The sequence below is a fragment of the Patagioenas fasciata genome, chromosome 8 (assembly GCF_037038585.1).
Source record: "Patagioenas fasciata isolate bPatFas1 chromosome 8, bPatFas1.hap1, whole genome shotgun sequence".
NCBI lineage: Eukaryota > Metazoa > Chordata > Aves > Columbiformes > Columbidae > Patagioenas > Patagioenas fasciata.
In genome coordinates, this window is record NC_092527.1 from 14,449,419 (window position 1) to 14,571,314 (window position 121,896).

Consider the following 121,896-nt stretch of genomic DNA (forward strand, 5'->3'; position numbering starts at 1 on the left):
GTCACTACTTGAGCAGGAGGGGCTTAGTCCAATGCCTGGTGACGGAATCCCACTGATTCTGAAGAGCTTTAGATCAGTCCTTAGGTAAGCACAACCATGAGCTTTAATACTTTTAAGACGGTACCACCTCAGTTATGAAGAAAAGAAAGGCAGTATGTCTTGATACATAGAACGCTTTCCAAGTTGCTGAGTTACTGGCCAGTTTCTGAAATCTCTCACTCTTAATCTAGCAAAACGTGTGGCTGATCAAAGGAAACTGTAAGCACTGAGAAAGGAGTAAGGTCAAGACTTTAACACAGACAAGCTGCTTTGGAGTTACTAACGCATTTTCCCTATTAAAATTATGTAGCTGCCAGCATTGCATGTTTTTCTCGCATAAGCTCTAACGAATGGGGAGACGCCCCATGTACCTTCAGATAAACTGTGCGCATTTGGTAGTAATTGAAATGTAGAGAAGGCGGGGTTTCTATTGGCATTTACTGATATGGTCTGGTTTATATTAGGATGGAATTTCTGAGATTGGGAATGTATTACTCTAACAAACAGTGGTTGCTATAGGAAATATATGATCGTCTGTATTCTACATGTACAAAAAAGGCATGAATACTGACAATTTCCTGGGATTTGAGTGTGTTGGGGAAAGATAATGGATTCTAAGTGTGCTATACTTGTAATTTCATATCTTGGATTTGTCGCCTTTACTACTGTCGTTGTAACTATTATGCATAGTGATCGGGAATTTGTGTGGGCTGTGATCTGTCACCAGTATACCATTTTGTATTTTCCATCTTCAGTTTCATCTGGGACAAGATGATGATTGGGAACAGCCAGAATAGATTTACCAAGGGCGAACTGTGCCTGACCAGTCTGGTAGCCTACCTACTAGGATGAAATAACTGAGTCTGTAGACTAGGAGTGAAGTGGATGGCTCTTATCCTGACTCTAACAAGGATATAAGGGGGGAGGGGGGCGGGGAGAAATCTACAAAGAGGTCAAATTAGCTTTCCTGGATATTTGAAATCTACAGTTTGTTCTGAAAACAACGTTGAAAACCTCTGTAACGTAGATCTGTAGTCCCTATTAATGTCTGTAGTACCTATTAATATTTAAATATTCTCGTTTTTCTCAGCCTTTACCTGGATGTCAGGTGGCAGAAGAGGCTGACTGGGAAAAGGCAATACCATGCAGCTTCCAGTTCTGTCCATGCCATGGAGATTCCTCATAAGTGTATATATGTTAGTTGCAGCCTTCTGGCACATTAGGGGAACAGTTACCATCCTGTTTCCAAGAGACCAACCTGTTTGAGGGGTTTGGTTCTAGCATCAGGTACATTCAAGCCCTGCTTCAAGATGTCCAACTTGATAATATTGTTTCTTGATGGAACCTGTGTCACTGAGACAGCATATAGCGACAGCATACACTGTAATCCTCTGTATCCTCGGTGATACAGGTAACAGACAAAAAAAAGAAGAGGGGGCTGGGATAGAAGCCAAACATAGAAGAGTAAAGAAACAGGAAAGCCTAGACTTGGGACACTTGCTACTGATACTGTACTGAAAAACTGAAAATATATCAGTACAGATAGAGCATAGAAGCATGCAGCATTTGAATTTTGATCATCTTTTCAAAAATGCAAAGCAGCAAGCATATTGATGAGGTTCAGACTAGATTTACTGTCACAGACATTGTTTCATGGACACACTCCATCCCTTCCTTACCGCTGTGCAAAAGCACTTTATTCTAAGAGCTGAAATGGGGCTCAAAGAGTATCTGAGGCCAGTTTTTCCATGCTCTGTGCACCCAAAAGCTACTGAAACTGTGACAAAAAGGTGTAGGGTGTGTGGAGATGGTGATGCTAAGCTTCCACTAACATCTGGTCATTAATTTCAGCTTTGGGGACTTCCAGAATACTGGCAAACACAGCTCCAGCTGGCCTGGGGACTGTTGCTTCTCCACAAGCAGGTAAATAGGCCAGATGGTCTCTAATTTTACTACTGTTTCTAGTATGGATGATGAGACTTGGTCCCTACAGAGCAATATGCCTTCCAAATGCTGAACATTTTTATTCACCTTTTGACCACATAGAAACAATGTAATTATTAGAAAAGTAGTAAAATGATTAGAGTGGTGGCTAAAAGGAAAGTCTGAGAGTGAGAAGCAAAGACAGTAATGATCACATTGCTTTCCTTGTTCTATTAATATTTCAGAATGGTAAAGGCTGGAAATCCATTTTGAACAGCTGCACTTCCATTTGTGTTTGCTGTAAAACAAAACTGTTTCACTTGCATGAAGAGACTGGGGGAGACTGTTTTGTCTTTGTCATTTCTGTTCTTTTCAGCAAATAACAACAACAAAACACCAAACAAAATTAACCACACAACCAGATGAGAAAACCCCCAAAATCCCACCATGCACTCCCTAGAGCTCTAGTGCTAAGAAGTGCATTAGAAAGCTGGGGGAATCCAAGTTTAAATGCTTTATCTTCAGTAGTTATTGGATGGAATTTTTGCCGTGGCTGTATGCAGCATGAAAACTTCTAACAGGGTGTGAGGATGACATTTGGAGACTGGAGCTGGAACCTAAGGCAATATTCGGGCAGTGATTATGCAATTGTTGCATAATACAGGGAGTGCTTGCATGAATAATCCTATTAACATTGGAGTTTCACAATCAGGCAATTGAACACTACACTGTTAAAAATCATCTGCATTTATGGTGGAAAAATCAGCAAAATCACGACTGAAAAAAAAAAAAAAAGCCGTGTCATAAATTTGTTCTTTCTCTGCAGGGGATAAGAGTGTAAGAATGTCAGAGGAAAGAATAGAGGAAAACGTTTTCTCAGCTTAGATATAGTAGGAAGGTTTGGTTTTCATGGTTTATCTTGAGAAAGGGAAAAGTATATATGCTTATTCTGGGTTGTCACTGATTTCTTTGTTGTGCCTGAGAAGGGCTGGGAACACTTGGATAGACAAAATTGAAAGGAAAGGGAAGGGAAAAAAAATTATACTAGTGACCTGAATCAGATGCATTTTTGTATTGGTATCTAGAAAATGCCAGAGCCAGCACGAGCAGAAGGATTAATTCCCAAACAACTGACAATGCTTTGTGCTAATGAAGCAGTAAGGGGAGCAGCAGGTGCGGCCCCCGCTCCCTCCCAGTGACCAGGCCCGCGGCAGGGCAGGCCGCTGCTCCCCGGGCTGCACGTGGAAATGGCGGCGGCAGCGTGATGTCCGTGCCGGGGAAGCTGCAGCATCTCTCTGAGCTGATTCTGTGCTCTCACTGGGGAGAACACACACGCTGAGCCAATGTGTGTGGCAAGGGTGGCCCCGGGCCGGGCTTGGGGTACATGTGGGGTGGGAGCTGTGTTCCCTTGGCACAATTAATGTGCCATGTCCTGCGACTCTGCCAGCTACAAGGCAGCCATGCATTTCTAAGGAACGTCTGCACAAACACGGAGGCGGCAGCAGCAAGGCTGGTGCCAGCATTGCTGTGCAAAACAAGTCATTAAATATCTGATCTATGAAGTTTAAAGCTACATGCCAAAGCAGAAATAAACCTCTCTTAGGCTGCATTTTTTTCCCAGAAGCTTTAAGGCTGCGGAAAATGAGTGAGTCTATAAAGATGCATCTCTAGGCATCAGGGACAAAGCAGAGTGACAGCTGAAATTTAACCTGAGTTAATGTTGCCAGAAAGAATTTGAACATTTAGGTGCTGATAGCTAAAGAATTTGTACAGTCATCTGTGCAAAAAGATGGGAAAATCTATACCTGGTTGAGGAAAGTCATCTGCCTTTCTCATGCCACAGTGTTAGAAAAAGAAAATCCAATGCCCTAGACACCAATAGCTGCAGAACACTGGAGCCTTTCAAAGCTAGTTTGCCTCTAGCTGGATTTATTCATTAGCTTTGTAAACCTTTTGACATGCCAGAACTTGTGACCATTTCTAGACCAAATAGAACTGGCTTAAAACAAAGAAAAATAATATATTTACAGTTGTTCCTATATGACAATCCATGGTGACCTCTATTCTGGAGGATAACTGTGAGACGATCTTCCCTATTCCGGTTTCTCTTAAATCATTTAAATCAGTTGAGGATGTGATTCACTTTATGACAAAATGTCTCGACTAATATAATTAGTTAAAGCTGCAATCAAAGCCCAGCAGGGATGTGGGTTGTTGCAGCAACATAAAATAGGGGAAAAAAAAAAAAAAAGAAACCACTGAAAGTTTCCAGTATATGTGAATATGTTCAGCTACATCTACTGTTCCATTTTTTCTTATTTATTGATGTGATAAGTGGGGTACTGTGCCAGGAGGAGATGAAGCAGCTAGCTGAATGGGAGAGTTTGCCTCATAATTATGAAAATTACTTTTTCTTTTGCCTTCATTCAAGTAACAGACATATTAATGTAGACCTGTGGCTGCTGGATGAGCAGCAGAGAGAGCTGCTATCAGAGCTTACATTATCCATTTTCTTATTCGCTGTTTGCAAGGCTCTCTGTTTGCCTCACCTTAGGCTAATTGCTATCTTTCTCTGTGCTTCAGCGTTCCCATTGCCAGACCCGTCTGGCCAGATTTTCAAGGCAGAGCTTGCTCTTTCTCTGTGCCTGTCATCATGCCTCCTGCAATGAAACTCGCCCTCGTGTAGCTGCCGCTTTCTGTCCCTCTCCAGCAGCCTCATTTAGAATGAATGCAGTAAATGCCAGGAATAAATGTATCAGTATAGCCCAAATCCCCTAACTATTAAGAATTACTAGTTGACAAGAAAAAAATTTCCAACTTAGCCTTTGACTTAGTTTATTAGATTGGACCTCTGTCTCCTTTGTTTAATGTTTTCCGGACTATCACATTATCCAGGAGCCTCAGCTTTTCTCTTGGCTGTTGGTCTAAGTGGGAAGGCAGCAGACAAGAGCATGAAACACATTATCACTGACATTGTGAACAGTTTGTGTGTTTGCTGTGGACATGTATTTCCATGAGAAGTCAGACTGTAATAACTTGTACCTTGACAGCAGAAACAAGTTTCATTGCATCCTACTCCCATTAAGGGGGTTCTTTTTCAATATTCAGTTCTGGGTAAGTGAGAATGCGGTTCTTTTAATTCTCAGTAGTATAGTGGGTACAAAGAGAAACCTTCTTCTGGTGATACTTGTGCATAAAACACCAGCATTCAAAACAATGCATTGCATTTTGGTGTCAGCAAACCCTCACCAAAACCTTTCAAACAAAGACCATATTATGATGATGTCATAAGAGGCAGATGAATGGATGAATGGTGAGTGAACATTTACTATCAGTGTTACTCATTCCTGTTCTAGCAACAGAAAGAAACCATGCAATGAGAGACTGCAGAAAGGAGGAGCATGAAAGCAAAACCCCTGGTGCCGTGAGGCAGGACACAGCTCCTTCTGCTGGAGTGCACGTCCTCCTCTTCCTCCAGCATCCAGGTTTGGTTCTTCCACGGTCCAGATTTCCTGGTAATGGATAGAAATTCATGGCTAATGAAAATAACAGTACACAGGAAAGACTACCCGTCTTAATTGAACTTCAGTAATCAGGAGGCTGAAAATAAATATACTAAAGCTACAAATTTCAAGACCAAAAGAGTATACCTTGAAATATCATCATAAAAATGTCCTGTTTGGAGCAAATTTCTGTCCTAGGAATTCTGGTTGTGGTGACTGAGAGAAATGTGATAATTTCCCTGAAAGTCTATATGAAGACCAAAACATCAGTCTCAAATTTTCTCTTCCTAGCACTTCTCAGTTTGCTTACTCTCAGGTTCTCTTAGTTCCACATACTTTATTTCTTTAAGGCTTGGGCTTTTTATGAAGTACAGTTTGCTAATTTCATCTCAGTTTCACATATATTATTATTTTTGAGGACGGTTAATGATTTTTCAGATATCACATACTTCAGGTAAGAATATTAAAGGCTAATGGATCTACAAGATGAAAAAGATAGTCCAAAGGTAGTAAATGCTCAAAGATAATATGTTCAGCAGGCTATTAAGAAAAATACGGGAATCTGAGGCATTGTCCGGGAGTTACAGGATTACTGATAATGCAGTTTTCAAGCTATCAGGCTGGTTTCTGTCCATCACACACTTGCAAGCTGAGTAGAACTGGGCCTTCCACTTCTTGCTGGCTCAAAACAATGCGAGTTTGGTCAAGGATTTGATAGCCACCCACTCACCTGCTCTCCAAAGATGTGTAGCCAAAACCAGTACCTTAAAAAAATGTTAAATGAAACAAAATTGAAAATCAAAGACGACATTGCAGTAGAACGCACAGTCCCCTCCACAGTGGCAGCCAGCTCTGCTGCCAAAAATGTCAGAAACCCATTCACTGAAAAAACCTCCTCTGTCCTCTAAAGCAAGGCAACAAGCCAGACATTGAAGAGTGTGCCAATGAAGACACTGCATCCATATTTCAAGGGTTTTCATGACTGAAGCTGAAAGGTCCTTTCCTGGCTCTGAGCAGTATGTGGGTGGGCCCCAGAGTCTGAGTCCATTCCAGAGGATGGTTTGGGGGTTGGTTGTTTGCAGAGCTCAAGTGGTGTTGGTGCGGTCATTTGTAGAGCAGGTCTGAATTCTGGAGCTGTTTGGTTTGGTAGGACTGGACATGTGTCTAGATGGGGTGCTGGGTCACTTGGGGGCTCTAGATGGGGTTTTAGTTCACCTGAAGGTTCCAGATCTGGGTTCTATGTCATTTTAAAGTTCTAGGGCGTGTTCTGGGGTGCACGAAGATTCTGGAGTGGGTTCTAGGTCACTTGAGCATTCTAGATTGCGTGCTGGTTCTAGATGGGGTTCCAGAGTCAACATCTGGCTCTGGAGAGGGATTGTGTTCTGAATGACAGTGGTCCTGGAATCCAGGAATGGGCAAAATTCAAGCTCTGTTGATATCAATTGCCAAACATCCACTGCCTACTTAGTGGGGTTGATAAAAATCATTCAAAATATTAAATGAATCGACACCTTTTTCTGGAATGTACTGGCAAGGGAATGGAACTAACACTCAGTTCCCTGAGGTGACAGACCTGTGGCAGGCAGAAATTTCTAAATTTTGTCTTGTTTTTCTGATAGATCAAGGATGTTTTGAACTTTGTTTCATTGGAAATTATATGAAACAAATACATTGGTTGGATAACCTCCTAGACACTTCTTTCACTTCCCATTGGCTTCCTTTTAAAGGAGACATTCGAGAAAAATAATTCACCTCTGTGGTTTTGTGTCTTTCTGTTGTTCTTTCTGTCTCTCCTCCTTTCCATGCAAAATCAGCATTGAAATCTGCTAGTAGAGTCCACTCATTGCTTATCTCTGACATAGTTGTAGTGGTGATGGAAACAAAATGGATTTTGTGTCCTGCTAAAAATCCATTTTTCCCTAAACTCTTCCCACATTCATCACAGAGCTACGGTTGAGTACCACATCTTTTTTTGAGCTCAGATTTATATGAACATGAGAGTCACTTTCTATAGGTGCCTCCTGTCGTGGTTTAACCCGAGCTAGCAGTACAAGTATGATAGCCGCTTGCTCACGCTCTCCCTACTCCCCCCCGCCTCCCCAGCAGGGGAGAGAATCAAAAGGGAAGGGAAAAACTTATATTAAGATAAACACAGTTTAACAACATAACAAAATACTAATACACTACATGTAAGTATATATCTCTATATATTTATATAAATAGAAATAGAATATAAAATATACTTAATGCAATTCCTCATGAAATCCATCCACACCAAGCAGCCAATCCCAGAAAGCAGCACCTGGTTCCAAACAGGTGATCCCAGAGAGACAAAAAAAAAGCAAAAAGAGGCAGAAAGGCCCCGAGGCTTCTGCAAAATGGCAGGATAGCAAAGGCTGTTACAAATGTTCCAAACAGAACATCCCCAACTCCAACAAAAGAACAAGGAAAGCAAAGAGAAAATGAGAGACAGATGGGAAGATCCCAGCTCTCCTTAAATACAAAACATGACACTAATGGGATGGAATACTCTCATTGATCAGCCTGGATGTCAGTCAAGCTCTGCCTCATTCATGTCACCCTTCCTCGATGCCTCACACCTGTGGGCAGAGCACTCAGAATGTCCTTGGCTCTCAGACCAGAGCAATTAAAAACATTAATTCTGTCCTGGGGTGTTATCTGCTTGTTCTGAAACCAAGTCCAAACAATGAGCATGCTAAATATGAAAAAGAAATGTTTCTAACTGCATCAAGAAAATTAGCTAATTTTTAGTCAAAGCAGCACAAGTATATAAATTTAAAGCAGAAAATATGTCATTTCAAGACCGTTTTTGTCCAGAACTCAAAGTGTTTTCCAGTTGAAATGAGGTCATGTGAAGCTGTGGTCATGCCCAAAGCCAAGGAGCAGCTGGCCAGAGTTGAGAACATCTTCAGTGTTAGACCTCCAGCTCAAACCCAGGGTCAAGGACCAATGTGCTTGTGTAGTTCGGCAATCTGTTGGAAATGTTGCAGACGTGATCCTGCATTCATCCTCTGGCTCGCCTTTTCTGCCCTTTCCCTTTGCGCAGGTTACAAACTATTTTCCTCAGTGGGTGTAAACCTGAACCTATGAGGTCTCTGCGTGTGTTTTAATCAGATCCAACACTCAACTGTGAATATTCAGCTCTTTGTGCTCTGGTTTTATCTCTGTGGTGGAATATTGAAGGCCAGAGGCAGAAAACTCCTGGCTGTGGAGTTAATGGCTGCCACTGAAATCAAATCAAAGAATAGGCAAGCTCTTACTTTGGAAAATGGATTTGTGTATGGGAATGCATCACCTAGCAAGGTTGTGCAGTAAAGTCTGTGCTTGCTTTGCTGAGCAAGCCTGGGTGATGGAATATGACAAAAGGGCAAGAGCCTCCCAGTTATGGAGGCCGATTTTACTATTTTGTGGTGGAAATGTTCCAGGAGCGTCATAAAACAGGGTGTATCCCTTTCTTTTGAACACAGACTAACTGGATTTCTGACAGAACAGTAAGTGAGAGAGCAACTGTATTCAAACTGCTTTTCTAAAGAATCCCTATTTTTATTTAAAATAAAAAACAAGTTGTCTGGTCAGAATCCTGTGCAAAACATACAGGAGGTGAGCCTTGTCTATAATATGCTGACAGCTACCTAAAGTGGGTTGTGCTGATCCAAATCCTTTGAGAAGGGCAGTGCAGCACCCCCAGGTGAAGCACTGCTTGGGGCCAGTTTGGCTGCTGGGAGCAGCCCGAGGCTTGGTCACAGCAGGGTGACCGTCCTCAGTTGGTCACTGCATGGTGAAGGCAGGTGTCCCCAGGCAGGAGCTCTACCTGCTTGCAAAGCCTTTAGGATGTATGCCCTGGAAAGCTCAGTTGGCAGATTAAAGCAGGGTATATTTGTATTAGAAATTTAAGATTTCACATGATCAACTACCAAACAAAAATAGAACTGTGGGTAAATAATAAAGTAAATCACATTTTGAAACAGATCAAGAAAAAAAGAGCCAAGTGTCTACCTGAGCTCTGAGATGAATTTCCACTAGAACAGTAATTTTAAAGGCATCTATTTTCCTTACAATCATAAGTTAATCACATAATAAGCCTCCGACAGGTATTATGAATGTGGAAAATGCCTCTGTTTTTTCAGACTGTCAAACAAACTGATAAGCCTTGCCAGTAAGTTCACCAAACCTGTCTTGTTTAAAATACTGTTTCACTGACGTATGCTACTCACTCTTATATGTACCTATATTGCTAAATAATATCAATTATGTATGCAATCATATATTATTTATTAAGCACTACAACGGTTTGCATATTCTGGTGGGCACGCTGAGAGTCTATTTAGCGTAGCATGTCTTTGTAAACAATAGCTGGGGAACTGCTACTGTAGCTATTTATTAGGACAGCATTAAATGTGAAAATTTTGGGACCAGAAGGAAAGATAATATTTATGTTTGTTTAGGTTTGTTACCATGGTACTCAGAATAGTTACTATGGGAATGGAAACAAATTGGTAAGTTACCGTTACCCACTAGTATCAGTACTACAGGGCGGGGGGTGTTTTTAAAAGCCACTCACCTCAGCTTCATTGATTTGCCCAGAACCCTTTTTTCTTGTTTAACTTCTTCCTCTACATCGAAAAGGAGAAAGGAAAAAATCCCTAGTGGAAGCCATTATTTGAAGTTACGTTTGGATAAAAGCACAGAAGGTGACTATAAGATAAAAGGGGAAAATGCTCACAATGATTGATCCAGGTAAAATAAAATGTAAATTTAGACCATCAAGGTTATTCAGGGTGAGGGGCATGAGTGACACATTCCTTAAGGATGGGGTCTTTTCGCTGTTTCATTGCCTCGGAAGAGTGCACACATACATGCAAACATGTTCTATGGAGTATATTTCATATAAAACTAGGACTATTCTAAGTCAGTATTCCATATGCAGAACAGCTATCTTGCACATAATGCAGAATTTCAGTGTGACTACAACAATTTAGATTCCAGAGAAGGACGACTAGCAATACTACAGATGCAGTACAAAATGTGAACATGTCAAGCACAATGAAATGTAGGATCATATAAGAGTTAAAAATAAGAGGCCTGATAATGCGCAATGCACTGTCTTCATGTTTCTTGATTGTCCTGAGGTACAAAACGGAAATATTACTTTTCTTCTCTGTGGTTCAAAATAAACCTCTTGCTTGATGAATTTCCAACATATTTGGTAAGAGATACAAGGTAAGAGATACTATTTTAAATTTGAAACTCCTGAAAGTATATGACTAACTGAAAATCTCAACAATTTTTCTTTAATACCACTCACCCACTTCCCACAAGTAATTCTGGGAGTGAATGTCTTCTAACATGCTCAAAGGGGTTAAAAAAAAAGAAAGAGAATTTGCTATTTACATTATAGATTATTTTTAAAGCATTGTATAGGATTGTTCTTTCTAAATCTCAGATTAAGTGCCACTTATGAGGCACATTTTGCCCTTAAAACAAGCAAACAACTCACAGTCTTCTTCACAAGACTGAGCAAGTCTCAAAGAAAAACTCTATGGCTGTTCTCCCATAGCATCATCCTAACACCTCTCCTGGTCTGCATTAACTTGCTGTTTTTCTTCCTCAATCAATGATCTGAAACACCACAAGAAACACTCTGGAGAAAAAAGACATTGGGGAATCCCTGACAATTCAGTTCTTTTAACAACCCCACTTTAAAGACGTAAGATTCATCCCAGACAGCATGTAATTTAAATGTTACAGATACACCATGTGTGCTATAAGTACTCTGTGATGTTTATGTGCACCTCTAAGCAGTAATTTTTATGAATCAGCAGTGTGATGTGTTTGTATCCATTTGCATTATATATCCCTCTGTCTCCAAATACATGCATCTAGTTGGTCTCCCTCTTTTATTAGACCTTCTTTCATCTCAAATTTTCAGGAAGAGTTGCTAACATTGATTGACTTTTAGAGGTGGCCCCAGCTGATTTGCAGTGTTGCTTCTGAATTTACGTGTAAGGTACATTTGGCATATTTTGAAAGGAGGACTGGTGAAACTTGCCCTTTCCAAAAGAGCTTTTCTTTGAGCTTTTGAAGTAATTTAAATTCATACAGACTGGAATTAAAGCAAACATTCACATAAAGTGCATAATGAAGGTAGTAGGAAAGTGAGAGTCAAATTTTACACAACTAGGTTTCTCTTAGCAGTTTTACCGCAGCCCAGATCCTCAAATGCTCGGAGCTGTAAAGGGTCATAACCAGATTAAACTGTGCTCAACCTGTTCAGATGACTTCAGTAATTGGTATATTTTTTCCTGGGTATTTTGTAACACACTAGTAAAAACTTCAAATCTTTTGTTAGTAGTGTTCCATGTTGGTTTGGAGAATTGCCGACTTCAGAGATATTTATCAACAGCCAGTGCAGACTAGGGCTCCTCCAGCTCCAGCAGCACCAACAAACCTTGCTTTACAGTACGACCTCACTTTTCAGATGGAACTGCCTGCTAATTACACACATACTGGGTGTAATCTTGGCGACAGGAGAAAAATTTTATGCTGAGAATCAAGCTCATGTTCTTAGCTGCCTCAACCAGAGACAGAAAAACTCAAAACCATTAGGTAATTTAAGCCTAAAATCTTTAAAATCATAGCAAATAAAGGGTTTCAAATTCATTATTTGAGAATTAATATGATTTTTTTTTCTTTTTTAAGCTCCTTAATATTTGACATCTGACTTGGGATTTTGGCTGCATGCGATCAACCATATACTGAAATTTTATTGACAAACCATTGAGGTTTTCCCCAGCCACACTCAGCAATAAAACAGTTAATTTTATTCTGCTTAAAATGTGCTTATTGAAGAGAGTTAATTGCTGCTGTACAGTTTTTATCTTTCAAAGGAGAATTATGATTCTGCCTGACATTAAAAAAAATAAATAAATAAAAGAGCAAACATCTGAGCTTGTGCTGTGATACAAATGGTCCCAGAGAGAGCACCATTTCTCACACCCACACTTGGTTCTAGTGGTCTCCGGCAGTGTTTGGGAGGGTTACCTGGTGACCAGCTGCACAAACACTCTACCTGGCCCCTCCAACCAGTGAAACCCTGCCTTTGCAAACATAAAAGCCTTCTGTGCAAACAAACATCACAAATAAATACCAAAATGGAGACTGTCCCAATTAAACAGCTGTAAAAATAAAAATTAAAAAAGTTTGCCTTATGACCAAGCTGTGAAACCACAACGAAAGCATCTGCAAGCAGAGTTAGAACAAATAATACTTTCCATTCAGCTGTACAGGCAAAGTCACTCACAGGCAAGAGTCTAGGATGCTGGTTGTTACATTTAATAGTTACCTGCGAAAAGGTACTGTCAAGTTCTCTTCCATGCTCACTTTCAAACAACAGGTCACCTTATTCTGAAACATCACTGAAAATATGCTTTTTTTGGCTAATTAGCCTGATTAATTAATTTAGAACCATAACAAAGTGAAATGTTTCATATTTAAGCAAGGTCTGTTTACACGGAACATATAAAAGCAACATTAATACAGCATTCTTCATCCTGTAAAGAAAACTGCATTCAAAACTACTCAAAGTTATCTTGCTGCTGATAGCAGATACAGACTTTGGAAAAGAAACAGTACTTGCTATACAGGGTATGATGATATTAAGCAGGAAACGGTATAAATTTGCAGGATGTTGAGTGTATCTTCTAAGTATAATCCTAAGAATTATTGTGTTTGTTTTTCTTAAAAAAATGTTGATGTTCAGTTGATAGTTTGTATGTAAGAACATGAGAAGTTTAGGGTTGGTGTAAGGATGTCAGTTTGTTGTGAGAATGCTAGATGATATCAGGATGGAATTTTTCTGACAGCAAAACACAGTTTTTCTTTTTTAATGTTCCTTTCTTGAACTACTCCCGGTGATAGTTTTCCTCGTCGTAACTAGATACTATCAGAGACATTTCTGGTTTAATTCCAACTATTGTATCCTCTTAGTTAATGGAGTCATTGTATAAGTAACACACTAGCGGTGAGTTTTAGGTAGCTCTATGACTTGCTGCCATCTGGCTAGCTTTAGCTCTGGCACTGCACTTCCAGATCTCCCACCAATTAAGTTTAAGGCATATTAACCTCAGTTATATACTCTGTCTCTCTACCTGATACTTCCCTTAACCTTCACCAGAGTGAATTTAGTGCCTATATTTTAACTCTTCAGTAGGAAGCCCAGGAACTCAGCTGAAAATGCTTTCTGGGGGAGGTTGACCCCAAGCTGCTGGCCGGTGCGGCGGCACGTACACAGGCACATGTTCTGCTGCCTCTACTGCTGCTGCAGCCATACCCAGGCAGTGACACAAAAACGCACCGCACCGCTGCAGCAAGGCGTCCCTGCCGCCACTGGTGCCTGCAACCAGCCCAGCTGAGTGGTGTTTCCAGAGAAACTTCTGCATGGGGTGAAGCATCAACTATAACGTTAGACTACGCTACTTTGTGGTCCTTTGAGTTGTTTCAGAAGTGTAAAGCAGAAAAAAAGTGTGTGTCTGCTCAGTTAGCTGCTCTGTTGGAAGTGGGTGTAGACACCACCAAAATTGCCATATGCCAGGGCACTGATAAAAGTTTGATTCCTCTCTCACCTGTAAGCGCTTTAGTCTGCCTTTTTGCTACAGCAAAACACTTTCTGGTATGAAACTAAACTGTTGTCTACAGTTTTAAGTGATTTTATCCTAGTGTTTGCATGTCAAACGTGGTATAGTTCATCATTATTAGTTATCATTAGTTTCTCTGGGTTTATATGCCATTATCTTTTTTCTTTTTTCTTTTTTTTCCAGTGAATGCGCCCATTTTTAATTCTTCAGGGTGGAAAGTATCATCCACCCAAAAAAGGTTTGTTCCTAGTCTTCTGATTTCTTGAAATCTACAAGTGAAAGTCATTCTCCCTGGCATCTAACATCCTGGGGCCCTTCCTCGCTGCTTCCATGCTGCTTCAGTATTTGTCTGCCTAAGGCTTTGCGTGAGCTCTGTTGCTCATCTAGGAGGTGATCTGAGGATGGCGTTTTTTCCACTTACACTGCAAAAGTACAAATTGATTTCAACCTGCTGAATATTTCAACATACTTACTATTTTCTCATTTAGAAACCCAGAGACGCCTAGAGGTTTCCTTCACCAACTATCTGTACTTTAGCTGAGGCTGTGAGCTAATTGCTAAACTGCCATTGTCTCCAAGATTATTTGGGTCTTCTTACAGTAAAATGACTAAGAGATGAAGGATTTTGGAAGGGGTCAGCCACTGACTCTCTGCAGAGTCTGAGGTACTGACCTTCATGGAGGAGAGGTAAGGGCTTTGCCTGGAAGGATGCACATCTCTCCTTCCTTTTGCCTCTGGGTGTTGCATCCAAAGGTGGTCTGTCTGCCCAGACTAACCCTTAGTCAGTGATGGGTTTGAGGAACAGCCCAGGTTTCCAGAGCTGAAGTAAGAGCAAATGAAATGACCCAGAGAGACATGACTACTGGGCTGCTGCTGTCCTAGTGGGCCCCTAGTATGTGTGTGTGCACCTACACACATATGTCTGACACCTAGGAGATTTGAAAAAAATGTCATTTCTATAGTAAGGAATCTTTGGTAGTTCTTTTTGCATCATCTTGGGCCAGTTTGCCCTCACGCTGTCTGCACCAGCTTCTGCAGCCTGGCCAGGTGACAGGGCTCTGTGATCAGACTTAGACCCACCATTGCTTGCTCAGTTATAGACCAGGGCACTGCAGGGGAAAATGGTCCACGTAAATCTGTCCAAACCTCATAAAACTTTTTAAAGAGATCAGAATGGAAATGCAGGTGATATAAATAACTTATTAGGAAGATGGAGATGAATCTGAGAGCCTATTCAGGAGGTTTAAACTTGGATACATTAAAAACAACAAAAAATTCCATGACATTTTAGTAGATTAGGTAACAAACACACTTGGAAGTAATTTTCTCTGTCTAAGTTGCAGTCAGGAACATTCACTATAAAAGGAAACTACAGTTTGAGAAGGTGTGAGTAGAACAAAAGACTGGGAAATACCCATTAGGAAATCAACTTTTCTCCTCCCTTGCAGCCTCCATTTAAGACCTTCAATGCCCTTTTCAAACATGGACAAAATCATTTATATTAAATGAGGAAGCATTGTGACCAATGGAAGAACTTTAGACGCATAACCCATTTCTCCTCATGCTGCACAGCTTTGTGTTCTGACCATCTTACTTATTCTATGCCATAGAATGCAAAATCATCTGAAAAAATTACAGGGGCTCTTTGATTCTAGCTCTCATAAACAAAAAATTCATTCTTTGTTGAATTGCATTACTAGTATTTTAATTTTTTTTAATTTGAACATTAATGTTCACAGTTTGGATAGAGAATTTATGATGATACCAGTAATTCCAAATACATAATAACCACAAGGGGTGTGGTGATGCTGTCCATCTGCGTGCCTTGGTAAGATTTTTGTTTAAAACTTTGGAGACTTTTCTGAAAGATATGAAAAACCCAAACTATTTCCTACTGATATTAAAGGGAAGACAAATATTTTAGTTTATGTTAGATTTGGTTTTATTCATGTGTATGAAATAGTGGTCCATGAAAGTTAATTGTAGTTCTTTAAATTAGGCATTGTCCATTAAAAATATATTTATGTTCAAAACTGAATATGTTTGCTAAAAAGTATCCACAAAAAACAGTTTCTATAGGCATTCTTTTGCCATCTTAGTGGAAATCATATGCAAATGCTAGCAAAACGATAATGGAAGTCTTTATTTGACTGAAAACAGTTTTTTTTTGTACAGCCAAGTAACTTCATTTCCATAGTATCTTCAAAACACTAAAAACAGTTGCTGTAACTGAAATATGAGGATAGGCTACAAGATCATACCCAAGAAAACTGGAGCTTTGCTTATTCTAGCCTTGCCCACTTCCAGAAACAGCCCTCAAAGTCTTGAAACATATTCCATATTTTTTTCTGGAGAAATTCCTCTCGAATACATCTGGGAATAATGTTGGCTAACAGTTCATTAACAGCTGGTCATATCTGGCAAGTGAGGACGTGAGGACGTCCTTCTGTTAATGGCATGATCTACCGCTGTTCAGAAATTGGGAGAGGAGGATGTACAATGCTAAATGAAAGAAGTTTGGACAAAACTATTTATTTTCTTAAGAAAATGCCATTTTTCTAAAAGTTTTTCAACAAGCCCATGCTTTCTTTTGAAACTAATAAATAAGTAAATAGTGATTAGTCCAGCAAGGAGCAAATCTGCATGCTTCTGAAGGTTCACTCTTAGAAAGAAAGTTGGATATCTCCCCTGCCCAGATCTGGAACTAATGTAGAAGATATCAAAAAAGGGCCAGAAACTCCTTTTAATGAAGGGAAGAAAAGTCAGATTAATAACTGTAATACATTTGAGTAGCCATTTATTTGGGCAATCATCAAGATCACACAAGGCAAATGCTATTAGGAACTTTGCATAGCAATATAGACTGAAGCTTGCATGGCCAAATACTTAAATGGAACGGCCTCAAAACTGCTTTGGGAATCAGTTATCTGAGTGCTGATCTATGTAATTTTGTTTGACTATCACTATGTTCTACAGGAATATTCAGATTTTTTTTTGTTTTTTCTAAAGGCTAGCAACAGAAAATTGAAGATCCTCTTTGATTTAACTTCACTTTGTACAGTTATTAGATTTTTAACAGATTTTAAAATAAACTGCATTCTGTCATTTTTGCTATACACGTTTTATATCTATTCTAACTCCTGAAAATAATATAAAACATGTTCTTTAATAAGCAGTTGAGTTTACAATTTGAGTTCTATGAAGAGTCATGTGATAGTATTTTCACAGAAATTGTCTCATGTTATTTATAAAGTATTAAACAGGTAAAGTATAAAGAGCTATAAAAACAGTTCGAAGAGCAAAGTCAACTTACTCCTGATTTAGACTAGGATCATATAGGAAATTCTTGGACCTATTAGAAATAAATAGAGAAGAAACTTCATTTATCTAGTATGAAAGGCAGAAAACAAATATCAGACTTCATCTTAATACAGATAATGGTATGCCAAGATAGATGGTACTTACATACGAGAATGTGCTACAGAAGCTTTCGGTTTCCCTCAAGATCTATTTATTAGCAGGTATGCTGAAGTTGCATATATAGCAGAGTTATAAATATTATACACAACCTTGCTTAACCAAAAGAAGTTGTCTTATTTACTTGTGAAATTTGATGTGTTGTCTAATAAACAAGCTGTTGGTAGTAACTTGCTTTTTTTCCTCATATAATTATACCTAATGCCTGGTAGTGCAATGACACGTTTCGAGAAAATCAAGTTATGTTGATAGAGCAATAAAATAATAACAGTAAAAAATTATGACTACACTTGAAGTTTCACTTGTGACAACAGACAGTTCTATAAGAATAAACATTTCAGCTTCTGTTTGGTAATTAACTATGAACAGTGACAAACAATTTGCTGTGCTACTTAATCTGGACTGCTCATGAATTTGCATTATAAACTGATTGTATGGATTAGGCTCTGTAATTTCAACATATACATCAGTAAAGTATCATGAAAACTTGTTAGCATTTGGATACTTCGGTCTCCATCCATTATAAGACCGGCATCTGCCACTAGTCAGAAGCAAGAAGGCTTTTTTGTATGTCCTGAGTGTTGGCTGGGAGAATAACATAATTGGTTTATGCCCTTTGAACTGAAAGATATTGTGTTAGAATATAAACAGTTTGGGGAAAAGATTATTAGATATTGGCCTGACGTTAGCACCATGGGAATGTCAGGAAAACAATTTTAAGAAATCTGGGAAGGCAGCAGAAACCAAGACTGCCTCTAATCCAAGAAAAAAGTAATGGAAATCTGTCCCTTTTTTCTTATGGATTCCAGTCAGCCAGCTATTTCCTAAATAAATATTTCTTTACCCAGAACTTACTCTTAGACATCATTAGAAGAGCAGGGGGAAATCTCTCATTTCCTGTGCTCAGGCCCACTAAGACACATGGCATTCATTAAGCACTATCAGTAGTTGCTTGGCATGTGTGCCTCTGTCCTATCAGCTATTTTACATGTGAGTCATTTCATTGCATGAGTCTGATCCCAGCAATGGTGTTGTGGTAGTTTTACTCCTCAGAACAGGTCCATAGCATTCACTGGGATTGCTCTCCTGAGGTTGAGTCCTTTACCTGTTTTAGCCTACTAGACCTTAAACCCACAAGTCTCTACCTTTATCTCACAGCATCAGTAAGTAAATACCCAGGCAACAAGACCCATAGTTCCAAGTGCATGAAGCAGGGCAGAGAGCTTTGTTAATACCTGTCTGTGGCACGTATTTTTCCTTCTTTCCTCCTTTTCATACTAAGCACAATGTTCCTGCCTGTTCCCCAAAAGGCCATAAATATAGTAAGAAATAAAGACCTTTTCAGAGTTGGAAGTAGCTCTAGACTACAAATTCAATCCAAAACCTATGTCTTTGTTACATTCCTCAGTTCCTCAGTAAGAGGCTCCTATTTGGAGGAGTTACACACTGAAATAAAGAACAACTTTGGCTCAGACTCTAGGCACTAAAACTATTACTGATCCCTATGGACATGGACTACTTGCAACAACTATGGATAATTTCCCAACTCTTCCTCTTGCTACTGTTGTATGAAAACCATATATAAACATATGTTCTACCACGGAGCGTTTCAGGATATTTCCATGGCACATTTCAGCTTTTTTGTTGTTGTTGTTGAAAACTGATCAAGTTGTAAGGAATAGTCCCAATGTTTATGCACAGAACATCTTGATAAGAGCACAATGAAGAGATTTTTTTTTTCCTCTCTAATATTTTTCTGTCTTCTGTTTTCAGCTTGCTTAATTTAGTCAGAACCTTGGCCATTGTTCATATTTTAAGAGCTGTATAGCCAGACAAGAGATTCCATTTAAATTAGTTTGAACATGGAAACTCCTTGATGAAAATGAAAATATTACTTTTATCTCTACTCTAGCTATGACCTGAGAACAGTATTCTTGTGCTTTGCACCACAGCTAGTAAAAATGATAGTGCAGACAAATCATCACTGAAAGGTAGTGGGTGGTGAAATACAGAGTAAAAGCAGGGGAACCTTTCATCACTACTGTACTTCAGCTGCCAGAGCTTGGGAGCATTTTCCATTCCATTCCACTGACAAATCAATGGTAGCAGAGACTACCCAATATAAAATAAAAATCTTTGTGGTTTTTGAGATAAATTAAATACTGCTACTAAAAAAATAAGAATCACACAACCTCTGATTGACTTCAGTCAACTGTGCAGACAGCAGTGGTCTCAGGCTATGATCAGGAGGAGCCTTTATGCATGTTGTGGTATAGAGCAAGTTAAACCTGGGGTGAGGGAAAAAGGCTGGGGTTTAGAAATATGAAAAATTAATAATAAGTATAACAAAACCATAAATTATTGCAAAATTGTTGATGTTTTCTGAAATAAGACTTTTTCAAAAAGCAATATTTGTTCTTAGCTGTATTGTAAAGACAATTGGCTAGCAGAGGACAAGTTTTGTAGGCTCTGCAAGAACAATCTCCACTGAACTCAGCAGGAACCTCATTGGTTTTGCACTGAAAACTACAGAGCAGAGCCCACTGAGCTTTTCCTAATGCATCTGTTTTGAGAATTAACTTGTTTGAGAGCAGAAGAGGTTTTGAGGTATAAATATAAGAATATGATATAAAAATACAATTTACTTGGAATAACATAAGTAAATGTCTGAAAACCTATTTGAAAATTATGCTGAGTATAGATCACTGAAGATCCCTCTACATGAAGTATTTGGTGCTTCCACTCAAAATATTGAATCTGCTGATCACTAATTACTAAACAATGTCACAAATCTGCCAGAGAAGATCAGGCCAATGTTGGTACAATGAAAGGCACAGGTTCTGTAGTGGCCACATTAGGAGTACAAGGGAATGAGTAGGAAGCCAGGGGAGAGTCCTCACCCTGTGGGGAACTGGGGCCATAGGCTCACCAGGGCTGGGAAGATGCTGTGCCACCTCCTGCCTGCTCCCTGTGCAGCACGGAGACCTCCTGGTGCCCAGCCATGCTGTGAAAACCTTCCCTGGGGTAGGGAGCAGGCAGGAGGGTGCTGCTGCTGCACCAGGTGGCTCTGACAGCATCTCCAGTGTATGGCAAAGCTGTGCAGGTCTGACCAGCCTCTTGGGTGTAGCTCACGTCTGCCCAAGCCTGCAAGATCACATTGGGTCGCTGTTGGCTAATCAGGTTATTTTAAGATGTGTTGTAGTGGAACTTCAGTTTAAAAATAATAATAATAATAATTGGAGCAGCATTATGGTATGGGAACAGCTTAATGTTCTTTGTTGGAATTAAAGGCTACACTAATTGATTTGAGGTAACAGTACGTGGGCTGGAAATAGTAGAGTGTTTAGTAGCGTTTTTCTTGTTCTTTTAGAATAGCCTGTTGTTCTTTATAAAATATTCTAACTTCAAAATTGAATATTTATCTCAGTGGCTCTCATCAAAGTAAAATTGTATTTAACTTACATAATTTTAGATGCCTAATTGCTTTTGTTGCTCTGGCAATGCAGTGGCTACAGTGACTACCAATATGAAACCTATTCGCTTTTTACGTGCTTATTTAAATAATTGTTACCAGCTCACTCTCAGTTTATCTTAATGAATAAAATGTTTCTTGTTAGCATTTACATTTTGTTTGAAAGATTGCTTACAGATACATTATTATATTAAACCAGCTCTCTCCACTTTCAACAAGTATTTTAGGTTCTACATGTTTATTATTTATATTTATTAAGCAGGTCACAAAACTTATTTCCACCTCTGGGCTATTTATAAATTTATCTTTTTGATTTGTCTTGTAAGTTAAGCAGTTTTGTGTTTCTAGCTTCTGATTTGATCACTTAAACATTTTAAGGGCTATATTACTGATTAAGGAAAGATAAAATAGCTGTTATGCCATTTTTAAGATAAATTTTTGAATGATTACTTACTTAGCACAGAATAAACAAAATTATATTCTGTGGGTTTACCAAGATCATCTCAAATAGACCAGCAGTTAATTGTATGTCTCACAAATGACAAATAATGGGATATTTAGAAAAATAAAAAATTATCTGGTTTGATTTTTTGACTGGCTCAATTCAACATATAAAATCTGAAACAGTTCCTACAAAGGAGAATACTTGATACCCAAAAAAAGAGCTAGTTTATTTTGTTTCATTTTTTTTGGCACTACTGCGATAAGAAAGCAGCATTTCTCAGATGTTTCTCATTAGTCTCAGTGCGAGCTTCTTCCCAGATCAATGTGAACTCTCTCCTGAAAATGAGAAAAGCAGTATTATGACACTGAGGCTGAAGAAATAGATTTCCTATTGGAAAGAACAAATATCCAAAAAAGCAACATTCGTATTTCCCTAAAAATGCAAGGATTCAGCAAAATATTTCAGTATCTACTAAACTTTAAGTGTACTCCAAGGTGAAACATTGTCCTTACTCAAGGAATGGCAAAACTCACACTGGGTACAAGACAACAGAGACATTTCACCTAAATGTATACAGTTGTGCTTAATTGCTGTGTAGAACATAGGGTAGAGGTACCGGGGTTGGGGACAATCCTTCCTTTAAACTCTCTGTTGCACTGTAGGCTTTGTGATATCTGGACTCTGATGGCTCTGATCGGTTGTCCCCAGGCAGAACAGCACTTCGTGGAGCAAATATAATATCCTGTTGCATTTTGGAAGAAGCTGGCTCATTGCACTTTTTATTAGAGAGGTGCCGTTGTTTATTCAGTGGTCACTTGTTTGGGAGAGAGGCTCCTTGTCTGAGCAGTATGAGAAAGAAGTGACTGCATGTGAAGAAATAACTGTATTTCTAAATTACATCAACACCTTAGTAAAATGCTCATGTAGGAAGACTAACTACTCATAGTGCCTTATATGTAGGATAATTGTTCATGCCCTGTTTCAAGTCAATCAATGTGAAGAAAAAGTAATACATATCTAGAACGCATAAAGAAGCATCATTCCATTGACATTTTTTACTTTACATTTCTCCGCATGGCAATGTTTACAAAATTACTGGTAGTTAGATTGTGCAATCTTTTCTCCTTAAAACAGACATGGGCTAACGACCGTCTGTTGTATTAAATTTACTATTCACACAGGATGCTATAAAAACAACCACTAGAGATGACTGAAAAATAATTTTTTAAAAATAAGCCTCATTTACTATTTTACTTTAGGAGGAGGGGAGACCTTTTTAATGGCATATCTTTTCTAGTATTTTTGGAGGACATCAACTCTTTCAATAAGACAGGTTTGATTTTTATAGCATTAGACTGAATGTACAGGAAGGGAGTCAGCAGTAAAATAAATCTAACTAAATGACACCACAAAGTGGTTTCATATCTAAACTCAAAAGCATGATATGTGCTTTTTGCTCATCATGATATCTTCACTGCACATAAAATAGTTTTCTATCCATATCAAAGCACATCCAGAAACATCTGGGTTTCAGTACCATTCAGCCTGAGAATGCTGAGCATGGTTTGGTCTAGATCCTCATGTGGAGTAAATTAGTGTGGCTTTGTCAGCTTCAGTAAAGCAATAGGTATTTACACCGACTGAAGATTTGGTATGTATTCCTTTCCCTTCCCTTTTTTGGATAGTGTCTTGCATGAAATCGGTATGAACTACAACATGGGTAGGCAATACAGAAACACTTAAAAGGCAGTTGCATGTTTAAGAATGTGGATACTGGAAGTAAAGTTGAGTGAAACAATATGTACAAATCACTGAAGGGTTTCTACCCTCTTCCAAGTCTCTTTCAGTCTAAAAGCATTTCAGTATTAGCCACACATACTGCAGGGAATAAATATGTATCACAAACTAGGCTCAAGCTAAACATTGAAGTCTTGATGTTTGACCTCTAAGAGCCTGTGAAAAGGTACAACTAGCCATATGAAGACAGGAAAATAATTTTTTAAAAAGCATAAGAGTTTTTTACTTGTAGATTAGTTTTGAGTCAAAAGCACACGAAATTAGAAGATATTGGATATGCTGGGAAATGTGGGGTTAGGGATTTATGTGTTCCAAGTTACCTGTATGTTAAGATATTTTTGAAAATTAATAATGACATACCTTTCTACATTTTTCCTTTTTGTCTCTTCCTAGAAGATAGCATGAGAAGAGTCCACAAAGGTGTTCTTTACTGAAGAAACCAGATGCAACTATCTTTTTAACCCTTTGTGCATGTTCTTGGCAGGATGCGTTCCTCCTTCATATTCCACATAGGATATTACTACGTTTTGTCTGCTTTTTACCTTTTATCCCACCAACTTTGTAAGGGACAGCAATATCTTATTCCTTCACAGAATAAGTGAATGAATAAAATTGCTTCTGCAGAACTGAGTATGGCAGAGCTCAACTTTGCTCCAGCAGAGAAACATCTGAAATCCTTGAGCAAAGGACAAGCCCAGAAAACTAACTTTTCAAGAAGCAAAAAATGCAAGCAAGCAGAACTTTTGCAAGGTAGTTTTAGAAAGGGAAAAGGAAAGACAAATAGTGTAGTCATTGGTTGAAACAAATAGGAACATTGTACATGTGAACTAGCTCAGTGGTCTGGAGTAGGAAGGTGAGAAGGTGTTTTGCAGATAAGTGGAAAAAACAGGATGAGAGCAAGCAATAACTACTAACCACAGGAGTCTTATAAAGGCAAGGAAAGTACAAGTCAACATTAACATGTCTTGAAGTGATACAAAGCTGGAAAGGAGATGCAGAGGTAGTTCAAGATGAGTTTTGAAAACCAGACAGAATCGTAATGTGTTTTACGATAGAATCGAACTGTGGATAAACTGGCAATACCTTTAGCTATTCAAGAGTAAACATCCATGTGAATGTTCTCACAGGTATTTATTACCTATCCCCTTAGAGGGAGAGCTGGAAGCTCAGGCCAGTTCAATAAGCCTTTGGGTTAGAAGAGCAGGAGCAGCGCAGGTTTCCTACAGGGCTGGGTGTGGGGAATTTGCACATTCCCTCTCTACTCTGTGCCTTGCTCAACTCGTTGTTATTAGTCTATCTCTTTCAGAAGCAATGCCTTCATACAAAGTACAGGCCACATAAGAAAAAAAAAAGTCAGGCCTTATCTGGAATTGAAAGCACACCCATTTTGCTCTGTGTGCCCCTCCAATGCTACAACGATGTCAGCAGTTCATACCCATTGCAGATTGCAATTTAAATGAGTCGCAACAGTACCTGATGTTCCTTTCTTTTAAATTGTTTGTTCCCCTTCCCCCATCTGCAGGGATGCATTCAAACAAAGAAGGCACAAGAGCAAAGATTAAACTGAACTTAAACCAGACACCTTCTGCACTCAGATAGCTGTGTCCTTTGTTCACAATTCACTTACAGCCCTCCCCCTACACTAAGCTGTATTTTTCATTCTCAGCAAATCACAGGACCAGATGCTCCTTTTGACATGTGGAGACAAGTCACAGATTTGGAGGCTTTCTCAATTTGTGTTGGCTAATGTAACAGTTATTATAGCTACATTCTCAATATTGGAGAAACATGCTTCCCTGACTTGCTTTGATTTCTTGTCAAAGTAGCTTACAGAAAACACAAGTAGCTATTACTTGTTTTACTCTCTCTTCTGTTAAGTTTATTTTAAAAGTGGCATGAAATTAATTTTTCCACTTTGGGTTATTTCTTTTTTATTAGTTTTCAGTGTGAAATGGTTGATTCTGACTTCTTTCTCTAAAAATGAGAATTTGACAATAGTGAATGTACTGCTGAGATGGAAAGTTGATGCACTGACAGTTCCGGAGGCCAATGGTTATTATTAGTACTGTAATGCATGTACAGTTTCTGCAGTACCTTGTAGCCTCAGCCACAGAGAAGGACCCCATTGTACCTGTGTGCTGTACAGACACGAAAGAAGAACAGATGGTGGCAAGGTAACCTTTGGGAGCAAGAGACTTGTTTAGACTCCATGTTTGGCCAGGGTGCAGCTCACATCACACACAGAGTCAGTGCAGTGCTGATGAACAAACGCTGTTTGGTGTTTCCAGTCAAGGTATTCTCTCTCAACATGGCAGTTCATGAAAACCTAAATGTGTGGTTTTGGACGAACTTCAGATAAAACTACAAGTTGTCATATTGGCTTCAGCAAAATCTCTATGATGGCCATTGTGGCATAGATCTTGTTATAGGTTAATTTATTCTGATAGTTGACTTGAACATTATACTGTTACTCTGAGTACTAGTAAAGAAGTAAGAGAAGGAGAGAATCAGGGCAGGGGTGAATCGTCAGTGGTCTAAAAATCTATTCACACACAGTTTACAGAACTAATGTTTAGCACTGGTATTAACAGTGTCTGTCATTTTTCAGTGCAAGGTATGTGCTCATTCACATTGTAACATATATATTACAGATTTATCTGTAATGTGTATCTGTATATATTTTAGCTATCTGTAATGTATTTTGTCAGCTGGATGTAGTTAAATACACAAATCTGTGTTGTGCTGGTTGCTACATAACACTATAAAGTGTGAAAAGGTGAGTGGGTACCTCAGGTTCTTTCAAATCTATGTGGAACAAAAAGTCCTTCATTTTTAAAGGCCTCAGTCAAAGGACCAGATGTGGTAACTGCATGGCACTTAATTTTTCTTCCTTGGAACGATGAAGGACTGAGATGACCTTGTAGTTTCAAGGAGTCTACAGCAGTTATTTCAAACCTGACACTCAGATCAATCACTAAATCATTCCCCTTAGCTGAACTGACTCATTGCCTATTTGCCCACCATGAAAAAAAAGGAAAAGGCAAGGTCCTTCAGTGCCCCTCTTGTATTTCAAAACCACTTCTGTGTTAAGCCTGTCCTACACAATATGCTATCCAGGCATATACCGGCCAAACTTTCTAGTACAGAAGCTGCATGTAATTTAATAAATTATTCCAGAAGCAGCAGGATTAATTAACCTGTATCTCCTCCACTCAGTAAGCAGCCCATGACATCTCTAACTACAATATCTGCATCTCTCCCCCATAAACCCAATGCCCCATTTCCTCACCTTTCCCCAAGATGTTTATCATTTCCCCTCCATTTCCTGAATCCCTGTCCATACTCACCACCAACAGTCTGATGTTCTTAAAATCACCCCATACTGCAGTGGCACACGTTCTTCCTTCACTCCCTACAGTTTTGTGACCCCTGTCACCCTCTCCCTGTCCTCCCTCACTATATGTTTTGGATTTCTGCTGTGAGGAGTCCAGAGTACCCATATTTGCACTGGCTGGCAAGCTGTGCTGATCAGGCAGTCCACACACACAGGCGACTACCCATAGCTGCTGCCAATTGAATGAAGAAAGCCTCCTTTCTCCTTGCCTTTTCCTCAGAGAAAGGATTAATACGGTCATTTTCTCTCCTCTACCAACTCCAGATTTTCATTAAACTCCTAGGAGAGGAAGATTTTGGAGACCTCTATCCCAAAGGCATTGTCAGATGTGGTTGAAATTGGCTGGCAGGTTCACGATCGTTAGGGTCAGGACTGACAGACAGCCTGGGAGCACAATTGTGTTATTTTCTTCTTTAGAAACCAGGCTGAAAAAAATGGTTTGACAGTGTAATTGATACAGGGATTTGTGAGCAAAATAAGTAATACTGACAAAAGTACCTTGAATTTGATACTGGTTTGTCTGCAGTAAGACTTTTGCCAGTATTTCTTAAATCTCTTAAAAGATCATGTCCTCAGCACGGGCAAAAATGTACTTCTGGCCTAATTTTGATTAGCAGACAAAAATGGATTCCTGGTAGCAACAGACCACACTGTAGAGAACGAATGAGGGCAATGACTTAATTAGAAATTCTGCAACAGTAACCTCAGCTGCATCATTTCCAATCCGGTCCAGCACACAAAACACTGTGTTCCTTGAAATTTCCTGTTTCCATAACACTTGTCAGGAAGCACGGTATGTATGGTATATAGATAGACCCCCGTGCCGAGCGTGCTCGGTGACGTTCCTCTGCTCATCATGGATGGTGCACTTGGAGTTCACTCAGAGCTGGATGTGGACAGGCGAGAGGGGCAGAGGAAATAGTGAGGAACTTGGGATGGATCGCCACACAGGGAAAGAAGGAAAAGTTGACTGTGGTTAAACCCTTTAGCTGCAGAAATTCCGTGCTGTGTCAGAAGTTGCACAGACAGACTGAATGACTTCCTGAATAACTCTAATCCCGGGTCTGGCAACAATTTACAGTTTTCCCTTGGAGCAACTCTGTATACCTTGGTTATCCTTTCATGAAGATTTTGTAGCCTTTACCTACTCCATTCAGATGTTGTGAACTTTCGTTAATTAATACTTGAAGATTCTACAGTAAGAAAGTGTCGTGTAACTGCAATGTACTCCTTTCATTAATTCCACATAAGCTATTTTGATCGGTCTCTGGCTGCAGAGCCATCAGGAGATCTCACAGCAGGCAACTGTGGAGGTAATTTTTCCCTTACTGAACTGAGCCCCTAGGAATTAATGATTGACTGCTAATAGGTTTATTCCATTAAATAAGAGGAGAAGGGAGGTTTTGCCTGATGTGCAGCAGAAAAAGAAGGAAAATATCCAAAGCAAAGTGAGCTCCATTGAATCTAAGTAACCATCTTATGGCATGTGTTGGAACTAGATCCCAGGAATGGGAGAAGGTTTATAATATTTCATACACTCTAAAGGTTTACAGTGAATTTTGGGCTACACATTGCCTACTTTAAGTTCACTATTTAAGAAAGAAACCTCTTTAATAAAAAGCAATGAACTCTGTCCTATTGCTAGTAGAGAACTTTTGCAAAGTAAATGTTTATAAATCTTTCATGTGAAGTTAATGATGCTTATTAAAGTGTTAAAAGCAGTCATTCACAACAACTCACATTTTTAAGAGCAGTTTTATTATCACCCTCTGCTCTCCAAATTAATGGGCAGCTTAGTTACTTATTTGGTTTACAGTAAATGTTGGCCAGATTATACAATTTAGTTCTTGAAATATTTTGAGATTTTTGAAGTTGTAATCATTTATAAAGTCTGCAGTGTCTACAATATCTGTGATACTCTGACTTTAGCCATCAAAATAATTATTAATGTTGATATCCCTTTGTGAACTCCCAAGATCCCAAATTTCCTCACAGAATTGCATTCAAACTAATTTTTTTTTTTTTCCTCTAAAATATAGTCTGTTCTAGGTTTGTGAAACTTGCCATTTTATGGCAAATCACACAGAGGTTCAGGGCTGGAAGCAGGGACATGCCATTCATAACTTCAGGGAATATGTGGCCAGACACACTTTATGCTTACACAGACTTGATTTGGGTTAGGACAACAAGCTATTATACGAGTGGAATTACCATCTGAGTAGATGAGGAATTAGACCTTTAGACTCTGTGTATTTATGGCTGTGGAAAATGTTAACAGCTAATGTTAATGCCAAACGCTAGTAGTTTCTGGTTACTTTGAAAGAGCATCCCTAATTGAAAACCTCTAGAAAAAAAACCACTGTGTATGTAGTATGACTACAGTTTTGCAAAAAAGCATAAGCTCATTGATATCACTAGGCCTTACATATGGGCCTAAACCTAAACATATGTTGTTTACAGTATAAGAAGAGATTGTTGAATCAGATACGTAAAAAGTGAACAGTTAATTTTTTTGAAAAAGTACTAGAAAAACCTGCTTGTAAACACTTCTGGCAGTTTTTCTTTGTCTCTGATTTCTTCTTTCTGTTCCTTCTGCACAATGCAGAGACATCAGTCCATCCTCTCACACCTTTCCTCTTCCTTCCCCTCCACTGCCTAGAAATCTCTTTGTACAAAACAGTCCACTTGTTACTTATGCACACTTGTACTCAACTCATCAGGCAGATAAATTCTGGGACTTAGACTGTCTTTATATAAAAGGGCATTTTAACACTTAGAAATACTTTAACATTCTGACTAAACTTTCATTGTCAAGGATATATTTCCAGGAGAAAAAGTGTGAGGGATAAAAATAATTTTCCTTTAACTAAAAGCCCAGAAACTTCCATGGGAATTTTTGCAAGTGGGAATGGTACCCGAAATCCTGTTCTTCTAGTTTTTAATGAAGTTTTTAGTTTACTGTTAAAAAAAGATATTCCTTACAATGGCTGCATGACAAGTTTATCCCCTTCTTTCCCTCCAGGTTCAGTCAGTTAGTATACTCCCTCTGGTCCAAGGTGGGGAGAAGGAGCCATAGAGGACAAACTTCTTTTTTGAGTAGAGAACAAAAATACAGTTGCAGACCAAAAACATATCAAGGGATTCCAGGGAAGATGTGTGTTAAAACTGAAACCAAAGAGGCTCTCATATTCACTAGCTTGCAGAGTATATGGCTTCAAGACAAATGCTATGTATTACACAGTGTGTGTATAACCACCAGTGCTTATAGGATAGTACTGCAACCACATGGTGCAGAGCTAAGAGCGAGGAGCCATGAACCATGCAACGGTGTGAATACTAGCCAGCCTTCTTTGGTTTAGTCAGCTAAAGCACATCAACAGAAACTGAGATCTTATAAAATGTCTTGACATGGACTGTAGGAAGGAGGAATTGTTCAAAACCAGAAGAGGTGAAAGTAAGATTAGCTGTAAGAGAAGTTCTTCAGAAGAGAGCAAATGCTATTTATGAAGAACTGCCTTTGTTATTCATTGATTTCTTAGCATCAATGCAAACTTCAAAAAGATCTAAAGGGTAAAAAGAAAGTGTCCTAAAAACTATTAGGTGAAAAAGAGAACTGCAAGAGAAAGATACGTCTTTAACAGAACAGGAAAGCAAATAGCTAATGGTACAGGCAGATAAAAACCTTCAACGCCACTTTTTCCATCTTCTCTCAGGTGTATTCTGACCACATTTTTAACAAAATCATTTTAACATGAGAAGTAAAAGAGAGAGCAAGCTCTTTAAAGAATACTTAGGCAAGATTCAAGTTGACAGAGGATGTTCACTCTAGAGCATTTAGGAAACTAACCGAAATAATCTCTGAGTAATTCTGCAAACTTGTGGAAGACTGCTAAAGAATGAACGCAGAACCTCCCTTTCAAACACAACAACTTGAAAAATGAAGTTATGAGTAATTATAGAGCCTTCAATTTTCAGAAATATTCTAAAATGATTTATAAGTGTTTTTCTTCATGGAAGAAAATAATATGATTCAAATATAGATGGATATGTTCATGGGAAAGAAGTTGTATCAAACTAACCCAGTTCCTTTCTTTGTTAGACTGATGATTCAGGGGAAAGTGGTAGATGGGATATATCTTTATAAACAATTTGGTATTTTCTAGTGTTGCTTCCTCAAATGGTATTGGAAAAGTGTAGTCCTAATACGATGTCTATAATGGGAATGCACAGCTTGTTAAAAGATTGTCTTAAACACTAGGGAATTTCAAGTGGAGCTCTACAGGTACGTGTTCTATAGTCAGCTCTTTTCTTATTTTCACTAGTATCTTGTACAATGAAATATATGATATAGTTACATTACTTGTGGATGACACCAAAACACAAGGCTTTGGCTGCAAGCACTTTGAGAGACAGAATTGTAATTCAAACCCATCTTGGAGAAGTGGCTTGGGGTCAACAAGACTAAACTCAACAAGTGCAGCCAAAACCAGAGAGTTGCAAATTTCAGAATACACGGTAGGAGCTACAATGGATTACAGTCTAAGTTATAAGCAAGGAATGTGATGATGATGTTGTTGTTTTGGGGTATACTAGCAGAAGTGTTACATTAGAAATAAGAGGTATCTGTATTGCTGTGATAAGCATGGCTGAGGCTTTAGCGGGTATATAATTCTGCACACCGCACTCTGCAAAAGATGTATACATACAGAAAAATTTGTAAGGGAAGCAGCAACAATAATAAGAGGTTTAGAAAGCATTGCATATGAACAAAGTTTGAATAAAGACTGCTTAATTGTCACAGAAAGTAGAAGGTTTACAGGAAATACAGATCTTTCAAATATTACCCAGAGATTTTTAAGTTGAGAATAATCATGCTTTATGGCCTGGAATGCTGGCAAAATAAATTTGCTTAACTTCTCGATCCTGGCTGTTCAGAATTTGCAACGGTTTACATAGCAATATTCTGGTAAACTTCTTAACCAGCAATTTTAAGAACAGTTTAAATATATTAGGGATGATTTAAGTATTCTTGATTTCTCCTTCATGCAGGGAGTTTGACTAAGTGCTCTCTTGAGATCCCTTCTAGTCCTGTGTTCCTGTGATTTTAATTTACACGGAACTCAAAAAATCTGGGTCATTCTATTAATTTTTTTATACATCAAATGAAAATCTAAGTGACATTAATAACTCCATAAACTAGGATAAAAAAAACTTTTTAAGAAGTCTTGCTACAGTCTCTAAGTAAAAGAAACAGAGTTTCCAAGCTACACTATATACTTCAATTTAAATTAAAAAGAGAAAAGAAAGATAAAAATACTGATATTTCTTAAAGTCAGGAAGCTAAGGATTACATTTCACTTGGATGCTGGGAAATAAGAAGTTATTTCTTCCTCTTAATCAAAATTGCTGGCAATTGTCAGTTCTCTCTTTTTGCAAATAGTGTTTTGTCTAATAATGATATTTAAGTCTGAGTTGTTTGCTCTAGGTTCACTAGATGATATTTGCTCCAAATAAGAAGGTGAGACAATGGTGACTCCATCTTCACGTATATCAGGAAAAAAGAATTCTACTTTCTCATTGTAGTTTTTACACTTCAGAGTGAAAGTCTTTGGAGTCCTTGTAGGAGGCTGACTTGACCTGTTTTTTGAGGGTTTCCTGTAGTTGGAAACACTTTTCACAGTATCACAGTATGTTTGGGATTGGAAGGGACCTCAAAAGATCATCTAGTCCAATCCCCCTGCTGGAGCAGAAACACCTAGGTGAGGTCACACAGGAACATGTCCAGGTGGGTTTTGAATGTCTCCAGAGTAGGAGACTCCACAACCGCCCTGGGCAGCCTGTTCCAGTGCTCTGTCAGCCTCACTTCTTTTCATCCACATGAGCAGGATTCTCAGGCCTCCTGCCTCCTAGAGAAGTACTGACACTGGAGTTGTTTCTGTTCTTTGCACAGTACACCAGAACTGTAAAGACATTGAATTAGTCTTTAGGTTGCGGGCACAGATGAGAAATCACATGTGTAGGCTGCAGTTACCCAGTTTGGGAGGGCTCTCCTGGAAACTGCACATAAAAATAAACCTGCATATTGGCCCATTCACCTTTTTAGAATTATAGATAAGACTGTACTGTTTGATGCTTGCATCCAGACTTTCTGCTGGTAGAAATCAGCATGGATTTCACAAGAGGAAGAACAATTTATACTAATTAAGTCCAGGATCCTTAGGAAAATGTTTGCTTTTACAAGTGTATAAATCAGAGAAAGAAAATCTGAATTTGGATCTTTAAAACCATGCAGTGAAACAGTTAAATTTGTATTTAACCTTAGACTTCAGTTTAGAAATTACTGCTTGTGCTGGTTAAAACATGCTAAAAAGCAACAGCTATTAGGCTTTTTCAAGTCTGTATGCTTATTAAAACCAGAGAGCATGTGAAACGATATAGTCCCTTAACTAACAGTTTATCTTGCATGAAGGAAAATACAGTTAGATCAGTCCTGATGAAACCTAATTGCTATTTGACTGTGATCACATTAACTGCTTTTGCTCCTAGAGTTACACTTTAAAGGTGAATTCCTGGGTGCATTAATAAGCTTAGTTTATATCAGAGTCTTGTTGAGAAGAAATATTTTGTGAGCTGTGTTGATCAAACATCATTTTGATCACTTATACTTGGTATTAGACTTGATTAAATTCTACAGAAGTCATCTTCCTGACAGCAACCTTTTTTTCTGCTCACTTTCACAAGAAAAAAAAAAAAAAAAGAAATCTCTGGATCCCAACTGTGCCTGTAATGAAGGTGAATTGTGTTTAATGACTTAAAGAGTGCCATTTTGTGCTTAACCATTTACGTATTGCAAATTATCCTGTAAATACTCTGTTTCTAGATCAAATTAATTGTATAACAAGTTGTGCTGAGAGGCAGTGAATTTTCTTTGCTATTTTAGCTCCTAGAGTCTGGCAGCTTTAAATGGTTCTCTTAAAATCCTAGTCAGACGCTTTATCTTACTGCCATATGAGAACTTGAACACAGACATGGAATCTGTGATGGGTGCGGGTGTTACCACCTGATATTTAAAATAAGCTGTAATGACATTTAGTGGACTTTGACTTGCTTACCTTTGTTTATAAATCAGTGCACTGGAAATTGCACGACTTCACATTTTATGCCCATATCTCATTAAATTAAAGATAACTGGCCAAGTTAAGCCTACCTGTAATTACTGTGGGCTTACATGGAGTTATCCCTGATTATACCTTGCCTAAGTGCAGTTTATTCTTCAAGTCCTGAATCCAGAACATTTTCAACTGCATCAGAGTCCACCATCAGTCAACTTTGAAATGAACATTCATACTCGGGGACGAGGAGAAACAGAGATGTGAAAGGTAGTAGCAGAGAAGGGGAAGCGATATGCCTGTAGTTGGGGAGTGGCAAGAGAAACATTTTGCTTCCCAAGTCCTGTGCTTCATCTACCATTCCTTCTGCTTTAGTAATACGCTTGTGCATTATATTTCTTCTCGTGGCTCAGTTGCTTCATTTAAAAATAAATAAATAAAATGTATCATAATAAAGATGCTGCCTACATAAGCATGCAAGGTCAAAACACAAAACATCTCTTGGTTCCAAAGTATTGGATAAGCTACTTTTTTATCATTAACTTTGAAACAGTACCATCTCTAATAACATAGGCTATTTCTTCTATGTCCCTTTACCCAAAGGATGTTTTCCTGAAAGCTGTTACTGTCTGTCTGAGAAGAATCAAGGCTGAAGGCAGAGGTGAAAACATTGTTGTGGTACTTAAATGTTCTTTAACGAAAAGCTCCAGGCCACTGATTTTGGATCAATATAAGATCACATAACTCACTGATGACTAAAGCCAGTCTTCATGTTCAGTGAGAGGGAGGTTAGTCACATTCATAGAGGACATGAAAATATTTCATCTGGAAAATATCCCCAGAAACCTCTGCAATTTCCTACCTTACTAGCAATTTTAGTGTTCAGCCGGCGTTCTGATTTTCACTGTGCCATTTCTAGCAGCCACCCATTTATCAAGGGTTGTGTCAAATGCAAGTCTTAAACAGTTTGACTGAACTGAAGTGCATTGGTCTGCAGGTGTATAGTGCAATTCCAGCCTGAGCTTCTGATCTCATGAGACTGGAGCTCCCAATGACATCTACTCCAAAAGCACTTGGAGCAGGAATACTATGATTGATGTATTGGCAACAGTCTCATATCAGAAACTGGCTTTAAGAAGAGAATAAAGAAACTGCAGGCTCAGGTAGATTTGAGTTAAGGCAGTAATGATCAAAGCCAGAAGTAGAAGAGCTTGTTTTGAGTATTTTGTGGGAACCTAGTAAATGATCTAAGTGGAGACTTCTGAAAGTAAATGATCTTGCAGGGGATACAGAAAGTCACATTAATCTAACTCAAATATGCAATATTTTTAAAATGTATTTAAGTTATGGAAATCCTTACAGCAATTTGAACTTTCCTTAATGTGGTCTGAAATAAAAACTGAGGTGTGAATGCTGAAGAAAATTATATTGACTGTTGCAGAAGCAATAAAAATACTGAAGGCCATTTTACCACTTGTCATGATGTCCACATAGGAGTTTGTACTAGTTTATGTAAATCGGCGTTTAACCTTGATTTCTCTGATTGCAAAATAAAAGTCACACATTTGGCTCATTTAAAACTTCACTTTCAGATGGTTAAATGGACTTCTGTGCTTACCACCTTCTGCTTTAATCTTTGTAAACAGTGCTTGTGAACTGAGTCATCAAAAGAAGGGAATGAAAAAAATCAGAATGTACACATCTTGAACCAGACACTGAAAAGTATGGCATATTTTGTACTTAACTAGTTCTTGTCTCACTTTTGCATCTGCAGTCTGGCTCATTCATTTTCATATAAGGGCCACGTTGTAGAATTAAAATCCTCTTTGCCAGTGGGACAGCTGGATGCCAGTGTAATAAGCAAAATACAACAGCTCAGAATAAAATAAATAATTCTGCCTTTACAACAGGGATATACTATTATTCCGTGTGTAAGGCATGGGCCAGATATTGAGTAATAGGTGGGGGGAGATTAAATATCTTCTTAAGTGAACACTGTCTGCTTTATGCAGTGAAAGGGACAGGGGCCCAGGAGAAACAACTATATGTGATCATGCAATTAAAGACTTTATCATACCATATATCCACAAGAGGACCTTCAAAAAAGTTGCATAAGCAAATTTGCTTTCCATATTTTGTAACTTGTAAAGTACTTGGTTTTACAACCTTGCAGATGCTTTTCTAATGTATGTTGTGATGTTTAATTTCAATTTTTCAGCTTCTGTGCTCATTTTGCATGTTTCTATTGCTATCTGAAACAGATCCAATTGCTTCTCAAAAATAGCTGTACTGACCAACTATAAAAATGTATATTTACATTGTATAAATGAGAGCCACACAAAGAATGCAAACAAGAAAGGGTTATAACAGTGGGGCTGAGCTACAGCAGTATTGAGGTAAAACAGATTGGCTTAATTACAAGAGCTTTGCATGATGAGGTTCTGGTGGGAGAATATCTTATTGCTTAGCCAGATGTTGTGAGTTTACTCTGCATGTGAGAGAGATGACACAGCTCATTTGCTCTTCAGAGCCCTGTAGTGTTAGGCAGGGCACTGGAGTTCTTTAGTTGCTGTAGCCTTGAAGATCGGGGTTAATCCTAAACAGTTCTGTGCAGCTTTTTTTAAACTCAAACAACAAATTTTGCTAAAATCTTTAATTTGGAGACCACTCTGCTGCAGAAGAAGATGGAAGGCTGCTAGGACTGTAAGTAATCTGATTCATATCTTATTGAACCTTCTCTATCAGTTGTTTTATTTGGTGCCCTTTCAGTGGGACTGGTGATACATTTGGCTGTGATACCTATCATGGAACACTGTATGTTTTCATGTGCCTATTTTGTTCAAGCATGAGAGAAATTGAGCTAAGTAAACCAGAAGGTGGTAGAAAGTCAAAGTCTCTTTGTTTCTCATTTTAAACTGTCGCTTAGTCTTGAAGAGTTGCTGTTTGCCCCTTAAGAGGTGGATGCATTTCAGTAGGGACAGATGTGAACACCTTCTGTGAGAGGCAAAGGTCTGACGTGTAGAGTTTTATTGCGTATATTCTTATCCTCTATTGAGATTCTTACTGACGTCAGCAGAAGCACTATGTGCTCCATCAGTGTAGGATGTGTAAAGCAAGTGATACTACAAGTGGGTGGAAAACAAAAAATGTTGACTATAGACTTACCTAAAATACTGAATTTTTAATCACAAATAAGTTAAGCCTCTTTGTTCTTTTATCAGTGATTTTATGCCTTTAATAATAATGCTGGAATTTGAAATATTGACATCAAAAAATGCTGGTATGTTGCTGAATCATATAGTATTGATCCTGATGATAGTCTCGGGTCACTTCTTGGGGATGTATTTGTAAGAATGGGCACTGGGAGGATACAGCTGTCCAGACCTTGAGCTATAAGTACGGGTTGTGCAAAAGAGAGTCCAAAACTCGCAGAACAAGGGGCACGTTACTGTTGTTGCATCTTCAACTGATATCCAGCCTTATAGCTGCTGTAATTCAGTTACAGCTCTTTCCTAGAGCTAGCAAAACTCAGTATTAGCCTCACCTTTTGCAAACGTCAGCCTGCAGTGTTCATGGAGCAGTTCTGCTGCACCTGTGCACATTGGTGTATGTGTTAACCTGATGTCTGTGCCCACCAGTTTAAGCCACTCTGCCATGCCACAGATGGATTTCCCTTGTGTGAACTGCAATTTACAGAGGCTTTGGTGTTGCAAGCAAGAGTAAAATTAATCCTGTGTACCTGTAGGATTTCAGTTGGTTTGGTGTCCCTTTACTTTCTCATAACTAAAATTCCCCTTTCTGAACTTGTAAAGCTAGTGTCTTTAGCAATTGATGTTCTTATGGGTTGGGAACTATGGAACATCAGATTTGTGTCTCAGAGCTGTCTATTTTTGGAGCAGAGCTCTCTGTTTTCTGTGCTGCCTGGATGCTTGTGAGTTGCCTCAGTATCTTTTTCTCTGTGTGTAGGCTTTGTGATGAGGGTTAATAGATCCACTTCTGAATCAATAAAACTTTCTCAGTGACTGACAGCGTCTATCAGCATAGTCAGGTAAATGAACAGTTGGCTATATGTTCTGTAATTTGTGCAAAGAGAGACATAAGATAATCCAAACATAACTGCTGGTCATATTTAATGCAAACATGGGATACTGTTCACTGGGCTAGGATCAAGTACAAATAGTAGAGAGACTGGAATTTAAGGTACTTCTCCCACAATATTTTAGTGAGTTTACTATCTCTGATTGCATAAAACTCTCTAAAAGTAATTTAATTACATGCTGAAAAGTCCATATAAGAAATAATGTTTTCCTACTATGAGTAGACAAGGAAAGAGTTAACATGGACTTTGTGAGCAGCAGGGACTAACTGGCATGTGCTGTGAGGGTGGCTGGGGCAGCTGCTGTGAGTTAACTGACTCCTTTGCTCTTATCACAGGCATCTGGGTAGGACTGGGACCTGCTGTGCCCCTGGGCTAAAATACAAGTTGCTAAGGCTCACCTGTGGTGGGATTTTTCCTTTGTCCTTTCTTTTTTTTTCCTTTTCTGTGCCAAAATTTGACAGTATACAATTCTTTAGGTCTGAGGATATTTATTTTTACTGATGCTAGATGTCTAGAACAAGGATGTCTTCTGGCTGAGTGAGATCTGAAAAGCAGGACATACATGATTTGGCTGAGATTTGAGAGTCTGATCGCAACCTTGGAACCTGATACTGGCCCACATGCCTTTCTCCAGATCTGTTCTGCTATCATCTGAGGGCCTGCAGCGTGCCCCATGGTCTAAGGGAATAAGGGCAGTGTCAGTGAGCCATCAAGACCTTTCGTGAGTTTATTACTGCTGGCTGATGCAAATGTTCTTTACAAAAGAATTTGATTCTTTCTTAAAAGGAAAACAAAGCCGGTCATGCTGCATCCTGTGCTCACTGTGTGTGGCTTCACAATTCCATAGCACTGCTCTCCCTCTCTATTCCATAGCTGAGCCCCACCCTGTGTTCTCACCCTGCATGGTAATGAAATGTTGTTCCATTCTTGCCCTTGCTACTCCAGCGAGGAAAGGGAGCTGCAGGGCCAGGTGAAGCTGTGAGGCTGTTGATCTTTTTCAGGAGCTTGCAATTCTGGGCGCTCAAGTTGAGGTTATCTTGCCTGAGATCTGGCAGACCAAAACACTTTTATTTCCTTATGGCTCCAGTGCCCACTAATAGTGAATAATGGAAAATCAGCTGTGTCCTCTCTGTGCAAGTACGAAATTTCTGCTTCTGAACAATCCAGAGTATCTCCAGGAGCAAATGAAACATCCACCTCCAAACTGCTCTGTGTCTGAACTGTCAGATCATTTACTATTTCCAGAATTCTTTTTCTGTCCTCTCCAAAGACTTTGAGTGTCTTCTATGTACTTTCTAAAATAGAAAAAAAAAATCAAAAGCAAGAGCTATAATTCTAACTATAGAACTTGACTTTATTTTGCAACATGATGCTAAAATAGTTCTGTGTGGTTTTTTGGAGGGCTGGGGATTTTTTTGGTTGTGCATTGCTTTAGTAATCCATGTTATTTCACTCTTTGCCTCATTTACAGCTTTAATCTTTTCCATCTTCACTGATTATATAACAATTTGTATTAGATTTGTGTTGCCTTGTTTTGTGTAATTACGTTCTGTAACTATGAGGATGATGCCTAATTGTGCCTTACATTTATAATTTTTAAAAAAATGTTTCTCTCCAGCATTGTCTGCTATGATTGTTCCTGAGTAGTACCATAGTACAAAATGAGAGAAAGGAAACAATCACTGAGTTTCATGTTTCTCTTTCTCTTCCTTTTGTGTAGCTATGGTCTGGGAGTGGTGTTCCATCTTCCCTCCTATTCTGTGGCCTCTAAATTTCACTTTCAGATTAGCTGTGCCTCAAAAGAAAATAGGAATGCTTCTACATGGAAACTGCTTTTAAATAAGAAAAAAAAATAAAGTTCCCGTATGTATATTGTAATCTACTCTTGCAGATCTTAGTCCAAAAGTATGCTCAGTTTCTTCTAGCTGTTACAGCTTTGTTCAGTTGTGTGAAGCATTGTGCTTCTGCCTCTGAAGTAATTCATTAGTATGTAAAAACCTGATATTTCTCTGGTTTTAGATTTCAGTGTTGCAAAGAGGTCGGAGCATTACTAATTTTGCAAAACAAAAGGCCTAGCGAACATAATATTTCACATCTAGTGAGGTTTTCTCAGACCATTAGAAACTGATACTTTTTTTTTTTCTGAAGAACACACTAAATATGTGTTGAATACAAACATGAGTCAGGATCTGTGCTGAGTAGTCCTAACTATTCACTCTGTTGGCCTTTTCATTGCTCCCCTGGTTTTAAATGCACGTTTTGGTCCCTTCAGCTCTTGCTCTTTTTTCCCCAGCTTCTCTGAAGAGATAGGGACTTGTACACACAACAGTACTAGACCGTGGCTCAGAAGGCACAAATGAAGATTTTCTTGCTTTGCTTGTTTGTTTGATACTGGCAGAGCGAAGTGATAAAGCTTGCTTTGAAAACCAAAAAGCCATGGAATCTTCATTGTCAAGTTGTGTGTTGGCACATGACCATGCAAGACATTTTTCAGAAAATATTCATGATTTACAAGGAGGAGAGGGAAATAAATGAAATGGTACATAGGTTAGAAATATCTGAGGAGGCGGGACAGCTCAGAGAGAGAAGTTATATGAATTAAAACCAGGGATGTAAATCTCCAGAGTAGAAAAAGTAGTGTAATTTTCTCCTAGCTCTTGAGGAAACTAAGGACAGTAGGAGTGGAGAATAGCCTGAGGGTATGAACTAGAGGAGCAGTTGTTGCTCTTCATGATGACAGCTGCAAAATATTAGGAAACTCTAGCCCAAAAATGACATCATTAGGATACTTGAATGGTCTTCAAACATAAGAATTGCTAAGAGCTAGCAACTGGAGCAGTGCTGGGGGGCACTGGTAGCGTTTCCAGCATGTGCCTATTGCTGGCTGCTGCCTTGGTGAATTCCAAGGACTACACAGACCTTGGGTCAGTTGGTTTCCACATTCCTGAGGAAAACCATCATTGGGCCCAGTCATCAGTTACTACTCAGTAGGCACTGACTAACAAATGAAGCAAGGTTTCCGGCCACATCAACTTTCATCCAAAATTAATCAATGCCAAATATCATTGTATAAAGAGATGCAGAGGATTGTGTGACACCTTCACATTTTGGTCAGAGTGGTAATGTCATTTGGGGAAAGCCTAGGTTGTCATCTAGAAGTGCTGTAGCAACAATACATATTTAAATGAAGCAAGGGTTATGAGTCTGACCTCTTAACAGGAGAAGAGCAACAGCCCTGCATTTATAATAGATTTGTAGGAATGCTCTTGTGCCCACTGTGGCCCTCCATCCCTAGCTGCATATTTTGAAGCCTTTATGTTTGTGTTAGGGACTCGAAAAATACAGCAAGTGGGGAAAATCTTTCATTTCCAATAATTTAGTTTTGCAGTTGATTAAGCCCTGATCAAAAGCCTGTTGATAGTGACTTAGAGCTCTCTAGGCATAGACTGAGAGCCACTTCAGATCTGGAGCTTACAGTGTGTGGAGAGCAGCAGAGACCTCCCACAGCAGGAAAGTGTAGATCTTGGAGAAAACTGCTTGGCGCTGCTATGCATATTGGGATGGTGCAGACTACTGTGCCCAAAGCAGGGAGAAAGAATGAGGACTCATTCCGCCCTCTTGCTGCCCAGATCTGGACTCACGCCCAAGGGGAACAGAAATAAAGAAATCATAAGAACTCTCAGAGGGGAGAGGACAGCCTTAAGGTGCCTGTGCGTATAGTGTCATGAAAAAGGAGTTTCTTGCTTTCTCATCCAACCCTGGCAGCCCATGTCAGGCTATCTCCCTCAATGGCAGAAGACTGGCGTACAGGCCCACTAGGGTGGATGATAGTAGCTCTACTGGTGAGACAATTCAGGCTGGGAACACCAGTCACACTTGCTGAGTAAGCCTGCCTGGATTTGTTTCAGGGCTTAATTAAAGTAAATTGAACAATTACAAGGTGGGGGAGGGAAATAAGTGTTCACAAGAAACACATTGAAGATGCATTATGTCCCCAGCCTCTTTCCACTAATGGATTTGAATCCTTAATGGAAACAGTATCACTCTAGAGAAGATGGATCAGTTGTGGAGCACATGCAGCCCAGCATAAAGTGGTCAGCTGGCCCACACAACACCCTCTTGTTGCCACAGTGGAGAGGGCAGCAGCAACTCAGAGAGCAAAGCAGGGGCAAATACTGAAAGTCACTATCAAATGCTACCAGAGACCTGTCATCATGGTGAGGTGTAGCATGTTAGAGCTGATTTGCAATAAAATGGATAAGGACCATGTATCCAAACATACTTGGAGTTTGGGTGAGGGAACTTGAGATCCAGATCTGAAACGAGCTATTGGCGACTGACTTTTTAAAGTGGTCTGAATTCAAAACCAGCAAATCAAAAACACCCTGAACATTGAGAGATTTGAAACCCAGGCCAGAATCTTTTGATGTGTCATCTCACTTTTCACCTCCAACTGTAATAAAGAGTAGCAGAAGAAAAGCAGTAAGACCTTTGTTGGCTGCTCATACAGCTACAGAGGATAAGCTGCTGGTTAAATAGAGGGTGATGAGCTGGGACTGAAACTGGAGGGGAGAGGGTTATAAAAGTGCTTCCAGTCTGAATGGCAACTTTAAAAGGGAGCTTTCTATGCACATGGAGTGAAGAAAGTGCTGAGGAGGTACTAGAATAAGTCTGATTTTGTGGACCATGCAAGTCCTTTAAGGATTCCTTACCTCCTGAGCTGAATTGAATAAATATTGCGAACAGAACTAGTTCCTGGGATTCTGTGTCCTTCCTCTGGCTGACTATGACATTCTGTTCAGTTCACCGTTTTTCCCTTATACAGATGATGGTGGCTCAGCTCCCAGGAGAAAGAGCTGATACTAGTTATCATTTTATCATTGAACACAGCTGCTCTGAATTTCAATAGGTAAGTCTTCTGCATCTACAAGTAACATATGGCTTGCACAGAGCTGCAGCTTCAAGAGTCTCTTCCTGTTCGCATCTCTATCAGGTAGCTGTGGAATGGAAACCTGCCACTTCAGCAAAGGCATTTAAAGCAGGCAAGCTGTGGGAAGATACACTGTGTAAACATGCTGTAGTTAATGTCAGGTATCCCAATGTATGCTTAATGTAATCTTTCTGACTTTGCATTTTCGTACAGTAATATCCCCTAATGCTCTGCTGTTAATAGATGAAGTGCTTCCAGGGTGGCGCAATTGATGACACATACATAGATCTTCAGTTAGCAGGAAAGGTCTTCAGTCAAGCGGGAAAGCTCATCTAAGCCTACAGCTTCCCCGGAAGGGAATCATCCTAACTAGAGGGTACGTGTTTCCTGCTGTGACTAGAGCTGCAGCAACTTCACAATCTCAGAGGCAGCTGAAAATAATACACCTGGAAACATTATTTACTAGGTCTTGCTGCTTAGGGCCCTCCACCCAGTGCTGCTGCCCATGTACTTGAGCACCCTGCCCTGCTAGGAAGTGGCTGTTCCTTTTGGACCATGTTAGCCATTTCAATCACATCTCTTCGCTACAGCATAAAAACAGGTATTGAATTTTCTTGCTGGCTTGCAGCAGGAGATCACAACATCCTATGAAGCCGAAAGCAGTACCTCATGTATTTGAAAACAATTACCCGTTGCCTGTAGCAGCACATGTACAGCTCTCGTTCCAGTACCCAGTCACGGGAGATGTAGGGAGGGAAAGATGATGATTGCTGTTTGGGGGAGGCAGCAAAGGGTTATTCCTCTAAACTTTGACCGGTTACAGTAAATGTTCCTTACCCAATTTATTACAAATTGCAAATGGTAGACTTGTCTAGGTAAGCAAAATCTACATGGATGTATTCTATGTAGGTAGAATAAGATAATACTTGGGTTGACAAGCTGCATTGCACTGGCATAATGACATATGGTTATAGCTACTGTATATCTCTTTCAGCTGTATGTGCTCTGAGGCATAAAGAGGATAAGTGACTTGTACAAGGCCATTCAGCAGATCAGCCACGGAGCAAAAAATGCAGAGACCTTAAAAGCTAATTATCAGTCAGGAGACAAAAATCGTTACTCTGAGAAAATTCTCTTTTTTTTTTTTTTTTTTTTTTAATTTTGTGTTTTCATTCTAATTTGGAATGATAAGCTGTGTCTTTCAAAGATGTGATGATATCCTCTATTCCCACCTGCCCTCCCAAGATAGTTTATATTATGGAATAACTTTAGTTTTTATGTGTCAGACTTGAATAATTTCTAAATTACTACCAAATAAAATGTTTCAAGACAAAACACTTCAAGAATGTGTGAATTGGGTTTTGGGTTTTTTTTTATTGCCACCTCCCACCTTGACTAAATATTTACTCTCCCTTCAGTTAAAGAACAGTACCACATAGTAACTCTTTTTGCTACAGAATATTTCAACTACTCCTACTAACTAGACAAATGCCAAAATGGATTTTTAAAATCCAGGTGAATAGAATCATAGAGAATCATAGAATGGTTTGGTTTGGAAGGGACCTTCAAAGGTCCAACTGTCTGCATCAGGGGTGTCAAACTCATTTTTACTGGTGGCCACATCAGCCTCGCGGTTGCCTTCAAAGGGCCGAATGTAATTTTAGGACTGCATAAATATAGTTACATGCCCTACATAATGGCAAACTACTTGCTGAAGAAAATAATTTTTCAAGGTGTTAGGTTTGCCATGACTGCCTGACAGTGTGTCACTGCATTTCCCTGCAACAGCATGGCAGGCGCACGTTACCTTGTGGTGCAGGTCCACAAAGTCCTTGCGCAGTGTAGTGATATTAAACGCATTGTTGCCCAGGTATGAATATGACCTTTTCTGAACCAGAATTAAGTGACATGGCTTTGCAGTTAATGTTCTTCTGAACTTTATATATAAAAACTGGATTATTTGACAGTCTTTATTTCTCTGTGGTTTTTTTAATGTGCTTTGGTGCCTAATAGCTGGGCAGTAGGAGTGGCAAACTGTAATGTCTAGAGTACTGGAAAAGAAACCTACACAGCTGTCAACTGTGAGTAGTAGCATATTTAAACCAATGGCTGCATCTGTAAGAGAGAGAGGGGGAAAATAAAAACGAACAAGTTTTTGCTGTCCTAAACCAGCTAGAAATCGTAATAATGGTATTGAGTAAAATTATGAGAACTAACTGTGGCCTTCTGGATTCTGTGGGGAAAAGCTGCACCAACCAAATGAATACAAAAAGAAACTCAAATGTAGCCAAGAATGATAGAGTATGTTATAGTCCTACTGATACTTGCAGTAATGGGACAGTTGATCCAAGAAAGGATTCTTAGAGCACAATGAGCACATACAGTTAATGGCAGCTGAACAACAGAAATGAGCATATTTTTTCCCCAAGATGTTATGTTGTGTGCTTCATGGCATCTGCACAGACTGCAGCATTTGTGCTTTGGCAAGGGGGCAGTGGAGCTGATAACAAGGTGTGCCTGCCAGAGGGAAGGGAAGTGGCAGCAGACGGCTGATGAGAGGAGGGTCTATTTCCACATGTTCTGTTTCTCCTGTGGGGGAAAATGCGCTGCACCTCTTCAGAGGATATAGAAATCTGCAGTCACTCCACCCTGCCTGCTCACTCTAGCAGGGCTAATGAGCTCCAGAAGGCATTTGGCTGTCCGAGGCGCTCTGCCTTCGCTGCTGTGCCTGGGCGTGCATTTTTACACTCCCTCTGAGAAGCAATCAAATGCTTCCCTGGCCTGTGTGACTTCTCCTGAAAAATTCTTAGGACTAATGTATTTGTGTAACCAGTGAATTCTTTACATTTGGAAATGTCTGTGGTTTCCCCCCCACCAGTTAAATGCTGCTTCATCCCTTGCCTGTAAGCTGAGTGAGGTTTCTTACTGGAACGAGCTGTGTCTTTAAACAGGATGAATCTAGACTGGTAGCTGGCATAAATCACCACTGCTCTCTTCAGTGAAGCTACGTTGATTTGCTGTTGCTGAGTTTCTGCCCTAATGTCTCTTCAGGACGCAAACAGCAGTGAGCTCATCAGCTGGGAGTGGCCAGTTTTCAAGAATACAAAAAGCTACTGTAGTTCACACACCAAACTGCCAGGCTGGAAAAAAGAGAGCTTATAGGCAGAGGATTCCTCTCTGCCACCCTGTTTTTTTTCCTTTTTTTTTTTTTTTTTTCACAGAGAGAAAGATAAGCTCTGTTTTAGTACTGCTACAATGCAAGAATTAAAGTTTAATACAGTGTTTTGGCAAAAGTTGTATTTGTGTCCATGGCATTTGCAGGCACTAGCACATGACAACTTGATACCAGTCAGAAACAGGACAACTCAAGTTACTAACCACTCCCACTGGAGTCCACACTTTCCATTTGAAATAATGGCAGCTAGTTAGCACAAGCTGCTTGCATCCAAAAAAAAATGGAATTAGAGCCTTAACTTTCCTTAGATGGCAAGCAGAGAAAGCAGTGACTTTGGCTGCCCTCTGCTGCAGTGAGACATCCTCTTGAAAGGTCAGATTCTGCCTGCGGAATCTGTGCTTGTTACAGCCTGGGGAATGTGCAGGGTTATAAGTGGAAACAGTCTCCCCTACACCAGTGTTGCCATTTCAGGCTCAAGCAATTAGCCCAGAGAGAGCTCCTGACCTAGGGATGCCTGCTAAATGGAGAAGGGGAGGATTCTGCATGCACATCAGGTGTGTATATCTCCTGTGGCTCTGTTTGTTGACCAAAACTAAAGGCAATGTCTTGTGTTCCAAATGAGTAGTTTTCTGCTCTTAGCTTCCATGTTCACTTTCTCAGCCAGTTTTGTGCTGCCCTGGGGGTGCCCGTGTGGCTACTGATCCTCCACATCTGTGTCTTCTCTTGTTTCTCTCAAATAACCACTGGGACACCAATAAAATTGTAAAAATTCCAAATCTGACAGCCTTCCAAAGTGGCCTTGCCATAGCATCTGTTGTCTTGTATGTCTTTTCTGTTCTAACCCTTTTTCTTATTGAAGGGTCTTGTTTTTCCCTCCTGCTTAGAGAGTACAGAACTCATCTGCCAGCTTTAACCACCTCTGGAGTTGAAAGTCTTTTAAGAGCACCTTTTCTGTTGGAAGCCTTGCTCAAGAGCACCACTCAATGTTGGTCAAGGCTATGCTCGTCCATCCCTGCATTAGGGCTATGACAGACTCTGTAGAATGTCTGTCTGGTCAGGATGTGGTTTGACACTTTAACCAAGCTGATATGATGGTGAGTGCTATCAAAATGTGACTGAATAATGACTGGTGTGTTGCTCTCCTTGTCCCTTGGCTGGCTGCCACAGCACCGGCACTCAGCTGCAGCAGTGGAGGGAGGAAATCTGGCAGAAACCTGATCGAGTTTTTGTTTGTTCATTTGGTAAGGGTGAGCTTTCTGCCAGTGTAGTGCTTCGAGCAGGTTCACTGCAGGGTTAGAGAAGTGCAAGGTTTGGCTCAAACCGAAACAGCAGAAGTACGTGCCAAGGGTGGGGAGCATCAGGGTGAGGCACATTGTTAGTCTCTTTAATTGCACGCCGGCACACTATGCTGCCCCGCCGCTACCCCAGGCTGTGGCAGCAGTTAAGATGATCCCTGGAGCTGAGGTTGAGGTGGACGAGGCAGGAACAGCCAGCTGGAGCACGGCAGCTCAGGTCCCCGCTTGCACCCGCCATGGCGGCGCTGTCTCTGAGATTGCTTGTGATTCATATGCACGCCAGCCTGGAGCCTGGCCCCAGGTCCTGCGGTGCTGTTTTAACAATGCACAGTACTAATGAGGAATCTTTTATGTCAATAGGAAAGTGTTTTCTTCCTAACACGCAGGGTTTTAGGGAGTCCCACCCAGTAGGGAATTCCTGTTTCATCAGGTGCTGGAAGGTTCCTAGCAGAAGCGCAGCCATGCCTGTCTCTGGTGTGGAACCACAGCACTCGCTGTAACCAGTGTGCAAGTAGACCCAAGGTAAATATACTGGAACGTCAGTCTCTGACTCACAATGTGTGGTGCCTTTGAACTCGATTGCTTTGTAATTTCTGGCAAATGGAGGAAAGATGACTGGACAAAACAAGTCAAGGGAAGAATATATCTTTGCTTTACACTAACCCATTTCTCCCTCATTATCTGCCAAGAGTGAACTTTCATTTATAATAGAAAAATAAATCTTGCTAGACTTTACATATAGAGAGTTGTTTTTAAAATGAATTTTAGTTGGAGGAAAACACTGCCTTATTACAGTCATGTTTTTAAGCTATATTAGCAGGATAAATTAAATCTTTAGAGAGAGGCAAGAGATGAAACGCAGGCAAAGGGCAGCAAGGGCTTGTTTTATTCTGTAATTGAAGCCCCCCTGCACCCTGTCTCCCAAAGATGAGGATGAATATATATGGAACTGTAGCAGACTGCTTTAGCTGATGTTCTCCTAGTGCGTTAGCAATGTTAGCATTTGAATTAGGCATTTTATTGTATTTCACTGCTGAGCTGGCCCTTCTTAGAGTTGAGAAATCTTATGCAGGCAGAGGAAGTTAAAGCCAAAATCGGATAAATCTTTCCCTTCTTTAATACTGAGCCAGATCCAGAACTGGTACAAATGGAGATATCCCATTGCTTTCTCCATGCTGCAGCACCAGCAACTCCGCTGGGCTGTGGTCTGTTCCTCTAAGGTGCAGGGGCTGTCACCAGTCAGCTTGTAACCAGTGTGATAGCCAGTACCCCTCAGATGGACCTGCACCTTTTGAAGGGAGCAGTGCTTCAGGAGCCAGTGACTGCAAGCTGACAGTTACTTTGAATTTGGAATATTCTCTGACAGAGAATATTAGAAAGACCTTTCCATTTGCAGTCAAGCAGAATTTAGGCATTTTTCTTTCATTTCCCTTTTTTTTTCTTTGTATATGCAGAGTGAACAAGTTGAGAAAACTGATTCATCCACCCCCCTAAAAAAAAAATTCTCCTGCTAACTTTCAGCTAGATTGCACAGTGAACTGAGAAAATGACCTGCACAAATGATTGTGCTGGCGTGAGAGAGGGATTACACAGGGGCAGAAATGAACAGCTAAAGGCAGCAATTGTGTAAACTGGCAGAACTATCAACACTACTGACAGAATAAAACCCTGTAGTATAAATGGAGCAGGGTGGAAAGCTGAACAAAAAAGATACACTAAAAGTAAGGCTCACTCAGTTTAGCTTTATGCTTTTGGCATAGCTAATGTGGCTTGAGATATTATAAATTAACTCCCATCATCTTCTTTCCAGTTTACTGCATCAGACCACCAACTCTCTCGCTGTCCCGAAAACAAAATAAATCAGTGATCTTCTCTAACTCAAAGAGTCAGTGCGACCACCCCGAAGGAGGAGAGTTGCTGGTAGCAGTTGCAGTTGCCAGCTGCCCCTTGTTTAGCAAGCCCTGACAACACCGCTGTCCTGACAGAGCATGAGATGTGCTCCTTTGGAAATCATCTTAAATGTTTGGCTGGTAGGAGGATCTTCAAAGCAACATGGGCTTATGGTACAGTTATGGAATAAATGTTCACATTGTAAAGGAGAAACCCTGTTCTGGGGGTTATCTAGTAAGCAAAAGTTATACTGGAAATAAAAGAGAACCATTGTTTTTAAACTATCTTCAGTCTGATAAGATGATATATTACATATTGGTTTATTTCTTTATGTTAAAAATTTAACTAAACGTGACAATGATGGTGTGCCTCTGTTTCTCTTTTTAAAGCTGACTGTCTCTGCTTGTATCCTTTATTGGTATTCAAGGAGCTAATCATCCCTTACTGTTCAGCATAATATTTTCCTCGCTTCAGCCAGATGAGCAGCCTTTATTGTTTTACATCTAATTACCTGCTAAGGAGTTGCATAGTTCTGAATAAAATGCATGTGAATGATGGCCAGACTTTATTTTTTTTTAATTGAAAGACAGAAGCTGCTGAGAAAACAAATATAGTCTTTGGAGTCTCTTAATCAGCAGAAATTTCAAAGTAAAAACTAAACTAGTGACCATTATGAGATCAGCTTCACTGTGATAGGTAAATACATTACAAAATTCGGTCCCAAATTACTTGAAGACAATGACTGTGCTGGTCTCAAAGTAGAATGTCTTGTCTTTTCTGTCTATTTAAGATTAACTGTCTGTGTAAAATAACTTGAGTAACCTTTGCAGACTGTAGTTTATCTGTTTTCTCTTAAAGACTTTGTTCATTTTTTTTGTTGCTGAAGTGTTTAAGCTTGCATTGAGGATTCATACTAAAAGCTTAACCTAGTTTTGAGGGGCAGACTCAAATACCCTCGTTCAGAAATACCTCATAGAGCACAACTTCATTGGGTATAAGAATACTTCACTGTAATGCTCTGAAACATTTAGCTACTAAACAGTGTTTTCTGATATTTTATAGGCATTTCTAGCCCAGAAGTTCTATGGAAAAATAAAACTATTGCAGAAAAGAAGGCCCATTGTTACAAGAATTCCAGGGTCAGTTTTTAAACATAAGAAAACACAGATAAAGGGACTTACTTTAGTGTTGAGGGGTGTTTTGGTTTTAATGCTGTTTGAAGAGGACTCAGTTTTCTAAATCCTTCAAGAACTGTTAAGTTTCTTTGCCTTTTCTGGTTCTTCTATATTAGCCTTAATTTGCGTATCAACTGCAAGACTTCAGACATTGTTTTGTCACTTTCATATCTCTTAACATCTGCTTTTGATTGCAACACTTTGCACCAAAAGTAAGAATTTTATATGTCCATTCTGTAAATGCTGGGATCTTGCCAACCTTGTGAATTTTGAGATTTCCCACACCCTGTCCTATTCTATTTAAACCAGCTGGTCTTATATTCAGAACTGTGCAGGGTAAGTGTAAAGGAAGATTGCCACTTCTATCAATTATAACAAAGAGCTGTGAGAAAGAAACAGTGTCAGGCTTCAAGCTTCTCCTCTGGTTTCAAAAGCTTGACCCTGAATCTTCTAACAATTTCATTAAGTTACTCTTATTAGGAATGCTATTTCTGAGGCAAGGTCTGATAGAAATGATTATAAAAGGTCTGAATAAGTCTATTTTGACTAAAGGCTTTCCTTATGCACTGAGTCAGGTTTTCTCCTTTGAAAGGCATAGTAACATTTACAAATTATAGAATATTACAATGACAAGATTTCTTCAGGTATGTCGTACAGATGGTTAGAAGCATGCAGAATACGAGAGACTGATTTTTCTGCTTCAGCAAATGAATTTAGCTATAATTTTCCATCTTATATCACTGAGAACTGAAAAACATTGTAGCTCATTATATTGATTTATAGATGAAAATTCTGTTTGGAAGTTCATTTCTATAGAGGAAATGTGAGCTTTGGATTTCGGAACTTCTTTTTAACTGTACTAATTGAATTGAATAATGGGTTGTATCTAGTTTATCTAGAACACACATCAAAAACTGAATAAAAATACTCTAGCTCAAATTTTCCCAAAGCAGAAAAAATACATTGGGTTTTGCAGATTGGATGAACATATAAGCTAGCAAGAATAATGACTAATTCTCTTAGAGTATCAATACATTATTAACTCATTTTCTCTTCAGAATATCCTCTAACCCGCATGTACTTTTCCAAAGGACTCCCCCTAACTGACTGTTCCCCCGCCTATTCAGGTCAGAGAAAGCAGACAAAAGAGAACGAAGAAATCTTTTGGCTGTCTAGAATTTGTGAACTGAAGGGTTTTAGTGGCTTAGAGAAATGTTCTTTGACAAAACTTTCCTGGATAAGCAAAACTTCAGTGGTCCTTTCTCATCAATCTTCCTGCAGATCTTGAAATTCTTAAATCCAATGTACAAGTTCTAGACCATTTAATATTTTTATTAGGTACTATTAATCATAGCAGAGGCAAATTATCCCTAGCCTAGACCTGCAGCACTCTGTTAGCAGTGCTTTGCTTTCCCTATACAAAAAGCTTGTTAATTTAATTAAAGCATGCCATACTTGTGTAACATGTTTACCAGGCAAGGTATTAATTTTAATGCTGCTAAATGTATTATATTTTGTGAAATCTTTTCTGACTTTTCTCCCTCCAAAGTGTTAGTTGATAATTTTAAATTTTATGTAATGAAATGAAAGTATCTATTAGGGCAATGTTAATTGAGCAGATTGGCTTGACTTGGTCATGAAGAGAAAAGCAAAGCTATTACATTTGTAACATTGATAAACAAGTACAGCAACATGTCTAGGATACTGGGAAACTACTGAGACTCATGGTGGTGATACCTGAAAATCTGTGAATGCTTAGGACTACATTCCTCTTACAGACCAGTAGCTCTAACTAATACAAGACCAGAGGTGCAGTGATAATGGGTTAAAACTGGTTGGCACCTTAGCAACACTGAATTCAGTTGCTTGACCTTGCTTTAGCTTATTTGTGCTTAAAGATGTCCACTTCCCTGTTACTAACACGAAGGAAATAATTCCTTTTCACGTCGTTTTGCCTGGCTGCCCTACTTAGACTGTAAAGTCTTTGGAACAACTGCTGTCTGATCTAATGTGCATGTTCAGAGCAGAGCACAACGAAGTCCTGATCTCAGCAGGAGCCCCATCTGCTACTGCTGAGATAAATGATCTTTTCAGTACTGGTTGTTTTTTAATCTCTTTATATTACCATAAATACATTTTTAAAACCATATGCTTTCGTTCTATATCCCACTCCACTGAAGAAATCTGTGTTTCTGTGGAAATATAATTATGTAACCATATAATTAAAGACTGCACCATACTCTGTACATGCAAGGGGGCTGAGTTGAGGTCAAGTGCCAGATTCATATGCCACTTTGTAGTTTTCAAGTACTTAAACTTACTATAGGAGTGTTATTTAAAATATATTTTTGAGTATGTAATTTTATACTCTGTCAAGGAAAGAATATTCTATTGAACTGCAGCTAGTTTAATTAAACTGAAATTGATGTGCAGGGACAGTAGTTGGACTCACTGATCCTTGTGGGTCCCTTCTAACTCAGGAGGTTCTATGGTTTGCAGCAGAAGAAACTGTTATCTGAAGAGACCTATGAGTTTCTGGGGTTGGGTGTCTAATGTTGAGTGCTCACCAAGGAAATCAAAAGGAAGATTCTGTTTTGTGGGGGGAGAGAGCGAGAACCTATGCCATAGTGGGAGTAAAACCCACAGGATCAGATGTTTCAGGGTGGACAGAAGTCAGCAGAAGCTTTGGGGGTAGGGGAACGCTTTTAATTTCCCTCTCTATTTCTCTCTGCTGCATCGGTGTCCAGTTTAGCATGTGGCACTGTTGCTAACTTGGCAGCAGCATGAGTCTATCATTACAATGTTTAAGGTTTTGGCTGAATACTCAAAATTTCTAGAGTATTGCAAATGCTTAAAAGGAAGTGGCAAAGTTCAAAAGTTAATAACTTATCCAAACTGCAAGATAAATATATAGGCTAAGCAAAGAGCTTGTCTCTAATCATAGGTATTTTGTCATTGTCCAGTTTTAGCATTTGCCTTAAGCAGTAGTATTGTTGTGGTATTTCAACAAAGACCATAAATTTCTTTAACAACAGAAAAAAATTATTCAACCTGGATGTCAGGACTACTGCTGTTTCCTGTGTAACAGCAGCAGGGATAGGGGCTGTTATCTCTTGACAGACCTTTCTCTTTCATGCTTTGAAGCAGGGTATCTCTTGCATTACCTGAGCACTGAAACTTGACTTGTAATAAACTGCTGAAGGGGGCATATGCACAGAAAAGTGGGTGGAAAGAGATTTCTTGAACCAGCTCCCTACAGTACATGTTTATATAAACCAGAGACTCAGAATACTGGTAATTGTTTTAGTATTCCTTCCCCCTCCCCTGAACAGAGAAGCTGTTTAAACCTCAAGTTCCTCTACTTTCATGTAGTTGAAGTTAGCTCAGGATTCGTTTTGTCATGGCGATGTTTTAAGAGTTGTTTGTGGTTTCTTGTAGTTCTTCTGCTGGGTTTTCTTCTTGTTGTTGTTTTAAGGGTTATTTTAACTTCAGAAGAGATTAGAGATTTACATACAGAAAATGTTTCCCCCTTCAAGAAATCCAGCTAACAAAGAATCCTTGTAAGCACCAGGTGCAAGAAAACCAAGGTAATTGTCTGTAATTGTGATATTCTTGCTGACACAATACTTTGCTTGGTTGGATATGTACAGGGCATCCATTTCTGCCAATGCAAGTTACATATATATAAATTGAGGGTACAATAGGGTCATTTATGTTTATCTTCCCTTTACATAAAATGTATTGTGGTTTTTTTTTTCTTTGATAGGGGACTGTTTTTTAAACAAAATCAAACATTTACATGTACAAAGTGTAACATTCAGATTTTTTCACAAGTTTTTAAAGTCCAATTAGGTTTCTGCAATCATACTTACTTGGTAGTAAGATAATTTGCCGTTATCAAAAGAAAATACATTTGATGCATTTCATACGTAAATTAATTTACTTCATTGAAGAAGAAGAAGAAAAGGCTTTGAAAGTTGATGTTTTTGCTAGCATCAACATTTCTTTATCTTTGAATGGCTTTTCATAACAGAATCTCTGACACTCCCTTTTGGCCTTCCACCCAGTCTCAAGGTACCTCACAAATATAAAGTTGCACCATTTGATGTCATCCCCATATTACAGATGGAGCATAGATAAATCTCTGCCTGTGGTCTGATTTAAGTTGGGTGTTGGCTTCAGTTTCCAGTGATGGTGGCCAGATGGCTTGTTTGGAGACAACCAGTGTAAACTTCCCAGGAAGCTTTGCCTTGCACTTGCTGAGCTGCTCCTGCTTTTCAGCAAAAGGCAAGTTCTGCCAGCACATGCAGGGTGCTCCCCTGCTTGTGCTGAGGGTTCTCACCTGCTTGGTACCTCAGTTGTGGACTATTCAACCCTCAGATGAAGCTTAACCACCTACACAAACAAGATGCCCAGTGCTGCAAAGAGTGGGGGCTAGAGCATCCTTTAGATGAGCAGAATCTCATTACTTGGAATAGTGTCTCAGATGTGTTTAAAATTAGCCTACAAAAACAGGTATGACATATAACAAAGAACGAATGAACTGGATTTAGAACTGCTCTTTATTCTGAATCAGATTCGTCTCCAAATACTTCTTCAAATTTATAAATATTGGACTGCTTTGCTTTTGTGTTTTATCTTTCAAAAGAGCAAACTAATTTATTTGATGTAGCTATAAAATTGTGTGAGAAAGATTTTAGCCACAACTGTGGAAAATGAATGTTCACTTCTTTTTATGATCTTCTCTAGATGATACACAGAACAGGAGCATGGGCTAGAGTTACTGAGCTGACAAACTGTATCAAAACACTGAGACTTAAAGGAAACAAAATATTCTTCTGTTGTTCCAAAAAACAAGTCACCAAAGCGTTTGTCAAAATTAGCACACAATCATATCATCATCTGCTTAAAATTAAGATGGCTTTAATAATAGTCCTGTTCACACCTCCTGGTTATTGAGGATTAACAAATCAAGGAAGGGATAAGAGTTTGCACCTCCAATTTGTCTTCTCTAAAAATTTCCAGGCGTCATCTTAGTGACCATATAACATTAGTAGTGTAAAGTGGTTCTTCTAAATTATTGAAACTAGCTAAAACTTGGCCTGTTTGTTTTATCCCATGACCAACTTGCCCTATCCTTTGCTCGTGACTGCTGTCTCTCTGTTTCTTAAATTTGGTTATTTGGTATGGTTACTTCATTTCAACACATTCTAGGACAAAGAGAGAAGAGCTTATTCCTATTCTGATGTATGGGATAATTGCTGGAAGTTAGCCGGGTAAGTCTTCCAGATATGAGGCGATGGGAGGGGGGAGCAAGAAGCTATGCCCCATATACCCTATAAGGGATCTTCTGTCCTGCTTGGGGTGAGACAGAAGGGAAGTCTGAGGAGAAACCATAAAGGTGATTTCTAGGGTCTGTCAGTTTGTGCCACTGTCTCAAAGGAAAATATTCACAGCATGAAGGTGGAGGTGAGAAACACAACAATCACATGAAAAAAATGCCCATGGTCATATTACCTCAAGCTGTGATCTTGTGAGGCCCCGTGTACTACATCAGGTCAAGAGATCAGTAGCCGGACTGGGGAGCTTCAGCAGCAGCCCAGGAGCTGGTGGGCTTGCTGGAGCACGCAGCAGTTGTCTCTCTCTGCATCTGTGCTGAATCACTGTCACAATCTGTCACTGTGTCTGTGGGATGCAGCTTTCATGTTGTGCGGAGGTTACTGTATTTGCCTGCACTTTGGGTAGCATGTTCTCATCCGAATACCGCAATGACTACGCACATCAGACACTGAGGAAAAGGAAGGGAAATCACAGAGAACTTGTGCATTATCTCTTAATAACTTCATAAGGTGCTGCGACTGCCAGGACGTATAATGGAAAATACTAGTTACTGAGTCCAGGCTAAGGCTCCTTTTCTGATGACCGCTTTGCATTGCGAAATGCTAGAGATGGTGGGTGCAAACTACCAGTGATTGAATACAGGGTTCACTGAAGTAGAGCAGCCAGTTTTGGTTTAGACTTAAATGAACCTGGAGCAAATTCATTTCTAGGTTGTGCACTGGCTAAGCAAATTAAAGTTGGAAGCATTGGTCTGAGTCGCCTTTCATATACAGCTGAAGAAACACTGATACTTCCACAGATGCTTCAGGTAACATCCCTGCCATGCTGCACCAATGAATATACCCCCATGTCTGCTTCTTCCATGCACTTCAACTTATTCAAGGTGTTGTCTGTGCAAATGTCCACATGAGGCTTTCCTGATAAACTGGCCAGAGAAGATACTGGAAAGGAGTGCGAGAGAAATAGAGGAGAATATGGTTCGCCTCAGAGAGATTGTAATAGTACAGGTTTCCTCATTAGGCTGATTGCTGTGTCTGTGCAGGCTTACATGAAGCCAGACCCTATGATGTAGACCAGGAAAGCATTCATCCGGTGTAGGTGTTGCGTGCCCAGTGGCAGGATAGAGGTGACAGGGACAAAGTGACACACGTGTAACTGCATCTGAACACTAAAAAACATTTATATACTGTGAGGAGCAGTATGTAACACTGGTATAAGCTGAACAGAAAGGTTGTGGAGCCTCCAGCTATGGAGATATTAAAAACCTGACAACAGTGTACTGGGCAACCAGTTCTAGTTGGCCCTGCTTTAGCAGGGGTGTTGGACTAGATGATCTCCAGAAGTCCCTGGCAACCCCAGCCATTCTGTATTCCTGTGCCTTCTTGCAGCTCTTTTTCCGAAAGCTTAGGTTGCTTTTATTTTGCGCACTCATGCACAAATCCACACAACACCAAAAACACAACCATAGTTCCCACCACTCATGATATTTCTTTGTATTCAGCCTTTCTTTGTGCTGTTTTTTACTGGCATCTCCATCCATGCCAAAGCAGATGAAGGATGCAGAAGGGCCTTGTGGCACAGCGGTCTGTCAAGAACACCGTTAGAAACAGTGAGCTAAACTGTTGGTAAGGATTGACCCCTAGCTGTGAGGCTGTGCTGCAGAGCAGCCTGCCCCAGTGACAGGCATGGCCCTGCACCTGGGGGTCCAGTGTGGGAGGGGACAATCCGTGTGCTTGTGGGGACACGCTGGCTCGGGAGCTCTTGATGCTGGTGGCTCACTTCTGTTTTCTTGGGACAGTGGGAGCAGACAGGCTTGTTGTCTTCTTATCTGGTGATTGTTTGAGTGCTCTAGCTTGTATTTATGGCATAAGTAAGGTATAGCAAATTATAGTGCACAGAAAATGTGACTGTCTAGAGGTGGGAGGTGTGGCCCCGTGGTATTAAAGAAAAAAGGTATCCTTGAATAACATCTGCCATGTCACAGTCACCATTTCTTCAGATGAGGGCAAAAACCTCCATGCCGTGTCCTTGTCTGTTAAAGCCTCTTCCTAAACAGACAAAGCCTGGCATGCTTTCTGTTTTTCTGCTGGAGGAGCACTCTGCCTTGCCAGTTTTTCCAGTGCACAGCTGCATAAGGGTTGTTTTCTCTGGGAGGTGGTTGTGTGTTGGTATGTACATATATATACACACACATACTTGCACAGAAAGATGTGTTCTCCTAAAGAAGAAAGAACTTTGTCAGCAAATTATCTCATTTTGGCTATGATAATCCCTTCCAAGCCTCAACAAAACACTCATACGTGTTGGATCAAGTCACTATTAAAGAGAAATATTGTGCTATTCTTGCCAACTGGACCACCTACACCTTGCTATCACTCTAATTATTGTCAAATATTATTGTTACAAGAGGGCACAAAGTGTGTAGATCTTTCTTTAATATGACAGTGGCAAATTTAATGGAACATTACTGATTAACACAGCCAGCACAGAATATGCTAGCGTACCTTTAACAAAACTTTATGTTACAGTTAAATGGTTTACAGAACACCTCTTGAATGCCTAGTGGCTGGCAATGTGCCAGAGCCTTTAAAAAAATTGAAAATGCAGTTTGCTTTCTCCTTTTTCATAAAGAAATCTGAAAGCAGAAGCATTGACCTTGGCGAGCTTCTTGCACTGTTTTCCAGTAGGCAAAAGCACTATAAATCAAACCAGAATAATCCTGTGTATGTTTTTGTTTTCATGCAGGCTGCTAGGATTGCACTTAAGGACTTGATTTTTATTACTAAAGAAATGTTTTTAAATCATCAAGACCCAGAGCATGTTGTGAGCTTAGTCCAAATTTCATCACCATATTTTGCAATCTGCCTAACGCCCTGGCTCCATGCTCCCATGGAAATACAATTTATTTCTCTTGCAAAAGTCATTACAATCTATGAGCACAAAGAAAGAAACCTGCAGAACTGAAAATGAGCAATAAGATCATGACAAAATCTGCTATCTAGATTCTTTCCCCTAAAGCAGAAAAATAAAATAAACAGAGCTTCTCTTTTTCTCTGAGTTATTATTAGTTCGGTATTATTTATCATATAGCTTGAAAATCTTAAAAGGTTACAGTTTATTCTTCATACATGGCTTTGGGGAGCCTTATAACTCTGCTGAGAATTGTAACATGACATTGTTTTGGAAATGAAAACTCTGAACAGATTATTTTCCACATTATCTAGATAATAGAGGTGATAGATGGGACCAAGTCTAGTTGGTGTAAGCAGTTGTAACTCATTTGAATTATGGAAATTCGCACCAGCAAAGAACTTCCGCCTAAGGAAGGAAGTTTGGAGGAAATGTTCTAATTCAAATTCGTGTAACCTTTTCCACTTTTTTTTTAAATATGGACATAGCTTGCATTTAGGTTTATAGTAAAGAATATTAAAACCAGACAGAAATTTAATTCCATCTCCATGTGTTCTTATCTGCTAAACCATTAATAGATATGTTCCCTAAGACGATTTGCAAGCTTCATCTTTCTGTACATCCAGGTCAGCTAAACATCTAAATGCTTAGATTGGAAGGATTGACAGTCTATGTTAACGTCAGTGGGACTTACTATTTGTTACAGGAAGCTTTGCTAAATATTGACCATTATAAATGTATATTTGTACTTAAAAGCTATAGTTCTTTCTTGGCTGTGGGCTTCCAAGCTCTCCTAAAATGCTGCATCTTCAGCTTGGACTAAATATATCTCTCTCCATGTACATATTTATATGTATTTTTTAAATTGACAACATATAAAAGAACTACTAAGATGTATGTATGAGCAAGAAGTAGGGTATTGTTAGCATTTTCCTTTCTCTTCCTCATTTTGCTCCAGTTTTTCAATTCAGACTTTTGACGTGTTATTTCTGAGTTCCAACACCAGTTGATAAGGGCAAATACTCAAACCCACCCACAGTTGTTTCTGTCAAGTGTTGGATTTTTCGGGCCCCAAAACACGCAGTTGAGCCAGGAGACACAAGTCTGTAGGGAATGGTCTTTTCCCTTACTAATTTTCTGAACATGCTGCTGGAGCACTTGCACAGTTAATTAATTATTACAAGTGTATTGAGTGGGCCTAATTTACAATGGGCATAGTTTACAATTACCATTTTTCTTTCTTTTCATGTTGTAAGTAAAACTCCCTTGTTTCTACAAGTTCCCAGATGACAAACATACGCTCATATCTACTGGAGGCAGCCACTCAATCCTTAGCCTAATTTTTTCCCTGAAATTCTATTCTTTATTTGTGAATCTTCTTTAACCGGCTTCTTTCCTTTAGTTTCCCACCACCAGAATAAAAGGTTTTACATCCTGATGTAGTCTGGAGCAAGAGTTCCAGTGTTGGTTCAGGTGGTTTCTCACAGTGTAAGTCATGAACGTAACTGCACTAAAGACTGTTGTCCATTGCTTCGTCAGCCGCATTTTGTGTTTTTCTATGGAATTGGTTCAACAGATGTAAATCCCCTAGATTGTACTGTAAGAGTAAAATATTTTACCTTAGCCAAAAACAATTCCTAAGGTATTTGGCTTAAAATAAGAATATACATATGGGGTTTTGCTGATTTAACTCTTCTGGTTTCAAAATCTAGTTTTACTTACTCCTCTAGAGAAACAAGTTGTACTGATTTGAGACCTAGCATCTAGTTTAAGAGTATGTTTAATAGGGAGAAAAAAGGAAAGGGAAATAGTCCTACTCTGAAATGTCATATATCAAGATGAAATAACATTAAAACCCAAGAACATCCTCTTCAGTAGCTATACTTTCTAGTTTTATTCACAAACATAACAATATGAAGGGGGCCTGTTTGACACAGGGGATCAAGGCAGAAAAAGTATTCTGATATATGCAATAACCATATAGTGATAATAGCAATATCAGATTAAGCCTAGCTGATTTTTGGCCAGTTTAAAGCTGACAGGCACCCTCTAATTACCGAAGACAAATGGTGATGTAGTGGGGGGCAGGGATGTTCCTCTCTAGTTGTACTCCTCCCTGTGTCTCTTGGGGTTGTGACATGGTAGAGGGATCTGTGTTAATTCATGTCGTTAGATATAAATGTGCATTTTCCTGTAAGTGTTCTTGCATGGACAGGAAAATTATTTCATATACAGAATATCTATGAAGTGTCTTGCACAAATACGTGCATTCAGCAAAAATGCTTCTGTAAATAAAACTGGTCCACAAATGTCTCACTGGCTCACAAATGCCAAAGCACGGCTTGTGTGCCAAGGTGATAAATGCCTTAAACTGGACAGGAATGGCACTGGCTAGATCACTGCCTCCCATATACAGATTTGATAAGCTTTTTAGCAGCCCTTTCCACAGTGCTCAGCAATAACTAGATGGATGCTGTCTGCATGTGTATGTTTTGGTGAGTAGGAGCATCAGAGTCTTTTTTGGTAAAGCACTGCTTAGGGCCTTTGTTTAGTAGTAGCACTTTCTGGAGACTGGAAAAGCAGCATCACATCTCTGTCTATGAATAAATGTGTGTGGTTATCATCTAGCAGTGGCAGCAGTGAAACACTGAGTAGGTTTCCTGTACTCTGTTTAATACTTTACTGTGTTTATATCTGTTGAATGGTAAGGATGGTGAAGGTGTGGGTGGTTTGGCGTTTTGGTCAGTTGGGTTGATTTGTTTCTTGGTGGGTTTTTTTGCTGGGGTGGTTGTTTTTTGTGGGTCTTTATTTTGTTTTAATAACAGCACAAAATCTGCACGAGTGTTCTTAGAAGAGGGCATGTGAAATAAACTACACTTGATGCATGATATGATAGCATGTCATGTCTCACTACTATACGAATAATATCTTCTGCTTACAGTGTAGGTATTTTGGGATGTGGGGCGTGAAAGGTCTTGTAACTAAAGCCTAATCTTTTCTACATGGAATTGTGTCCTTGCTATCGGTTTTATTCAAGCTTTTACATTTTAGTCATTTTTTGTAAGTTGGGAACCCCAGAGCTGTTACATCCCTGTGGTGTAACTTGCTCACTCGACCCATGACGCTGGTAATCATTTGAAGACAATATAAATAGTCTCAATAATTTCACAGACAGCTTGCTTAGCAAAGTTGTGTAGTTTATAATTTCAACAACAAGAGACAGGTATAAGTGAAGGAGTAGAAGGAGGGAACCAAACCCTGCCAAGTCATTAAGGTTTTAATACTGCCATTGGACATAAAACATTAAATGAACAATATTCAATGTGCAGATTGTAAACCTGTGCTTGCAACTTTCCTTGCTCAGTTTGTATTAATTGAAATTATTTAGCTTTTGTTTCAGAATTTCAGTGGATACAGTCTAGTAAAATTAGGTAGTGACCCCACTTTAAAACACCCTTTTAGCTCGGAATCATCTGGTTTCTTTAATCTGCCCATGTTACTATAATATCCTTGAAGCTTTCTGTTTCTGTATTCCTTCATCTGAAATTCACTTCCTTTCAATACTTATAATAGTTATATTAAGTGTTAAATGTGTTCTTCTAAGACCTGTTTAACCACACTGGAAGTGTTTTTCTGGAAATAGCTCTTTTGAAAGGAAGAAAAGAACTACTTAGATTGAGTAAAAGCTATGTAAATGGACGAATAAGGCAAGGTAAAAGCAAACCATGAACATACAGAAGGTCAGTGTGGGATGGAGGCTGGAGCTATATCTGCATGGAATTGGCATGCTCACTTAGAGTGGGGAACAGACTTGCAAAATTGCTATCACATGAGCTTCTATTTCCATCAGAGAGTTTGTGCATGGGTCTTCTGAGCAATGCCTTTTTTAATCTGCAGACATGTCATCTTTAAATCTGTGGAGATAACTAAAGGGGATCTAAAATAATTTGACTAATTGTTGAATCTTTGAACTTTTTTTTTTTTTAATAAGCACTGTAAAAAGCAAATATGAAAGAAGTCATCCTCTATGATTACATCCAGCCAAATACAAAAACAAATGAGCTGGGATCCATGCAGAGAATCCTATATGCTTCAGCTGCTTCTCTAAAACATGAAGCTCTTAACATTGCTAGTACTTTCAAATCAAGCTGAGATTCTCACCAAAAATTCAAGAAAGATTTGGGTACAGATTGCTTCTAAAACTGGCTAAGGCTTCACAGTAATGCTGATTTCTTTCTACATTGTAATCTAAAAGTCATCACCCCATGAGCCAGTTGTGCATTCCGGAGTGCAGAAAAATAGAAATTAATCGCAACTGCTAAGTATCCTGCACTCTGATGGCAACATGGTAGAGGATGATGACTTTGAAACTTGCAACATGACTTAAGAGCCAATAGCTTGATTAAACCTGATGCTGGTTGAATTCTGAACAACTCTTTGCTGGCTATCTAACCTTTTTCTGCAAGGTATTCTTGACAAATTCTGTGAAGAATTCTTACTTGCCCATCTGTGTAAAGCCCTATGAAAGCAAAATTCAGTTAACTTTATGGAAAATCTGTTATAAACCCCAAAAAATAAAGGAAACAAAAACTCGACCTGAGGACTCCATCCTTAACGTGTTGCAATGTGTCTAGAGATTACAGCACATATGGTCTGTAAAATCACCCATTACTTCCATGTGTCTGAAGTAGTAGTACATGTAGTGTCACAAATTACAAATGTAGTAGAAGAATGGATGTTAGCGTTAAACCTACAGAAATGCAGAAATTGACAGTTCAGACTAAATACCTGTTCTGACGTCGCACTCTTCGTTCCTCTGGGCTGAACGGGAAGGGCAGTGGGTGCCTTTGACACCAGATGTGCTGCAGCACCAGGGCTGAGTCAAGGACGATGTGTGTGTCGGAGGAAAACTTCCTACCAACGGCACTAATTAAGTACAGTTTCTTGCAATTCTTAAAAGCCTCTGTAATCGTTACCTTGAAGATAGCTTAAGGTAGTTATCTGCATGAGTAGTTTTGCAATACTTTCATGAAATATTATATGCAATTATAACTGTTTAACAGTCATCAATATTTCAAGTAGAGAAATGTAATGAGCTTCTCAAAATAGGTACTATTTACTGTACCTATTCAAACAGATGCCCTTTAATGGGAATTAAAAAGCACAGCAATATAAGAACACTATCCTGACAGTAATACAGATCACAATCACACTGATGTAAATACAGATCACAATCACACCTCCACAATCTCATTTCCTGCACTGCATATTTGACAAAATATAAGGTATTTAATTCCTGACCTGAGAGAGCTAAAAATCTAGGTTTTGTTTCCCAACAGTTCAGTGATATCGTTGAAATTGTCTTTACCAACTACTCAATCATTCTTTAATATAAGTGGAAAACGAATCCTGTTATTGATTGAACTCCCTGCTTTTACCCAGCCTACCTTAAGCTTGAAATAGATCTCTCTTGTCATAGAACTAATAATACAGCTTGCTTGTAGTAGAGAACAGGGTCCTAGGTGTTGTGAGAGTTTTCATTGCTCACAAAATAAGTCAAATCTGCTTGGATAAGCAATGGCACCAGTGCCAGTTTCCACACAGTGACAACTAGTGCTGCACAAATTGATGTGCCACCTTAATGCTACAGGATTGATTGAACGTTTCCCTGCTGTTATTTTTTTGCTGTTGTCTTTCCTCAGGAGAACAGTGTTCCTAGCCTGACCCCTTTTTCTTTGCACGTCAAGTGAAAGAATATCACCACTTGCTGTACTTGTGGGGACAGATATTGATCTTGGAAACAGTGATGTCAAACCAAAAGCAGCTGCTTGGGAGCTGAAGGAATTGCTCCAAACATTGGCCTGTGAAACTGGGGTCAGACTCCAGCCACTGGCCTCTAAGCTTTATTTCTTGCCTAATGAGAAGCAGTATATCTAATGCACCAGTGCTGCAAAGTGCTGAGTGACTTGGCAGAAGTGAGAATTTATTATTTATTATTGATGCTTATAATGCAAAACATTGATGTATGTCACAGTCTCAATACATTTTTTTAACGGTTACATATATGCTAAATGTATTGATATTTCTGCAACACTTTGTGAGCAGTAATACCAACATTTAATTTTCATAAAAGCTTTTTTTTTTTTAAGGAAATAGCAGAAAGCCTCATCCCATAACTCAGCTACCACTTACTGTGCAACAGATGTTTTCTGCTCAGTTTGTGTCACTTCAACTCTTTTTAGAAAGTGCCAGACATGTATATAGCTGAACTCAGGACAAACTCCTTTTTGAGATAGAGGAGAGACTTGAGAAAATCTCATCAATTAATATGATGACCTGCAGAAAGATGATGATGTATTATACAAAACATTAGAAGTTATTTTCTCTAGAATTCAAATTAAAAATGCAAGTTCTCATACTGGTCACCAATGACTGCCTTGTTTACCAAAAATTAGAAAGTGCAACCTTTTCTTAGTGAAATGCCACAGCACCCAAGTGCCACTGCACTGTGTTAGACTATGAGTAAAGGTTCTGAAAAAGACTTGAAAAGAATTTCAAGATTTGTAAACAGACTTACATAGAACCTTAAAAAATCTGAAGCACTGTGTGGATGTCTGCTGTCCAGTTAGGGATTGTTTTTCTCACATGTATGGTTCATACATATAGAAAGACTTTTCTCCATAGAAAAACTGCAGAAAAACAATCATTGCCACCATCAGTTGTCATTAATCCTTTGTAGACAGTGAAGACACAACAATACCACACAATCCAAAGAAAAATAAATATTTATTATTACTTAAATCTGTTTTTTGCAGATTCTTGCTCTCATTGGAGGTTTAATATTCATAGGAAGCTTTGTAGGAATGCTTTTGTAGCAGAGAAGTGGGTTCCATTACTGCAATGAAGACAAAATAGTACTTCTTGCTAATGTTTTGGGGTTTTGTTTTATAGGTTGTTTTTGTTTTTCTTTCAAATCTAGCTCCTTTTGAATTTAAATCATCTTGCTGATAAGCAGATCTTACAGCTTAACAATTGTGGTACGTCATTGATCAACTAAGTTAGATGATACTTTTTCTTCTTCCTGACTAGAAGACAGATCGCATTTTTTAACAGAAAAATGAAGACTAGAGATGGGTGAAAATGAGGCATGAGTGGTGATCAGCCTGTGTTCGTGATCATAAAAAATGAATATATGGTTTTGTGGCGAAGTGAGAGCATTCACAGGGCTAACAGTGACTCCGGACAGGAGTAATACCAATACAATACTGTTAGTGAATATAGCTGCAGAGAGGGAAAGAAGGCTGTACAAAGCGAACCACCATTCACAGTTAGAACATTTTTTTTCTCAAACACAGTTAGCACAACATTTAACCAGCTTTGCACTTAAAAAGTAATTTAGTGCTGATGCTTTGCCTCTCCAAGAATGGAAAATATTTTTGCTGTCATTTGCCTGCGATGGTAATATTTCCCGGTGCTTTAAAGTAAATAACTTCTTGTTGCTTGGGGCTTTCACGCTAAGACTTTTCATATATGATACAATACTTACCTTAGCATTCCTGTTTATATATTTACATTGCTCTCATCTCAGTGGTACTCAGGCTCCTATGTACCAACATGTCTTCCACTCCCTGCAGAGGAAGAGTATAAGTCATTAATACTTCTGTATCCCTGATGATTTTATTAAATGAAGTTTAATTACTTCATTGCTTTTGTGTAACATAATCTAGTGCTCATTTACTCTATTATTAGCATTCAGAGGAATTAAAATTGGGTGCATTTGCATCAATACACATTGAGCATGATGTAGGGCTAGGCATAATTAATTTCTCTCACAGCTATGGAGACTTAATTTCTAAAAAAAAAATAAAAAATAAAAAAGCTAATATGTAGGACTTGTGGGTTTTTTATTTGGATTAAGGCTTCTTTCTATCACTCTGGAGTTGTAAATCAGCATTTTGGTTAAAAGTGTTCCTATTTTACTCTTGAATGCTGTTTACCAGAGTGCTGTCAAATGGTAAAATGAGTAGCTAATTCTTTTTGCTGCAGGGGAAAAGAAATGAAACTATGCATTAAAAGTTAAATAGCCGAACCACAGATCTAGCTCTTCTTATGAATGGTAAAATTTTCATCAGCTTCAGGAAAAGGTGAGAGTTCGTCAGTCATTGATTTCCTACCTTTCTGGAGAAGATCAGTAGTTCTGCAGAGGCACCAGGCAGGCTCAGTCCTCCCACCACCCTGCCCCATGGTTTTACCCCCCCAGCTCCCTTCCCTGCCAGCCCCAAGACTCTTGTCTCCCAGCTCTTGACAGGAGGTCTGGGAGCTCCACACCTCTCCTGTGATGCTGTGATGCGCTCACACCTCGCTCACTGGGAACTGCTGCCCAAATGCTGTCAGTTGCAGAAATGCCTGGTTTAGGGAGTTTTAGGTTCTGTTTCTTTGCTCCCAGCCTGACAGAGAGTCAAGTTATCTTTTTTTTTTTTTTTTCCCCCAAACAGAAAGTGCTGAAAAAATGGTTCTTCTAAAAAGTAAGTTTCTTTAAAAGCTTGATGAAACAGGAACCCCAAAACTGAGGAATACCCCAATCATCAAGCACTTTTAAAAAAATCTTTGGCTTGTGCAAGAGGGTCTGCCAAGAGAAATGAGACTGAATCTTTCAAATGAACCATCCGCTTCTGAAATATATCACTCCAATAGCATGCCCTGACCATTTTGTAAAGGATCATCTGTGTGTGTTTGCTAAAGAATTTTTTGGTAGAGAAATGTCATTACCTTTCTTATTCAGTTTTTTACTGTTTCCACATGGTAGGATGTTAAGAGATTGCTTTTTCTGTCCCCTGTCAATAAGCGACCTGCCTTAACCAGGCACTCAGAAATGAGTCATAACACTTGTCAGCATGTGGGCCAGCGATTGCTAAGGAGCTCACCACTCCGAGGCCATCTGTAGCAGCACTTGCTGCTCATTTCACAGCACAAGGGTTAGTGCGATTACGCCTTTGGAAGTAGAAGTGAACAGTCAGAGATGGGGCAAATGAAGAAGAAATACTCTATCAGCTGTTTCCATTTTGTTATTGTGTCCTTGTCATGAAATCAGAATGGGTACAGCAGTGCAGAACAGGGATGTAGCAGCTGAGATGGAGGTGGTCCTGTGGGGGCAGGGGGAAGGAACTGGGTGATTGTTTGTTTGAAAAGAGGCTTTAGCAAATGTTTTAGGAATATTTTGCAAGCCCCTGACAAAACCAAAAGTAAAGACTGAGTAAAGGTAGTCAAAAGAATCTGGGAACTTCACCACTGATGTAAACCATTGCTGTGGACTTTAATCCTAAGGAATTCACATCCCAAAGTTCTAGATAACATATGTCTGTTTCAAAGATAAATTCTACTCTAGCTAACCTGGTTCTCAAACCAAAGACAATAGGGGAGCAAATGTTCTCTTCCCTTTGATGCTGAGGAATTCTAAGGAGAAGAGGAGGAAACAAAAAAGGTAAAACTTAACCAGAACCAGTAAAAACACTTGTCACATTCCTAGTGAAGGTCTAGTAAGCAAAGCCACTAAGATCCCTGCTGAAGAGGTATAGATTGACTGTGTTTGAGTACCGTGTTTAAATTCTTAATTCTCAACCTTGGTACTGAAATTTGCAGTTTATGCACTGAATTCAGATTTTGGAAAAAGAAATAGTCATCGTCTTTTAAACGTTTTTCTTGCTGTACTAGAAATGTAGTTTGGTCTACTTTCTCTTTGATTTTAGAAAATTGTGATATAATCCTAGGACATTTGATAGAAAGAAAGAAAAAAATAATTCAGGGGACCTTCCTGAAATGTGGTCAAAACAGATCTATTTGGTTAACAAAATTTAGTCTATGGGCCTCTTAAATATCCTTCAGGACTGGATTAGAGCTGTGATATAAGCAATAGTACAGTGAGACTTAGCATGTGAGGGCTTTTGTAATGGGCTGTTTTCAAAGATATGGATAACTGAAGGAAATGGAAAGTTCTGCTTGAGAGAATCAGTAGTCTTGTTTCAGCCTGAGAAATATATTTTAAATTCCACTCATTTACTCTCAAAAATAACTTGGGAGCTAAGATAAACAGTCTAAGAAATTGTTCTTGAGAAAAACTAGTAACTGATTAGATCAGTACTCCTCATTTTCTTCATGTTCCCAAACCTCGCCAAGTGCCTTCTTCAGGCCAATAAGGAGTATGCATAGTGTTAAAATTAGATTAATGTTGGATTAATAAAGCATTAGTACAGCAATAGCTTGAAGTTATTGATGGTAAATTTTAACTTGAGGAAATTCAAAAGACCGAAACATAAATTAATTTTATCTAACCGGTTGTTCAACAGATGTGGTAGTACCCACATGTCGTAAAACACACAGAAAGGAAACACACGCTCAAAGGAAACCTCTGGAAAGTGAGTGGAATACAGTGGGACTAGAGCTTGAGTCAAAGGCCACTGAAGTTTAAGGAAAGATTATGGGAGTTAATAATCCTCAGGTCATCTTTTCTCTCTGTCATATTTATAAATGCTCATGAGCATGTGTTTGAAAAGGTGATGTGGATTGGTAACTTACCCCTCTCCAATCTGATGTGTGAAGTTGCAGGAAAAAAATTGGTACCATCACAAAAGAAAATTATAATTGTTTCTATGTTTTCATCACCTATATGTTTTTTTAAAATCAAATGTTATTCAGGGTATGCACTTGTTGAAAACAAATGAGTGTTTATTGGGAAAATATAGTAGCAAGATGTTAAATAAGGCTATGGGAACATAAGGAAAATCATTTAAAGCAAGAAAGAGTCATAAACACCTCTGGAAAAGTTATCAGTATAAATTATGATGCTTGAATATGCTCTGTCCAATTAAAAAAAAAAAAAAAGACTACTTTTATCATCAATAATATTTTCCTAATAAAAGTTTTATATTCAAATTCCAGGACACTGTGTATATTACGGGAAAAAATATTTTTGTAACTTCTGCTATGTAGAAAGCTTTCCCTGAGAGACTGTAAAGTTATATAAACTATGCTGTCTACATTTTTTTGCTTTCTCAAAATCATCACTGGCTTTCATCATATCAGAAGATTTCTTGTGGGCAGTACACTGGTGTGTTTCTGTACAACTTTGGGATTTTTGGTTTATTGGTCCAGCCTCAGAACTTTCAATGTGCTGGTTCAAAGAAGTGTCACTATTGCAATCTTAACTCTTTTTTCATAATAAACTGAATATTCCTAAAAATAAGGAAGCCATGGCTCCAGTTTTTAGTTATGAAATTATACTTCTATACAGACAGAGTAGGAGAGATATCTAGATAATCATCTTTTATGGTAAAAATTCCATCCACACTGAAGAAATTAACACTTGACAACAAATCAAGTAAGCTTTGAGAAGCACCTAAATGAAATGGATGGGCACCTACAGCCTTTAAACTCCACAGAATTTCCAACAGTTAGTGATTGATAAGAGCAGTTTCCACATACCTAATAGAAAGCAATTACACTGTTCCCTGAATCTCCATGGCTTAAAGCAGTATGTTAAAACGGACCATGTTTCTCATCCAGTCTGGTAATTCTTGTCTGTGGTTACAGGACAAAACAGGATGAGAAAACATCAGGCAATGTTGTGTCCAGGATTTAACTGCAGAAATACTAAGGAAGCTGCACCAGGTTGCAACTACTAGGGATTTGATCATGTGTTTTTCTATGTCTTAAACGTTAATCATCTTTATTTAACCTACTCCCATGAAAAAAATTTGAGCTTTTAAAAATAATGTTTTCTATCAGTGCAAGAGCCTGAGCAATATTCCTCTGTATTTTTGTAATATAAAATTATTGTTGTTCACATTGATACGGAAACTATCAGGTAACACAAGAGTATTGTTGCATTGTTTATAGCGTGGGAATAATACCAGGGATTTGCACTACAAAACAGACAGACTAAAAATCATATACTTCCAGAAATAACAATGAGGTCATCATTATTGCTGGTAAGGATGGTAAATCTTGACAACAGACATGTCAAGTTTAGTGCTTTGTAACGTAGCAAGCAGAAATTGTTAGTAGGGGCTACTTTTAGTCATTTCTAACACCGAGTAGCAGGACAAGGAGTAATGATTTTAAAAGAGCTAGACATGAAGAAGAAATCTTTTACATTGAGGGTGGTGAACCACTGGCACAGGTTTCCCAGAGAGGCGGTAAATGTCCTATCCCTAGAGACATCTGCTTTTGGCATTTATATTTTGGAGTTTCCCTCCTTCCAAAAGCTATATTTTTCATCTTTTCTGACCTTAATGGTTAATTGTGTCTCTGCAAAGATCCAGTTGGCTTTTTAAGCCGTTTAACTTTCTGTTTACAATGAGAAATTTGGCATTCTCTCCTAGCTGTGTTACCCAAAGTTAATCCTGAATTCTGGCTTTCCTGTGGTAATGACCCACTTTCATACACCAGATGGGATAAGTAAGACCAGCAGTGAATTCCCATTTTTCCTGATTCTTGTTCCTCAACTAGGAACTTCATAGAGTTCAGAGCCACTACAGAGCATCCTTGACAGACCTTTCCTCTTAGGATGGGAGTAGCACATCAGTTCCTCCCATTCTTCCGGCATATTGCTTTTGAGCAGCATGCCACACAAGTCCACCTAAGCAACCTCATCAAAGCAATTTATCGTTAGTGGGCTTTTAAAAATGTTAATACAGCTGGCTCATTCTCAGTTTTGCCCAGACTTGTCCCATTTCTTCTCCAGCAATTCAAAGGAGCACACTGGCTGTCGGGACACTTGTGGTTTAGCCAGCAATACCTCTTTGAAGCCTTTCCCTGTAGCCTTCAACCTGTGTTACCACCATGTTAAATAAAGCTACTCAGTGCTGTTAGGAGCTACTCTACATAAACTAGAACAGTCAAGAGCTGAAGTTCTTCAGCTCCTAAATGGATACTATTGATTCTGCCTTTCAGGGTCCAAATAAATATTTGGCTATCTGGCTTCTGTGAAGAGACAGTTTGACATTTTGCTATGGTCAAGGGGCAGGGGAAAGAAGACATGGCAGATATGTGAGCTTATGCAATTTCTTGCACATGTTGGAGTGGCTGCCTCATTGTGTGTATTTGTCTTGTGAAAGACTGTAGCTTTATCTCACCGCTTCAGCATCTTATCAGAGTACAACCTATTTCCCTGGATCTTGGGGGCATCACGTAACTGCTAGCTCTACTTCTAGTAAAAGATCCTTTGGCAATCATGACCAATAACAGAATTTTTGCAAGCATTTCGTAGACATAAACCTATTAGGAGGACACATATGTATCTTGCAATGGTGAGCAATAAAAAGACTCAAAGCAAAAGCTATGGTAGCTGTGAAATCAGAAGCAGTTTAGCTATTGATTCTGAGAGTAAGCTATCAGGGGTTTATGTGGTTTATCATCATGCTGTGCAGATACGTTAGCTGGCATATGTCTTTATGATATTGTGCAAGCTGAGTACATTCTATGATTCTATGCTTCTATATGTTGCACATGCATCCTAGGGCAGGATCATCCAAATCATCTACTTTCACTGCCAGTTGGTGAGGTAGAGACAACATGCCATAGATCATTAAGGCAGCACTGAAAGCAGAGGTGACTACCTACCTATCACCTTTATCACAGAACCAAGCCCAGCAGAGAAATGCCATCAGTCAGCAGAGGCTCAGCCAGTTCTCCTGACTCCAGGTCATAAAGAACCTAAGTAAATTGTCATTTCTCTTTCCTTGTAGCCTGCTTAGTGCCTAGGCCTGAGATTTGGATTTGAGAGAGGAGCTGATTTTTGCATTAAGATGCAAACATGAGACTTCTAGAAACATTAGAGAGAGTATGCCTCACCACTAACTCCTCTGTGTTGCAGTGTAAGACCTTGTCCTTTCTCTTCTCCAGGTTTTGGAAGAGAGAAAATCAAAGCTGTTTCTCTGAAATAAAGAAGCAAAAGATAAATTAACTTATTGTAATGTTAATGAGATTAAAAACAAAACAAAACAAAAAACACACATACACACAAAAACACATCAAAAAAACCCAACACCACCTTTGTATTCAAAGACTGTATTTATTCAGAATCCTCTGAAAGACAGAGAATAGTCTAATAGTCTGTAACACCTAGTGGGGCAAAAAAGAGGTAGCAGCTTACGAAGAGAATAATCCAGCTATGCACAGAAGTTACTCTTAGAGAAAGAACCCCTTAGAGAATTCCTACAAATTATAAAACAGCTAATAATCTGAGAGAGATATTTTGTGTTAGTGATTTATTAAATAGATTGTGGGTTTAAGCCAGGCATGATTTTTAGCCATAACTTTTCTTTTAAAATTAAATCATTTATTTTACTCATAACAAGTATACAAGACACAACTCCTGTATTTTATAAAATTTAAAAAAAAATTAGAACACATGATCAGAGCAGTGAAGATAAAGATAAGCCTTTGACTTACTATAATCCCTTCTTCCACAGTCTCAGAGAAGTAAAATCATTTTCTCTCTCTAGTTACTTTGAAGAAAGGTTGTATTACTTATATCTGACATTCATATATTCAAAGATTTCTAAAGAGATAGTAGATGCAGAAAGAGTTTGGAGATCTTGGATTCAATTTGAAACTACTGCTAAGTCTACATAGCTGATGTGAGAAATTAACCTGGATCTGGTGTCCAGTTCGCAGTAAGAAGGAAATGGTAACGGTATATTCGTTCTAAGAAGGATAGATAGAACTACATAGAAAAGCCTCTACGTATTTAAATTCCAGCTTTGTTATTTACTTGGACTGCTTCAGTTTCTACACCTGAATAAGGTTTGTGCTTGTCCATCTTTCAAAATGTGTGTGTTTTTTGAAGAAAGGGGTGCCTGAAATATTTAGAGTCCTACATTACTCCACCTGGTGCAGCTAACACCATGGAGAGAATATTCTGGGACACAGTTTATTGTGTTTGTAGCATCAAAATTGTCATTAGCTCATAGTTTGTAGCTCATAGTGCCTTTCTTTGGCTCAATCACTAGTATTTATTCCTAAGAAAGAGGAGTCTTTCTTAAACCCTGTGTTAGCCTCTTTTCACCTTTCTGTCAAGAAAGCTATATACACGCAACAGACAATTTTGTACCTTACCTAATGTCTCAGTATTAAAACCAGTAATCTCTGATCTGGAACTGAATATCAGATGTTTCTTGAAATTCGGAACACTCAATGACCAGTATCTGTTCTGTGTTTACTGTAGCAGTTATCACTGGAAATAAAACCTCCTTCTCAATTAATTAAGCATGTCCTTCCACAGACAATGAGACAATCATGATTGGAAAGTATTTCAAGGCATTCTTGTATTCAGTATTTTAAAATTGTCCTCAAAAATTTTCCTGTTCTGCTCGGCTCACTTGCCTATAATAGAGCTGATACGTTCTTTATTTTTCTTTCCTTTTTGAGTAGGTGTTTTGTGTTTGCCACTTAACAGTTCTCCGGAGTCTGTTCCGAAATTATCAAAGTTTATAGCACACACTTTCAAATTAACCTTCTTAAATATGCCCACAAAATCTGTTGCTGCTCCCCAAATGCATCTTTCTACATTAAACTGCACATTAACTCATGTAAATATCCATTTGCATTCACAGAGAATGTACAAATAGATACTCAACAAATTTTCCAAAGATGTTCCACAAAAAGTTTGACAACTATTTAAGTCTTATGTGTGACCAAAGCCAACAAGAGCTTGTGCTTTCTGTATTGTTATGATGCAAATGACTCTCGAAGTTACCTCCTCAGAGAGGACCCTCTAAGTTTGAATCTCCCTCTAACCTTAAATGTGGCTGTGGATTTCAGCACTCCAGTGTCATGCGTTATTTCTCTCCAGCTATCTTTAGATTTCAAGATCTCTTTATATGCAGGGATTAAAACCACAGTAAGAGCAAGCAGGAAGATTTCTTAAACAACCATTAAATTAACAGGTATAAGGATCTTCTTAATGCATGCTTATATTCAAGCGGCTTGTCAGATCCCACATCTATCCCAAAATCCAAATATTACGTTTTTTTACGTAGATTCTGGTTCTGCAGACTCCGTGAATGATCTGAAAACAAGTCTCTTTTCTTTCTGAATTGGAAATTTTACCAAAAGTATTTACTAGTTCTGATTTCCACTGATAACACATTTGATGTGAAAAACAAAACCAATGCCAGTTTGCAAATCTATACTTGTGATTTTTTCACATGGCACTGTTATCATCTTCAGACTTTACTCTTAGTCTGATTGATTGAAAAACACCAAGAAATAGACTTTGCATTTAACATTTAATATTCTGACTACACTGGGGTCATCGCTGGCAGCATTGATTTCCCCCTGAAGTAAGAAGAGCTGTATTCGAAAGCTGAAATTGTTGATCACTTTGATAGCAAACTTTTCAAACATTCAAAAAAATCGTGCCTAGTAGAAGCCTCCATCCTGTATCACTATTCAATAGTAAGAAAAATTAGTGTGTACCCAGCGTGAGGAGAATTATTACACAACAGTTGTGGGCTTCTTTATGAACACTTCCCTCCTTCCATATTGCACCTGCATCATAATATAAAGTTTATTTTCAAAGTCTCAGTGGTTGTCAGGAATCTCTTTCAAAGAAACTTTGATGCTTACACTGAATTTAGTGATTTTTCTAAACTTTTGTTTTTTCCTCTTTTTCTCCTCTGTAGTTCTGTCAGCTTACTTATCTTTTAGCACTTAGCTCCCTTAAGATAAAAGAGTCATATGAACAGTCTGTATTTGTCAGGTAGACAAAGTCTACACCTTTTTGACTGTCTGGAAGCTGCCTCATATTTTGAAGTATGCCCACAGAAGAGCAATAAAAACGGCATAACTGAATTTCTGACTTCAGTTTTGAACCAGAAATAGTCCTGAATTCTACAATCTGAGTGTAATTCTGGAGTGCTGAGCTGAACTGTTTCAATTCAGCCCATTACAGAGACACTGAGCTGTGGAGTTCAAGTCCCAAACTGTGATCTGACTCTGAGCACCTGGAAAGTTCAGATAAGAGTTTGGAGTAGACGCTTCAGCTCTAGTTCCACATTGCATGAGCCCAAAACTTGAAGCAGGACTCAATCAAGGAGACCAGATTGACTGAACGTACCTTGTGATAGCACAAAAGTTATTTAAGTGGTCTTTTTTTTCTCTCCTTTTCTTTCTTTATTTTTTCCCCTCCTCTCTATCCCCCAGATTCTCAAAACTTAGCGTGAACCTTCATAAAATAGAGTCTGAGTTTCTGGTTTGTCACAAAGCTTTGGAACCAGGCAAATTTCCCAGGGTTTGCGGTTTCATTCCGAACATTTCACAGAGCTTTAAATCATACCCAGGAGCTCTCTTCTGTGTTTTACAGAGAACAAAAATTACAAATCTGACTGCTTATTGAAATTGTAACTATTTCATTCACCTATTGAGTACAGTATATTCATCCTTTGCAGGCAGCAAATGAATACCTTAACAGATGGGAATTTCTGTTGTTTCCATGGTTACAATAATAAATACAATGCTGATCTGCCCAGAGTTGTTGTTTTTCAAAAGAGTCTTTAAATGACGTGCATTTTGCAGTGGATTTTAAACTACTTTTTTATGGAAATAATCTAGAAGCTATTTGTTATTACAACAGTTTACACACTACAGTTGTTGCAAGACAACGCGATTCCTCTTTTTTTTTTAAAGTATATAATTAATGAGGTAAATTAAAATAATTCTGCATTCTGTGGTTATTCTAACTATCACTGTCCTGAAATATAGTAACATTTTAAAACCTGTGGTAGAGATATGGCAGCAGTTTTTAATTTCACCTTTTTAATTCTTATTTATGGGATTTGAAGAACTGAATTAGCTCCAAAAACTGGTTGAATTCTGAGAATAGAACTGATGAAAAATCAGTAAGTTCATTAGGAGGAAAAAGAAAATTAAGTTTGTAGGCTTTTTGAGATGATGACTGTGCTGTTGCATCCATTTGAACAGTACCTCAAATAATGGCCATGTAGTAGGTACCTGATTCCACAAAGAAATATTGTCTGAAGCAGCAAAGTCATGTTTATTCACAAAACCTTTTTTTCAAAATTGATAGGTAAAGATAGCTGAAGAAATTGTGCATCAACACTATCCATTTTAAAAACCATTCTAGGTGTCAGCACTAAAATCTTTGCAATACATTTGATGACCTAGTTGACGTAAAAGTAAACTTGTCTTGAATCTACCTGTGTTGTGATCAAACTCTTTGCAACAGCCATTTTAATGGAAAGTATTTGTTTCAGTATTCCTCTTACTAAAGAGTTTAAAGACTCTCCGAAGCAAGCGGAATTTCTTCATGTGTATTTCTTCCGCTTGGAATCAAATGGAGATACTGTTGACATACACTGCAAGTATATTTGAGCAGGAATTTTGCTTCCTAAAGTAAATAAGTACTGTATCCAGCTGAAATGAGAACAGACAGCTTTGGAAGGGAGAATTTTGTGAGATGCACTGAAATCTGGCAGATGAGGAAAGGCACTAACACTGCTGGGAACTGGTGCTTTTAATGACCCGAAGCACTCAGCAAGAACACTGAGCAAAGCTTATACATCCTAGTCGGGTTTTATTGTATCGGACTGAATCCCAGTTTTGGTTTGCAAATTCTGGGTTTAAATCGTGGTTTTGGTTGTTTGTGAAAAGCCATTTGGGCGTCTTTTTATTGAAAAACTAGCTAGATTTGGAGCCTGTAAGAAGGGGCAGAGACTGGGAGCTGATTCTAGACCCTGATTTTACTGAGACAACCTGACCTGATGCATTACTTATGAAAAACTCACTAATTATTCTACTGGGTTGCTTCCCCAGGCTCAGGATTCAAATTATGCAGGCTGAATATGTGGCAAAACAGGATTTAAAAAAATGCATTTAAGGCAAGATGCTGTCTGGGCTGACTACAGACCCACTGCATCTTGCCAGAAAAAGAGCCAGCCAGAGCAGAGAATTCAAGAGGAACTCTGTCTGGATTTAAGTATTGACCAGGCTTTGGGCTCATATATCAGCTGAAGGGCTGCAGAGAGAAGCAGCACATCTCAGGGATCTCTTTTGTTTCATAAAGATTAGTAGCTCCCCAGTGTTCTCTTCAGTGTAAAGATAACCATGCTTAAGAAATTACTTGGCTACGTTTCTTTTCCTAGCCTGTCTTCCACATTGATTTTGAGCAATCTTTTCAAACAAGACATGGAATTCAGAGGGAATATATTTTAAGCAGCTGGGTGTGTGAAGGAATAGAGTGCTCGCTGATGACCTGAGGCAGTGACCAGGCAGAGCGGGGCTCCAGGACGGAGCAGCGGGCGCTGCCGTGGCTGCCCTTTGGCAACTGCCCAGGTTTGGCTGGATGTAGGAGCACTGGGACGCCAGTGCAGCGATTCACTCAAAGCGGTTGGTATCTCCCTGGAATAGGCTTACAGCAAGTTTTATCACCTGCTGTGTGTTAATGATGCCAAAAGTACAATGGAAAACTCTTGGTAGCGGACTATGATTCTGCGAATCAACCGCAAGTCACAGTCTCAAACTACAGAACCAAAAATTGTGGTAAAAGATTTGGTAATGACGTGTGTGAAAGTGGGTAAAATTCTTAGTTCTTTACACACATGAATGCTGTCTATCAGTGGTATTGATATAAACACTATAACCGCTGGTGTTTTCAAGCAGAGGTCGAGGAAGAATCAGAATTCTTGGATGCATGAAGCTCAAACGCTATTATGGAAAAGATAACTGCACTTATTTTCCTGGCAACACTTTACTAAGTCTTTGCAACTTAATAAAGGCCAGGGCAAAGATTCTTATTCATCCTTCTGAAAGTCTGTTGTTTTACACAATGTTATGATACTCAGTTCCTCAGAACTGTGTGCATTTCTCAGTTCTGTTCTTCAAAATTCACCATTTATCAGCCCTCAGAGACCATAACCTTCAAGGTAGCTTGCAGCATTCAGCCTGCCTCAGAGTCTGCTATGAAGATTTGGTAAATCTGAAAGTCTTTTCAGTTGGTACATAGTTTCACGTCCTTGGCTACTGGAATTAATAAGGTCAGAATTTCAGACTTGGTCTCTAATACACTCTGTAGCACACAGTTTGGAAGACATAAATGTAAACCTTCCACTTTTACACATTTATGTATTATTTTTCCAGTATTGAAAAGGTGTTTGTTTTTTTCATCTCTTTTGTTTGTTGTCAGTTTTATTATTATTTATATGTATCCTATTTAAACTGTGTTTTCCTAATGGTGAATTTGCTGTTCAGAAGTAAAAGGAGTCAGGAGAACTAGAAGACTTTGCTGAAAGAGGTTTTGATGTAGCCCAATAAAATCCAATTTTGAGTAGGGCTGAAGGTTTGTAATAGGCTCGGAGCCCAGCCGTCACAAGGGCTCAACAGTCTATATTTTGTACTGCTAGTCTGTTTAGAGACTTGGAGGGGTAAAAATCAAGTCTTATGTGACTAATCTTTATACAGCCTACATATGGAGGGAAAACCACTGAAAACGCATAAACATTAACCTAGCTTTACCATGTGATGGACTCGTGTCCTTTTTTTTCCGCTGAACATGCTTCAAGCATAAATCATATGGCTCTTGATTTCATTTTCTCTCTAACTTTTCTAATGTCTCTTTGGCTGACAAAAACTCTTTAAAACACTAAGTCGTCTTGAGCTCAGTCATATATGTTGGTGAAGGGAGACGAAGTGGACAGTGGATTTCTGTGCTAAGGAACATGAAGGATACTGCTCCTTCACTCAGTGATCTTTCCTGAATTGTTACTGTCTTCCAGAATATAGTGTCAACATCTGTAAAAATATTGCAAGCTGATGATTGATGGGTGGAACAAGTGCTGATGGGCCAGTTCCAAGCTGCAAATCAAGAGCCTGTTTCCTACAGCAAGAATCAAATAGGATAAAACAGTGCTTCATTCAGCTTTGACATTAATGTTTTCATTACCAGCACCATCGAAATAACATCCTTATTTGGTAAACTCTGGGTAAGCTCTGTGTCCAGAATAACACAAAGTAGTTCTCCTCCATTTCCATTAAAGAATAATACATGCTTTGATGACTGGGAAGAAAAGCTAAACGTTCTTTTTCTTAAACTACTTATGTCTAAAATTATAATCCCTCTCCAATGGACATTTTTACCCTATGGCAGACTTTGTTCCTTTGGCACTTTTTTCTTTTTTTATATAGAATCTGGATCAGGGACAGATAGAGATAGTTTAAATGTGTTTTACAAGCTAGCACATATCTATGCTCAGATACCTAAATCTAAAAGGCAAAACCCACTGGGAAGTTGTGCTTCAATGACAGGTTCTTCTCATTTTCCTGTGGATGTGTGTCCTCCTTAGTAGGACATGGAGACTGTGTGATTTAACTAGTCATTTGTGTTTAATGTCATGCAGCAAACTGCAGTTTTGAACTAGATGATGTTTGGTGCACCAGACCAATAACCACCACAACAGTAACGACTATCAACACTGCTGTTTCATCGCAGCTCAGCTGGGCTGGAAGGGAAACCCTGAGACGGGAAGTAGCTGGGACTCTGGATAACTCTGCTCTTGTCTGTCTTCCATTTTGCAGATTTGTTTTGCAGCAGGTATTCTACTCTACTTAGTATTTTCTCCTCAATATACAAGAAAGACTTCTCTTAAAAGAAACATGGCAATAGGGATGCAGAGGAGTTAGCTCAGATGCTGGCCACCAGGAATGGCAGAGTCAACACTTCCTAGACAGTCTTGTGCACTTTACATTTACAAAGGGAAAGCTATTTTTTTCCCTTGTAATGGAGGAAGCTTTTTTTTTTTTTGAATAAAAGCAGTCCTTAGAGTATAGCTCTTACATACCTTTTGATGGGCACCATGGGATGACCCACAGAAAGAGCCAGATCTACCATTCCCTAACCTAAACATTGCTGTTGTTACGTAAATCACCACCTATTTGATCTCACTGATGGAATGAAGTATAAGTCCCATGTCATGGCTCCTAAGATGAATTTTTTTCCTCTGTGACAAAAGCAACTTGAAGGTCACCTAACAGGAATGTGCTGTAAGTTTTCATCAGTCTCTACTGTCACCACTGATGAGGTACCCCCTTGACTAATTCATCAAGGCAGCAAACTTGGGTAAGTTTTCACACAACTCTTTCTTTAAGGTATCAAAATATACCTAATACTAAGAAAAAACAAGTATATAAATTTCCAGTATATGCTGAAGCAGCACACAGAGTAATTCTCATGTAGTTTAGATGCAATGGGGGATATTCCAGTAAGCAATCTATGGTTCCCATGTGGGAAGTATATCTTTTTGTTCAAACCCGTGATGTTTAACTGTACACCTGTCAACGTTCCTTTAAAACACTCCAATTGTGCCATTTTGGTTGCAATCCTGAAAGTGGGTGGTTGTGACTCTCCCAGTTCTGAGCAGAGCCCAGAGCAGTCATATCAGCATTAGGTAATGACAACCTAGAGCTGACAGGCTTCCAAAATCTTTTTTGTCTCACAACTGGTACAAATCTTCATAATTGATTTGGATTGTGGGGCTGGTAATATAGCACTGAGTAGCAATTAATGCTAACATTTTAGTTTCATTTCATTCTGTCAAATACACTTGACACTCTTTTTGTGTGTGAGATTGTCAGGTATAAAGCCATGTGTCTCATTATATGCCTATTTGTCACCTCCATTCAGATCACTGCCACAAGTGATGCAGGTAGAGCCTCCCCTACTCTTAATTCTTTTAACTCGCTCATTTTGCAGGAAGGATTTATAAAAGATGTGCCTACAGATTCCTATAAATCAGATCAGTTGCCACTACTATCTCATTAGAAGTAAACACATGGGAAAAAAATATGTGCTTCCATTAAAAAAAAATATATATATTTTTAAGCCTAAATAAACACATTGCCTTTGTTATGTTGCCATTTGGAAACCGGAACATATATATATATATACACACATATAAAAAATTGTGGGTAATGGATGTTTCAGCTGTTTTAAAACTCACCAGACAAAGTTGTGTCTGCACAAAACGGGGCTGGCACTGGTACCTGGAATCCCAGAGAAGCCCAGCAAACCAAGCCTCCCGTACCAGCAGCACCAGCAGATGTGCCATAACACAGTTTACATTTTCCTTGACTTTTTAAAATTAAACTGGCATCACAGTAAACATATTCACAGAGCATCAATTTGATAAAAAATTATTATAGAAATTTCTCGTCTTTCAGGTGTTCTTTTATTTAGTGAATGTATATTGTTTGATAAAGATTTGGTCTTGGCAGCCTAGGAGGCATTGGAAGACTTCAGTTTTAGGGCTGCAGGATAGACACTATAATCATTTGCTCACTGTGAAACTACTGGGTGTCTAGCAGGCATTTCCAATTTGTGGGGGAAAAAAATTGTTGCCTATTCCATTTCTTAATACATGTGCTGTCTTTGCTCTTTTTGCCAGTGCTGGGAATTTTGATGCATATGGTAAAAAATACTGCTCTTGCTATCTGTTCATCTTATACGCATCGACTTGGAGATATATCAGTGTCAAATAGGACATGACAGTTGTAAAGAGTACTTAAAAGTTAAACCTGTGACATGACAAGTAATGTAAGAATGCCTGATCCAAAAGGGATCACAAAAAGCCTCTAACAAGTGTATGAATCTCTGCCATCCAGATTTCTGTCTCTGCATAATAAGAGTTTGCATACAAGCTGGAAGGCAATGAACAGGATAAATCCCACCTCTGTTGACAGCTTCATAGGCGCAGGTCCAACAGAAAGCAGTGCTGCTGCTTTAGTGAGGAACTCCTTCAGCCTTGGAGGAGACTGGGGTACTCCTAGCAGAGCCTGTCCTCCTTTTCTGAATGTTCCAGCCCCTGTACTGAGGTTTGGAAGAGTGGGTGGGCAGGAGAGCTGCTGGGGCTGGGCAGCTGCTGCTCACACGCTGCTGCTGCTTCAGAGTCAATGCAGGGGCTGGGCCAGCAGCACTAGTACTGCTGGTGAGCATGGTGTGCAGGTGGCTTGGGAAGGAGATAATCTGAGTAGAAACACCTGAACAATGGAGAAAATAGCCATGAAGATTTCCCAAGATATTTCTGTCTCCATTTTTTAAAATTGTGTGCAAGTTTCAATAGGTTTCATAATTTATTCAACTGTGGAGTGCAGTCAGGATTGAGAGTGAGCTTGGGGATTCCTTATTCCTATTTTTCATCTGTCCACCCATCCACTGGCAAAACTGTAAATCTGGGAAAAGTACTGAAATTAAAAAACTAAAAGCCTTTTTTCTTTTTCTTTTTTTTTTTTTTTTGTTGTTTAAACACAACAGCTATTATTTGAAAAAAAAAAAAAATTAGCTGCCGGTACTGTCTCACACACTCTGAAAGCCTCCAAACTGCAAAAACATTAACTATGATTGAAACAGTTAATTAGGAGTTAATCTTGACCCATTGGCTAGATAGTTTCAGTCTTTCAGTAACTGATAGTCCTGTTTCCTCAGGATACACCATTTCTGTCAGCTTTTCGTCCCAGTTACCAAATAACTGAATGTTAGCAGTGGGATTGCAGAAGAGAGACTCTGAATGCCAAGGGCATTGCTTTAGAGCTTTTTGTATTCTACATTTGCCAGGGTTGTCTATGCAGTATCTTTGACAAGGTGGTTGGTACCACAGCTTTGTTATGACCTCTGAAAGTATATAGTGCAACATGAATGAGTCTTACCAATGTACACAGGCTGGGGGAGGGGTATGAATTAATACATTATTACATAATTTTTAAGTCTTTCTAATCTCTTTCCTTTTTACGCAAGTTTAGCAATTTTAGAAAAATCTCATTTGAGTTAAATCATGTTAGAAGGAGTCTAATAACAGATTTATTTCTTGGTATTAAATCATTTCATTTAAAAAGCAAAAGCACCACTAAAACATTATTATAACATTGTGATGCAACTGTTTGAAATTTTCCATGCTTTTTCTGTGTACCATGGAATTGGTACCTGCTTGCAGAACTACTTAAAAAAACCCCACAGATAACAAATGTTATAAGTGTTCACAACATCAGTGTGTATATGTGGATATATCTATAGATGTATATACATCAATGTTGTAAGCATATATACATATTGTAACATATTACTGTCAGAGAATAATCCTCTTAAAAGCAAGATTCTTTTCCCAGATAATCTCCTGCTGGCATCTATCAGTTTTATTCTTTTAATGATTTATACATTTTTTTCTGGGATGTGCTATTTGGTCCGTGGGACTTTATGGATTTAACAGTTTTATTAATTTGAGTCCTCTGCACAACGAAATGGCTCAGTATGACAAAGGAAGTATCGTAAATGGATTGATTTGCCACCTATCAAAATGTAATCCAGCAGCTATTTCATTATTGTGGTTATTCCCCTTCAATTATCTGCAAACTTGAAATGCTACATAACATCCATGTGTCAGTTGACAGAGGAAAAAATTCAAATGTGACTGGATTTCACAAATGACCTTCAGACTATTGGTGCTTGATATTAATTTTTATTCCCCAAGGCATAATCTTTAAGATAAACTAAATATTTATCCAAGTGTTTTAAGTAAGCTTGGTCTCCCAGGCAAGCAACAGCTAAGACATGTAAAATTTTTGGTGTTTTCACATGTTGGCACTGTTGTTCTGGAGCGCTGCGTGCATCCAGCAGGATGTGCTTTCTGTGTAAGACAGGCTTCTTCATGCTTATCACTGGTGGGATCATAAAAGAACTGTTTCAAATGCAAACTGTTTTTATCACTGAGTATCTAGAAGTATATAAGATGAGTTTTTCAACATGCATGACTGGGGTATTCAAAGGAGCGAATCTGCAGAAATGATGTTGAATGGAAATGCTGAATTCTCCCAGGTGTCTAAGTAAGCTCCAGCCTAAAACTCTATGGCTTTATTCACGTATATACCCCTGAATTAGTTGTAGCTGTTGAAAAAAAATATTATTTTTTTTCACCCATTGTGAAAAGGTAACTTAAACGATCTTTGTGCTGAGGTGGATCTGGAACACTCGTGTGATGTGTTACCACAACTGAACTATAGGGTGGTGATTTCTTAAATGGTGAATTTTTAGCCTTTGAAATCAAGCAAGTATTGTGAGATGCACTAAATTCTCTAGGGTTCTGATTGTCTGAATACCTTAAAGATCTGGAAATGAAACCTTGAAGTAGTTACATGACATGCTGATGTTGATGAAAATGTTAGATCTTAGGTTTGGGGTGAAAAGTGTGCACTGAAAGGGGACTGCAAGTATGAGAAATGCTGTTGCTGGGGATGCTGCACCTGATCTTTTTAAATAAAAATAGCTGAATATACCCAATTAAATGAAATTTCTTCCTCTCTGTGCTGAATGTTATGCTTCACATAATATTAGTGGCATTCCTCTAGGGCTGCTTGATTTTTCTGGTAGAAACAAATCCCATCAGTGGTCGTCAGGATCTGTCACCTCTTTTGCATTGCAGTCATGCCTGTAGGCTGGGGACACATACTGCTGGGCACCTGCCTGATGATACTCAAAAAGTTTGTGGATTCTCACATTAATATTGGAATAGACATTAGATGGACACACCTTTCAGACAGTTTAAAGAATTATATAAATTCATACCCAGAAGGCCATCACAATGCTACATTTTGAGTCCATTTTATTAAATCTCACTTCTTAGTGCATTAAGTTCCATTTAACCTGTTTGAGGTCTCTTAGCAAGACACCAAATATTGATTTATGAGCTTTGGATACCTGAACGTCTACCACATTCCCAGGTAAATCAGTTCAATTGTTAGTTATCATATAAGTTTAAAAGCTCTAATATTTTAGCCAGAATTTGCCATATTATAGTTTCTATATGCTACCTCTCTGTATACCTGTAATGCATACTGACATACTTCAGTCATTCTAGCATTTCTTTTCTGAATGGCTTCCAATGGTTTTCAGCATCCTTTTTGAAATGCAGATGCTGGGCCAATATGTTCAGCAGGTTACCATACAGATTACACCAATATTTATTTCAATAGAAGATAAATGGAAGTTAGTGGAGTTTACCCAGTTCTAGTCTGAATACTAGAGGAGGATTTATCCTGGTCACTTCTAGACTTCTGTCTGTTTAGGAGCTTCTTTTAACCAGAGTTTAGGAAGCATATTCATTTTTCAGATGATTTGCAAAATTAGTATCAGGCTATGAGAAAGTTATAAGATCACAAAACCATATCTCAGCAGAAGCCATGATTAAACAGACAGAATTATGAGTTTTAAAGCTGAAGACATGGAAACTGAACTAACTTCCTACCCCCACGGTCCCAAGCCAGAGCACTTGGTTCAGGGAAGATGTTCTCAATGGTGTGCAGAGCTTGAAATGTTGCAGGGAGCCAAGAGGAGCGAAGAGTAGTGTTTGTTCTCCAGGAATGTAGCTTTTTTGCCCTCTTAAACCTGAGAACAGTGAGTGTCACAGGAGACAGTAAAAAACAAAACAAACAAACCAACACAAAACAAAAAACATGCCAAACACAACAACAAAAACCCACAATTTATCCTGAATTATGTTAACAGTTTGTTGATATCCCATATTTTAATCTTAAATGCATTGAAAATAACTATAATTAGATCAATTATCTCAAGTAAAATATGAGAAACAAAGTATGAGGAGTTCCTTGATTTAGTGTATTCTTCATGGTTAAGAAACTGGAATTATATTGGAGCACATAGCTATAGAGCATAGCACTAAAGATATAACATTTTATCAGACCAATGGAATACATGACATATGAAGTCAGAAAGACAGGTGTATTCCTGTCATGTTAGTCTTCTTCCGTAGCATTGCTTTCACATACTGTATGTGATTACATCAAATTATTCGTGTGCACCAATTCAAGGTTTCGTTCATGGGTTTGCAAGATGAAAAGAGACAGACTCAAACATGGGAAAAATTACTAAATCAGAAAAAAATTCAAGGTGAACAAGTATTCCTGCTTTTTACCTTGACTGTTTCATTACCACTCTGACCCATAAGCACTGACAAATGTTTATAATATGTCTGTCATTGAAATGGATCAATACGCACAAAGCATATCTTTCAGGTTAATTCTGTGGCAAGCACGTAGTGCCTCCATTAGTGTAACCTCCATGGGGGGAGGTTACAAACATACCTGCATTGGCTAATACATCTGAAAACTCACAACTGGTGAAAAAATTGGAAAAATATGAAAGTGACTTGGAGTTTTTCTAGTAACCTCAAAGTGAGTTTCTAACCAAACATTCAGAATTTTTAAAGAGGTTGATTATTATCTTGTGGTTAAATATTTCCATTTTTGCTACAAAGAAGACTTCTCTCTGGTTACTTGATGATCCTTTTGGGTCCCTTCCAACTCAGGACATACAATGATTCTACAATACTCATTTTGCTTCTAGTTGTGTAATACAGTAGTATGGATACACAATGGCACAAAACAAATAAGATATATGATGCATCTAAGTGATCACAGTTGATCAGGTCAGAATCACCTGAGAACATACCCTTTCTATGTTTTTTTTCTTTTGCTTGTGGTTTGCATTATTTTATTTGTATGTTATACAGCAATGAATGAAGTGTTTTATGGAAAGAGAGAAAGGAAAACAATCTTATTTCTGTGATCTAGTAAGGAAAAGAATATTTTATTTCTGTGATCTAGTATCACTGAATTTACTTCATTTTCAAAATAAGATTAAGCAATGTGAGTTTCATGAAGGTAAAACTGGGTAAAAATAAACTGCATGAGTTAGCTTTGCCAGCATTTCAGCCAGAACAATATCTTATTGCTCCCCTTCAACATGACTTTGGTATGCATATCTGAAAATATCAAATGGAATATCTGAAATGTAAAGTCCAAGCTAAGATTTCATTATGAAAGATAATAGTATCACACTGGTGTCTCATTGTTACAAGCCACCAAAAAAACCACAAAAGTGGAAAGAACAAGTTTAATATTGATTAATCTTTTATTCACTCACAACAGCATCAAGATGCAGTTCTGACCTTGGTTGTGTTTCAATATAGCCAAATGAACGCGACAAAATTGCGCTAATTTTAAGTGGGATCAAAATCCCACCTTTGGTTCTTGTAAGAGTAAATTCTAAGCAAAATTGTTTCAAAGCACTTCATCCTCATTCATGTATTCATCTTTTCATGTTTTAGAACCGTCTAATGTGATCTTTTTTCAGTCTTAAAAAGCAGTAAGGATTGGCTTATTTTTTCTGTTTGTGAGACACATTATAGATCATACAAACAGGTAAAAGCAGTAGAGAAGAAAATAACAAAGAAAAATATTACTCCCTTTGAGACTATGTGATCAGTTGCAATGGTCTTTGGTATTCAAGATGTCCAGTTTCTGCCTCTTGAATGCAAAAGCTGCTCCAAAGAAACTAAAGGAAACACTGACCAGCCCTTTGATATGAGCTGCAAGTATCAAGAGAGCTGTTTGCCTATAAACATGTCATATTTTATTAGTACTTCTCCATGAAATCCTGTTTCATGTCATGGGAAGTGTCCAAGGCAAATTATCAGCTATCTACAAAAAAAAAAAAAAAAAAGTATTTTCTAGAGGGGGAAGAAAAAAAAAAAAAGGAAAGAAAAAATCCCCACAGCACTATCATTTCCTGTATTAGGCTCACATTGTTTCAAAGTGTTCAACTGATTATAAAACCTTTAAGGGGTTAGGCAAACCTCCTGTGGGAAAAATCTCCCCATATAGTCAAATCTAGTTGGTTTTAATTTCTGGGTATGTTTTTTTAAAAGTAGCTTAATTTAGATATCTCAGCAAACAAACTATGCTGCTATCTACCTTCTCTCCAATGAGATGTACAAGTGGGTAGATAGTTTTGTTTTTTCTTAACCATATTGTATTTGCTGAAACTGCGATTTCAGGATGACTCATCCCATTTGGAGAATTTATCTTGCACTTGTCAGAAGAATTTGCCTTCAAAAAAGTTGTGGATGAGTGCCAAAAACCAGAGATGGAAGGGATGACAGTGGCATTATTCTCTCCCTTATGATGAATAAGTTATGCAACGGGTTCCTATCCCTGTTCTAGCTAGTGCTAAAGAAGTACCCAGAATACTTTATAATATGTGTGCTTCCATTCTTGGTAGCCTGGTAGAGTGTGATTCAGATGTTTCCTCTGGTTTATGAAGATGACAGGTTTTTATGCTGGTCTCCCACATCTCGAAGTGCCTGGACTATCAGGTTATAAGAGGAGTACTCGTTTTTTACTGCTTTTCTCATTAATATTTAAGAAATCTTCTTATAGTGTCAGACAGCTTGCAGAGAAAATGCTAACAGCAGTTAGAATATTTTATAATACATTAGTTACAAATGTATTTTTAAAATGGACTTCTAAATGAAAATGGACTTTTAAACAGAACTTCAGCTAATCTGGATTTTCAGCATCTTTGACTCATTTTCTGTTTTACACATTTGGGGTACTGAGTCTAAGAAGTATCAGAACCCCTTATTCCTTTGAAGTACAAAATTAGCCTTTTATTTTCATTTGTATTAACTACATCAGGAACATCTTTAAGAAAATATAGCAATTTTTTTTTTCACACAAAATTCTTTTGTGTCAAAGGAAAGCAAAGAAAAACGTTCCTTTCTATTCAAAAGTATATTTGTTGGTTGTTTTCCCTGGTCCCTCAGACCAGACTGCCACGTGAGACGCTTTCGCAGTGTGCATGGGGACGCGTTGACAGCAGCTGGCGTGGTTCCCTGCACCCGTGTCAAGTCTGCAGGTGAGTGCGGGGAAAGCAGAGGTCAGCCCAGGTCCCCATTGCAGGGTGATAAATGTGCTCCTGAGCTGCAGGGCAGCCTGTATTTGTCTATGATCCTTGTCACAATCTCATGGTAAATTTACCACTGGTGGGTTATAGTTTTTGGTGTCTTCCACTGTACAGTGAGCAAGTGTCACTACTGGCTCTCCTGTGAGGCGAAGGAGATAAGTGTCCATGATTAATGGTGTGGACACTATCTAGCAGCAGGAGCCCATCAACCTGTGACAACTTTCTATTCCATGGGCATTAAACTCCTAAATGCTGTCACAGTCTTGCAATAGATTGTAACAGACAGCAGGGAACAAGGAACAGGAAGGAGTCTCATAAACCTTCTCTTTTCCCTTAAGTAGATGGATTTTACTAGTAGTTTTGTTTATCTCCGTTATTTTGTTAGATCCCTAAATAGTTTGGAAAAAGGTCATTTTCAGCTGTCTCCCAATCTATCTGGCAAGTATCGATTCCCTTCTGGCAGTTCCTGCTGGAGTGTGGTCATTACCATGCTTTCTGTTTGCTGCTTCATTTGTTTGCAAATGTGATCAACAAAGGCCAGCGTTGTTCTGGGATCAGGGCATTTATTAAAATGAGTGCTGCAAGAACATATAGCTTTGGTCCTGGCTAGGTTTGATTTGAACAGTGGCTAATTCTTTCTCTTCTAAAACCTCAAAATTGGCAGATATTTTAAAAGACAGAATATTTCTTTTTCTTTCTACAGATCATCATTTAAAATCAAACAGTGCTGGCAAAAAAAAAAATATAATAAGTGGAACCTTTACAAAAAATACTGAGCTGATCATGTACTTTGAACAAAATAATCAGAATTTGATCGGTGGTGATCACTCCCACAACAACACATCATAAGAAAGCTTAAGTAGAATAACCAAGTGACAATATTAAGAGGAGACTTCAGATGAAAATGAGTTGTCTGAGCCTTGTTGGAAATGAGGAGCTGTGGGGGCATGGAAGCCTGGGGACCCCATCCCCTCTCACCCACCTGGTCCCAGCGGAGCTGCTACAGCTCTAGGGCTGCTCATAGTGCCTGGCCAGGCCATGAGCAGGGGAAAGGTTGTGTGCTGCTAGGTGAGCAAAGGCTCCTGTCTCTGAGCAGTGCCTGAGGAGCAAGACATACTGGAGGGAGAAGAGGAAATACAAGAAAGGGGAGGGCCTAGTGTTTGGCAGAAGTGGCTGAGGGTGAAAAGGAAGGTTTGCTCTGCTCTGAGAAGGGAGGCTGTGGTAGACACGGGTCTCATCTCTTTGAGTTCTACAGAACTGTAACTAGGTCTTGAAGACAAAAATGAGTCTCAATAAACTGTCAGACACGTGCAGCAAAATCTACAAGCCCTTCCTCCTGTTCTAAAAAGGACTGAGGCCAGGGGATGCAGCGAGGCTTCTAAGAGCTCTCCCTGCCCAGGCCGATGTTGTCTCTCCTCCTGGTGCTTTCTTTCACCCGTGTCATCTTACGCATTTCATTTCGAATCACACAGATTATAGTCAGCAGTGCAGTGTTCCCTGAGAAAAAGTTAATCTTGAAATAATAACTTCTCACAAGTGTGCTTAAGCATTCCCAACCAAGAGCACAGCAGCCTGTGGTTAGAAAGGTGAGTTTTCTCTTAAGTCATTTCCTTTTTTTTCCTCCGTTGTGGTTTAAGCCCAGCCAGCAACTAAGCCCCACGCAGCCACCCACTCATTCCCCACTGGTGGGATGGGTAAGAGACTCAGAAGAATAAAACCGAGAACACTCGTGGGTTAAGATAAAGACAGTTTAATTGGTAAAGCAAAAGCTACACAAACAAAGCAAAACAAGGAATTAATTCACCACTTCCCATGGGCAGGCAGGTGTTCGGCCATCTCCAGGAAAGCCAGGCTCTATCACATGTAATGGTTACTTAGGAAGACAAACACCATAACTCTGAACATCCCCCTCTTCCTTCTTCTTCCCCCAGCTTTATATTCCGAGCCTGACGTCATATGGTGTGGAATACCCCTTTGGTCAGTTGGGGTCAGCTGTCCAGCTGTGTCCCCTCCCAACTTCTTGTGCACCCCCAGCCCACTCCCTGATGGTGTGAGGAGCAGAAAAGGCCTTGACCCTGTGCAAGCTCTGCTTAACAGTAATGAAAACATCCCTGCGTCATCAACACTGTTTTCAACGCAAATCCAAAACAGAGACCCATACTAGCTACTACAAAGAAAATTAACTCTATCCCAGCTAAAACTGGCATGTCCTCACACTGTACTTTTTCATTTATGTGGTACAGCTGTGCATGAGCACTGATACACAGCATTATATTCTGTTACCTGCACTTGAGTACACTGATACATTCCATATGCTATTGACTTATGAAATGAATACTGATTGTAAGGAAGAAACATTAGGAATAAAATAATTCAGGAAGATCCTAGCTGTAAAGTTTGCAAATCTGTAAAATTTTTCAAAAAATTAGGGAACATAGTCCTACCTGTAATTTTGATATTTTAAGTGTAGGAGTCAGCTGCAAAGTTCAGATCCCAAATTCCCGCATTTTGCACAGGCGTATATTCAGGGCTTTTCTACTGATCTACCCCAGAATGTTCATTAAGGATCATCTTAGCAGAGAGAGAGAGGAAGAAAGAAATCACATTCCTGCAGCTTGTCATGATTTTTCATACCTTCAGTAAAGGACTTCAAAACATATTTGGAGATCCCAGCACTCCAAAACATCTCTTTGGGCAGGAACATGGTTAAGACAGGCTGGGACTCTGTGAAGAAGTTAAGCCTGATATCTGACACACCGCCTGCCATGGAGATAAGTAGCACAGGGTGCCCTTGGGAGTTGCACCTGCCAGAAGCTGCCCCAGCCTCTAATCATTTCTTTGATGCATGAAAAGAAGTGTAAAAAAGATAACTTTTTTCTGGTTTTGTGGCATCTCTGACTGGAAGAAATTGTTAGAGATATGTTCTCTAAGGCAGTGAATCATTGTTTTGTACCCTGAGGCACTAAAACCCCAAAGACTCTGAAATTGTTCAAATACAATACAAATAAAAAAGCACCTGCTTTCACCACCAGAACAATCCTCTGTTTGTGTATATTGAAACTGAAACAGCATCCTTAGATGCTGAGAATTGGAGGAGTTTTGTTTGTATATTCCCTGTTATTCAAGAAGTCTTTGACAAAAACAGCTTCTCCTGGAGTTCTGAACAGAGGGTTGAACTTGCTCCAAGGGAAATCCACTTTGACTGGAGTAATTCACTGCTTCTGGGAGCAGATGTCGTTGTTGGTTATTGCTCTGTAGATGTATTAGCACAATAATAACATAATACAAAATTTAGACACTGTGAATTTCAAACGTGCAGCACAGTGGATCTCTAACCCTACTTGGAACTTCTGGGGTTAGAGCCAGTAATAATATTGCTGAGGTTGAGTAAGGAGGCATCCAGACTGGACTGTTATGGGTGACAAGTGTCCAGAAGGCTGAGAATTGTGGCCTGCCCACAACAGCCGTCTTCATCAGCAAGAAAAGGGCTTTTAGGAACTTACACAGCTGTAATGTATTAACTGCAGCAGCCACAGACCCTGGAGAGTGGGTTCGGGTGTCCCAGAGGGCACAGGGAGATGGGACATTAAGGCTGGTTCTCACAGCAAAGGCAGCCACTCAAACAAAAGTGCTAGAAAATTAGGAAAGACTGCATAAGGGTGTTACGCCAGGAATTCCTTTGATTCTGTCAATCAGTTCCCAAACCAATTTATTTGAAATTCTAAAATTGCATAAGAGTCTTGGGTGCTTTTGGGGGAGGGGAGGAAGCAACAGTGAGTTATATTTCTTCTGCTGCCATTTAATTCCAGCATCCTTTCACAGCTATGAATCTCCCTCAGAAAGCTTTGGAAGTCTTTTTTGAGTGTTAAAAGCTTGGGTGGTCACAGTCAGGTGAGTTCCTTCCTCTCTCTTTCCCCAGACAATGAATACTTTTAAGAGGCCTACCCATCTAGTTAGGTTTCGTTATCTGCACTTTTTATATCCCGCTCCCTACAGGAAACAAAGCAGCATATACAGCTGGCTAGGGCCTCTGCTGGAGGACTGTATAATTCCTAACTCAGATTTAAAAGGGAAAATCCTTCTTTTCTTTTCTTGCGTATTCCCAGAAGACTTGTTCAATATCTAGTGAACCTACGTAGACACAGATCCATTCACTCTTATATGCTACAGTGCTGTCTTCTGAGCCATACCTGAGAATATTATGTCTCACAAAAAACAAGCACTAACGACTAGCTTCCGAAATAATAAAATGCTCTGATCTTAAAATACTGAAAATCTTTCCTGGGCTGTATTCAGGTCCTGCTCCATTCACATACAGAAGATACTGCATGTGACAATTCTGCTTTTTACTCATACGTGTCCAGTTTTGAATACCTGCTTTGATTTGTGAAAGAATAGCAGACACTATTGCAGATAATAGGACACGTTAGGCATTTTGACAGAGAGCAGCTTGAACACGCTGTCTTGTTCCAACAGTGATTTTAAAGGTACAGGATGACATTCTGATAGGAAGTATACCTTCCCTTCCCATTGGTTACCTTAAAAATCTCTCATTTGCCTCTGTAAATATGCTGCACATAGCTGTGTTTCTCAAATATTAAACTACAGTCTGCAGCGTAGAAATCACATTAGTTCCTTTGATTTTTTAATATTCATGTCTCCCTATTGCGGTCTTATATTAATAAAATTTCTATGCCTTTAAAAATGGATGACTGATTATTAGGACCCTTCCAAGTCAGGTTTTGAGATGCTTGTTTGTATTATGAAATAGAACCAAGCTTTAGTCACAGTTACCTGCCATGCTGAATGCAATTTGCTCTGATCTACACTGACAGGTCAGTTATGTTCATCATTATGTCAAGTCCAAATGCAACAAAACTTCATGATGAAGGCAAGGGCACAGATCGTGAGTTTTAAGAAAGGGAGTGCACTATTTGTTCTACATGCAAGAGGTATATCATGGAACTGTGTTTGTGTACTGGTCATGTAGAAACAGATAGTAAAAACTATGAATGTTCAAACCATTGTTGTACTTTATAGCTAAATCCCTGTTTAAGACAGAGTCTTTGTTATAGGCAGACTGTTTTTAAGAGGTGCTATTATTTTGGTGTAGTTTAAAAAGCAGGTGCATCTGTGACTGCAGTAAGTATCTTCAAAAAGGTGAACTTCTAGAAACTGCATGCATTTCTGGACATCATAATTTTTATGAGAGCTGGAACAGAGCCAGAACTACCTGTCTGCAGGATTAATTCTCAGCTTTACAGAGAGTCCTACCTTGTAAATCTGAACTGAATTAAGGACTGGATCCTAAATTCCTTTGGTTTCTGCAAGACTGTGGATCTAAATAACCCTATATATCAGGATTTTAGTGTTGGATAATCTAACTTATTGAAGAATCTTGTCATTTATGGCATCATGCCAGCAGCTGAATATATCAAAACCTTCAACTTCTTACACATAGCTACAGAAGTTCCTTTTTTCTTCCTTTTTTCTCTTCTAGGAAAGAATCCAGAATATTTACACTATAGATAGTGTTGTTTCACCAAGTTCTTTCTTTCATTTTTCAGATGTCAAGGTAGTTTCAACTAGTCCTTGATTTTTTTCTGTCTTTAAACATTTGAAGCCTTCCCTTTCTAAGAGTTTAGTTTCTGTGTGGGTTGTGAAAGTCAAGACAAACATCTGTTTCTTAAAGAACTTTATAAGCCATTTTGGAAGACTAAATCTGGGTTTCTGAATGCATGGTGCTGGCAGGCATTTATACCTCCCGATCACAGAGGTCCTTCACTTACAGTTTGTATTTCAACTTGTGTTTGTAATGAAGTTGTAAGAATAAAGTCACCATGTCCATAGTTGAGGTTCCCCATTGTATGGATTCCTGGCAGAAGAAAATTTCAATAGATCGCTTTCAGTGCCTCCTGAAAATTAAGTGCTTCCAGTGGAGAACAGAAAAACAGCAGCACGCAAATTGACATTTTGAGATGGGAGCAGGATGCTGAGTGAGGAAAAAAAGCCTGACATGTATAAGCAAGCTAGAAAAACTTGCTACATGCTGTGTTTATGTCTGCTGTTGTTTTAGTTTAGATCTTTCTTATAACCCAGCTATAAGAACACCCTTGGCCAGACACAATTCTTGCTATTCAGCTAGGCCTCATTATAAGTATTTATTTAAAACCGTGTATATTATTGCTCTAAGTTTACGCTGGCTTTAAGTAGGACTGCTCATGGTAACTACTCTGTGTCCTAAACAGCATTTTAGTGGGGTCGAGTCCCAGGCTTAAAGTCAAGCATGTGCTTTGGTGTTGAGTGACTCAGACAAAAAACGCCATCTTCCTAAATTGAGGTCAATACTACTGTACGATCTGTTGGTATGATAACCATCCTGACTTGCCCAAAGCGTAGCCAGCCTCTTGGATTTGTTTGGTTTGACTCTGTGGCTGGTGGTACATGAAGAAGCAGCTATATGGCCAACATCCAACTTGTTTCCATCATGGTGGCTATGGCTCGAGCACAGTATCTGTCACACACACAGAGCAGGCACCAAGCTCCTACCTCTAAATTGGCTGGAAAACACCTTTCCCTGTCACCCCACACCTGCTGCTCTGCAGGTGCTGTTGTCCCAGTGCAGTCACAGCATTCACCAGCTGCGTCCCCATTGCAAACACCCCTGACAGTTTCCATCTTTGATTTCACTGGGAAACTGCCAACATCCTACTGCATTGTTAGTTCATTGCTAATTACTATAGAGTATTTGCAAGGGAATACAGACAGATATTTCCCCTCTGCACTCACAAAAACTACAAAAAGCTTATACTCTGCAACCGGAGTAGAAATCCAGATGCCATCCTGATGGTAGGAAGATATGTCAAATTCCAGCAAGGCTATTTGGGTAGGAAGAAATAATGACGGGTTTTGCTTTAGATTTTCCCTTTATTTCTTGTAATTATTTTTCATTTCATCTTTTGAATTATTGAGATGTTGAAGGTAAAACCTTAGTAATAGCCTTTTCTGTCATAGTCAGCAAGACAGTACGAAAGGCTATCACATTTTTAGGATAAAGAATAACTGCAGCAGATCTTAAATGCTGGTGTCAGGCTAGCAAGAGAGCCACGTGATAAAAGCTCTGCTGCACTGCCAAAGATAAAACTCATCTACTTTCTGGTATGTCTCTTATATATGGGCCAGAGTGCGAATTCACCATTCATATGTATTGACAGTTGAAAAACGGGCTGGCACTTGCCCAGGGTGAAAGCAAGTATGGAAATTCTCAGTATGAACTCTCAGAACATGTTAAAACCAAATGACCGGTTGTAGTAAAAATGTAGATGGCCTATGTGACTCTGGTTGACTGTTTAAACGTGTCAGGGAATACTTACACCATTCCTTTTCCACCCCACATTTCTGTCCCTAGTTTCAAGTGGGAAACGTTATCAGCATGTCCAAGTATTAAAAAAACCCTGCCTGTTTCTACTGATGGCAGTTTCTTTAGTCGGCACAGACAGGGTGTTTCTGAAAAGTCATGCCATAAACTTCACAGATGGTCAGCTGTTGTGATTCTGTCCTTGCTGCCCATTTCCTCACTCCCTCTCCACTGAAGAAGATTCCCATTTTCTGAAACAGTGTGAAGAAACTATTTATACTAGAAATAAAAAACAGTGAGTTCTTTAACTCTATTTTATAGCTATTTAACAACCTTCTTTAGCCAAAGCTTACTAAATAAAAATGCTGTCTTTCCTATGTCAAATCCCTTTAAAACCTTGGAAAGGGGCTGTTTCAGGAGATCTGTCCTGCTGCAGAGAAATAATGTATTCAGCATCCTTTGAAGGAATTGCAAACCCAAAAGGTGCCTGCCTGATCCAAGAACATGGTTGTTGATCGAATGTTTACTCCTAAACAGTGTGTGCACATGCAGACCTATGTTCCAAGACTCTTCAAGAGCTTAGTTTGTTCTATTGTAGGTGAAAACCTCCTCTACAAGGTTTATGTGTTGTTTCTCTTTCTGTGTGTTAGGTAGTGCCTAATAACACACTGGACTGACAACAAGGGAAAAAAAGTGGATCTTTGCATGACTCTTCATCAGTGACTAAGGTTTCCAGTGAGGGAAGGAATGGATCTGTGGCTCCTGGGAGACACCACAGACCAGAAATGCAACCAGAGCCCACACAAGTAGAGGCAGGACGGACATACCTGGTCTTTGAGCACACTCCAAAGGAGCTCAGAGGTGCCGTGGCACATGCCTGGCCCTTCCAAACACAAGCTTAGTATTGGAGAAATTTTCTGTTTCACTTCAGTCTGGTCCTGGAGACTTTGCTCTCTACTTCATTCTCTCATTTGAGTCTCTATATTTAGTACAGCTAAGACTTTCTGGATCATCTTTCTCCTAACTGTGCTTATTACATAATTCTGCCTGCACTTCTGCAACCTGTCTATGGCTTGCTAACTTTATATATTGTTTTTAATTCTCTCTTTCCTTGCTAGATTCCCAGGTTGACAAATTGTCTTCTTCAGAATTATGTTCAAATGATACAAGCAACGCTTGATGGAAAAAATGTCTTTGGTAATTTTTAAGTGAGATTCAATGCCAGAAATCAGTAAATGCTACAATTGCCTCGTCCTTCAAAACGCAATTTGAAAATTGTATAAAACTCCTTCCTTGCTCACACTTGGAAGCTTCCAAAGAAGTGGTTTTGTTTTCATGTTGTTTAACCTTAGGAATAATGCTCTGACCAAATGTAAAGTAGCAGAGATGCTCTGGGTTAAAGTTACTCAGTCAAAATATTTTTTCCCTTCCATTCCACATGACAGAAGCTTCTACTGCAAGCACAATTTTAGATAGTTAACTTGTAGTCATGCTAAAAAAGGCAGAACAGAAGGAAGATCTTCCTGAAGAATCCACATTGGGATTTAAACAAATGAGAGCCCATTCTATCATTTTGCTTTATTTTTATGGTATCACTTCAAAGAAGTGATAGGAGTTCCAGGTAGAAAAAACAGGCAAAATAGATGTATCTAATAAAGTTACTGAGTCTTCCCAAATCTTTTAAGCTGAAAATAATCCAAGATTCACAACTCATAAGTTTTTTAATTATTTCTCTGTGTGATATTTGTGGTTGCTGATGGATTGATGTTTTGGTAAACAATTTCACCAATCCCTTTTATGTTTCTTCATCCAAAAAAAAAAAAAATTATCTTCAATTCTTTTTAAAACTGCTAACCAAACATGCTAATCTATAAAGGTCCATTAGTCCTCGAAATTCCTATATTAAACTCTAAGGACTAACATTTTAACAATATTTCATCCAAGTTCCATGTCTGTACTGAGACCAAAAGTCAGATGTGCTTAATATACTTACAGATTTCATAGTAAATGACTTGCACAGCTCTATTCTCAAACTTAGAAGGTTTAGAGCATGTATTTTTCAATTTGAGATGGGTTTTCTTTAATCTGGTGCTAAGGTGAAGTAGCACTAAACAGCATTAATGTTATGATTTACTGGAGCCCATTAAATCCAATTCATGATCTTATGTATTTCCATTGCAGATTGGGTGTCTAGTTTCCTTTATAGCTCAATTTTCAAGCATCTTAAAGTACCGAGAAAGCTAAACAACTTTTATCCTTCAAATATAGAAACTTCACAAACTTTAGCTATTATTTTTTATTCATTTGCATGATGACTTTGCCTAGATTGAGGAAAGATCTTTAGAAAGGAGGCTGGTAAAGAGCTGTCCTTAAGACAATAATAAAGCCTTTAAGTCAGTTCTTTACATGGCATGAAAAAAACTCTCGCTATTTGCTAGTCTATGATTTTTAGCCTACTCCTTCAGGTTTGCCCATAAGAAAATTACAGCAAAGTAAATTATATAATCTGTGTGAAACTAAAAAGCTAGTGAGAAGTGTTTTATCCAGTTTCATTCGCCATGATTAAATTTAAGTTCAAATAAGATACAAAATGTGAAATGGATATATGATATTAGAATTTTTTTAAATACACTTTGGCTGCATTTATTTATAATAAAAGTATTTAATACAAAGTCTGCAAAGCTGACCATTAAGTCAGATCAGCATCTGTCTCGTCTCATCTCAAAATATGTGGTCAGAGAAGGTTCAATATCCCCAGAAATTCTTGTTACATGTTCATGAATGAAAGTACAATACAGCTAATGGACTAGTATTGGAAATAACATCTGTGGTTTAGAACAGGTCATAGAGATTCATCACTGGAGCCAGTCTCTTTGTTGAACATTTCCATATGTTAATAGTAAGAGTAATAGAAAGGATTGTATTGTTATGCATAAAAAGTAAAATAAAAAAATACATGGAAAATAACACTGAATTTATGCTTTTCTCAAGGAATGATAATACTTCCTTGTATGGTTCTAAGGTAAAAATGCTTTTTATCGAATGATTGTTTTCTCTTGTGACTCACAAAGTGAAAGTATGGGGGCTGTTACGAAAAAGCTGCAGTTCTATTAAATTTATATTCATACCAACGTTAGCATTAAAGACTTCGGGACTCATTTCTTATTTGCTACAATGCAAATGTAAACCATATTTCACAAACAATACAAGGCTGTTTTCTACTGCCAGCACTGTGAAAAGTGCCCAGAAGGTAAACAAGATTCAACCATTAGCCTGTAGACAAAGTCTCTGGCCTCCACTCTGGATTAGGAACATTGAGAAAATGTCTGTAACAAGATCACAGCCTTTACCATGTATTTTTCAAAACTTGTATTACTGTCAAATTGGCAGGGAAAAAGTGCCTGTTTGAGGGTTAGACATCAAAGTGCCAGTGCTTGCACCTCCCTTTCCATATTTGTAGGTGACTTTCTGAATTTTTTAAAGAGTGCTAGCAGACTTTCCTATATTCTGTTTTATAATTCCACTGTACTTTTGCTGGTGGCTTGTACAAATGACCAATAAGACATTCAAGCTAGAACTAGGGGTTTGAGACATTACCAATAAGTAATGCAACTGAAGACAGTGTGCATTGGTAATAAAAACCTGGGAAATTCTAAGTTTAATAATGAGGTGGGTCTAGGTCTACAAGAAACATACTTTCCATACAAAATACAACCTCCATTATTCTTGGATAGCGTTTTTATAATCTGAACTCTCCTAGGGCAGCAGAGTTTTCAAGTCCTGTTTTCCCATGCGTCACTTGGTGGTAGCCATCCATGATATTTGAGAGTCGAAAGGAGCATAAATATCTCTTAGCATGTGCTGCGTTTCCCTCCTTGGGAGAGCTATAAAGAACAATGGCAGACACTGACTTGCCAAATACTTAGCTCTTGATTCTGTACCCAACCCAGACAGCCTTTCCCTGCACTTTTCCAATACTTAGGAAACACGCAGATTCAAAATTTCTTGTTCTAGAGAAGAGTTGGTACGGAGAAGAGATCTCTAGTATCTGCACATCTGGCCACTGAAGATGGCATTTCAGCACTTGTGGTTAGTAATTTTAGGCCATAGCAAGGTTTAAAAGATTTAGAAAAACTGCCCAATGCAAAGAAAAACAAAAGGGTTTAGGGGATTATTTATTTATTTAGGTTTTTCTGTTTTCTTTTTTTTTTTTAGTGAATTTTATTGAGAAATTAAAGGAATTAAGGAAAACGAATAATGAGGGTTAAAACATGCAGATCTTTCTTCAGCAAGTGCCCAAAGAAAAAAAAATGATGCCTCAGCAAAAAAAAAAAGGCAGATGTTCATTTTGCAGTCAAGCCTTCTGAATAATAAAAGCCATAGAACTTGAACAAATAATTGCAGTTAGATATTCTGTAAATTCTTTAGTTCTTGCAAGTCCTGAGTATTGTAGAAGAAAGTAGCAGAAAACAGGATAACTCTGAGCCCTTCACATGTCAGAACAAACTCAGTTCCCATCTACTCTCCTACTCATTTTATCTCTCCCATGTGAGAGATGGAAGCCCCATCAGACAAGAATCAAAACAGGATTTAGCGCGTGAGGTAGCAAATAAGGATAAGGGACCACATTCGTGTCATTTTCCATTGCTATGAACCTCCTCTTCAAGACTGCATCAGGCATGATGCAGAATATACCAGATAGGACCCTTGTGAGAATAAAGGAGTTGAATATTGCAAAGTGGTGCAATGGGAGCCATATATAAATACTTAGATAAATACGGATACGATAAATTACTAGCAAAGGCACTGGAGAGAACAATACAAGATGATGCAGTCAGGCTTCCTCATCTCTAACTCTCATGACCCTGAGAGAAGACGTGGCTTTCCAGAAGCCTGCATCCAAGGCAAGATGGTTTAGTCATTTTATAAATAATTACCCCTTGATATCTCTCAGATTCTAGGATAATAAAATGTAGCTGTAGGTCTTCAAGTGTGCTGATATACGGATGTCAACTTCAGAATGCAAAAAGATAAAACAGGTCCACATATCTTAGCTCTGATTGCTGGTGCTAATGTGTGTAAATGTACTGAGAAGGCATGGTATCCATCCGAACTTACCTTCTTGGCTGCCCCTCGTGCCCAGCAAAGTGAGTTTTTACTCCTAAGGCTTCTATCATGATGGAAGGAGAGACATGCAAGTCTTTGAGATTTGCACTGAAGGCAGCTCCTATAGAGCTAAGTATTTGTCCCAGCTGTGCATGCTGAGCAGCAATTTACTTCAGCTCTACATATACCAGTGCCTAGAAGCTAATTTAAAATAGAAGATTTCAAGCAACCAGTGAAAGAACAGTAGTCATTTTTGCTCCTGACATCCTTGTTTCTCAGATCTGTTAAGCAAAGGGATAATTTGCTGCAGAGGAAGTATAGTAAATAGAAGACATTTTTACAAGAATGTGTTTATTAAGGAATGCCTCTGTAAGGATGCATAAATATATGCATTCTGAGAAAATGCCATCTCATATGAGTTCTCACAGTGGTTCATATTCAAATCTTGTTACTTAGTGCTTCCTTAAAAGTCTTTTTTAGATTTTCTACAAGATGTTTTGTCTTGCATCACATTGCCTGACAGAAATATTACTGACACTAAAATCCTTGATGTGAGATGCCCTATAAAGAAGTTGTTTCATTTAATAACATTCATTGTATTAGTTCCCCCTAAAGTAATCACTTTGATGAGAACACACTCTGTGTTCCTTTATTTGATTTGGGAATAAAATTATCTTGTCTTTACTTCAGTATCTCCTTATTTTTCTAGAATAAAGATGAAGCTGTCACTTCAGAGCAGGCACTGCCTCTCCATGTTCTAAACCTTTTGATTTCTGCATTGAGAGAAATTTTATGCACAATGATCCTTTTAGAACATGCTTGAAGCACTATATTTTCTTGCTTTCTTGTTTCCCATGCAGATACATGAGTAAAGACGGTTTCTGCTGTCCCAATATATTATATGTCCTATCAAGTTTTCTGTCCTTCTGATAGAACTGATCAGATTAGTTATCATGAAGAAATTATTTAATGTTTAAGGCACTAATTTTAGTATAATTGTTGTTACAGCAACTAAACCCACCAGTTGTGAGACTTAGGCACTTTTATTCCCATAAAACATACTGCAGCACTCAAAGTGTTTGGCTTATGCACTGTTCACCTGCACAGCCATCAGTGGCTGCTAAAGCCTGTGGTGTGGCCAGGCCCTCGGAGATGTCTCCTATACTTTGGTGAGGCCACAACTTCAGCTCTTCTGTAAGTCTTTGTAAGATGGCATGTACTTTTCTTTTGAAGTGAGAAGACATTGAGGTATGTCTACTTTTTCATTTTCATTGAGTAAAGGTTTGGGTAATTAATCTTTACCCAAGTATTTGGGTTAATTGAGTCCTGGGGGATGTTAATGATGATTGCATACTTTTTTCAGGCCAAAGAAACAGTCATTGTAGTCACCCTTATGCCACACATAACTTCACCACAACTTCTTTCAGTGTAGAAGGAACATAGGCTGGAGAATAATGCTGATAACTAATATTACTGCATTTTTTATTATTATTATTTGGAGGATCAAGCCACAAAACTATTCATGCTAAATCTTGTGACCTCCTCCAGATGGTTGTGCTACTGCCTGTCATATTCACCAAGGGGCTGAAACATCCACTCTGAAAATATTAGAGATCCTGGCTAGAACGTGATGGCTTCTTGGCAGTACTAGCCAAAAGACCTCAAGTCAAAAATAAAAATAAAATAAAATAAATCCAAAAACTGTGGAAGAAATGTGTAGGTCACAGACAGATTATCGTTGCCTATTCTAGAGCGTGGTGATGCTGCTTTGAATCCCAGCTCAGTATTTCGTCCATTCACTTTTGTGTGTGTCTCTTTAACTGTGGACTTTCAAAATAGCTGTAAACATGGATTACTGTTTGTGCACTGTATACACTTAATGTACTGAACATCAAGGAAATTCTGTATTAGAAAAATAGAATTTCCTGCGTTTATTTACTACAAAAGAGTCTATCATATTGTGAGATGTAAATGTTCATGCTTTCAATTCTTTGAGAACATCAATAAGAAAGACCATTTTGCATGGTTTCTGGAAGTCCAAACTGGTAATCTATTTGAGGCACCACCAGAGTTCAGGGGATGTATTTAAATGAACTGTGATTTTTTTGCAGGTTTCACTCTAGCTTAGAAGACACCAATCTCCTTTTGGCAACTTGCTGTGTTGGTGACTGGATAGTTCTGGGGGATAATGAGGAGATATATCATGACAGTGAACCCAGCGATCAGTTCAAATCTAATCCAAGTATTGTTCATTTGATCTTGAATCTCATATCTAATTGAAGTAGCTGTTGTTTATTTAGTCTTTAATCTGGTAGCTATCTGATAAATGTATATGAGGAATGAGTTGACTGTGTCCCTGCAATTTGCTGGACAGTTGTAAGAAATCATCTTCCAAATGGATATATTTATTTGGTAGCACCTGTGAGGAAGCTGGCAACTCAACAGGAACAGAAATCTTGTCATCATCAGTCAAAGGACTGACACACTTGAAGGAAGATAATAAATACGCTGGGTTTTTTAATTTTCTTGCCTAAAGGACAGCACTTATTTGTTTAAATAACATCTGAGAGCTTACTTAAGCAGTGGAAGTGAGGTGGCTTTACAGAGCAAAGAGAGATGTAGATGCTAGACATCTTCAGAGAAGATAGAAATGAATTTACTACCCATGTACAGAGCACTCAAGGCCAATTCCAAGCCCTGGGAAAAACAGAATACCAGAGCCTCTGGTACCTCTGCCTCCCCCCGGTTGTCAAGGAATACAGAGCAACCACAACGTTAAAAACAAATGGGGCCTAAGATCAGGTTTTTCATCTAGCGTAAAGAGAACATTTAATTTTATATACCTCCAGCTCATTTTCATCACTGATGAGAGTATCACTATCACTCTTCTTACCCCATGTGAGACTTTGGTATTTATTACAGCTGGAATATTTTGTTGTTGTAACTCAGAGACCTGTATTTTCATCCCCTTCTTGAAAATGGAAATAACAAGTTCAAGACTCAATATGTTTCTTTGGTACCTTTAGAGGCTTTCAGGACCCTGTCCTGTGCACTGCCAGGAGGGGTCAACCCTCCGCCATGAGATTTGGTGCCTGAGCCCCAGGCACTGTCACTAGAGCCCCACCAAAGCCAGCCCGACCCAGCAGACCCTGCTGTCCCCACCGCGCTGCCCCACAGGGTGGCTTTGCCCGGGCTGCACACTTCCCAAAGACTGAAAATACAGTTTAGCGTTTACAGCTCTCTTGGGCTTGTTAGTCCCAAATCATCCAAGTTTGGTGAGGGGAGGGCTTGACTTTGTCTTTTTCTTCTTCTAATTCCCTTTAAGTTAGACAAACTGTGAGTGGATTAATATAAACAAAGAGCAAGTAGCCTGTGTAGTATGAGAGCGAACATTGTAGATTATGCGCTGAGGGACAGGGCTCAAAAGGCAGCAATTCAGCAGCCAGTCAGAATCATCAGCTAAATTTTTCTTTACTTACTTTAGGGTTTTTAGTGCCCTCTGGAAGGACATCAACAAGATTTAGACACAAGCATACCACTGCTGTAATGAACACTGACAAAAAAAATTGAGAAACGGGAACTGGAAATGCATTTGCAATACTCCTTCTTTGGGAATTACTACCATAATTACACCAGTTTAGAAAGCAATACCTTTGTAAGTGCTTTTACCCCATCATATATCGCACTAGGGATTATAGCATCTTAATGACCTTGGTGGCTAGGCTGTACAATGTCTATAATAGTATGAAATCTAGGAGAATTTTTGGCCCCATTGAAGCCATAGAAATTCTCCTACTGACTTTGCTGGAGCCAGCAAAATCCATCCTAATTTTCCAGGTGTGATCAGCTCCAGTCACAAAAGGGGCTTATATTTTCCTCGTATTTGTAACAAATGAGTGAAATGATACTTTTCATATATGTATACTACTAATGCCCTGGATTTTATTTCACGAAAGATGTTATGGCATGGAATACACTGTTTCTTCATGAAACATGCACCTTTTAATAGCAGTTACTGAAAGGGTGATATATACATCCCTATTTCTCCTGTCACCAAATAAAATGAAATTCATAGACCTGCTCTTAGCTAACGTGATACACATTTTATGGCTAAATAAGGCCTTGAAAATGAAAATCTTCTGCCCTTCTCATGAGGTATATAGATCCAAATTAAATGAGCCAGTTACATTAAGGTGCCTGCAAACCTTGAAAAGGGTGTATTGGCTTGTTCATTCTTCCTATAGATAATAAACTCACCTGTCAAACTTCTTCTAGAGAGCAAGCCAAGGAAAGTGAATGTCGCTCTGTCTTAGCTTCCTTTATGTGTTTTCAGTTTTCTGAAATTCAGTATATCTTCTGGAGATAGGACTATAAGAGATTGATAGGTACCTTCGGATCCGTTAGCATATGAAAAAGTACTAATTGTTCCCTGGCCACTCCATGAACCACCATTTAGTGTGTTGTGCAATTTCAGAAGTATATCAGAAAAGCTAGTTGAAAAATAAAAGGTGGTAAAAAAGCTGATTTTCCTTTAGCTTTAGAAAATAGATGTTGCATTAGAAAAGGTGTTAACTGACATGGCGATAAATATGACCAAGTACCAACGTTTTCTCCAGTGTGCAAACTGCCTTTGCAAGAGCCTGGAGAGATTCCCACTGGTGTCTGTAGGATTTGGCTTGAGCTCCTCTGCAGGAATTAGTTTGTGCCGGTGGAAGTAAATAGGCCTTCGGGGATGCTGCTGCTGCCACTGAGGTATTTATTTTTATAATAACTTGTTGGCTGGTGCAGAGATGGGAAGTCGCGGCCACAGCTCCTGCATGCAAAACTCCACACCATTCATCTGTATCAGTCAGAGTCCTTTGCAAGCACAGAAACAGTAAGAGCCATAAACTTGGGGACCTGGCTTCCCAGCACCCTTATGGCCATTTGCTGTGCTTCTGGGAGCAGCATCTGTCCCAGTGCTCAGCAGTGCTGGCTGGTGCCTCCCTGCAGCCAGCAGGCAAAGCCAACACCTTGGACCGTGGGGTAATGTAGACTGAGGGCATCAGAAGATCACAGAATTTTTCTGACTCATAACAGAGCCAATAAAATGCACTTTTTATGAAGGAGCCTACCTCACTATTCACAATTTCCAGTGGTTGCTCACACCATGTTATCATTCAAAAATCCCTTCTCTAGCTTGGCTCCTAGGCACCTCCTGGCTAACAGAACCCAGTGTCATTTAAGGGCCTCTTCTTCTAGCCTCCAAAATTGTCAGCAGATTTCTCTATTCTTACTTTGAAATCAAGTAGAATGTAGGAGGGAAGCACAACTCTCTATCCACCAACTTGAAGAAGGCAGATTGATCAATTACCACATTTCATCAGTCAAAGAAGAAATTAGGTTATTCTCCTTCCCTTGCCAGCCTTTGGCATTTGAAGAACACCGAAATGAAAATAAGATGGAAATGGCCTTTGATAATGACACAGCACTTTCTCACCACATGTGCTCTTTTATCAGCACTTACAGACATCTGAGCACAGAGTGGAGCCCTGTAGAATTGGCTGGTTTTCACATTTTTAAGAATTGTTTTCTCACTTCCTGTTTTCATACCAGCAGATCAAACCACATCCAGAACCTAGATAATAGTTGAGTTGGTATCTCAGCCAGCTTTGTTTGAACTCCGTTTTGTGCTCTTTAAACAAGCATGGAGCTCTACTTACTCCCCCTCTGATACGTAACTTAAGCAAAATTTGACTTGAGGCCAACAATATCTAAAACAGGAGACAAAAAGCTTAGGCAGAATAGGAAACAGGTAATTCTGCTGGTGTTGCAAGTGCTGGAACATAGACTTAGCATTTTCTAATAACTTTCTCCAGCTGCCAGTTACTTGTTCAAAATGAAACACATATACTGCAGGAGGAAGAAGGCTGATGTGTTTCTAAGTTGAAAGAAATGTTGTCAAACATCTGTGTGCCACCTGGTAACCTTAACCAAATTTCTTCCCTCCTCCCAGCTGTTGCTTGCCTTGCTATGCATCTGTTGGTTGCCACCTCCACCCCAGGGGTGGGTACATTTCAGTGGGTTTGTGCCTATACCATAATGCCAGAATCTGTAGGCTTCGCTTCTTTTTTCAGCGAGACCAGACTGCCATTGGAGTTCACCTGGGGAAACAGTCAGAAAAAGTGACTGAGAGCCTCAAAACACCGTTTGAAGCATCAGAATCCTCTGGGATCCAGCAGGAACCAAATCCCTTCTGCAGCATGTAGCCTCCATGGAAAATCATGAGCACCCTGAACATCCACCCAGCCAAACAGGAAAGCCTATGTTAGTGTTGGACAGCTATAACACCTTCATGATTTGTGAGCAGAAAACATCAAAGGCCACTGAATCTCAGAGTCCTAGCTCCCTCTCCTGGCAGAGCACTGCAGTGGTAGCAGACACGGGGGCTGCGCGGGGTGCTCCCCCAGCACAGGCGAGCCTGAACCCCGAGCAGCAGCTGTGCACAGGGAGGTGCAGAGGAGCCATGCCCCCCGTGAGCAGTGACTCCTCTCCACAAGGAGCCCAGTGGTAATAATGCAGATGTAGCTCTACCACCAGATTAATACAGGATTAGCACAGGCAAAATCTGTTCTAGTGAAGAACATCTGCGACATAGCTTTAGCTGCATAAAAAATGTGTACTTGAGCACAGATAAAACTTCATTGCTGTGCATTATCTGCAGTCCTTAAGGTTGGGGGTAGTGCAATTTATTCCCTAATACTTTGATACCAGGCTGACTCGTGCAACTGTGCTGTGATTCCTCTCCAACACCACAGCCTTCTCCTGTTTGCTGTTTTCTGTGAACACCAAGCACACAGAGTGATTCCCCAGGCTGTACTTATTCCTCGAGAAACACACTTCTCTCTGGCTAGATATGAGCCTGACACTGCAGCAGGTAATGTACAACACAGGGGCTCTCATTAGTAGTCTCCAGCCCTTCAGAAACATACGTTACATTTCCATACGTGAAGGTACAGCTTATTGACCCTACGTCCTACGAAGCATCCATGGCATCCCTGCTTAGTGAAACACCAACTAGCACCAGGTCCTCAGGCATGACCTCTGGGCAGCACCAGAGGTGGAAGCATGACACCTGCCATCTTGGCCCAGGGCTGAGCCAGGGTCCTTCTTGGCCAGCAGCACATGCCTCTACTGCTTCAGAGAAAGAGCTGGATCCTAAAGAGGTAAAGGAAAATGGGAGCTCACCCTGAGCACACAAACCACTCATAACAACCTGACCTGCAAGGGCTCTTCTGGGACAGCCCCGCGGGATGGCAGCAGCCACCCTTCTAGGTTCAGCATCGACATGGTGCGGTGGGAGCCCAGCTTGGCACTGCTTCTGTTGTGGAGATGTTGATGCAGGTTGGCCTTCTCCACCATTAGCCATTAGCAACTTGGGCTGGGTATACCGGCAGTGTAGTTTCGTAGCGTTTTGCTTCAGTCGTTCTGTGTTTCCACACAAAGGATGGCTGAAGTCAACCAAAAGGGTCGCTAGCAAGTGGGTAAGCTCAGACTGCCAGGGACAGGGCCTGTTAGCATCAGACCTTCTCCATTCCTGCTGTTTCTGTGGAGAAAGTGGAAACAAAGTTTACTGTATAACTCAAACAACAGGTCTCTTAGCTGTTCACAGTGGTCTTTTTTAGAGGATTATTTGAAGGCTTTTTAAATTTTTTGGCAATGAGTTTATAGCTCTTGTTTATGAGGAGCAGGAAGCCGCTCACAGATGTTCCTGCTGGTTTTTGTTGTGGTTGTGTTTTCTTCTAGGATTTGCACCAGTGCAGTTTTCCCAAGGCGATGGTCTTTTGCAGGTCAGTGGCTTGCTGCAGGAGGCCCTCTCACTCTCCAGCACTAACTACAGCTCCTGCTTAAATGGTAAGGCCTTAAGTTTGTTCTTACAGGTCCATAAAGCAAAGCTAAAGCTGCACAGAAGGCATTTAGTCAAGCTAAGGCTGTGGCTCATGAAGTGTCTCATTATAAGTTAACCACCCTGGTTGTAGGAGACTTTCTGTTCATTAGTCAGAATTAAATTATTGTTTCTCCCTCAGGGAGAGAAAATGAGATATTGAAGAAGAGTGAGAAAGACAAAGGGGAAAGTATGCTTCTGGATATTGCAAAGATCTCTGAAACTCACTACAAGATTTTACCAGCATGCTCATCAGTTTCATGTTAGATATCATAAGCAACTTATCTTTGCATTAAAATAATGCAAAATTTTCTCAAAAAAAACAAAGATCCCTGCCTGCAAATGCTCACACAATTCCTTAGTCATTCCTCATTCCTGCATTCATCATCAGACTGCGGCTCTATGCTGTCCTGAAATGCGTTAGGTTACTAGTTGCTCAAAACTGACTTCAGCTGAAGATACCGTAAGAAAATGTAAGATTCTTTGTGACCTGAAAAACAGTGGTTTCATTTTCTTCCTTTACTTCTCTTCAATACTGTGTCACTAGCAGTCACTATGTTCCTGTGATAGAACCAAAGCTCAGTATAAGCATACTGTATTCTGGAATATGTCTCACAACCAATCATTAAATGTTGCTACTTACTACCAGCTTACAGAGCATTACTAATGTCAACCGATTATATCCAGCTATGTTTGCTCACTCTGTTTTTCAGACTGAGGATATATTTTCAAACATCTCAATATGTTCATGATTTTTCTCATTACATTATCTTTTAATGCTAGACCTGCTTTTCTCAGTTTGTACATGTTTTCTTAAAGTATAAAAAGAGTAGTTACATACTTCAAGTTCTGCTTCCCTACAGCTCAGGACCTGGACCCTTGTCTGATAGTCTATCTTGAAACACAGCTAGCATTAAAAGATGGAGATATTACGCCTAATGCACTTTTCTTTTTTATTTCTTTATTTTTTTCTGCTCCTCAACCAGAGTACATAAGCAGTTTTACATTTGAGAAACAGTTAATGGTCTCAGATGGAGAAAGGGAAGATGAGTCAGTAAAAGCTTCCAACACTGAAGAGTGAAGCAGTGGTGTCCTTCTTCCTGAACTGCAGCAATCCCAGGCTGAGTTCCTCCTCTGAACCTGCAAGTCTGTGTTTCCCCAGCACAGGGCTTGCTCTCACCACCATTACTCATGTAAGGAGCTCTGTTCACATTGCTGACTACACATGTGGTTTATGTCAATACACGAGGCGGCTGAGCTGTGTTTTGCAGCCATGAGAACAGAGAGCAGTCAATTCACTGAACTTTGTAATTGATCACAAGGGGTGTGGGAAAGTTCTCCGTCAGTCAGAGTCCCTAAATCAGAGCTGGTCACCTCTCAGATGGTCCAGTTCGGCTAGAAGTGGATGGGGCTGATAGAGAAATTATGGGGGCGCAGAATGTATGGCTGCTTTTATGCAGTAGTTAGATTAAATGCTGGTCTCTTAACCTCATAATTTTTCACCTGAGGAGGGAGGATGGTATGTATGCCCATATGTACACATGGTAGACTGTAACTGGGTACTAACTCTTTATTTTGCAGAGCTGTGCATCTATGGGTAGAGCTGTCATTCCACCTATTCAGGAAGAGATCTTAAAATGTGTCATTTCACATAGAAAACATTCAGTTCTTTGCCTCCAGCAGCAGCTGATGTAGTAGAAGTTGCCGAGCCTCAGTTCACAGACCAGTGTGGCCTCACAGCTTGCTGGGTAAGGACAGGCCAGTACACTTACACTGGTGCCAGGAATATTGCTACTGATTGTGGTCACTGAACCACGTTATACCAGCTGCATTCATGTCAGAGGAGCATGTTCAAGACTAGTTGCAGCTAACAAGGCTCTATTTGAGGGAAAAAAACGAGACCAGAGTGAGATTTATAACAATTTCAAGTACAGAGTAAGCAGTATGAACAGATGAGCCCCAAAGAATGGTAAGGTGCTCTTTATATACTTTTTTTTTTTTTTTTGGGGGGGGGGAGGGAGAGAGAAAAAAATCATAAAATAATAGAATTAACTATAACAAACACTTTTTCTAAGTCGAGTCTCCCTACATTTCCCATGGCATTCAGTTGAATGTGGGAAGATTTTTTAAAAGGCAGAGCAGAAATTGCTTGCAACACAGAAAAAAAACTTGAGCGCCAAGAACATGCTCCAGATTTTTTTAAATATGCCTGACTCTTATCTCAGCCCTGATTCATTGCAGTTTACTCCCGGAATTATTCAGAATTCAAGGACCTTGCTCCTACAGGATAAATGGGTTACATTCAGCATTGAAACCCATGACACAAATAGCTGCTTAATTATTCAGTCCAGACTGGTTTTAGTGGTTAATGGAAATAAAAATAGCAACAGCAACAATTACATTGTTTTACATTTCACATGTGAAATGATTTTTTCTTTTAACTGCATAATCCAGGACAATACACAGGGAGGAGGGGCCCGTATAGAGGAGGGGTTGTGCTGCTTGTGACACAGATGATTAGCATGCCCATGACTGAAGAGGAGGAGAAGGAAAACAGTGCCATAAAAGTGACAGTAGAGGTGAAGAATTGTGGTGAATGTGTAATACACCACTGCAAAGATGCAGGAGAAAACATACCAAACTGAAAGTCTTGTCATATCTATCCTGCTACTCCAAAGCAGGAATTAATCTGAAGGGAAGAAGCTGCTGTTCTTGTTGGCTCACATCACTTGTTCATAAACACAGGCAAGAAAAATGCTATTACCATAATTACTATCTTTGTTCAGAAAATGTGGTGGTGGTTTTCCACCCTGAATTTTGTGCCCGCAGCCGTTGTGGCTAATACCAATCAGGAGGTAATGGCACCTACTGCAGCTGCTGTAGGAGCAAACACAGTAAATGTTGCACTTCAAATGCACCAGCCACACGGGATGTCAGAGCGTATTATGGACACAGGAGCACCTAGAGGTTTTAGCCAGTTTTCCTGCTACAAGGAATTTGTGTGTAGCTAACCGAAGACACAGTGTCAAACCAATTCTGGCAAACGTATGCCTCTCTGATAGCAGACAAAAACAATTTAGAATCAATGTGTCTAAATGCGGGGTTTCTGCAAAGGGTCAGACTTAGTATTTAATTATTATAACTGAGCCCTGTTTTGAAAGCATGCTGTGGCAGTAGGGTGGGAATAGGCAGGGCAAAGAAATAAACAGGATCATTTAAAGCCCAAATCATCACTAAATGTAACACTGCTGTGTCAAGGGGATATAAAATTAGGATAATCATATCCGAGCCCCATCAGCTTCCCGTCTTGCTGCAGCTGCCCAGGGGATGGGCTATGGACAGGGGTCTCCTGGCTGGAGGTGGCTGTAGAGCCCTGGTTAATCAAGGATCTGTTTGGGTTTGGATAGGGCTTAAAGCAAAGCAGGCTAAATTCCTTGGTCAGCTGATGAAAACTAGCAGTTGGGGTCACTACTCCCTTGTTTTCTCACTCTGATTTGCTGTGGTAATTGGTCTGCCTCAGTAGGAAGGGGATTTAAACCAAAACATTTTTTAATTTCTTTTTTTAATCTTGAAAAAAAATCTTTCACTTTTGAAGTACACCAGCCAGAGACTGGTTTGGGTTCAGGTTCTGACTCACCTCCAGTTTTCTTTTCCTTCCTCCTGTTGCCCCTTATTATCTCACTGAAAAAGGGGAGCAAAAAGACTAATGGGAAAAGATGCTAAAATAACCATATACTAGTTTTTATGTTTTTTTCTAAAAGTTTGAAAAAGTTGGGATTGTTTCTTTGAAATTTTTGAAAACAGAAAAAAAAAAACAAACTTGGGCTGTTTTTTTCACCATTGTATTTCATACACTGATCAGATGAAGGTTAATATTTAGGTAACTTGGGAATATAAGGATGGCACTATGTACTTCATAGAATTAACGTAAAGGCTGCATTGTCACTCTTGTATTGAAGGAACACTAGACTGTGATCATTTTGTGTTCAGCACAGAAGAAAAAGGGTTGCTGCCTGCGTGCCACTAGACGTAAGGGATTGTTCTGCAAGTGACAGTGGCGGAAAGGGAGTTTTGTCCTTGTGTCACAGAGGGAAAAGAATTACTGTGCAAATGATGCTGAAGGAAAAGGATGAGACCACAAATGACATGAAGAAGAGAGGTCATTGTACCAATGTCACAGAAGGAGCAGGGTAGTGTGACATAGGGTGGAAAGGACTCTTTGAAAGTCAGAAAGAAATTGAAAAAAAGAGGGATGACAATCGTGCAAGTGTGGCTGGAAAACAAGTCGTTTATGGGCAGATGTACAGATTATTCTACAACTAAGCACCTAAATTTTTCAGACAAAACAGTGCTGTGCAACTCATTAGTTTAAAGGAATACACCATTTTCACAAATACTTTTGGGCAATGGTATCTCAGAAGATACTTTGTCATCACCTCTCTCTTAGATTTTTTTTTTCCCCCTTTTCCCTCTAATGAAAAGTAAGTGCCTCACGAATCACCATATTCTTCTCAAGAAATAAGAATATTGTTCCCAGAGACGCAGAGTGAACCCCAGGTGACACTGGTTGCAGCATGCAAGCGCTGCACGTCTGCTGAGCATCCAGTGCTTTTCTTCTTCATTAGGAATCCCAGACTCTCAGCTCTAAGATAGATGGTTCATATCTGCATACAAATAAAGAAGCAGCACAGGTCTGGGCAAAAACACTTTTTTGTTGTGGTTTCCTTAAAAAAAAAATAAATTTAAAATAAAATCCGTTTCATAAGAAAAATAGGTATGAAACAAAAGGTTTTCACTTTCCTTTTGACACCAGGGAGAAGTGTTTCAGACATTCTCTCTGTTTAAGCAGAGATTTACATTTCCACATCACAGCAGCCACCGATCCCCCACTTTGGCTGTGCTTTTGTAAGACGGTACAGGTAATGGCACATGTTCAGGGTTAGGGCTGTGCTGCACTGCTTTGGTTTTGTATCATGAGAAAGGAGAAGTAGCATGTGAAAATAGGAATTATTTCTACCTTTATTATGCCAATTTCTGATTCAAGACTTCCCATTTATCTGGGGATTTGTTTGTTTTCACACAACGGTCCTGACATCCAGTTACTCATAACATGTCACTCTGAATCGAAGTGCAACACTTTGTACCAGGAACTGCACTTTGGAGAAGGTGAAGCTGGGGTCAAATGCATTCCTGCTAATTGTACTGATTGTAGGAGAGTTATTCCATGATTGAATTTGCTGTCTGATGTTAAAGGGGGTAGCTGCTAATTGCTTTTAAGGAGGACCCAGAAAAATGACTGGGGGCAGGACAGTAACTCCCTGCCTGCGTGTCGAGCACATGCGCAGGTGAACACGCACAAGATAAGTGCTGCTGATCTTCTGGGGGAGTGTGGAATGGGAGGAGGGTATGCGGGTCAGACTGTGAGAGGGCTTGGAGGGGGATACATGAACAACCGGTGACGGAAAATGGTTTTCTGTGTGTCCATTCATTTTGTACTGCTGGTGCTGACTGTGTAGAAGAATTCTACCAGATTGATCTGATTTCCTCCAAGCTGCCACCAGTGCAGTGGCATGGCCACCAGCTCATTTCTGCAGTGTTTCTACAATGCTCTGACTGTCCTCAGGCTCCACAAAGCTGACATCTGCTATTGCCATGATCCCTGGGGGAAGCATGTAGATTTCCTTCCCGATCTGACTTTTTCTTGCAGTTTTCCTGTTTATCGAATCTGTACTCTCTCTTTGAGTTGAGAATTTCATGGTTAGGTCAATGAGAGCCACACAAGGTCTAGGTCATGCAGAATATCACAGAGCAGTCCTGGCTCGTTAATGAGCAACATCACAAGGACAACCAAACTCTGCACCTCTACTGGAATTTATTATTTGATATGTCAAGGTAAGGCTCAACACATGATCCTGTTGTTTTGGGGTTTTTTTTCCACTTTCCCTAGAAATCCTTGCTCCCCAAACCTTTACTACTCAGAGGTCAAAGTTCTGAAAATTGCCCGGAAGGATATCTTGTTGCATAAATATTTTTGTTGACCAAGTCATCCTGCATCTTATTGCTGAGAAAAGTGCAGCCCTGCAGAGGAAAGGTAATTGCTTCGGGTTTGGGAATGTTTGCCAGCTTCCTACACAAGGAACTGTATGGGAAAGATCTGGGAGGATGTATTTGCTGAACTTCCTCAAGCTTGGGCTGAAATTCATGAAATAAGAAATTAGACTGCAATTTGCAACAACCTCGGATTGTTTGGTTTGCAGATATCTTACTGGTGGCCACTTTAGAAGATGGAGAAGGCTGCAGACTATCTTGGTTTAAGAATTATTCTGTCCTTGCAGGAAAAAAAAAAAAAAAAAAAGGCAGAAGCTGCAAATAAGGTTTCAGATGACAGAAGTTTTGTTCTGAATTTTTTGGGAGGCTGTAGCAAAGCTGTCAGACTGAATTTCTGTATTGAATTCCAGCTGCCACCTTCCTTTGCCTATCAGTTTTTACCACTGGGTGCGGGCTCCCATTTGAAGCTCTTGGCTTTTGAGAGGGTGCAACTACTAAAGCTCAGGTAGGCTGCTGCTGCAAGTACACTGCTTTCAATATGCCTTTGCTGAATGAGACCATGAAGAAGGGAGAAAATTGCCCTAACAATTGAAGTTTAGCAGGTCTGGTTCACTGCTCAGCAAAGCTGATGGGAGGCTTCCCATTAGCCCCGAAAGGAAAGGAACAGGGCAATGTAATTCTGTTGTATGCAAAGGAAAATATGGAGTAACACCAGCTAAGAATCAGATTCTGAATGATACATGTCAAATTTGTGCTTGTAACAGGTAAAGGTTACCTGAAAGTGACTTCAAGAAGATTGTCTTCTGAAACTATTTCTTATAAAGGCTCTGAAAAATATCTGCAATGCCATTTGCAGCCGTTCTCCTGTTGCCAGCATGTGGCCTGAGCTCAGGTGGTGGCTGGGGAGAGAGTTTTGCACTGGTATCAGGAGAAACTCGAAGTTTTGATCTGAAGCTTGTCTAGTTTAGAATGAGTCAATGTTGACTTGAACCTGGTATCTATAAGCAAAATCAGTATAATCTTCTCAAATGAAATATGCAATCAGCAACCGCATGCAAACAGCATGAACGTTGTGTTACAGAGTGACAAACCATCTGAGGTGATGTTTCTGGTGCTACTGCAGGGCACCCATGACTCAGGAAAGGTGGTTGGCACTGGCCCCATTGAAGCTGAGGTTTGAGGACGGGAATCATTTAGCTTATCATCGTGTCCACCCTTTACCAGCACTTTCTTCCCTAGGTAGAAACAGCAAAGACAAGCAGCAGTACGGCTGCTTTTCTGCTAGCTAAATGTCTAATGAGGTGTGTTTGCTTGCAAAGGAACAGAGTGTGATCTAATTAAAGGTGACCTGGTGGCACAGAGTGCTCCCCTGATTTTGCTCTTGGCTGGTATTTTGCAACCCAAGGTTTCAGTTCAGACCCACTGCTTAAGAAGACATTTGAAAGCAAGGTAGAGGGAAATCATTTTCTCAGAAGCTCACCTGTGTTGTGAGGGATTCTGTTTTCTCTGCTAAAGATGATGATATTGCTTAACCAAACAGCTCCCTGCCCTTCATTTAGGGATTAGTAACTTAATCAACACAAGCAGAAGAAACACAGAGCACTGAACTTAGATCTTAGCAAGTTCAAAGCCTCTCAGTCCTAAATGAGAGAGCAAAGAAACACTCAGAGCAGTAACAGTATTACATTTGAGCCTTTTAACAAATGAAAGGACCTACAAGCTAAACTTAGCACTGCATATGTCAAATTTAGGGGAAAAAAAATCACAGTAGAGATTTTTCTGAAATGTTTTGGGGTTTATCTCAATATTGGTATCTTAGTGTTTCCTAGGAAGTGTAGAACAGAAAAATGAAAGTAAAAATCAGCACCTAACTTCTGACTGAGTCTAAGCGAACAATGCCAACTTTTAATTGTACTGGGCATTTTCACTTAATTTTACTCTGGTTTGATTATATATTGAAATAAAAATGTTTATTCCCAAACAACTCTGTTACTTAGTGCTCAGGTAATACTAGGAAAATTTCCCCTGATTTCATACAAGCAGACTTAGAATGGGGGCCAGATTATTTAAGGTGATTATAGAGAGGAAAGCAAAGTTGAGATTTTTTGTAACACATGCAAGAGATAACTGACAAAAACATGAAGTTTTGCATAAGGTAACCTTGTAAATCTGCTTGGTTTGTGGTCATGGTGGTTTGGTTTTTTGGTTGTGGTGGTTTTTTTTGGGGGGAGGGGCAGGGTGGTAATGAAGATGAACAAGTAAAATGCTTTGCAAAAACAATGTGTTGATCTAAAACCAGAAATTATTTAAATTCCTTGGAAAAGCTTGACTATATAACATGCCTTATATCTCCCATAGAACACTGTGGAAAGGAAGGAATTTTCTTGCAACAACATTTTGGGATTAAGCGAGCTATTTTGCCCAAGGCATGATTTAAGGTACTTTCTTATTTAACACAATTTGTGTTACTGTTTACATAAGAAATCCTACTCTGCAACTATTTTAATGTAATACCACTGAAGTCAGTGAGTTTACACCAAGGATGAATTTGCCCTCATCCTGTTTTCTTCACTTTATTTATTTGCCTTGGAAACCAGAATAACCCACAATTACTTATTTTTTCAAGTCTAAAACTTTGGCACCACTTTGAAAAAGCATTAAAAGTGGATTGCAAGAGTTCCTGCTCAAGTTGATACCTGTCAACCTAAAGCAGCACAGCAGTCATGATCATTTCAACTGGTATTTATAGATTAAATGATCTGGCCTCCGAAAGAGCTAAATTAAAAATAAAACATAGTATTTGTATTAATTAATTACATTAATTCCTAATTTTTCCACTTGAATCCACGCAGTGGAACTACCATTGACTCATAATCCAGACCCTGAAGTATTTCTGGTAATACAAAGACTTTGTACCCGGTGTTTGGCTTCTGTAGGAATGGTTTGTGGCTTTCTGAAGGCAAGACAGGCACCCTGTCTTGTGGCAATTTTTGTTTCTTTATCTAAAACAAAGGAGTATTTTTTTAATGAGTGAAAGAGAAAATATATTGGTCTACAGATAAATCCAAAGACTTATAGAGATTTTTCAGTACTGCTCAGATGCTGTTAAACTCGTCTGTCATCACTTCTAAAGATATTTTAGGATAAGTTTAATTTACTGGAAGAAATGAACCTACCCTTTAAAATTGAGCCACTGTTCTGTGTGACATGACTGATTTTCAAATTATAGCTGATAAAAATGTAGTTGTAAATTATTTTTAAATACTTGGCTGTATGTTCTCACTTTTACTTATAAATTCCCACGTTTTGACATGCTCTGACTGGCGATACTAAAATCGAATCTACAGGGGGTTAGGACTCTTCACAAAAGTCCCGATTCAGGATCTATCAAGCTTCGTGGGGTTTTGGGTTTTCTATGGTTGCTTTGGTTTTGTTTTGGGTTTTTTTGTTGTTGTTGTTTGTTTTATTTGGTGTTTTGTTTTTTTCTGCATGTACCTAGAAGGCAAAGATATTCATCTCAAGAACCAACCACATAGACTGAGATTTCAATCTCATTTACAACAGTATAAATCAAAGTAACTTCACTGAGGCCAAGGGAGTTACTCTGGATTTATACTCATCAGTGTAACAAATATAAAACATGAATTAGCGCCAGTTAGGACATCATTTGACTATTTTTTGACTGAAAATATGATGGAAGGTTTTTCATTTGCAATTAAAAAAATAATCTGTGCTTGCATGCATCTAAGTGTATTTTAAATTTTGAATGGAATTCCCATTTTCCATGAAAAATTGAATTCTATGGTTTTACAGAATTCCATCTACCTGAAAGCTATTTTCTTTAGCAAAACTGTTCTGATGGAAATTTTCTGACCCGCTCTAACCTTAACTGGTAATTCATATAAATAAGATGCTGCTCAGCAGATGCTCAGGAAAGAGCGAGGCAGTGAGCAGGCACACATGCATCCCCATGTGGTTGCACTGGGGGTTCTTGGTGTAGGAAACAGGAAGGATGGGAGAGCAGCTAAAGTGGTATGAGAGCTATGAGGGTAATTGTGTTTTACTCCAGGAGTACACCTAGGTTTTGTTTCAAGGGAAAAAAAAATTTTATATATATATATATATATATATGTATGTATGTATGTATGTATGCATACACCAAATTTAATTCCAGATGAAACAAAATGGTATTGTTTCAACTCTTAAGACAGCATTCCTGAGCATCCCTTACCTTGGCTGTTGTGAAGTCTAGCTCCTTCTTTAAGGGAAAATGACAAATTTCAATATTAGAAGATGTTGAACTACATAGCTGTAACTATTCCTTAAGTTTGAATTGAATTTTGTAGACCTGAAACTGCCTTTCATGGTGAATAAGCTGATTGCATGAGGAAAATCTGAATCTGAAGAAGACTTGGAAACCTCGGCTGAGGATCAAGCTCGATCTGTGACTGAGGATACATCACCTGGACCAGACCTTCACAGGTATCTGATTCCCAGAAAAGCAATATCTTGAAGACCTCAGCCACGGTGTTTCTGTATTAACTCTATAATTATATCATTGGATAAATACATGAAGGACCAGCTGAATTAAGGTCTCTGCACAAATCTAAAGAGCATGGCCCCATCCTGATGTGGTGCTTTCTTCAACTGGAAGCCATGCAGGCAAACCTTGGCAGTGTTTCCACGCAGACAACCCTTCTCCTCTTACTTCTTTCCCCAAAAATGTAGAATTTTCTACACAATATGAAGCTCCCTTATTTTCCCAAGTAATGCCTAGTTCCTCTCCTATTTTCTAGATGCACGGACCAACCCTACACCGCGTTGGACCCTTCTCTCCTTCGCAGCCTTGCTGTGTGTGTTCCTGAGGAAGGGCCGTGGTCTGTTGAGGGAGATGGATGGCTCTGCTCCTGCTCTGCCAGCACTCTGATCCTGGCTCACTGCTGCACCAGGGCTCCACGAAACGGCTGGAGCTGCTGAATTTCAGCCACTGATCCCCTCCCTCCTTCCCTCTGTTTGTCCCTCTTTCTTTCCTGCATAGCCTGAGGGTTGCCTTGGCTGGTGACAGGCTTTGATCCCAGCTCCTGGTGCTGGGGGGAGAGGTGGATGCAGAGAGGGGTGCAGGCTAGTTTGGGTTTACAGCACAGGCTTTCCATGATGACAGTCATTACAATAAGAATAAATAAATAAAATCAAGCGGCTGTAGCTGCTGTTGGAGCCATTCCACTGTAGCCGGTAGCCAAGTGCATCTGCTTTTTCTCACCTCCAAACCAAATCAATATGGCTTTAAAGGATTTCCCTGGTGCCTGGATTTCTTACCTTGTACAGCTGTTGGTCCAGCCCCGCTATTGCCTGGTCATTCCTAGCTCGTCTTTTCTGTCTTTCTCTCCCCTGGCTGCTTCTCATTGCTTTCTCTTAAAAATATATACAGAAAGCTCACTGGAGCAGCTCGGCTTTGCCTGTGTCGTTTTCTGACACACACACACTTGCCATCACTTGCAGCCACACACACTCATCACAGTGCCTTAATACATGAGCTGCCTGGCTGTATCTCCATCCCTCTCCCCCATACGCACACAGACTCCCTAGCTGATCGCTGCCTAAGCAACATCTGCTTATCAGGAGTTTTTCTTCTGATGCAGTGGTTAGTGAGGAAGTGCTCATGTTTACCTGTAACTCTGTCAAATACATTCATGCTTAAATAAATAAGTATATATAGTCTTGAGTTCTGTGTTTTTTTCTCTCCCATCCATCCCCCTGCCTTGGGGCAGGCATGTTTGAGTGTAAACCTACCACTAGTGCTACAAATAAAAGACCTCCACACAGATAAACCCCTGCTTTAAGGACTGCCCCATTTTTCTAGATCCTGTCTAACCCCAGGTTTGGGTTGTTCAGAACACGAGGTATCGCTGACGGTATAAAAAGCCCTCAGAAATGCTTATGCATCATCTGAGTATATTGGCGTACAAGTGATATGCTCAGAGAAACCCGCAGTCCATCAGCACAGCCGGCTGATGCAG

The 121,896-nt window shown here is 39.3% G+C and overlaps 1 long non-coding RNA gene across 3 annotated transcripts; it reads left to right on the forward strand.

The window, feature by feature from the left end:
* The first annotated feature begins 36,314 nt into the window (after positions 1–36,314).
* On the forward strand, positions 36,315–121,567 carry LOC139828542 (uncharacterized). Of its 3 annotated transcripts, XR_011740270.1 has the most exons (6): positions 36,315–36,516; positions 108,024–108,213; positions 109,737–109,800; positions 118,238–118,317; positions 120,226–120,361; positions 120,676–121,567. It is a non-coding gene; the product is annotated as an uncharacterized lncRNA (long non-coding RNA). The 3 variants fall into 3 exon arrangements; XR_011740269.1 differs by lacking the exon at positions 108,024–108,213 and having other exon boundaries at positions 109,693–109,800; XR_011740271.1 differs by lacking the exons at positions 36,315–36,516; positions 108,024–108,213; positions 109,737–109,800 and adding an exon at positions 115,297–115,922.
* Positions 121,568–121,896: the final 329 nt, after the last annotated feature.